Raw genomic sequence first — 144,179 nt, 5'->3', positions numbered from 1 at the left:
CAACTTGTAGGTTTTCTGGTTGCTACTGGAAATACAGAGAGCATCAACAAATGTTTTAAGAACCCTCTGTTTCTCTAGGAACACTGTATTTCTCTATCTCCTGACCTCTCTCATTATACTATAATTAAAGGTATGGATTAATTGCTCAGCATCTGTGAGAATGAAATTGAATAACCCGAAATTTGCTTGAGACAGCTCCTCCTGTGAACTGCAGAGTTCTGTTTCTTCTCCTATTTTGTCTTAGGAATTGAAATTTAGACATATTTCACTGCAATTTCACTGATTTTGAGAATCACATATCATAAAAATGATAACCGGCAGAACTTTGATTACTTTGATCATGGATTGATATACAGGACACCAGGCATACTGGCAACAGGTGGGGAAAACCTAACCAAAAGGGGAAGAAGAATTCTGGGACAGGAGTTAGCAGGGCTCATTGAAAGGGCTTTAAACTAGGTTTGAAGGGGGATGGGGATGTAACCAGAGTGACTAAAGTGGTGCCTGGGAGCAGCATGCCAGTGCTGGTGGGTAAAAGCGCTATCAAGGTCTTGCAGCCTGTTGTTGCAGTGGAGGTGGGAGATGATGACCCATGTGCTAGCAAAGACATGAGGAGTAGTGATGGGTTGGCAACTGCAGAAATGTCTGAGCACGGACAGGTGGGAATAAGGGCTTGTCCCCCCAATAAAGTGGCAAGGCAATTGGCCCAGCTGAAGTGCATTTACACGAATGCACACAGCATGGGCAACAATCAGGAAGACCTGGAGGCCATTGTACAGCAGGGAAACTATGATATAGTTGCCATCACAGAAACGTGGTGGGAAGACATGCACAACTGGGGTGTGGTGATTGATGGCTACCAACTCTTCAGAAGGGATAGGCAAGGAAGGAGAGGTGGTGGGGTGGCCCTCTATGTCAGGGGCAGTCTTGAATGCCAAGAACTTAACAATGTGCATGACGATATTGTTGAGTGTTTATGGATAAGAATCAAGGGGAAGGCCAATAAGCCGGACATCGTGATGGGAGTTTGTTATAGACCCCCCAACCAGGATGTAGAGGCCGATGAAATATTCTATAAGCAGCTGACAGAGGTCTCGCGATCACTTACCCTTGTTCTTGTGGGAGACTTCAACTTCCCAGATGTCTGCTGGAAATATAACACAGCAGAGAGGGAACAGTCCCGGAGGTTCCTGGAGCGTGTGGAAGACAACTTCCTACCACAGCTGGTGAGGGAGACAACTAGGGAAAGTGCCCTACTGGACCTGCTGCTTGTTAACAGAGAAGGTCTTGTAGGGGATGTAAAGATTGGAGGTCGTCTTAGGCAGGGTGACCATGAAATGATATAATTTTTGATTCTTGGTGAAGCAAGGCAGGGAGCCAGCAGAACTGCCACCTTAGATTTCCGAAGGGCAAACTTTGGCCTGCTTAGGAGCATGGTTGAGAGTGTCCCTTGGGGGACAGTCCTGAGGGGCAAAGGTGCCCAGGAAGGCTGGTCTTACTTCAAGGAGGAACTCTTAAAAGCTCAGGAGAAGGCCATCCCCAAGTCCCAAAAAACGAGCACACAGGGAAGAAGACCAGCCTGGCTAAATAGAGAGCTTTGGCTGGACCTCAGGAAAAAGAAGAAAGTTTATGAACTTTGGAAAAGGGGGTTGGCTACTTATGAAAAATACCAAGATGTAGTGAAGCTATGCAGGGCGAAAATTAGAAGGGCCAAAGCTCAAGCAGAACTCATCTTGGCCACCACAGTTAAAGATAACAACAAGAGGTTCTTTCAGTATATCAACAGAAAAAGGAAGACTAGGGAAAATGTAGGCCCACTAATGAATGAGATGGGCGCCCTAGTAGTGGAAGACACAGAGAAGCCGGAGTGAATGCCTTCTTTGCTTCAGTCTTCACTGTTAAAGCTGTCCCTCATGAATACGAGGCCCTGGAGGCAAGGGGGAAGGTCTGGAGAGAGGAAGAGTTTTCCCCAGTAGAGGAAGATCAGTTTAGAGACCACTTGGCCAATCTGGACATTCATAAGTCCCTGGGCCCTGACGAGATGCACCCACGAGTGCTGAGAGAGCTGGCAGATGTTATTGCTTGGCCACTCTCCATCATCTTTGAAAGGTCATAGAGGACAGGAGAGGTGCCCGAGGACTGGAGGAAGGCCAATATCACTCCAGTCTTCAAAGCAGGAGGCAGGAAGGGCAGGAAGGAGGACTCAGGGAACTACAGACCGGTTAGTTTCACCTCTGTCCCTGGGAAGGTAATGGAGCGACTCGTTCTAGATGTCATATCCAAGCACGTTCAAGAGCAGGAAGTTATTGGAAGTGGTCAACGTGGATTTACCAAGGGTAAATCACGCTTGACCAATCTCATAGCCTTCTATGATGTTATAACTGGTTGGCTAGGTGAGGGCAGAGCAGCGGATGTCATCCACCTTGACTTCAGCAAGGCTTTTGACACTGTCTCTCATAACATCCTCCTTAGGAAACTGAGGAAGTGTGGACTAGATGAGGGGACAGTGAGGTGGACTGAGAGCTGGCTGTGTGACAGGACTCAGAGGGTTGTGATTAATGGAACAGGGTCAAGTTGGAGGCCTGTAACCAGTGGTGTCCCCCAGGGGTCAATACTTGGACCAGTATTGTTTAACGTATTCATCAACGACCTGGACGAGGGGACAGAGTGTATCCTCAGCAAGTTCGCTGTGATACCAAACTGGGTGGGGTGGCTGACACCCCAGAGGGCCGTACTGCCATTCAGCGTGACCCAGACAGGCTGGAGAGCTGGGCAGAGAAGAACCTAATGAGGTTCAACAAGGACAAGTGTAGGGTCCTGCACCTGGGGAGGAAGACTGTCAGGCACCAGTGTAGGTTAGGGGTGGACCTGCTGGAAAGCAGCTCTGAAGAAGAGGATCTGGGGGTCTTGGCAGACAGTAAATTATCCATGAGCAAGCAATGTGCCCTTGTCGCCAAGAAGGGCAATGGAATTCTGGGCTGCATAGGGAAGAGTGTGGCCAGCAGGCCAAGGGAGGCCATTCTCCCCCTGTACTCGGCACCAGTGAGACCACAACTGGAATATTGTGTCCAGTTCTGGGCTTCCTGGTTCAAGAGAGACAGGGAACTACTGGAGAGAGTCCAGCGTAGGGCAACAAGGATGACTGAGGGATTGGAGCATCTCCCATATGGGGAAAGGCTGAGAGAGCTGGGACTCTCTAGCCTGGAGAAGAGAGGGCTGAGGGGGGACCTTATTAATGTTTACAAGTGTCTAAAAGGTGGGTTTAAGGAGGATGGAGCCAGACTCTTTTCAGTGGTTCCCAGTAACAGGACGAGGGGTAACGGGCACAAGCTGGAACATAGGAAGTTCCGAACAAATATGAGGAAAATCTTCATTACAGTGAGGGTGACAGAGCACCAGAACAGGCTGCCCAGGGAGGTTGTGGAGTCCCCTTCTCTGGAGACTTTCAGCACCCACCTGGATGCAGTCCTGAGTAATGTGCTCTAGGCAATCCTGCTTTGGCAGGGGAGTTGGACTAAATGATCTCTAGAGGTCCCTTCCAACTCTGAAAAATTCCGTGATTCCGTGAACTGTGTGGAAATTTCAGCTGCCTTTTGGGATTACAGGCATCTTACATATATCATGCATGCCATGATAATACCACAGTTTTAAGTTTCAGAGGCCAGCGTGTCACTTTGCCTCCATGTCCTGTTTGTACTCTTTGAAAAATTGCTGCTTTTTTGCACTTCTGGATGCTTGAATGCTTCCCTCCCTTGCAAAGCGCCAAGCTGGGACACCTCATTCTCCAAATATTGGTATTAAATTCAAAAAGTGCTAATGGCTAAATAAAGTAAAACTTAATATTACTAAATGAATGAGAATTTATCCTGCACCTCTTGCAATACAGGAACCTGCTACAGTGCTGGCTACAAAGATTTCAAAATAAAAGAAACTCAAAAAAACTGAGAACCGTACTGGTACATAACTAAACATAATCCTCCTTATCCACAACAAAACAAAGTAGCTTTTTGATGTCTTATTTTAAAGAAATGGTAAAGAGAACCACAAAGACCCCCTTCCCCAGCACACACACAATAATATTATGGTTTACCCTTTCTGAAGGCTTTGCAAAAAAACAGGGAATGATTCAGTATTACCTGCCATACCCGCAATGTATATATTGCTATTGAAATGGCAGCTTACAGAGCAGATATTCAGACACGCAATAGCGCTGAGGAGTTACTCATATGCTAAGTGTGTTTTTCACTTCACATTATCCTGTATGCCACTGTCTAGCACTTAAATTATACTTCATCATTTTGCTCTGTTCAAGTCTGACCCCAGTTTTTAAATGGAAAAATATATTAAGAGAGTCCTAATCATAAAGCTCCCTCTGGTTCCATTAGCTTTGGAAGAACTGCATTTCATACATTATATGTGACCAAATTAAAAGGCCCAAGTTTTTTCTGTGGTTCCTGGCTTGCAGAGGCTGGGTATAATTATTTCTTCTAGAGTATTGCATTATGCTATAATTTGCACAATGGTCCAAAAACCTTCCAATGTGCCAGCAGAATCAAAAACTCCACCACTTTACAGTCAAGTGCCGTGCTGCTGCTCTGCTTGTTTCAGTGTGGGTAGACAATTAGGTAATTAGGGTGGAATTAATCCCCACATCCCCAAATTAGGGGTTATATTAATATATAAAAAGAAACACTGAGATTGGAACATAAACATATTGATCTCATTTCATCAAAAGTCACGAACATAATATTGTTGCATATGAAGTAATTATTTTTAAGTGTGCAACTTGAAGTGTTGAAGAGGTTCTACATAAGACCTTCATACTGAGATTCATCAAACTGTTTCCTCTGCAACCTTTGGATGCAGAAGCCTGTACATGTAAAATTAGGTACCATTGAGTCACAGCCATCTCCATGGACAGAAACAATTTTTATTGTAACAGAAAGTACCTTCATATGAAGCATGTTAGTAATGTCACCATTTTAGCTGTCATTCAGCTTGACATTTATAAGATGATTTCAGTGACATTTCTGTAAATTGACTAACTAATGAACCTGAATAATCAACCGATAGCTGAGATCAAACCCAAACATCTGAAGCACGTCTTCAACTTACATTTATTTTGCAAATTGCTATGAAATTTTGAAGATTCTAAATAATTTTGTGGTCTGTTTAAATCTTGACTGGATAATTGATATTGCAAAAGCAAAAATTATAAAGGAAAATTCATATAAAATCATCATAGAATTTGTGCACTTGGGCTCATCATTCACTTCTTACAGAATGGGGGTATCTTGTTCTTCACATCATGAGCGTTTTTTAATAGCTTATAATAAAGCTGAATGATTTCTCCGCTCCCAGATTAAATTGTGCTTTCTTGAGATTGGATGAATTCAGTGAATTGCCATTTTCAAGAAATTGGTTGAAATGGAAAAGATAACTATTATGAAATAGTACCAAAGAAAAATACCAAAAAAGAAACTCTAACTTATTTCTTTGAGTTGTCAAACCAATTACTTAAGTTCTCATTTCAGGAACTTTTGATGCAATTTCAGAATTTCCCATTATATTCAGAAAATGATGCCAATTATTCTGCATTGTTACCTTTTGCTGGATATAGAAAATAAATGCTCAGGGAAGCATTTCATATTTCATATGCTGAAATATGTAATTTCAATTATATTTTATATTAATGTTATGAGTTCATATATTACTTACTCTGCAAGTATCATTTTAAGGATGTCCTGATCTGCAAAATTAAAACACATCACTTCAATGATTTGCTGTCATTCATTCTTGCTCTTGTTATAGCATGGATAACATCAGCATTACAAGTCATTACATCTATGGTCTTGAATATGTTTATTCAGATATACCTATTTTCTTTTTTCTTTTGGAAGTGTTGGAAGGTAAATATATCACTATTATAATCTTTTAAAGAAATGCAGTCGCTTTTAATAATTTAAAGAAACTTGATATCTCTTCAGCACTTGCCTCAAGCTCTATTTCTTCCTTCCTTCCTTCATCTTTCTTTCCTTTCTTTCTTTCTTTCTTTCTTTCTTTCTTTCTTTCTTTCTTTCTTTCTTTTTTGATTTGGGAGATTGTAATTCTGTAAAAACTTCACTTTGGTGCTTAGAAGAACATTGTTTCTAAAATCTGTAGAACAGCAAAGAACAGGGATATTTTAATATCAGAAGAGGTTTTTTCCAACTCAGAAGAGTTGTCTTCTTCATCTGAACTAGTCATCTGAACTCCTTTCTAACTACTGAAGATCCAGTCATCACATCCTAGAGCAGGACAGGCGGACCATGCCCTGAAAGTGCCTGTTTCCTCTCAACTGAATATAAAAAGAGGTTAGGATGACTTGGTCTCACAGAGACCTCTTGCTGTTGCCATCCAAAGTTAGGGGAGATGAAGCCCTCCCAAAGCCCCTATCCCCACAGAAGCGATAACAGAGCCACTGGAAACTGTAAGCTTGGGCTGTGAAGAAAGAACAGCCTGCTTAAAAAAACACATGGAGAAAGATTTGTTTCTGATGAGGCAACCTAGAAACAGTAACACTATCAGGTATCTGGCATTTGGTTCCTATTACAGGGAACAGTAAGGACAGGTCAATGCTACGACCAAGAGAAATTAATTTCCTTATAGGAAGTGTACTGGCTGTCTTTTTAATTACTTCTGTTTCAAATGCTTTACATTTTATGACTTTGAAAATATGCACTTCATTTTTATACTTCAGTGGGTGATCACTTGCCAGTAGTGACTGGCAACTAGAGAGTTACCTAGAGCATCTTTTTCAAGGGGGAAACCCCCCCTCCCCCGAACCTCACAGTATTTTGGTAAGCTTAAAGTTCAGTTGGTTTTTTGGTTCATAGTGTCATTCTATAGAATAATCTATATCAGGAGAGAATTTTTAGGGGATCCCCCCCAAACCAATTTGCATGATCACACTGGAATGCAGCTGCTTTTATGTAATCACCGTCATTCTTCTTGCACCTAAGTTTGTCCCAAAGGTGCAGTAGCTGCCTCAACATACCAGATATACCCAGAGAGAAAGAAGTCCTTGAGTAAAGAGAAGAGGCTTAGAAGTCCTCGTGACTTGGTATGTTATTTATAGGGGTGAGCGAGATTTTCTGAATATACTGAGAAAACTTTTTTGCGGGAATACCTGTACCACTTTGGACAAGAATGAAATGTCTGATCAAAACCACCTGGCCTTCTCCCAAGAAGCCAAAAGTCACAGCTCTCTGGTGTGAAGTAGGAAACTAAAGTCCAAACTTGCACTCTGGTGCATCTGGTCTAATGGCTATTGAGGAAATGATCTCTCGTTCTCTCCTGTTGTAGTCATTCAATGTTATTAAAATAGTTAATTAGCCATTGAAATAGAGACTTGAGCCTTGACTGCCATATCTCAGGTGAACACCGTAGCACTCGGGGTACAGAGCCAGTCTCTGACCCCATGAATATTTCACTTATTCAAGATGGAACTGCTCCAACAGAAGAAGAGGAGAACAAAAGAACAAGAAAGAGACTGAAAGGCTGCTCATTACTTTAACACTATCCATCCTGGGGCCAGAAAAATAAAGTCTTTTAATGAAAAATATAATATGTAATAATGAAATTAAATACTGACCACAAGGTATATATACAGAGGAGGAAGAGGGCAGGGTAGATTCAGTTTAATCCTCGCTTTGAAAGATTGGCAATGCAAATTACAGAGAATTTCTACTGTAAATTTTTAATGACACGTTTAGATAAGTGTCCTGAAAAGACAGAAAACTCACCAGTTTCTTACTGAAACGCACAACAGACCAGTTGAGGGTGATTAAATTTAGATCTACCCGAAAGACACCTGCAATTTAAGTTAGTGGAGTAATTTGCAGCCATAAATTGTTTGTCTCTGCATGGACTGACATCAGAGTGGAATAGGATGGGACACACACCCCTTTTTATGGGTGTTGTTGATTTTTGTTGGCAGTGACAAAAGAAGACTTACAAATCTTATATTCTTTTCCAGTCTCTGAAAAGGAAGTGTCTTTTAATTGGAACGGCTTCTTCTTCCTATTGCTCCAGGGCCTGAACTCTTTTCTGCTCTCCCTTCAGTCTGTTCTCTTCCAGTCCTGTTCACTTCTCATTCTTCATTACCATCTCATACTCCTCTAAAAGTCTCTCCAGGCTTCTGAGACTCTTACCCCAGTAAATCCCCATGTCATTGGTTTAGACTGCCAGTTTCCCATTTGCCTGGTTTTTGCGTTTTTTTAGTCCATGCTTTCCTATTTCACTGTGCTTTTCTGGCTCATTATCTTTGTCCACTGATGGGATAGATGCCTGGGAAACCATATAAGCAGAGGGCAAGCTTGCAGTCAACCTGCAAGTTTCCCAGTAAAGTACTCTCAGCTCTCAGTACTACTCGGCCTAGAATTCCATGTGTCTTGTTATTTATTGGGTATCAACAGATTTCACATAGGACAGGATCAGCTTGAAGCTCAGCCTCAACTCTTCCAAAGTGTAGATAATCATAAAGAAAGTTCAGCGTTGTCCCTGTGTTCTCAGGTTGAAAAGAAGATGCTCACTTATTTTGTGGAGGTAGCTCTTGTGAAGTCTTGGCAATCCTGGGAGCTGTCAGACACTTGAGCACACTAGGGAAAGTAGAATCTTCACATTTTTTAGTTTCAAAATGCAGATTTCTCTACTAAGCATGAGCAATCTGTAATTTTATAAGAATTTGCAAGTCTTACAAGAAGGAAAAATTGACTCACTGAATCCTTTTTTCCATGCAAGATGGACAGTTTCAGACCAAATTGCTGGAGACGTGCAAAGCTACAGTAACTGGGGAAAAAGGTCTTTAATGGAAAGTATCAGCATGCCCTGTTAACTGTGCTGCTCTCTGCCCTGCCTCACAATCTCCTGACCCATAGGGCACAACACTTGTAGCACAATGAATTAAATATCTCTATGTTCTCATCAAACTAGATATTTGAAATGTTGTATCCGTTTGCTATAGACAAAACCAACATTGTACCACCATACTAGGAATGCAGATTACTCTACTTCCTTGACACTTGGATGTGTTGGATGCACGCAACAGCTTGACTTTCTCCTGCCACCCCCTGTGATCTCTCTTCTTTCTGCTCCTGTCGCTCAAAGCTCAGGAATGATGCAAGTCCCTTTCACGGGGGACTTAAGGCTCTTGCACCAAGCTCCATCCTTCAGCTTGTAATGTAGGAGACACACTTCAGTCTTAGATCTGGTCATAGCAGTTTTGCATCCTGGCCACTTCAGTTGATGTTTCATGGATGGGAGGCTACACCTAACTCTGTGTTCCTACAAAACATCTGCTGAGACTGGGGCTAATACAGAATCAGTGTTGAAACCAAGGAGCTTCAACAGATCAGCAACCCTCACCGTTGTTACCGGACTCTGCAGGAGACGCTTCAGGTACTGACAATCTAGATCATTAGGGCCTTCTAGACCATTTATGAGAAATACAGGGTATGCTGGTGTTTATGCTGATGTCGTGAAGGAGCATAATATATTAGTCCTGAAAAAAATGTCACAGCTAGTAACAGATACATTTTCTGGGGGGAAATTTTTTTCAATAATGGTTTTCATCACAAATTTTGCAACTCTGTTCTCCCAGCTTTCTGAATAATTTTTTCTAACATGTTCTCATCCCTCACATCCCTGCAATAGCTCAATTGATCTTTTTGTAAAGCCTTATAATTTCAAGCAAAGTCTGTTTCCACAAGTATACCCCCTATTACTGTTTATTACAACCTGCATATCAAACCCATGCAGCTAACAGAATACTGTACTTGCTTTAGCCCCCCTCCCATACATGCAATTGCATGTGGAGAAGCAGCAATTTAAGGATACAATGGATTTTTGTCTACTTCTACAGAAGCCCGTACAGCTAGCTACCAAACTGAAAGCTTTAAACTATGTATGACTTCTATAAATTAATCACTCTAGCAGTCTTTAGGATGTATGTTTCTTACAATGGAAAATCAAAATATATTAGATTACTACCAGTATGAAACACTGTTTGCAGTCCACAGTCTGATAATATTTTATTTGGTTTAAAAAAATAAATAAAACCACAGCAAAACCCAAGCCAAATTCACCCAATAGCTCAGTGGATCTCAACTACAGACTTAACAAATCAGTGGTGTTCTACCAAGGGAGAACATGGCCCACACCTTTAATTTTGTTTGATATTAGCAGTTAGCTAATATAATATTCCATATGAAAGGATATTGCTTACATTAACAGAAACATGTTGGGTAAAAAGAAAGAAAAACGGTTAGCAGAAGTTAGGAAAAATATGAAGCAGAACATTTGTTCTTCAGATTTGGACAGTGATGGCTTATCATAATTATGAATAATTCCTTACAGTTTTTTATCACTTTCTGCCCCAGAAGCTAAATTAGTTTTACAACTATTAATTGAATTGTCTAACTTCACTACACACTGGGAGATAGAAAGGATTATTAACTCCACTTTACAGATAAGGAAACTGAGACAGGGAGAGGAAACGATTAGCTGGAGGTCACATGGGGAATCAGAGGCAGATAAATCCCAGATCTCTCCATCCAATGCATTAAGCGCTGAACATTGTTCCCTCTCCACACAAACAGCCATCAGGATGAGACACATTTCAAAGAGAAACAATTAAAGCAACATTTCATCAAACATAAAAGCTTCTGAAATTCATCCTATGCTGGTGATCCCAAACGTTGTTCTCTTTTGTCTCTGTCACATTGTTTTAAGTGCAGATTATCCCTCCTTCCTTGCTTCCCGCACCATTAGGCCAGCATGCGCAGCACATGCACTCACATCACTGCTGTAGCCCTCCTACAAATATCTGCCCTACCTACGTACTGTACGCTGCTTTGTATGCACGTAATCACCATTTCCATTGTAATAAGTACAAAAGCTGATCGTTCCTTAGCACTCAGGGTAAGTGAAGTATATGTCTGCTTCTCCAATGAGACCAGTCTTTACATCATACAGATATAGGATGTTTTTTCTTTTAAGAAGTTAATGGGCAAGTTCATAAATAAATTTTGCAAGGTTTAACTCTCTGAGAGGATTGGGCGCAGGTTAACAATAAAGCAAATACCTCATATTTCTGACATTTGTTTGGCCTGACCTCACTCACAGGCTGGGTGTCTAGGAAAGATCTAGCCCACTCACCTTGCACAGCACATTTGCAATTTCAGCTATCACCACTCTGAATAAGGTATTTGATTAAACTAATTAAAGTGGTGTTTATTAGCTGACAGCCATTAATAAGTGAGCTGGTTAAACACTTGCCACAGTGTATCAATCAACAGATTAGAATTTTCTTTATTATACTTTAAGCCTACATGTCTTTTTTATAATTACCTTAGTACTTAGACCTAATCCTGAATTTCTGTAAATCAACAGACATGTTGCCATTAATTTACACAGGAAAAACATTAGGATCTTTGTGAAAAACATTTTATAAAGCACTGTATGTGAGTGAATCAGGTCTCTAGAAGAGAATGGTTTTGAAGCAACTTTAGTTTCTGGCTTTAGCATTTCTCTGCATACTTTTGTCTCCACTTAATACTTGTACAGAAATTATTTGCTCCATTTCTAACAGAGTGAATGCAGTCTCATGGTTTTAGTTTACCAGTGCAGATCCATACTACTAAAGAAGGAAACAGAATTATTATATAGCAAACATTAGGGCAGAAGTGCCCAGATTCACATAAAACAAAAGAGAATGCTTTAAGAGGTAGCATTAACTATTCAAAAAACCTTGTTTGAGCTACAACATTTTCATTGGTAAAAACCTTTCTTAAGTTCTGTTGTGCAAGTTCATAAAATAAAGGGTTTCTAAATAGCAGCATGGATCAAAAAATCAATGTATTTTTAAAATAATTCTTAATGACTGCTAATTCAGTATGGGATTAGCCTTCAGAATTTTTCAAAGTTAAATAAACAATATATTTGAAGCTAGAATTCAAGAAAATGCCATTAGATAAAAGTAAAAAGACTTAATAATGATTACTGACACTACAACAGTTGTCTCTGCCCATTACTTTCTGTAATTATCCATAGTTTTCTACTGGGTAGTCCTGATGTCTCTTACAAGGCCTAGAACATGAATGCATTCCAATTTACCTATGGCATTCCATAGCTAAAAGGTAGAATGTTAAATTTTAATATTTGATCTTATATTTTGTTGGAACAAACCACAATGTGTAAAGAATGATAGCTGAGTATTTGAAAAATAGACAAAGTGAGTTTAGTTTATAGTAAGACTTTTTAAGGGTATCTAAGAAATAGAATTTATAATGGAAGTCTCTTGTCTTCTCAGTGACAACTATAATAGCCTTTTTTAAACACAAACCCACATGTTTAGACTACAGCTGTAGGTCATTAAACACCTGTGACCTTCTCCCATGAGCTGCTGAAGATCTTTGAAAATAACTTTTTACCAAATGACAACTGTGTAGTCAAAAGAACAAAACAAAACAAAACAAAAGCCAACAAAACTAACCAACCAACCGAATAAACAAACAAAAAACCCCACCCCAAACCAATCCCAAAACTCTGGAATGAAGCACTGCCCCCCTTCCAAGGTGCACTGCCTTGATCTTCCAGGCTGGAAGAGCAAACACTGGTTTAGGAGCCCAGGTAAGTTCCTCCACCAGCGGTGTTCTACAGGCAGCAAATTTGCTTGGTGTACAATCTCATTAAATGCCAGGGGCTGTGTAAGGGTACTGGATTGTCACGTCTGCACACAGACTAATTTTCAAACCCATCTGCAGAAATTCTTATAATTCTCATCTTCGCCTCCCAAGTCCCATGGCAGAGGCTTGGTCTGCTTCGCCTCCATTTTACATGCCAAGAACTGAACGTTCTGCCACAAAATCAAGGCTACAACTGCATCTATATTAATGCTGTGTTTTGAGGCAATGCAAATCCCGACAGTCCTCATTTACTGCACACTGGTGCAGACTGCAGAATAGTGTTTATACTAACTGGGTTTCCTTTCAGAGAAATCTAACCTGGTGGCTGTGCTCCATATGGCCACCAATTGCACTTCATTCCCTGGTGGGGACACACGAGGCTGGAACAGTGCTTGCTGCTTCAGGGTATGTCTACATGACTGCTAGTCAGCTCAGATCACAAATGTGCGTTTGAAGCAGATCTCCTGGCTGCCCCACTCACTCTTTGATTCACACTGCAGAGGGGTCTCAGAAAGCCTAAACTGGATTCCTTGTAGCTGAAACTAAACTGGAAAATGTACTCCAAGAGTTTCTCCTAATGCGCCGCAGCTACATCCAGTACATAAGACATTCAGTACATAAGACTAGATGAGATCTGATTCCAAGGAAACCCTCTGAAACACATATAAGGTGGTCCTCAGCACCAGCTACTCCACTCTGCAGGCCTGCTTTTCTCGCAGCACACTGCTTGCTAACTTAAACATCCTCAGATAGCCCCAGACCACAAGTGTGATGATGATGGTTGTGGTCATTCAGGGGACCAAACTGAAACTTCTCCAAAGTAAAACCCCTGAGCTGTACATAATGTAGATGTACAGGCCTCAGTACTGGTTACTTCATTAACTGTTCCTTTTATTGCACCAAATTACTTGCTAATGTGGACATAGCAGAGTGCTCTTTGCCATTAGACAGTGGCCTCTGATGCTCAGTCATGCTAACCAGAGGACAGATATTTTAGCCCTTTTAAAAATATATGCAGTTTTATCACATTTTTTACACCTGAACACTTATGTTCATCTCTCTGTTGCTTTAACTCTCTGGCATTACTGATGGTGAGGCTGCAAGTAGGGAGAGGTGGGTGATGTGCCATCACGGAGACCCTGAAATGGGCTGAAAAGGGCTGTTGGTTTTCATAGCTCTGCTCGGTTAAGACTTAAATTCCATCATACGGCTTTTACTGATGGTTTATTTAAATCCTACAAATGCAGTTTTATTTTATTAATGTGCTCTATATCCGATTAAATTTTGTGTATTTTTTTATCTCTGTATATCACCTAGCATTAAAAGTAGAGTTACCGGAATATAAATAAATACATAAGTGAACTCAAATCCACCATAATTCTGCTATTCTGATTCTGATTTCATGCTAACATTAATCAGAACTAAAACAACTGAAAAAAATCAAATATGCTTCCAGAGTTTGTACTAGTGCACCTGATAGACAGTATCACAAGGTCGTCCTCTAACAGCATAGCAACTTCTGCTGTTGCAGATTGAAAATACTAAAGTAAAGAGGAAATCACGATAGAGCCTAAAATTAATCTGATGCAAAGCCCAAGACATATCCTCCATGGTCCTTGTCAAAAAGGAACATGAAAGATTTGACCAAGTGTTATTGGTCAGAATTTAAAAAGTGGAAATGAAGGTTTCCACATATCTCTGACTTCTGTCTTGTGATTTCAGTCTGCAATAGAATTAACCTACAAAAGAAAATAAATTGTGGCAGGACTACAGACACAGATCAAGGCTGCTTTAGATTAAGTTCTCTGTATAAATTGTGGGTCTGTACCATCTGTTTTGTATTGAAAAAGAATAATATTTTAAGGCACATTTATTACAATATATTAAGAATCTTAAGAGCTCACATACTCCTTTAAAGTATATATTTAAACTAAAGATAAAGTCCTACAGTGGAAACTGAGGGTTCTCAGCATCTCTCAAGAGACATTCTACAATTTCATGATAGCACTGTAAGTGAAAAACAAGCCTAATATACATGATTCTTGCCTGCATCCTGTAAAAATAATCATCGTTACCTATACTGTGCTATCCACATATTTTACACATATATCCTGTAAGTTACAAAAAATAAATAATTCGTAATATTCACTGATAAATGTCTGTTATACAACTATATGGAGAACTTTATAAAAACAAAGTATTGATTTATTTCCAGTCATGGGTGGACTGAATTTTCATATACTAGACTTCAGATAAACTAGATTTGAAATACATACAGCTTTTTATTCATGCACTGTATATGAAATCCATGCACTTTTTTTTCGTTGGGGTTGTATAACTTTTCTCTTATTCAGATTTCACAATGCCCTTGCACTGTATGCCTCAGTGAATTAATTATTTTTGGGTTTTGTTAGCAAAAAAAATAATTGAAGAACAACCACATGTTATCTTTGATCACTGCAGTTACACTTTCCTTTATACAATTTAAGCTACTCAGCCATGATAGGAGAACTCTCAGTTGCCTGTTTAAATGAGTTATCTAAGATCATGATAGATATAAAAGGGCCCTAATGGGATCTGGGATTTTTTAATGGTTCTTAGAAACCTGACTTACAAAGACCACTTCTCTGCGGATTCCCTGTTCTCCGGCTCTGACTACCAGTGCAGCATCAATGCTAATGCCTTACCAGGCTGCATTAGCTGCAGCATAGCCGGCTGGCTGACAGAAGTGAGCGGTCACCTCTATTTGACACTCATGTCCAGTTTTGGCAACCCCAGTACAAGAAAGGCACAGGCGTACTGGACCAAGTCCTGCAGACAGTCACCAGGATGTTTAAGGGACCAGAAACAACATACAAGGAGAAGTTGAGGTATCTAGTTTTGTTCAGCCTGGAGAAGAGATGGCTAAGTGGGAATCCAGTTGCTGCTTTGAACTGCCTAACTGGGCTTACAGAAAGGATGAAGCCAGGCTCCCCTCAGAGCTGCACAGGGAAAGGACAAGAGGCAACAGTCAGGTTGCAACAAAGGAGATTCTGAGTGGACACAGAAAAAAAATTCCTCTGTGAGGGTACCTAAGGACAGGAACAGGTTGCTCAGAAAGGGCAGGAATCCATCCTTGAAGATACTCAGAATTCAGCTGGACTGCCCACTGCAACCTGAAAGTTGGTCCTGCTTTGAGCAAGGGACTGGATTTGATGACCTCCAGAAGTACTTTCCAACTAAATTCTAAGCCTACGTGCATGGGTTGCTACTCCTACCACTGTAATACTTCTCATATCTAGTTTTTCTGCATCTATACACTAAATCTGTCATCTAGATCCTCATAATCTTGCATCCTGATTAATTCAAAACTGCTGTTTTCAGGCCATCTGTTATACATATCCCTCCCCCCCACCCCCCTGAGTATATACAAAATACAGTGGCTATGATATTCCCTGACCACAATTCTGACGTTACTGCCTTTTTGTGTCTCATCACAGCATTGCTTATCTCCCCCCACAGCCCAGCGGATTTGCTCGCCCATTTGTCAGATTCTGCCACCGGGATCTGCCTGCGCTGGCAGATCTGCATGGCAAATCATACACTGTGACGAGTCCTTCTGAACTGGTGCATAAACACCTTTCAGCCTCCCACATTCTCCCACACAGAGTTCAATTACTGTGGGTTTTTTGAAGAAGCTGCCAGATGATGCATAACTGGAAGGGTCATGATGTTTGTTGGTCTCTTTCTTTAAAATGATTATATATTCCACATAATCCCAAATGCTCTAATCTGGCATGTTTTAAATTTCTGAGCAGGGCTCAGAAATGACTTACCTTCAATTAAACAATTACAGCAGGTTTTCAAAGTACATGGGTTCCCATAGATTCTACAGAACACGCTCTTTTCTAAATGCCTAAAAAGGGTAAATGTCTCATCTCCAGAAATACCAGTGAGAGTTAGGTGTGCCTTCTTGCAGCATATTTATCCTGCCTGAGTGTTTTTCAAAGTCCCATCAGGCAGAAATCTACACATATAGCTAAGCAAGTCTTGAAAATTTGGTTGTTAACATGACATGAAAACAATAGCAACAATAAAAATACTGCCAAGGATCATAATTAACCTTTAAGTTGTTTCCAGTCCAGTATTCTTTAGGGGGTTTGCTGATTGTGTTTTTGGAGAGGACTGTAGGATGTTGTGCTCTGTGTAGATACATAAATCTGCAAACTAAAGTCCATCACAAAGGTCTGATTTACGTACTTTTACATAGGCACTTGGTAATGCCATCTGAGACGTCCCAGCTTCCTGCATACCCCCCATGGTCTCTAGCTGGGCACTATAAAAAGAGAACTAGTCATACCCTGCATTTGGCATCTACCTGAGGATGTCTCAGATCTCCTAGGATGTCTCAGTTCTCCTAGGATGTCTGAAAATATACGGAGTACCTTTATGTGCAGGCAACTAAATTGGAGCCCCTAGTCCCTGGTTTGTACATAACTTGTAAAATAATAAAATAACAAAGGAGCCAATCCTACAAAATGCACTGAAACGATTAAAAGAAAATGGTAAGAGATCCAGAGGAACACAAAAGGAAAAAAAAATCATCATCAGGTATTCAGTTTCAAATGTTAGGTGAATCAGTCCTTGGCACACTGGAGTGGAAAGGGCTTCCAGCATTAGTGAGTACAGTCCTTGCCATCATTGGCACGACAACCTATCATCCTCTCCAAAAACACAAGTTTTGTCCTTGAGCACATATCACCTACAGCTCTTCCAACTAGCAGCCAAACGTGTTAATCAGTTGTAACCCTTAATCAGTTATAACCCACAGATAGATGTGATAGACATATGGGGTATATTTCACTAGAAATATCTAAATTTTTATTGTTTCCCATGCTCTTTCCATTCTTTTGGAGCATGTTTAGATCATGATTTTAAAGAATTATATCAATCAAGCTGGATATCAGGCTGCAAGTTGTGGGATGCTTGTCTTCAACTATCTGTCTACAACTTTGTGAGATAAAGCAGAAGTACTCACCGGACAACAACTCTGTATTTTTCATGTCTTCAGAATAAAAACTACAAGTAATGACATTGCCATTTTCACTGCCTCTGTCCATTTTGGACTGACAATCAGCTGTCTAAAACCTGACATTTTGTTTATCTTATCCCAAATAAAAAGAGAAGAAATAAATTCAGGACTGAGACATCAACACAGAAAAAAAAATCCTCATTTTCAAAGTGGTCTGACAAACAATAGCTCCAATAAGGGAAGTTTATAAATGTAATTAATAAATTAGCTTCGTACTGGACTCTCTGCATAATGGGAAGTTAGAAACATTTGTGGCTGGACCTTAAACTACACAGTCAGAACTCAAATCCACTGACTGGAAGTAAGATGTGGATTTGATTCTTATCACTTCAAAGGAAGTGAGCACTAGTCACTTCCTATATCTTTGGTCATTTTTTGCTTGAAACTCTGTATTAGAAAGTTCAAAATAAGGTAGAGGAGGAGGAATATGAATACAAACTTGGTGTTTGGGAAAAATTAATGTAGTTTTCATCAAAATTATAGAAAGCCTTGCCCACCAGATGACTATGAGGTGCTAGACTATAAATTACTGCATAACTCTGTGTAAATATAACCACTGGGAAAATCTTAAATAATACTGTCTGTATCGGTCAAAACATTTGCATACAGAACTCATCAGAATACCCCCAAATGCATCCACATAATCATTATTCAGCACAATATATTAATTACATATTGAATTTCACAGCTATGACCAGCTTCATGAAAACACTCTGACATAAAGTTTAACCCATGATTGTACTTATAGTAACGGATTCTTTTCTGGGTTTAGATCACTTGTTACAACAGTCTCTATCTTTTTTTGAATTTTATTACTATATTCTCTCCTTCCTAAGTAGAGAATTTGAAAATATCCAATGGTGTTCAACTTGTTTTCTTTCTGTATGCTGCTTCTGGCTTAGTGAGCACAAAGTGGTTATAGCCTTCTATTTTTTTCATCAGAAAGATGTGAGTACAAGATGCTAGTCTGTGGCAATGACATCCACTGCGACAGTGAATTTAGACTTCAGACCTGCCAAGTATTCCCCACTGTTTGCAGCGTTCACGCAGTTGCCTCCTGCCTGGCATTCTCTTGCAGCTGGGGATCCAACACACACATTTATTCAGCATTTACACAGATCCTTTGATTTGGTGCATGAGATCATGGAGCAGGAATGAAGCTGTCGCAAGTCCACACCATCACAATGGAGCCTCCTGCTCACAGAGGTCCTGCTAGGGGATACACTCTCTGGATGCAGCCCAGTTCCCCAGCTCCATGTTAGCCCATCACTCAGTGCTCTCTCTGTCCCCTGGCCTAGCACAGCATTCTCACAGGTACTGAAATAAATGGGACCCGAAAGCACTGATACCTGATACCACACAATGGACAGAACTTGCAGTTTATTATAAAGCAGACGGTGCAATAAATCCCTGTGTATTATATTTAGTAATGGTATCATTTGTGTCATTCAGGAAAGTGATCTTGATAGTTTTGTAAAACCCCACGGCTTTGAATAAATCACTTCCATAGTGAGGTATTTGACTGATGAGACACTAACTGTCCTACAGCGAGAAAATTATTCAGGCTGGGAAGATGACAGGTTCAGAGCACGAAAAACAATAAGCCATAGAGAAGCTGGAAAGAACAACATGTACAAAAGACCAAAGGGCAATTGTCACTATCCCTGAGTAATGACCATAACAACAGGTGCTAAAACATACAATACAACTATATAGTACTAGCCAATTTCTAAACTGGCAGAAAGCTCAATAGCCAAGTGAAACCCTTTATAAGCAAGAGAGTCTCATTAGCACAATGAAAGGGACAAATAAAAATGGCTAGATTTTGTTTGCAATACCCATTATAGTCGCCTGCAATGCGAAAGACCTCCTGTTTTTTATTTCCATTTGATCTCCCTACGCTATAGATAATATAAGTTGCCAAGTGGAAAAATAAGTGGAATTTGAAGTTAAAATTGTCTATGGCCTTGAAATTGTTATAATTTCTTTCCTCGTCTTTCTTTCCAACAAGATCCCTGTCTTACCAAGTAAAATATATAATTATTCCAATTTTTCCTCATGAAGATATTTACTCTTTCTTATCTAGCATGCCTGTCATATCTTGTTATAATTTACAGAAATCTGAAATACACTGTTCTGATAAACCTGTCAGAATAATAACAGAAATACATACAGTTAATCAGTGTGATAGGGTTTCCATATTATTCTGAGAAAGTTAGAACTGAATATTATGAATAACACTCTAAATGTAATTTATATGAATATATAAATCCTTACCAGTGGTTTCCATTTTCTAATAATCTTGAATTCTTATCAGATACTAATTGCTAATAAGCATGATTCATTATGACTTACTGTGCACGGATTTACTGTTCGTGACAGTGAAATAAGCAAACTGACATCAGTATGAAGTATTCCTGAAAATGAAAAAAAAAAAGTTTTAGTTATCTATAGGCCTGACAAATAGGAAATAATACTTGTTCTAAAAAATGTCAGTATGTCTGTGTTGGTCTTCAGTATACCTACATTACTCTGAGCCTTTTTTTCAGTATATATTTACCAACACTTTACAGAAGAAAATTGAGGAACACTATGCAGTGGAGTGGAGCTAGCTAGAGATAAGAAAGTAGTATCAAGCTATCATTTAGGGAAAATGTTGCATCCAGATTCTTTAGTCCAGTCAGAGAGACTGAAGGGAGATTTATCTTCTCCCATATAATTGCTAATGACTTCAATGTTGAATTCAAGAGTTCTGAGAACAGAAAACATAAACCCCAGAGAATGATTTTTTGTTTGAAAGGCACATTAGCTTTAACCCTAAGCATATGTTCCTGCCTCCTGCATGAACATAGGAAAATCCAACAGAATAAGCAATACCGTCCTTTGATTTATTTCTCTGACTGCTCATGTTTCAGCTTTGTCATTGAGCGATCCATTTCAGCCTCCTCTGCACACCTCACATCTCTTTTCTTTTTGCTGTGTCTCATTGCAGCTCTTCTTGCTACTACGGCCTCCCGAGTCACACGCAAAGAGATTTCGGCATGAACATCTAGTGGCAAAGGCCTTTGAAAATTATAGAACTAAATTTTTTTAATTGTTTTTGTCTAGTTGATAGCTTGCAGCACCAAACCAAACAGAATCATTAAATGGTTCAGTGGACTAAGATCAAAGACAGACACCTGTGAGCAAAATCCTCTATTATCCTTTCACTGTCAAAAGTAATTGTTGCTAATTGAACAAGTTTGTTTAATTCTAATATAGCTCAAGAGACCATATCCTGAGCTGCTGGAAATAGATCTGGTTCTGCTGAAGTCAGCTCTGCTAATCTATAGCAACTGAGGAACTGTCACAAGCAGAGAACAGTTAACCCATTGCTTAACTGCGTGGGCTGCGTGACCAGCTATTGCAACTGAAATAAATGTCTCAAAACTTGGGCTGATCAAGAAAAAGAAAGACCACAGTCCTCTTTGCCTAATTTTACATAAGAAGCTATTAAATATACATTTTGTATATTTAATCACTAATCACTACTTTGATATCAGTAGACTAGAAGACGTCCAATAGAATTTGATGAAGGTAAAAGTTAAAATACGCTGGAAGATCTGCAAGCAGACACCAGCCATCATTTTCTAAATGCTTTTAAAATCTGATTTCCCTTTGCAAGAAAGAAAGCTTCTCTCCTCCCTACTCAGGTTTAACACACAACCACAATCAACCAGCAAGCAACAAAAAGCAGTGCTAGTGTGTGGATTTAAATGTTTAGAAAGTAAACAATCACAAATCCAGCACATCTTCAAACCTGGCATCTTTATAAAAAGAGCTCAGAATAAAGCGTGGGTCTATCTGCCACATCTTAATTCCTGGCACAGTGAATGGAAAAAAACGCAAACCCAAGCAATCACCAAAATGACTTCCTGTAAGGGCAAATTAGATAGAGCTGCAAGATATAGGTCTGTTACACACATCACACCAGCCTGATTATCAGCAGTAAAATTATACACAAGCAATGCTTTCTGAGGTAGCAGTGCACATTAAAAATGAAATTATGTAATTTAGGGAGGGATTAAAAATAATTGCAATCATAAATACAAATATTATTTATTTCAGAATCAGTGCTGGCTCCTTCACTCAGTTAAGTTTGAGACCATACAAATAAATCCTGCAAGACCCCAACTTATCCTGTTTGTCTGTCTGGTGCCTCATGCGTTTCTGTTTTCCTAGGGCTTGCAGCAGTTCACAGCTACAACAGGATGCCAGTGCAACACTGGAGTGCCGTGCAGATTGCCAGGTAAATCCCAGCATTTGCAAGACTCCATATTATCAAGGCTGATGCAGATACAATCTGTAGAGAGACAGACTGGTGCAACTACACAGATGTACCATGAACAGAACAGCACGCTGTATCATAGGTGCTAAGGATGGCCAAATTCCATTTAGTCCCCTCACTAACTCCAATGCTATTTACTTGCAATGCTTATTTTACTATCATCATTGTTGTTGCTTATCACTTATTTTCTGTCCTTTTGCTTGACTATTCTGTCGCCAACCATTACCTTTAGCTCTTATTATCTTGCAGTTACATTGTTAAAAAAAATAAATCTATAAACCACTGAAGAAGCCGACACATTATAAAGAGAGCTTGTTAAAACTCACTCACGCAAGTGCATGAGCATGACAGATGCCATACATTCAGCACACAGGTAAGAAGTCACCAAGTCCCTTTTTTTTGGAGCAAGAGACTTTCCAAAACCAAGAAACATTAAGAGACAGTGCCCAAAATACAGGGCACATCCTACCAATGACTGAGCGACGCACATACCAGATGCTGGGACCTAGATAGAGGTGCCAATACTAGGGATTATTGAATGGAGAAGTGGATTGAGGATCCAAAGCAGGTACAAAAAGTAGCAGATAAACCATGTATCAAGCAGTTATGTAGACCCAGCATGAACAGTTTTTGGGAGAGGGCTGTCTGGAGGGAGGCTTGGCACTACAAGCAAAGAAACTTCTGCTGTTGTGGAAAGAGGAACTGTCTTGAAACACACAAGATTTTACAAGCGTGTATCTATTTTGATTCCAGCATACAGAACCTGAATATTAACCAATTGCACATGTCACGGGGAAGACAGTTTAGAAAATATACAAACAACATACAAACCAGCAGAATTTAAACATTGGCTACTAATTCTGTGTCTGTGATGGCATCTCTTACTTCAGGGTAACAACAGTGGAAAAAAGAAACAAGACCACTTGGCCTAAAAATAGCTTTTTGGTACAGAATTGTTCATTTGGTGGCTTCCTGGATTGGTTAGTGAAGACATGAGGTGCATGCTATGGAAATATATACAATTGCTGCATTTATCTTTTTAGTTCATCTCAGACGATTTGCAAAACTTTACAGGGTGAGATGCAACGCCGTGATACTGTGTCGCGTGCCACAACACATTTTCTGCAAAAGTTTATCTATTAAGCATACATGTCATGTAAAGAAATGATTTTAAATGATCAGCAAAACACAGAGACATGCAGTTGTTAAGTAGCTTTTCAGATCCTGATCTATATTACAGTAAGAAAATGCTGCACAACAGCAGGCTCCCAAGAACAAAAGTCCTGGAAATCGGTACAGGACCCAAACCTCATTAGCTCAAACCAGAGGCCCAGGGGTGCTTCTGAGCTCCCTGGTTTGAGTGTGCTCAGCTGCATGTGTCCCGTGCCAGGGACTAAAACCCATGAACTCTCCAGCTTGCATCCTTCCCCTTCTCACCCCCTGCTTTGTTTTCTGCAAGACAGTCCCTGAATCCAAATGGTGAAAAGAACAAGATCCCAAGGTACCACAAAGACAGCCCTCATTCCATCTAGGTAGTCCTTTGTGTGTCTACCTAATTATAAGGAAGGTAACCAAAACACAATTATATGCTCTAAAAACCTTTTTCAATACCATTACCCTCTGCATTGGCAACCACACCCTCAGGTCACGGACTTTCCAAACTCTTTGGAAAGTTTTATCTGTGTTCATATTATCTATCAATGAACCATGTAAGGCAACTGAACTCGAATTATTGCTGCTCTGGACAACGGTGATTTTGCAAAACCACACGGCATTTAGTCCTATTCTAATTTAAGCATAGCAGAAGGTGCATTACTATGTATCTTCTCGGAAATCAGGACTGGGCAAGTACAAAAAGTATACTTCTTCTGGAGTCAAAGGGAGTGCAGGATCCAACAACCCCTAACTGAACACAGGAAAAGCAGAAGACAAAGGAGGGCTGTGTTGCAGATCATGTTAGTTAGCATATTATTCAGCATCCTAAACTAAACACAGCTCTGAAACACTTCTGTGCAGATGCCCTACCAAATGCTCCTGAATGCCGTCTGCCAAACACCTAAAATGACTGGGCTGATGACCGGTTTCTTAGTATCCAAAAATAGGTAACATTTTGGTAGGCTGACAATATGCCAAGGTAATTTTCAACACAAATAATGCCAAAACAAGAATTGGATAGTAATCAAGCTAGGAAACATGTGTGAAATTCAAAATAATTTCAAGTTAAAACAAGAGCCTCATGCATTGCCGCGCAGTTTCAAGGTCACTGACTTAAAGCACAGCTTGTCTTGCTTTCTGTGCTCCTCTTCCACTTTGTCTAGCTCTTATAGGAGCAAAAATATAAGAAGAGCTTGGCTGATAGATCTAGATCTATATTGAGATCTAATTCAAGCTGTGAATTACGCTATTCTAACAATAAGGCCTGGCACCGCAAACAGGCTTCGGAGACAGCAGTGCTGGCATCTTTCAAGTTACCCATGGGCTCATTAAGCAGTTGGCCAGCAAGATGCTGGATTCTCTTATCTGATCTGAGTCTGGCAAAAGCACTCCAAAACAAGTGTTTCCTGAAAAATTAGTAGGGTGTGGGAACAAACTGATGCTCTGATTTTTACAAAAATTCCCCTGACTATGAGGGGGAAAGAGAGGAAAACAGTTGGAAGACACCTACGTATCCCTAGATACATGACTGACTTAAAAATACTTCAGAAATAACAGGATATTTACATATTCTCACAACTTAACATCAGAAAACACAATGGAGAGCGGTATCCCAGCAAAGATTAAGGAATGTGATAAACAATATTTAAAAGCAATAGATTGATAGTTTAAGTAACTTTTAAATACAAATTCTCATCTCTGAACCCATTTCTAGACGTAAAGGGCATTTTCAGTTCAAAAAACATCACAGCAATAAATCAACTTTCATCCAAACTAGTATCTTTTTCAGAAAAAATTATTTGTATGACTTGCATGCATAACTTCAAACTTTAAAATATTTGTTTCTTTTCTGATCTCCAAACTAAAAAAAAGTAAACTAAACCCCACATAGAGGATTTCTCCTGTCTCTCTCAGATGCAGACTTACTTGGCCTCAAGTTTTTAAAAGTTACAGAGTAAGCAAAAAGAAATCGAAACTGTAATTCTGTACTCTGTACTGTTTTCTGAGTTATGTAAATTACAGAGTAGATTAATGAAGAGGAACTGAAGAAAAGTAAAAAAATTGCTCAATTTCCCCTCCGAACCAGAAAGAAACATAGGGAGGAAAAGAAAGGGACTGAAACTTCAAATTCTGAGAATTCTAAATCTATAATCAAAAGAGCAAAGACTTTCACCAAGAAAAATTTCCGTTTTGAATGCTACAGTATTGAAACAACTTAAAAATATTCATTAAACTATCTTGTATATTTTGTGACTCTAGCCTTAAAATCCAAGATAAGAACAGAGTTGTCATTCCTTGTTGAAACACAGCCTTTGGCAAGGCTTTAGAGGATCGGTTCTGTTTTAGGAATGGAAACAATACAGCATAATTTGTCCTGAAGACACTACAGAATGTTTCATCTTTGAAGACTGAAGTTGTAAACTGAAATCTGGGCAAGAAAAATCTCGGGTTTTTTAAACACAATCTGTGCATTCCTTCATCAGCACAAGAGATTATGGCCTCTGAGAACACCCGATATCAAACTTGGCATGTCCAGGATGACATTTAATAGTATCTCAGACAATTGACAGGTCCCAGAGGATCTATGTCTTGGGAAAGCAAGTGATGTTTTAAAATATACTTGCTAAGAGACTGTGAAAATATTTAGGCAAAATTATCTGATCTGTGTCAGATGTAAGGTCAAAAAAGGTGATTTCTTCAGTCATTCCTTACAGTCTTCCCTTAACATCTCTGATAACATCTACAGTTTTCAAATACCACTTTAGATAAAAACCACAGTTGTATGTTCATTTGTTAGCTGACTGAGGTCACTCCTAACCTACTGGTTTTTAGGAAAAAAATATGTGATAGTCATGGTGACTTAAAACACAAGCTTATTTTCTTAGGATACATACACCCTAAGAAACAAGTGTGCCACCTATTGATTTACCAGATACCACTGAAGCATACCCTTCCCAATTTTGTAATGCTTATACACTCCAGAAACAATATTTGAGGACTTCAATGAACTTCAACTTAAAAGACATAAAACAGAAGCATCTGGTTTCATGGGCGGCAATTCAAGTATAGAAATACTAAGGTATTTAGTCATTCCAGTTAAACAACAAAATTTGTTTCATTTTATGCATATTATTCAGGATTATAGAGGAAGTCTATAGTCTCAACTCCTGGCTTAAAACTTTCACTGGTGAACTACCTCTCCTGAGTATCTCTGAAGATGTTAAGTAGATACGCACACATGCACTGATGTTATACACCACTACCAGCAGTCAGAGATCTAGGCTGTAGATCTAGGTACAGGCTGTGGCTGCAAGTCGTCAGTTTTTAAATGATAGCGCTATTCAGTTTGCCGTTTACAAACTATTTTTACTACACTCACTAAAAATAATCATCCATTAATTTAGTTTTAATGTCGTATAGAAGAAAAACCGACTAGAGAATACATCTACACTGGGACGGCATTTTTCAATAGTCCCACACCATACACTTGGTGAAGGCAAGGTGCCTCCGAAAAATGAAGACTTACAAATCTCACTGGCAAGGTAAAAGAATGAAAGGCTTGTTCTTTGTTTTGATTTCCAATGGTTTTTTCCTAGAGAAAGAGGTCCATTTACATTGATATGGAGTATTTTAATGTGTGAAGTAATACAGCAAACCGAAATGCCAAGATGGTATGTTATAAATTCATCACTCCCTAAGCCAGCTGCTTCTTGTCAGAAAAGGAAAGTTCCTTTTAAGTGTCTTTTGAGACTGATATAAAACAAGTTATATGACAAGACTGTTTGTACTGTATGTCATCAAGTATTTCTTAAAGCATAAATTATGACTGATTTTTTTTTAAATGGAAAAAAGAATTATTTCAGACAAGCAATCCAGCAAATAGTAATTCCACTTCTGATGTTTCAGGAAATGAGAAATGACTCCCCCAGTGGTACTGAAGTAACACTGGAAAGATAATTTCAAACACCTCAACATGCAAATTTTCAATACTGAAATTCAACAAATACTTTGACTTAGCAGTATCTTATGCATTTAAATCCCTTTTGAAATTAAATATTTAAAATGTTGCTCCACAATATCCTTTCAAATATGTTTTTAATCCATACTTGATTTATTTTTGTGGAAGCCAATCAAATTGATAGGATATTTGGCCCGGTTCCTTCACAGGAAAGCACACAAATTCTACAGTGGCTTTATCAAAAGCCAAGTCATGAAATTTCATTAAAATGTGTAGTTAATAAAGTCCTTTTTCACTTTATTAGGTAATTAGTCTCTAGAAAGCTCTTTAATTTCATAATCTCCTATCTTTAATGCAATTTGTATTATGCTGGTTTGTGTATTTTTTAGTGTTAGAATAAATTATATTTCAATAAGATATTTGTCATTTGTGACTATTTGTCAGACTTGTGAATTTTGTAACTGTTCTCCTCATTAGTCCTCTTCCTTTGCTTCCTTACTAGTATGTTGTTACTTAATGATGCCCTCAGAATATTTTCACAAAATTAAATTAATAAATATTTTTCTTGATATATTTGCATGATTGTGCCAAAACATAATAAATATACTGCAATTATATGGCATGGCAAACACACGTAAAAATAAAGACAGAAGGGATAATCTCTGCAGAATTAATTCCCATGGTATGATACCGCATTTATTTAGTCTATAGAGTAGGTAGGTGCCCACAATGTGCTCATGGTCCTTAACTCCCAGGTACGCAACTGAATAGAAAATAACACTGGACTAAGGAACACAGAAGGGATGTGCTCAAATCTCACCTGTTGTGGAGTCAAAATGCCAAAAAAGCACATGTAGGTGTTTCTGGGTCCTGAAGGCTAGACACGTGAACATGGCATGAATAACGGAGCTGGGGAGGGAGGAGCATGCTTGTCTTTCTCCTGATCATCTGCTGTTGCCCTTACTTTCTGTCTGTCTGTCTGCTTCACAATACACGTGCATACTCTCCACAAAATTTGTGAGAAGGTGCTGGTTATGAGTTTGAGACTACCCACTCATTTCCTATTTGCATGAGACACTTTGCCTTCAAGGATAACCGAGCAGATTGTTCCAGGGGTGTATTGAAACGCATGGTGACCATGCATCTAATTTCCACGTCCCTCTTCTTTCCCATGGGTTCTGCATTGTCAGATGTCTTTTATGTGACCATTTGTCATAGTTTCAGCTGGGATGAAGTTGACTTTCTTACTAGCAGTTGGTATAGTGCTGTGTTTTGGATTTGCAATAGGAAATAGTGTTGATAACGCACTAATGTTTTTGATTGTTGCTAAGCACTCAAGGCCTTTTCTGCTTCTTGCATCGCCCTGCCAGCAAGTGGGCTGGGAGTGCACAGAAAACCTGCACAGAAAACCTGCACAGAAAACCCCAACTGACCAAAAGGATATCCCATGCCATACCGTGTCATGCTCAGCATATAAAGCTGGGGGAATAAGAAGGAAGAGGGGGATGTTCGGAGTAATGGCATTTGTCTTCCCAAGTAACCGTTACATGTGATGGGGCCCTGCTTTCCTAGAGATGGCTGAACACCTGCCTGCCGCTGGGAAGCAGTGAATTAATTCCTTGTTTTGCTTTGCTTGCCTTCACGGCTTTTGCTTTACTTATTAAACTATCTTTATCTCAATCCACGAGTTTCTTTCAATTTTACTCTTCTGATTCTCTCCCCGATCCCAGCTGGAGGAGTGAGTGAGCAGCTGTGTGGTCCTAGTAGCCGGCTGGGGTTAAACCTCAACACCATTCGTACGAAATGAAGCAAAGACATAACCAGCTAAAGTTTGGCCAGAATTATGTTTGAAATAGCCATAAGAACTACCATAATTTAAGATAAGAAAAAAAAAAGCTGCCCCAGTCATGGAAATCATGGGGTTCGTGGTAAGCAGATCCCAATCAGCAACTAAGCACCCACCAGCTGCTTGCTCACTACACCCCACAGCCACTGCAGGATGGGGGAAAAGAATTAGAAAAGCAAAAGTGAGAAAAAACTAGTGGGTCAAGATAAAGTGTGCTTAATAAATGAAGGAAGAAAAACTTTAAAAAACCCAAGTGATGTGGAGGCAACCACTCATCACCTCCCACAAGCAGACCAATGCCTATCCAGTCCCCAAGCAACAGCTACCTTGGAAAGACCAGCCCCCAGCTATGTTACTGAGCCTGATGCTATATGGCATAAAATAACCCTTTGGTCAGTTGGGGTCAGCTCTCCCAGCTGTGTCCCCTCCCAGCCTCTTGCCCACCCCCAGACTACTTGCTGGCAGGGCAGCGTGGGAAACAGAAGGCCTTGACATTCTGCGAGCACCGCTTAGCAATAGCTAAAACATTGCTGTGTTATCAGCGCTGTTTTGGTCACAGATCTACAACACAGCAACATACAAGCTGTCACGAAGAAAACTAACTCCATCCCAGCCAGACACAGCACAGAGTTAAAAGCAAGTCTTTACCTTCCCTGTTTACATTCATCTCTTGTTACAATTCTGTCACCTGCCTGCTACTGCAGTGCCCACGTCTGTTTAGAGAAAGAAAAACCCACAAAGTTTGCGAAGCAGATGACTTGCCTCTACCAAGCTACTGCAAATTTTTTCCGTTTCTTCCCTGCCAGTGAGAGCCTCTACTAACTGTTGTAAAAGCATGAGAGATCAGCCAGACTTCATGGAGTATCTGTCAGTCAGAAACTGGCCTTAGAAGTCCGGTGTGATTTCTCCTGTCTGCTGAGATACAGGCCAGTATAAATGGCTCTTGACTTGTCATTGCAGTTGCTTTCCAGTGAAGGGGATTATAAATCTCCATAAATTTTCTGTGTGATGTTAAAAGTGGAATTGAGACACCTTCACACATGCGGCTTGCTCACACTTAAAAATGACCCACCAACTCTTCTGTTACGACGGTGCACATTTATCATAATGTAGGGCCAGGACCTGTTTGTGCTGTGATCTCAACAGACTGATATGGCTTGTAAACGTAGAACTAAATTTATACTTGCAATACAACGTTATAAGGTATCTGGGGAGAAAACAATGAGATTTGTGATAAAAAGGACTCACAGGAGAGAGCTGATAGCAGCTGTAATTTCTTTACCTATTATTACCCGACTTTGAGGCCCAAAAATGATTATTCTTGCCCGTTTCCTGTTACTTCTGCAGTTACTGATAGCAATTAAGCTGCATTTCAAGCTAGAAAATGTTATTTGATTTCAGAATTCTGCTTAGTATTCCTTCCAAAATTGACCTGGCTGGCAAAAGAGAATACTACAATGAATTATTAGTCTGAGAATAGCACAATTAGCTGTAGAGCATGGCTTTCTCCATCATCAACCCAGAGCTGATAACAGAGAGGAGGCGGCTCGTTCGTCCCTATGACAAAACTCTGGTGATGTCTCACCAGCGGGGCCACAACTGGTGGTGCTCCAGCAGAGGTTTGCCTGCGCCTTCCTGAGAGCTGCCTAACTGTTTTATCTCTTCTCTCCCAAGAATAGACGGCTTTTTCAGCTTTTTCTTTTTTTTTTTTCCCATGAATGCACTGAAAAGAGATAGTGAACCATCTCTTTATCTTCAGCCAGAGCAACAGACGTCATCTACCTGAACTTGTGCAAAGCATTTGACACTGTCCCACATGACATCCTTGCCTCCAAATTGGAGAAACGTGGATTTGATGGATGGACCACTCAATGGATAAGAAACTGTCTGGCTGGCCGCACTCAAAGACTTGCGGTCAACGTCTCGATGTCCAAGTGGTGAGTAGTGATGAGTGGTGTTCCTCATGATTCGGTACTGGGACTGGTACTATTTAGCAACTTTGTTGGCTACATGGATGTTGGGATTGAGTGCACCCTCAGCAAGTTTACTGACAAGGACACGCTGTGTGGTGTGGTTGACATGCCGGAGGGAAGGGATCTTGACAGGCTTGAGAGGTGGATCTGTGTGAACCTCATGAAGTTCAACAAGGCCAAGTGAAAGGTCCTGCACATGGATCACGGCAATCCCAAGCACAAATACAGGCTGGGTGGAGAATTGGTTGAGAGCAGCCCTGAGGAGAACGTACGTAGGGGTATTGGTGAATGAGAAGCTCCAACTGAGGTGGCAATGTGTGCTCACAGCCCAAAAAGCCAACCGCATCCTGGGCTGCATCAAAAAAGCGTAGCCAGCAGGTTGAGGGAGGTGATTCTGCCCCTCTACTTTGCTCTGGTGATACCCCACCTGGAGTACTGCGTCCAGCTCTGGAGCCCCCAACATAAGAAGGACATGGACCTGTTGGAGAGGGTCCAGAGGAGGGCCACGAAGATGATCCGAGGGCTGGAGCACCTCTCCTGTGAAGACAGGCTGAGAGAGTTGGGGTTGTTCAGCCTGGAGAAGAGAAGGCTCTGGGAAGACCCTATTAACTGCCTTCGAGTACTTCAAGGGGACGAACAAGAAAGCTGGATAGGGACATTTTATAAGGGCATGTAGTGATAGGACAAGGGGTAACGATTTTAAACTGAAAGAGGGTAGATTTAGATTAGATATCAGGAAGAAATTTTTCACTCTGAGGGTGGTGAGGCACTGGAACAGGTTGCCCAGGGAAGCTGTGGATGCCCCATCCCTGGAAGTGTTCAAGGCCAGGCTGGATGGGGCTTTGAGCAGCCTGGTCTAGTGGGAGGTGTCCCTGCCCATGACAGGGGGGTGGAACTAGATGATCTTTAAGGTCCCTTCCAACCCAAACCATTCTATGGTTCTATGATGAAACAGGAACAAGAGAAAATAACAAAACCAAGGCATGAGCACGGCAACTTTTAAGACAGACTGCGCATGTCCGTTAATTTTCAGAAATACTGTGTTCTTTGGGCGAGAAGGTAGTCTTTTCCTTTAGTTTTGAGAAATAACTGATTAATTTTTTTCATCACTACCCCAGCCCATCAGTATCAATACTTTCCTCAAACACGCGTTACCAGCACTTTGGAATTGGGATAAACTGCAGAGAAATGGATTAATGGATTAACGCACGTGTCACGGTGAAACCACTCTCCAGGGGCTCTGGAAATTCAAATTAAAGGAACACACTTGAACGTGCTACCCAGGGACGGCGGGGGAAGGCCCGGGGAGGGAAGGCGCGGCGCCGGCGTGCCCGGCTCCTCCAGCCTCCCCTCAGAGCCCCCACAGCCCGCCCCACCTTCCCGCCCGCTGCCCCGCGCGGCGGCCGGCGCATGCGCCGCGGGCGTCTCCTGGCAACCGGTGCAACACCAGCGCGGGCCGCCGCTGCCTGCTCGCCCCCGGGCGGCGCGGCCCGGCCGCGGCCGGTGAGTGAGGGAGGGCGGCGGCAGGCCCGCAGCGGGAGAGGGGGTCCGTGGCGGAGGGAGGGCGGGCGGGCGGGCGAAGGGGGCGGGTACCGCCAGGGCTGAGGTGCCGTCGGCTCCGAGTCAGCGGAAATACCGCGTTTTGTGACGCTGGCGAGTGAGCGGCCGCGGTGGCGATAGGAGGGTGGCGGTGAGCCGTCAGAGCCCGCTTGCCGCCCTGCCAGCGGGCCCCAGTCTGTGCCTCACCTCCCGGGGGGTTCGGTTCCACCTGTGAAGTGAGGGCCACGCGTCTGGGGACTTCACGAAGCCACGAGTCGAAGTTATAAAAGAATAACGATTCTTTTTAATATTTTTTTTTAAAGGCATATGTTGAAGTTTCCTCCAACCACAACCTAAAAAAACCCTAAAAACTTGCTGACCACTTGATAACAGCATCTGCAGAAAAGCAGTGACAATTGCAAGATTTATAATAAAATTGTATGATGTGATAACAGGTGAAGTATATCAGATAACATAAATAACATTTAAAACCAGGCAGGGCAAATCCTGCTCTTAGGGGGCTCCTGATGCTATTTCCAGAGGAAACTGGGAGCTTAGGAATTGGTGTCAGCAAAGGTGGGGAGACACAGGTGGGCTAGTTCAGCAGAGGGCAACTGAGACCAGCACTGTTAGGTGTGAATCAAAAAACTGCAGTGGACGTGTCCTAAGGAAACTTACACGGTAGAGGAAAAGAATTCTATTTAAAAGTTGGGATAGGTAATATGAACAAAGAAAGAACAGTCCACTACAGATAAGATGCGTAGAATTTATGTGTGACAGTAACATGAAAGGTGTGAGACCTTGTATGGATAATAGATGAGAAGGGAAAAAAAAAATACAGAAGTTTTATCCTAAAGAGCACTAACAGGTGATTAGGGTATTAGGGAGAAAATCTTACCTAATTTATTGATGTTTCAAAGGTTTTGGGGTGCCTGCAGGCAGGAATTTCAAAACAAAGTATGGATTTGCTGTCAGAGAAGCATCATCTGTAGAACAGAACTCTTCTTTTATAATTTTGTTGCTACTCTGAAATTATTATCTATATAAGGTAGTCTGATACTGTATTATCTTAACCTATGCAAGACAAGCATCCGCTTTCTGTTGTTCAGTGACTGAGCAAACTCACTTTCTTACCTTTGTTGATGGAAGCAAGATTTCTTTTTTTTTATTTTATTTCATTTTTGTGATTTTCATCATGCAGCCATTTTCTGATTATCTAATGTTCTGCTAATGTGATGAATGCCAAGATGGGCTTGTATGTCCTATAGTTCCTGCTTTTGTTTGCAAACCTGATATTTGTATTTTTGTCCTAAACTGTAACATTTTTTTAAATTATTTTTTTTAACCATTAACATATTGAAACCTGGTAAATGATCAGTTAAAATTAAATGATAGGGCACTACTCTTGCAGTCTGACATAACCATAAAAGTCATGAATGTGATAGTAACACAGCTGAGGTATTTCTAGTGTTGACGAAGAAATATGAGTACAATTTTGTACAAAACAGGAGAAGCTTCATCTGGGATGCTGTGTTCAGCTGTGGTCATCCATGTTTTCAAGGGGTTGACTTAAAAAAGGCTTGTGAGGGTGATATGGGGAATGAAGAATCATTTTTTTCAGGAAATTAGAAGAGTTTTTTAACCTAACAAAATTAAAACTGAGTGGGGATGTGTTTGTTAGCTTCAAATATATTCTGACTCTCTATATGTAAATATGTATAGCATATATATAATATACTATATAATATGTATAGAATATAGTAAATATATATTTTATAGTATAAATATTTCGAATAAATAATATATTTTGATACATGCCAGCAAAGAGAGTAATTGACAAAGTTTCAAACATGACACAAATACAGTAGACTGGTCATGAATAAATGTGGACTAAAAAATTACAAAAGGTCCCTAGCTGTCTGAGCAATCAGCTTGTGGAACAGCTTTTTAAGGAGAGGAGTGGGAACAAAATACTTACCCATCATGCTGTATCTCAAAAACTGTTATCTGGTGGGATTAACGTAATGCAGTGGCTGTGACGGGGGAGGGGAATGAATCTGATCATTCAGAATGTCCCTTTCAGCCCGATGTCGCAGTGAAACTGCCAGGAGGAGGCATTCGTTTTAAGACGTGGATTGGCACAGCTGGCTAAAAACTTCGGAGTGTCTTTAATTTTTTGCTAGTCTTTAAAATGTCTTTCTTCCTCAGGCAGACCATCTTTGACATCTGTATGAAAAGTGCCCTGCTACTGTTGCTCAGGCAGTGGTTGGGTAACTACTCATTTGTTTTAGATTAAGTCAATTTTTCTTTAGTCTCTTTCTCATGGGATGAGGGATTTCACTATACATCTCAGCAAAACATTGAAAATCACACACATAATTCCTAAAAATCTCCTTCATTCAGGTTGTCACAGCTTAGATTCTCCAAGGATAGACCCTAGGTCTGAAGTTATTTAATATGTTCATTGTAATTTGGAAATGAGCAATAACATAGAGAAATCAAAATTTTCTGGTAAGATAAAATAATTTATGTTAAGACTAAAGAAGACTGATAGAAACTTCTGAGAGCTCTTCTGCAGTTAGGTGAACTGGTAACACCGTGACATAAAATTCGTTGTTGATGAAACCAATGTAATTTACACTGCCAGGAATATTTGGCACAATTTCAGTAGTGAACCTAAATTAATTGTGATCAATTGGCAAAATAACCTGTTTACCATATGTGAATATCTTAGTGAAAATCCTCACTGAGGAAATTTGGTAAAAAAATTAGTACCCAAAAAGTTATAATGTCACTGGAATAAATCTGTAGTGTACTAGAATTGATTATGGTATTTCAGGTTAGGTTCATCATATCTGAGAAAGATTTAACAGTCACAGAGGGACTCTGAGACAAGAAACATATATGTCTAGAAAAGCTAGATGGAAAAAATAATTAAGGCAGCTTAGAAAGGTGATAAATCAGAATGTACAGGGAGTTATAAAAGAAATTAGAAAAGACCAAGTCAGGACATCTTTTAACTAAAGTTGTAATACAAGAACAAGGGGATGTTGTGTTGAATTGAATAACACATTTAAACTGTTTACATTTTTTTAAAATCTAAGGAGTAGTTTCTTATACAGTACACTAGACAGTTGGACCTGTGCCGTAGCATGTCAGACTAAGAATTAGGAGTAAAAGGATTAAGCATTTATGTGGACAGTAAAAATAGCTACTATTGTTAGGAAGAACATAAAAACTTCAGGAGATCTAAACCTTTGTACTTAAGGGAGATAAAAAAATCTGTAACAGATGGAGGAAATTTGACTTTTGGGATTGGTTTCATGCATTTATCGGAAGCATTTGGCTCCTACCAGTATTGAGGCAGGATACTGATCTGCCATGGAAGACTGTTTTATTCATTGAAGAAGGGGTTTTGTGCTGAAGCCTCTTAGTTATTCTGTGATTTGGAAAGAATACTATCATGTTCTTCAGTTCCCATTACTTCTTTTCATTAACATTTGTACACATTCTTTTACACTGTACACATTGGAAAATACATTCTACCTCTACAGCTTAGGATCTTAACATGACTGAAACACTCCTGATTTAGTACACCTCTTCCTACATGTACCAAGCTGTTCAGCTTCAGAAAACAGCGAAGCATGGTCCTTGGCAGTGTGAAAAAAGGTTCTGCTATCAATCAGAGTCTGTACATGAGTCAAAATTTTATTGCAAATTTTGTATATTTTCACAGCATGAGGTTGCAGAATCAAATACCTAAAAATCTTGGCTTTTATTACAAATCTAAGCATCTACCCTTGAGCTTCTGAAAGTAACACTCAGCTGAAAGTTAATGTGATATCAGAATGCAAATAAAAAGTATCGATGTATCTTAAAAGTTCTGAGATCTTAAATAAATAATTGTATTATTTTTTAGCTCGCCTACAATTCTCACCTTTTCTCTCTCATAGCTATTTCCTTAACCTGGCATCTAACTACAGACTCATTTTGGTTTTAAGGGTTTGTCTGCAGAGTACTTCACTTTGCATCTCTTAGTTTGTTTTTCTTCATGATTCTTTTGTTTTAGGTGTGTAATTTATAAATGCATGGGTCATTTGAAAAAAAATTTAATCTTTACATGGACTCTCAGAATGATCAGAGTATATTTAGTCTTGGGTTTTTTTCTGCAGTGGGATGAAATTTGAATCAAAATAGAAAATATTGTCTTGTGTCTAGGAACAGATTCTAGTTAAGTTTGGTTAGTTAACATCTGTTGCACGGTAGCTAGTTCTTGACTTAATCCTGATAATTTTTTTGCCTAACATACACATGAGCTCAGATAAAACAAGAGGCAAATTCAAAGGTCTTGTCTTAATTGGTCTCTCATATAATGTATATTTTCATAGAGCATGTATCTTCAGGAGCTGAATATTGAATTGGACCTAGTATCTCTTTTTAATGCTCTTCTTCTGTGAAGCTAAGTTTTTATAGTGTATTAATGCTTGCACTGGCATTACAACACTGGGCAAAGGGAGTCTGTTGATCCATATTTAAGGAGTATGATGGAAGAAAGCTGGAAGAAGAATTTGGGAGAAAGAAAGAAGGGACTTTCAAGTTTATTCCACGTTGTTCTCCCAATTATGACAAAGCTACCTGAAAATTATGTTGAGGATATTTAAACTGGCATACAAAGGACATAATAATTTATGGACCTAAAAAACAAATGAGATTGTCTGGTAATGCTATGATTGTAATTTTAGTATGTTGCTTTTGATTGCATTGGAAGGCAGCAGAACTAGAGTGTCCATACAGAAATCAATTGAAATAGTCAATTTCAATGACCAATTGATCGGAAGATGACCAATTTATAGGCAGTTTTCACTGTTACCACAGAAAAAAGATTTTAATTTCTGTGAGACAAGAAGAAACAGCAAGAATTCATTTAAACTAGCTAGACTAAATTGAGGTTACGTAATTATCACTTGGAAAGCAAAAAGAATCTCCCTTGTGCATCATTTTTGGGAAGAACCTGAAAATCATGGCCAGGTTGTAGTAACACAGCTTCAGACTGTCTTAAAGCATGGGACAGTTAATTCGCAAAGTGGATCATGTAATAGATAACTGGTTAGAAGCTGTTCTTAAATCCTTCTCTCTGCACTGCTTTTCCATAGGAGTAATTGCTTTCAGAAGAGACCTTTGATTCCTTGACTAAGAGGTAAGTTCCACTGTGCCTTTGACTTATTCCTGTCCTTTGTCTCATGTCTCACTAACATTCAGTATGTGCAGGGTGTTAGGTTGTTGTGTCAGTTATTTAAGGTTTTAGTAAACAGAAGATGCAAATGGAACAGGTATTGTTTTCTAAATCCAATGTCTGACTTAAACCAATGAAATATTATGGTCTTTAAGCGTATGGAACAGGATTCTGATATTATAGGTATACACACCATACTGTAATGGAAGTGTTTAAGATTTCAGTATTTTGAACAGAAAAACCACCTTTCCTCATATTTCAAAGTATGATTTATAGACTCTTTTTTTTTGTTACAGTTCTCTTACTATCCATCATCTTGTATTTAAAAAAAAAAAAAAAAGAAAAAGTGTAGTGACTAGAAATAAGTGGATATCTCAGATTTGCAATCTAAGAAACTATTCACACTGAGCAGAGAGGTTCCTAGAGCAAGACAATAAAATGAAGTAAGTACAGGGATCATGGCCATCATTATCTTATGATCTAGTACTTGGAATCTGCTCCTCTGGACTTAGCATCTGCAACAAATCTTTCAAAAGCTAAATAAATTTTCCTTGTTTTATTTGACATATTAGCGATGCCAGTTCATGATATAATAGCCAAGAGGTTAGAGGGTTCCACTTTTGAACTAAAACATCTACATTTGTGACCTTCCTCGTGATCATTTTCCACTTATGGGCAAGATGTTCTGGTCACAGAGATTTTACTGGAGATGGGCCTATTCCTTCAGCCACTTTTAACAAGACAAGGTGGCTGTGTTTTGTCATATGCCTACTTCTGGTAATTAATGTTTAGTCTACTGTGATAACATCTGCCAGATCTAGCATGGCATGTGGATTCATGTGGAGAAACAGGGTAATAAGTTTATCTCACTAACTTTAGATGTCACTGTAAATGTCAGTACATGAGGTAGCAACTCTAAACTGGTTTTGGTAGTTATTTTAAGGTGCAGTTCAGTTTTGGATACCAACTTTGGGATGAATCTGCCTTAAGAGCTATTGAGTATGTTGGCTAGATCTCCATCGATTATCAAGGAGAGTGACTAACTTAAATACTGATGCCTAATTTAGTTTAGTGGACGCTACTCATAGTTTCTGGATACTAGTTCAGCTTAAAATACTCACACTGAGGTAGTTCTGGTCCTATGGGAAAATTGGAGGCCCTAATGAAGTTAAGAGCGAAACAGGGAAGTGCCCGCTGAGCTTAGGCACCTAGCCAGAGCTGAGGGAGGGTGTTGGGGATTGTAGTTTTGAATGAGGATTTAGTTAGATGTAATTACTGTCCTGCTGGCTGAGAGACAACACCTGGTTAGACCGTTGCACTGAAACTGGGTAGGAGCAATGTAAAGCAGGCTAATTTGTCTACCACTGAAGGCAGTAAATTCCAGGTGAAGGACAGGAAGTAGCATAGAATGATAACTTCATAGATTGCTTGACTCTGCATTGGCTAGATCTGCTATGTTAAAGTCCTTTATTACTTCTAGCTCTACATGATTTAAAACAATCAAACCTTTAATCTCAAAAACATGTGGAAAAAGTATGCTCCCATGATTTTAGAAACCTGCAAACATGAAGTAAAGAATATTACTCAAATGAGAATATTCTTTATTTTGTCTTTAAGATTTAGAATCATAGAATTGCTTAGGTCGGAAAGACCTTTAAGATCATCAAGTCCAACCATTAACCTAACATTGCCAAGTCCACCACTAAACCATGTTCCTCAGCACCACATCTACACATCCTTTAAATACCTCCAGGGGTGGTGAATGAACCACTTCCCTGGGCAGCCTGTTCCAGTGCTTGACAACCTTTTCTGTGAAGAAATTGTTTCTAATATCCAGTCTAAACCTCCCCTGGCACAACTTGAGGCCATTTCCTCTTGTCCTATCCCTTGTTACTTGGGAGAAGAGACTGATGCCCACCTCACTACACCGTCCTTTCAGGTAGTTGTAGAGAGCCATAAGGTCTCCCCTCAGCCTCCTTTTCTCCAGGCTAAACAATCCCGGCTCGCTCAGCCGCTCCTCATGAGACTTGTGCTCTAGACCCTTCAGCAGCTTTGTTGCTCTTCTTTGGACCCGCTCCAGCACCTCGATGTCTTTTTTTGTAGTGAGGGGCCCAAAACTGAACACAGTATTTGAGATGTGGCCTGACCAGTGCTGAGTACAGGGTGAAGATCACTTCCCTAGTGCTGCTGGCCACACTATTTCTGATACAAGCCAGGATGCTGTTGGCCTTCTTGGCCATGTGGGCACACTGCTGGCTCATATTCAGCCAGCTGTTGACCAACACTCCCAGGTCCTTTTCCTCCAGGCAGCTCTCCAGCCGCTCTACCCCAAGCCTGTAGCGCTGCCTAGGGTGGTTGTGACCCAAGTGCAGGACCTGGCACTTGCCTTGTTGAACCTCATACCACTGGCCTCGGCCTATCAATCCAGCCTGTCTGGGTCTCTCTGTAGAGCCTTCCTGTGCTCAAGCAGATCAACCTTCCCGCACAACTTGGTGTCATCTGCAAATTTACTGAGGGTGCTCTTGATCCCCTTGTCCAGGTCATTGATAAAGATATTAAACAGAACTGGCCCTAATACCAAGCCCTGGGGAACACCAGTTGTGACCAGCCACTAACTGGATTTAACTCCATTCGCCAGCACTCTTTGGGCCTAGCCAGACAGCCAGTTTTTCTCCCAGCAAAGAATACATCTGTCCAAGCCATGAGCAGACAATTTCTCCAGGAATTAATTAATTTAATTAATTACACTTAATCAGTAGTGCATAGAGCCTTAGTTTTTAGAAGTTTTTTGGGTAGCAGACCCAGCATTTAATGACATTTAAAAATCTAATCCTGCTACAATTTTTTTCTGAATTCTAAATATTTAGAATGGTAAACTGAGAATCAAAGATATGCGTAATGTAAACCCACTGAGAAAGACAACGTGCAGTTATCATGGGGAGGAAGGGATTTGAATAAGAAGTTCTTTTATGGGTCAGTAGGCTTTCAATACCTGTACACATTGATTGTCTGCGATAATTACAATTCAATGCAGAAGACACATTTTTAATTATCAGTAAGCCAAAGAATTCTACGTGCATCATTGCCTCAAGTCAGAGAATGATCGCTGAATACAGAGAGCTTTATGGGAACAAAGCTAACACCAACATTTGATGTCAGAATGCATTGAAATCTAGAATAGAAACTGCAGCAGAGGGACACAATCCACAATAAGGTAATTGTTCTGTTCTCTGTGCTTGTTGCTAAAGATTATACTGCTTTTTTAATATTACCAAGGAACCAAATATTTCTGGACGTGTAGAAATGTGTAAGTTTCTTCAAAATATTCTTAGAAGTTGGATGTATTTATACAGCATGAAGTAATATTTACAATTAAGGCTTTAGTTATTCAGAGTCTTGGAATATGTATAATTATTTGAATCTGTGAACATTAATTGTACAACATTTTAAGCACTTTTACATGAATTAACTTTTAAAATTGTTTGGTTTAAACCTAATTAAACTTATTCAGAATTAAAATTGCTTTTTATGACTTTAGCTTAATTTATATCTGAAATGAATTGAGCTGAACTGAATAATTCTAAGGAAGTATCCATGTCTCTATACCAGGATTTAACACAATTTAAATAACTCAGATTTCCTGAATGTTCTTGTAAATCTGATTCTTGTATGTGTGCATGATGCTTACTTTCTATAGTGACTGCATAAATCAGAAGGTAGTATGTTCGTCATTTTTGTTGAATATACTGTCAGTAATTTGTCCTTATACTTTCTCATATATAAGTTAATTTATAATAAGTAGTATTTATAATTTATAATAATAAGTCCCTAGCCAAAGGTGCACTTTCTGGAACACTGAATTCTAGTGTGTGTGTATGTGTTCATATTTACATGTGTTCATATGTGTATGTATTCGTATGTATATATGCACACGGGTAAAGCAGATTGGAGCTGAAGAATCTTTGATTGTATGGGTCTTCCTCTCAAAACTATAATTAGTGACCTGCCTATGAAGTTTTAAATTTCAGGTCTATTTTTAGGATGTGCTTATCAACTGGTTTACTACTGCTGTGTTACAATTTGAGAGGCCAGTAGGGGAACAATACCCCCAAAAATTCAGAGTGTTCAAGAAGAGCTCCAGATGCTTGTTGAGCACAGCAATAGCCCTGACTTTTTGTAACCAGCCAGGCTACAGCTCATATTGCACTAGAAAATAATCTCTTGTACCACAGGGAGGCTGTCAGGACAGTCCTGGCTGAGGGTGAATGTGTGGTTTCCCTTTGAGAACTAACCCAGGAGTTACTAAGGGGTACTAACAGTGCACATTTCACTTTTACGCAGTGTTAAAACAAACCTAAGTTTGGCATAACTCTGGTTATGTTCTATGTGTAGCTAGTGCTAGTGGGTCATGTTGCTCTTTACTTTGGCCTGTAATTTAATTGGCCTGCAGAAGTTTTGCAAGCCACATGAAATTAGGTCCACATGAGGTATTACATCCATATGCTTCAGAAGCTACTATTAGATGCAGCTGAGAAGGTCTTCCTGGTTCACATGGACATGTGCTAATACAAAAAAACCAGAAGCTGGACTTGGTGTAAATAGATGTAACTTTTTTAAATCAGTGAAATTTGTACTGTGCGGAACTGTTTCTTAATACCTGCAGACCTGATTTTTGTCTTCTGTGAAATATGAACAGAGAATACAAATTGAATTTGAACCACATTTTCAAGGTAGAACTTAATTGTACATTCTGCAATTGTACAGAATGTTTGCCAAAATAGAATATATAGACAAATATGGGGAAATACCCTAATAGGACCTTCAAGTTCATATATGATTTATGGATTGTGGTGGGTTGACCTCAACTGGACACCAGGTGCCCACCAAGCCGTTCTATCACTTCTCTCCTCAGTGGACAGGGAGGGAGAAAAACAGATGGAAAAAAACTTTATGGGTCAAAATAAAGGCAGTTTAATAAAGCAAAAGCTATACACAGAACCAAAGGAAAACAAAAGATTTATTCTCTACTTCCCATCAGCAGGCGATATCCAGCCACTTCCCGGGAAGCAGAGCTTCAGTAAGCAAAGCGGTTGCTCCACTAGGCAAACATCGTAAATAACAAATGCTCCCCATTCCTCCTGCATTCTCTTAGCTCTTATTGCTGAGCAGACGTCATATGGTATGGAATATCCCTTTGGTCAGTTGGGGTTAGCTGTCCTGGCTGTGTCCCCTCCCAAGATCTTGCCCACCCTCAGCCTACTGGTGAGGGGTGGAGTGTTGGACAGACAGCCTTGGTGCTGTGTGAGTGCTGCTCAGCAGTAACCCAAGCACCTGTGTGTTATCAACACCTTTCTAGCTACCAACACAAAGCACAGCACTATGAGGGCTGCTACAAGGAGAATTAACCCCACCTCAGGCAGACCCAATACACAGATGCAGATAAAACTAACGTGCAGAAAAGCATGTCCTACGCATTTGTACCACATTACAGCTTGAGCCCGTGATGTCTCACATCTTTCATTTTAGTTGTGTATTTTGTTGATAGATGTATTTTACCAAATGTGTTGAAATGTTAGAAAGTTTGTTTTGTTTATAAGGGACAACTTTCTGCATAGAAATTACAATGTCGAAGAAATCTTCAAACTGATTAGGTGGGTCAGATGAATGAGAAAGAGTGTCTTACAAGCTTTTATGAATCACTAGTAAATTGATTCCTAAAACACAGACGGGAGTTTGTTTGTCTGCTTTTATTTTTTTTGTTTTTGTTTTTAGAATGGGTAAAAAAGTAAAGAAGGAAGTAGAGCCTCCACCCAAGGATGTGGTAAGTTTATAAACTGCTATGTGCTATAATATAAACATTACACAATTATAGGCCCAGCTCTACCATCCTTACATAGTTCCTTGCTCTCCTAGGTTACTCACATTATTCTAAAAATGTCTTTTAAAGATGATTATGTTTCTGCTTTTCTTGGACAGCATACAGACCAGCGTGACTGGGCATGTGTAGTTCTTTGTGGAGATTGTTGTCTTTGGCAGGCTTTGCAAATAATAGTGTATGAAACAATCCAGGCTTCTTTTTATTTGAAGAGCAATATTAGCTTTCCATTTGTAAAAATCAAAGGAGAAAGGAGAAGAGTGACCTGAAGTCTGCCTGTCCTTTCAACTTTGGAGACATTCCCTTTCTTTAAGGATGAAAGAGTTAAGAGCCTAGATGGATCTACAGAGTTTTTTACTGAATACAGAATTTTACAGACATTTGGAATGAGAGTACTATGTATTCTGGATCTTTTGCAAAGATATACAGCCTTTAGCAGCCGTTCAGGTTTTTCTTGTATCATTGGAAGTTCACAGTGAGAAGTACAAGAGCTGAAGCCAAATATGGAATAATGGTGGTAATGTGACTTTTTTCAACAGGTGGAGATTAAGGGCCTGACACTAGCACACTTTTCAAGAGTGTCTATAAATTCACAAGGTACAAAGAGATCCCCAAAAAGACAGGTTCAAAATATAGGTATTTTTAAAGTTTAATTGGTTTACTCGCAAAGAAGTAGAGGAAATAAGGCAGAGATATTGAAAAGAGTATAATATAAATTCTATGCCAGATAATAACTAAGTTAATGAAAATCAGGACCTCAGCGAGTCCCACAGAGGAGCATGAAACTAAACGCAAAGTTCAGTACGCTGTTTTAAAAAACAATGGGTTTGGCTGTAAAGAGTGATGGGACTGCAAGAGCTTTTTCAAAGGTCACAGAAAAGTTGATCAGCAAGAACTACGTAATAATTTCAATATTAAATAACCATAAATTATTTTGACTAAGACAGTAATATCCAATCGCCATGACGTCACTGAGGCACAGCAATTGATATCAGGTTTTGCCCAACTGTTCTGTGGAAAGATGAATATTACAAACGTAATTCATAAGCTCCAATCAATAATAAATCCTTGTGAAAGGACACTTGACATAAAACTTCAACAAGAGAGGATAAATCGATCTAAAGCTATTTCTGTATGGAATAACCTAGAAAACCAGGAGGAGACACAAAGAAGGTGTATGTGGATAGGACTAATTAAAACAAGCCTGAAGAAAGAAAACTTAGTATCTTTGCAGTCTAAGAAAAAAAATTGAAAGGCGTGAAAGTAGATTTAAGGCATACAGATGAGCTAAGCCCCTCCAAAGTAATAAAAATTGACTTTTTCAGTAGATATTTAAAAGTCAGTAGAGACAGCACCACAACTCCTAGATCCAAAAGACACTGTTAGAGTTTCGAGAAAAAATTATGGTAGAGCCTATGAACTACTACAATATGCTGTGAATAATGTTAGAAAAGATATTCAACAACTGAAAAAAAATAAAATTACAGAAAGGATGAATAAAACTGTTAAAAAGGAAATAATTGGAAAGAGCGAAGTCCAGATGGCATCTGTAGTTTTTGGCTTAGTTTTTACCCTTATCATACTTTAGGCTAGCATACCTCTTCTAGTAGTCCTATAAGGAGAAAAAAACCTGAATGTTGCAAAGCAAAACAGTATTAAACATGAAAATAGATTATGGATTAGTTGTAACTATCAACTAAGAAAATCATCTAGCTATGAGAATATTGTTAATAGTGATCATGTGAAATTAAATCTCTAAATTTCACCTGGATATTTCAAATGGCAGGAAATGAGATGCAGACAAAATAAAAGATGTATTTGCTATTATCTTCTGATTGATAATCTGCTTATGAAAATGTCAAGTCCAAGAAAAGAAGCCTTGAGATAATGTGGACAGGCTGATCAAAGAGGGCCTTTGTGCATGTGAAATGCTCTGAGAATGTACGTACTGCAGGTGACCACTAATTTTTATAGTTTTCTAGGAACAGGTGGGAAATGCATCTCAGACTCGACACTGCTTATGTGTTTCAGGAAGTATTCCGAGGACTTCGTTTTCCCTGCCTTTCATAATTTGTCTTTTATCCATTCTGATAATTGGGCTTCTCCAGCAAAAATATTGCTTTAAGCCTCTGTCTCTATATGGATGACCTTAGACAGTAATTCAGGCAGATAAAATATGCTAGCTTTGACATAGATCGATAGGAACTTTTCATATGATATCTTCATTAAGTTTGGTCTAGACAATATTACTATTTGATCATCAGCTAGGGCATAGGCATTAAAAGGGAAGCCTAAGATTACGACTAGAGAAAATACTGAGGCGTTATCACTGAAAGCAAGCTGAGTATTTTTGAAAATGGCTTACTTCACAACACTGATGTTAAAAAGGTGGAATATATGAAGTGGCACTGTCATCTCCTGAAATTGAGTCTCCACAGTAACGCCTTCTTTTGAGTAATTAATGCCTAAATATTAATTTGACTTGACTTTAGTAAGGCTTTCAACACTGTCTGTCATAGCATCCTCATAGACAAATTGATGAAGTACAGACAAGATAAATGGACGGTGTATAAAACTAGCTGAACTGCCAGACTGAAAGGGTTGTGATCAGGAGCATGAAATGCAGCTGAAGGTCAGGCACCAGTGTTGTGCCCCAGCGGTTGATCCCAGGAGCAGTACTCTTCAACCTCTTCATTAGTGACCTGACTGACCGGACAGAGTGCACCCTCTTCAGCAAGTTTGCAGAAGATACGAAATAGAGAGGAATGTTTAATGGACCAGGTGGTTGTGCAGCCTCAACAAACTAGAGAAATGGGAAAATGGGAATTTCATTAACTTCAACAAAGGGAAATTCCAAGTCCTGCACCTGGGGGAGGAATAACCAGTACAGACTGGCTGATAACCAGTACAGACTGGGTGATCACCAGCTGGAACGCAGCTTTACAGGAAAGGACCTGTTGATTCTAGTGGATGTGCACCAGCAATGTGCACTTGGGGCAAAGAAAGCTAAAAAAATCCTGGGGTGCATTAGACAGAGTGTTGCCAGCAACTTGAGAGAGAGGACTATTGTCTTCCACTCAATGTTGGTGAGTGTGACCGCACCTGGAGTGACCACTGTGACCACACCAGTGCTGAGTACAGGGTGAAGATCACTTTCCTAGTCCTGCTGGCCACACTATTTCTGATACAAGCCAGGATGCTGTTGGCCTTCTTGGCCATGTGGGCACACTGATGGCTCATGTTCAGCCAGCTGTTGACCAACACTCCCAGGTCTTTTCCTCCAGGCAGTTTTCCAGACACTCTGCCCAAGCCTGTAGCGCTGCCTGGGGTGGTTGTGACCCAAGTGCAGGACCCAGCATTTGGTCTTGTTAGACCTCATACCATTGGCCTCAGCCCATCAATCCAGCCTGTCTGGGTCTCTCTGTAGAGCCTTCCTACCCTCAAGCAGATCAACGTTTCCACCCAACTAGGTGTCATCTGCAAACTGATTGAGGGGGCACCTGATCCAGATCCGCCTAACCAATCATAACCAAAGATACCGTAAGAGTGATGAAACATGGCACAGGTCATGCAGAGAGGTTATGGAGTCTCCATCCTTGGAGACAGTCAAAATCAGACTGTGCACCAGCCTTGAGCTCTAGCTGACCCTGCTCTGAACAGGGCAGTTGGACCAGATCATCTACAGAGGTGCCTTCTAACATCAACTGTTTGTGATTCAGTGGAATATCTTGGTTTTATATTGCTAGTATAGGAGATCAGACAATGACGGAACTGAAACAATTAGCATGACTAGGTATATAGTAACTCTGTTTTTCTAAGTAAAGGAAAAGAGGTTAAGAATACCAAAGATATAAGTAATGCTTCTAAAGAATCTATGAGAAGTGCAACGATAAAGGAGACCTGTAGTCAGTTAATTCAAATTTAAAGGATTTTTTTTTTAAATGACAGCATTATTAAACAATAGAATAATAACAGATAAATACATCCTTCAAAAGGGGGGATTTGCATATAAATGGGGAAACAAAAAAAACCCTTGCCCTCACAAGTGAGAAGTAAAAGCGCAGTGTCACAATGCACCAAAATATTTTGTGAGAGAACTAGCAAAGAAACATCTAGCAAAGATACAACTAGCAATAAAGCTTTTCTAAATTGACTAGAAGCAAGAAGCTTCTGAGAGGGATACTATTAGGTGATTAAGGTCATAAAAGAAAAGCTAAATGAGTTATTTTTTTGTCAAAAGACAAAGCTGTGTAGCAAATCACTAAAACAAATGTGAAGAAATTGCCAAAATATGAATAAATAGTATTTGCACAGGTCTTGTTCTAACTGAAAAATAACTAAAATCTGAAACTCTGGTACTGTTACTTATGCTATTAATGTGTACTTTTTGTACCAGAGGAATGGAGGGTAGAAAATTTCATTTTCAAAAAGAAATATATCAAAAATTACAGAAAGTTTGTCTTTCACATGGTGTTAACTGGTAGAAATAGTTACACACACAAAAAAAAGATACATGGATAAATATGTTAGTAATGAGGGTGAATCAATACTACTTTTGTAGCGGAAAATTTGATCTCTGAAATCTATTTGAACTCTTTAGAGGAGTCAGTGAGAAAGTGGATAATGGTGATCTTGTTGATAGAGTTATTGAGCTTTTTCAAAAGTTTTTAGACCAAGCTCTTCACTCACATAATCGCTAACAGGTAAAAAGAAATTCTTCTGGCTATAAAATAGAAAGCAAAAGTGAGAAAACAAATTACTGTTCAAGTTTCATAATGGAGAGAGGTTGCCAGTGGGAGGTCATGGGGTTTTATTCTGCATCATGTGTCGTCCAGTCTATCAGATACATGCATGTGTTAAATGCCATTTAGAGTTCTGGTGTTTCCATCTCAAAAAAGGTACAGTTGAACTATAGAAAAGCGCTAAGAAAGACAAGAATAGAGAGAGTGGCTTCTGTATGAGGAAAGATCAAAGAGAGTAGGTTTCTTCATCCCCAAAAGGAAGTTACTGTGAAGAGGAATATCATAGAAACTTACAAAATGAATATACAGAGAAGGCAAATGGGTGTCATTTATTTTGCTATTTCTTACGGTGAATGAACTGTGGCGGACAAATAAAATGATCAGGTGGTAGTGTTGAAACAAAGAAAAGGCACAACTATTTATATGACTGTTAAACTGTGATACTTCTGTCTCAAAATGCAGATGGCTTCAAAAATTATTTACCAAATTAACTGGTGGAAAATTTTTCTTGGACTTTTTGAACACAGAGAGAAAATCGGTAGCTCAACGGTTCTCTAGGTTGCAGAGTGCTGGAGTCTGAGAGGGAATATAGGTAAATTTAACAGTCTGCTTGCCCACACCTGTTACTGGTCGTTGTTGGAGACAGGATGCTGGGCTAGATGGGTCTTTGGTCTGACTGGAAACATATTTTGTATTACCTTCAATTTCAACTAAGTTAAGTTGATAGAACCCAAAAAATGGCTTTGAAGTCAAATGTACACAAAAATGATGATCAAAGACATATAGGAGTTTTTGAATTATAGCTTTCTTTTTCATTTAACTTGCCTTTTTCTTAATGCAAACTGAATGTTGAAAATGTTGCTTATAAACCAGTCAAATTTCTGTGTTTAATTCAAGGTTGTTTGTAACTTCAGGCATATTATTCTGACAGGTAATGTCCTGTATGTGCCATTAAGGGAAGAGTCTAATGATGTATGAAGATTTAGGAGCAAGCCTTGATTTTAAAAATAATAAAGTGGGAAAAAAAAGGAGGGGGGAACTCTAGCTATGCTGGCATTCTGATAAGCAAAAGCCCTGTCCAGTTCTGTGATAGTTTTGAGGGACGGTGTTATTTCCCAGCAAATCACTGACCTGCTCAGGGCTCTGACTTCTTAAACATACATTGATTTCAGTGACTCTTCTTACTGTGTTTTCAGCACAAAACTGCTTCTGATAGGAAAGTAAGTGCCTATTGAATATTTCTGACAGTAGTAGTGAATCTAATGTCTATACAAACGGGTAGAGATTAGACCAATTTCACTCTGCTCATGTGCCAACCAGTCATTAAAGCCTAGGAATTATTGTTGAATTTTAGTTCATTTGATTACTTGTGAACACGAGAGACAACAAAAATGGAGAAATATAATAGCGTCTTTGGTATTAGATCAATGTAAATAAATAACTGAGATTTAAAACTCTTATTTCATATTTCATTTCTTATTAAACGTCATCTGAGATCAGTCTTTGTGTTTATTTTTCTCTGGAGGACTAAAAGGCTTTTCTAAAAATTACAGTTTATCCCATCACCAAGTATTTGGCCAGACTCAGGAGACATGTCTGTGCTTAAATCATAGCACATGGAGGATCATGTCCTCGCGAGGACACAAATGGGCAGAAGTAGACAAGTATGAAGGTGGATAAAGGGGCTTTCCATCATCTCTTAATTCTCCTATGTGCCTCTCATATGGGTAGAATGAATGAATGTTGCTGTGATAAGCCGAATTTTTTACCTGCCTACAATCCAAAAAGAAAATTCCCATAAAGAATTCCAATATTTGAGGCCCATTATTAAGATGTAACTTGGACCAATCTGCCACTGTTTGGTTTAATTCTTGTTGCTGAGTCATTATTAAGCAAAATAACTTACGGTACAGTAAGCTGATTATATTTTCTTTGAAAAGGAGCTTTGTTCCATGACTTGTCCCATGCCTCCAGCTTGTCACAGCAAGCATGACGTTGGACAGTGTCTTCAGGTTTTCAGGCTCTGCGCACAGGTGCTCAAAAGAAACCTCAGAATCCAGCAGTTCTGAAGCCACAGGATGCTCTTACATGTGTGACAGAATTACATAGTTTGTTTCCTTCAAGACTTCCCAGATGTACAGGGAAGTGTCAAGGTTTTCCCAAAATCTTCATACAGGATGAAATCATGATTATATTTGGAAGTCAGTTATTCTTTCTTATTTTTCAACAATGTCTCAAATTGTTATTAAAAAATCGCATTTCTCCAAGTAAATAACAACTCATGTTAATATTTCTAACTCAGTGTGGATCTCAAACTATATTTTTTTTAATGAAATGTGGGGAAGGCTCAGTATAAATCAAACTGTTCTTTCCTTTTATTTTTTTGTTTGTAGTTTGATCCTTTATTGGTTGAAAGCAAAACAGCAGCAACAGTTGTGCTAATGCTTAGTTCTCCTGAAGAGGAAGTTTTGGCCAAAGCATGTGATGCTCTGTATAAATTTGCATCAAAAGGTTAGTCTTTTTGCAGTATTGTGTTGCTTAGATTTTGATAGTAGTTCACAATTCATCTCAAAGTTTTCTGTCAAGGTTTTGAGGGTTTTCTGAAATATCTATCAAACCTGTATTTGCACTTATAAAGAAGTGCTGTGGTTTGCATGAAAGAAATTTTTATCATTTTGTTGTAGAATTTTATATTCTCTGTTTATAGAGCTTGATTTAAATATAACCTAGATCTCTTTTGTTATTAGCAACAGACTTGCATCTGGGAAAGAATTCTCTTTTTTATGTTACAGTTTGAAACTTCTGTACCAGTGTAGTTACTTCAAGGTTCAGTTTTCAATGAAAATTACTTTTTAGCCTGTTTCTGTTATTTTGGCATATAGCTCTTGTGTCAGTACTTCTGTGACAGATGATTCATTAGACTGCTCAGCCTCCTTTATCGAGCTTATTTCGGTATTTGTTGGGAATCTAACAAGTCTCCCAAGATTCCAGATTTTCAAAGGTCCCTCTATTATCTATAGCTAAGTGTCAAGTTCCGGGTACCCAGAAGACAACTGTGTAACAAAGGCTCAAAATTATGTAGCACATAATGTCCTAAGTTGTCTCCTACTCATTCTGTGCCAGACACTCTAATTGGTGTACACTGGTAGCATTCTTGGTTTTCTTAAAAAATTATGGGTTTATATGCTGATTGTTGTACTGATGGCAATTATGAACACTGCTGAAGTTGTGAGAGAAGAGCTGAAGGCTTTGCAGTTGGCTAGGGATGGTTGGGTTCTGAAAGATATTTAGGTTCAGCTTAATATGGCAAGCTCAGCTGAGGACATGCAACCAAATTTTGGATATGGGAAGAGAGAATTTGGACTGTTGGGGACAGCTATGAACCGCACACCATAAACGTTGGGCTCATTCCCTGCTGTCCACACTAAAATATGGCACACTGCAAGAAGACAACTATTCATTTTTTCTGTTTCTACTAAATGAATAATCCTTTAAATTGTTAATATTATCATCAATAAATCATTGATATTCCTGCAGTCTTCCAGTAGACTTTGCAGTGTGTCACAAGAGAAGGAGTTGTTTTCACTTTGCAGTTAATTTATTTCATAAAATCATAGAATGGTTAGAGTTGGAAGGGACCTTAAAGATCATCTAGTTCCAAACCCCCTGCCACGGGCAGGGACACCTCCCACTAGACCAGGCTGCTCAAAGCCCCATCCAGCCTGGCCTTGAACACTTCCAGGGCTGGGGCATCCACAACTTCTCTGGGCAACCTGTTCCAGTGCCTCACCACCCTCACAGTAAAGAATTTCATCCTTATTCTAATCTAATCTAATCTAAATCTACCCAATTTAAAACCATTACCCCTCGTCCTATCACTACACTCCCTGATGAAACAACAAGAAGTAAAATTACAACCTTGGATTTCAGGAGGGCTAACTTTGACCTCTTCAAGAAACTGCTTGGAGAGATCCTGTGGGCTAGGGCTCTGGAAGGCAAAGGGGCTCAAGAGAGCTGGTTGGTATTCAAAGACCACTTCCTCTAAGCTCAGGATCAGTGCATCCCTAAGAGCAAGAAATCGGCCAAGGGATGCAGAAGACCTGCATGGTTGAGCAGGGAGCTTCTGATAAAGCTCAAGTGGAAGAAGGAAGTTTACAGTAAGTGGAAGAATGGACTGACCCCTTGGGAGGATTACAAGAATGCCGCCAGAGCGTGCAGGGATGAAACAAGGAAAGCCAAGGCCACCTTGGAATTAAACCTGGCCAGGGATGTCCAGCTCAGCAGGAAGGGCTTCTACAAGTATGTTGGAGGCAAAAGGAAGACCAGAGAAGTTGTGGGCCCACTGTTGAATGAAACAGGAGCCATGGTGACGGAGGATGCAGAGAAGGCGGAGTTACTGAATGCCTTCTTTGCTTCGGTCTTTACGGCTCGGCCCAGCCCTCAGGAGTCCCAGGCTTTGGGGAAAGTAATGGGGAAAGAAGACGACTTCCCCTGGGTTGAGGAGGATCGAGTGAGGGATCAGTTAGATCAATTAGATATTCACAAGTCCATGGGCCCCGATGGGATGCACCCGAGAGTGCTGAGGGAGCTGGTGGAAGTCATTGCTGGGCAGCTCTCCATCATCTTTGAAAGGTCCTGGAGAACAGGCGAGGTGCCTGAGGACTGGAGGAAAGCCAACGTGACTCCAGTCTTCAAAAAAGGCAAGAAGGAGAACCCAGGGAACTACAGGCTGGTCAGCCTCACCTCCATCCCTGGAAAGATGATGGAACAGCTCGTGCTGGGCGTCATCTCAAGGCATGTGGAGGAAAAGAAAGCTATCAGAAGTATTCAACATGGATTCACCAAGGGGAAATCATGTCTGACTAATCTGATACCCTTCTATGATGGCATGACTGGATGGATAGATGAGGGGAGGGCGGTAGATGTGGTCTACCTTGACTTAAGCAAGGCGTTCAACACGGTCTCCCACAGCATCCTCATAGGGAAGCTTAGGAAGAGTGGGTTAGATGGATGGACAGTAAGGTGGGTAGATAACTGGTTGAAAGACAGAGCTCAGAGGGTTGTGATGAGGGGGACAGAGTCTAGTTGGACGTCAGTGACGAGTGGTGCTCCCCAGGGGTCAGTACTGGGTCCAGTCCTCCTCAATATATTCATCAATGACCTGGATGAGGGGATAGAGTGCACCCTCAGCAAGTTTGCCGGTGACACAAAGCTGGGTGGGGTGGCTGACACACTGGAAGGCTGTGCCGCCATACAGAGAGACCTGGACAGGTTGGAGAGTTGGGCAGAGAGGAACCTTATGAATTCAACAAGGGCAAGTGTAGGGTGCTGCACCTGGGGAGGAACAACCCCATGCACCAGTACAGGTTGGGTGCTGACCTGCTGGAGAGCAACTCGGTGCAAAGAGACCTGGGAGTCCTGGTGGACAACAGGATGACCATGAGTCAGCAATGTGCCCTTGTGGCCAAGAAGGCCAATGGTATCCTGGGGTGCATCAAGAAGAGTGTGGCTAGCAGGTCGAGGGAGGTCATCCTCCCCCTCTACTCTTGCCCTGGCAAGAAAAGAGGAAAATAAAATGAGGTTTTTGATGGTATCATTTACCTGTACTTCGCTAAATTGAAAGCTGTCCTTTGTACTACCACTGCAGTCTCCAACAAATGAGTTGGGTGTCCAATAGACAGAAGCATCCTTTGCTTTACAAATGCAAATTAGTCCTAGGTACTATTAATCCTTGATGCTATTTGACACATGTTTATTTGGGGTATAGATTAGATGATCTCCCAAGGTCCTGTCCAGGCCTTTGTTCTTTGATTCTACAGTCCAATAAAAGATTGAGAGCTGTTTTACTTTGTTGCATTAGAACTGTGAGCTTGTTGCATTCTTACAGAACTTTTAACCTAATTACTTTCAGGTGATGAAAACAAAGTGACACTTCTTGGTCTTGGAGCAGTGGAACATCTGTATAAACTCATCTCACATGAAGATCCAATTGTACGCAGAAATGCCATCATGGTACTTGGCATCATGGCTTCTAATCGTAAGAGTCTCCATTTTGAAATATTTTTCAATGTGTATGAGTGTGGTCATCAAAGCAATAGGTGGCCCATGTGAAAAAATCCTTTATTAACGGCCCAGAGTAAAGGAACAAATTCAGCTAGAATGAATGAACTCCACTGATTTTGAAAAAAAGTTACAAGAGAAGTTAATTTTCCTCCAACCCTTATTTTTGTTTTGACAGGACCAAACTGAAACAGTTTAATACTGGAATTATGTCTAGAAGGGAAAGCCTGACTACATAAGATGCCCGCCAATGCAGACATGATACACTCTTCTCTTTTACAAAAGTTGGAAGAGAAGTATAAAGTAGCATTTATCATCCTCAGAAAACGCTATGGTTAAATATCAGTTGTTCCTTGAGGCATTAGTGTAACCACAGTGATAAGGGAGAAAATGTGTTAAATTTAGAGTAGCTAACTCAAGTATTGATGGCAAAAAAAAAAAGCCATGAAGTATCAAGCATTGGCATGCATATTTACCCAGCTTCTTTGGCAGGTCAGTGCTGATATAAATGTTTTGTTATCTATATCCGAGCTAGTGAAATTCAAGTAGTCTTGAATATCTCTCAGAGACATTGCATTCACAGCAAGGTAGTGTATCTACTGTAGCCATACCATTATTAAATGATTTAACCACAGTATATGCAGATATTCTTGTACCTTTTAATAGGATGAGAACGGCTGTGTTACATCCATGCTGGGTGGCTGAGTGCCAAATAATCAAGCTGCAGTGAGTGGTAGGTTCACATACCTGAAGATGAAAGAATAAGTGACATGAGGTTGAGTTTCAGTGGCTGTTATTTTTACATTGCTTTGTAAACCTACATCTAATTACTATAATTAATCAGGCCTTATTTTGGTAGATGTTTTATCTATCTACATATCACCACCATGGTGGTGTCCTAACCACCACTTAAGTCTTTTCATCAACTGCTGTGCTGGACCTTATGCTCTTTACCTTACTTGCAACTCAGCACTGGCGTATAGGTACTCCCTTCAGACCTTGGCTTCCAACGCTGATGCATAAACGTGGATTTGAATGACTGGTGATCTTCCATTGATATTCAGATCTTCATTGTGTTTTTTTCTTTAAAAGTAAATTGAACTCATACCTTTTCTCTTACATTTCAACGCTGTAATGTGTTGACAGTAACAACACAGCCCGGTAAGATCACCTGAAGCCTGTCCCAAAGAGTGTTTTTCAGTTATTCTACCCAGTGATTGTGGTTTTGCTAGTTTGCCATTGATAACAGCAAAAATGCATTCTGAAAGTCTTTAATGTGATTTTAATAAGACCTATATAATTCATGTTTTCAATTTGAGTGTGGGCTGTGTTAGCATAAAATGAGGAAGTGATAGCTTGAAAATGAAATAATGGAAGGATTGCTTCCATTTGATAATTTTAACCACAAATAATTTTAACAATTGGGTTATGATTTCTTTGACAACTAAAGCTGTGCAATACTTAATCAGAACCTGCTAGATGCAAGTATTTTGAATAAAGTTTCAATGAAGTATTGAGGAACTTCCTGTATATCAAATGTCAAAGAATGTCGTCTGGTACTAGAAAAATCTCTATGTTTTCTGGGCTCATTATGATCTTTGTATAGCTTCAGTTGTGTGTCATTCCTAGTCAGATCTTTTTGTCACTCAGGGAGTAACCATAAGTGCATTTCCCTTGGAGTGGAATCTGTTTCTTTACTTAGCCAAGAATGCCAAACGAAAGACTTCATATTTGTATTTATTTCATTGTAGATGATGTCAAGAAGTTACTGAGGGAACTGGATGTCACAAATTCACTTATATCACAGCTGGCGCCAGAAGGTAGCTTGCAGTATTCATTCCTTGTGCAAAAATACACTCAGAAATAATTTACGGCTGCCATTTGATTGGACAATTTAATAAAATCTTCCTTGTAACTTATGATTTGTCATACCACATGTTAAATAGGTAATTACTTTTATAGGATTGGCTCTGTTACTCACTGAGTAGTGTTTTATGTTGCACAGATGGAGAAAGATGTTTATGGAGATGTCAGGTATGATTAATAGCTATTGTTTATTGTCTTCAAATAATATTTTAAACCACTGGATTAGTAAACAAACACTGTGCCGAATAAAGCTTGATCAAAATATTTCTTTTTTTTTTCCCCACAGAAGATGTAGTTATCCATGAATTTGCTACTCTCTGCCTAGCACATATGGCTGTTGAATATACTACTAAAATACAAATATTTGAGCAAAGCGGATTAGAACCACTTATCAGACTGCTAGGTAGCCCTGATCCTGATGTTAAGAAGAATTCACTTGAATGTATCTACCTCCTGGTGCAGGTAAAGTTTGTTGTTGTTCTAAATTACAGAGGCAGAAGAGCACCGACCGCTGCCATCCTCTGTGGGGTTAATAATTTTAAAATATTTGGTTCCTTTACTCCCCAGTGTTCGTCATTGTATTTGAAAACATTACACCCAAGTCCTTGATTGTTGCATTAGTTATGAATATAGCTGATTTGACTCAAATTCTGTTGAACTTAATACAGTTATCCATGCTGTACAGCAATGTAAGTGAGATCAGATTCAGATTTTTTTAATTAAAGATCAGTTTGTTTTCGTAGTTGGAAAATGTTAATCTCGGTAATGAGAGTTATAACCTGTCTATCCAAAAGGTTGGAATAATCTTGTAAATTAAAGAACTTGCAATTGCATTGTGCCTTGTTTTGGCCAGCAAGTCCAGAGTCACAATTTTGAACATCTTTTTAGTGATAGGTGAATGCTCTCAACAGCTACTTTCCATACTGGGAGGAATAGATTTGTTATTGGCTACTTTCACACTCAGCACTAATGTCATCCATATGCTGCTTAGCAAAAGAATGGTGCATTTGTATGGCAGTTCTCTCCGTGGCTTAAGCGAATCAATTCAATAATGAATTCAGTTTATAACTCTATCTCTTTTGGGGCATCAGAGCATGTCTATTCAGAATCACATTTTACTCTTTCTCCCTTTTTACTATCTCGCTGTCTTTGTTGCAGGGTATATCTGGATAACTGCACCTGGTGCTTGCTTATATTGATAAGGATAATTGCATGCTGCACATGTGCAATAAGCTATTTAAAAGCAAATTGTAATTTATTTATTTATTTTCTATTTTAATATCATCTACTAATGTCTTTTTATTAAGCTGCATATATACTGTTCAAAGTTGAAATTTTAAATTGTCATTTTATAATTACTAAAACAAAAGAAGATATAACCAGGCAACCACAATAGAGTGTGAAAACTATTTTCCCCTCACTGAGGTAAATAAAAATAATGAAAATAAATTTTAAAAAGTTCCTCAAAGAAACATGCACGTTGAGACAGCCATGGGAAAAACAAGAGTAAATAGGCTTCCTCAGACAGGACTAGATTCTGTAGTGTGTACTTCGGTCATGCAAAAAATGGAATTTAAGGTTGGTAGGGCTTGATTATATTCAGTTGGATTCTTAGCTGAAAAGAAAGAAATCTTCAGAACTGGAAGTTCTGGAATATTAACTCATTTTTGTATGTTTGAAATCAGGTTTTTGGTGTTCTTTCTGTAAAGTCGGGAACTGATGTACTGTTATATTCTCTATCACTAACAGTCTTTGTTGAATATTTTACTGCAGGATTTTCAAAGCCATGCTGCAGTTCGTGAACTGAATGTAATTCCACCCTTGCTGGAGCTACTGAAATCTGAATACCCAGTTATTCAGTTGTTAGCCCTTAAAACCTTAGAAGAAATTAGCAAAGACGGAGAAACCAGGATAATACTGGGAGAAAATAAAGGATTAGATTGTCTGCTGCAGATACTGGAAACCAATGTACAGTTTACTTGCCTTAAAAGTTTTTTGTTCTTGCTGCTAATGTTTGTATGACTAATGCGAAATGTTATTCGTGTTATGAAAGAGTGATAAAAGAAGAAATAGTTCCTTAGTTGGAGCTAACTACATAAAAATAGGATAAGGTAGGATACCTAGCTTACTAAGAAAGGGACCAAAGGGGTTCATCAAAATGTTAGTATTTGTTTTCTTACTTTATTGCTATTAGTAATACTGTTTTGCATTTACTGTCCATTTCTCAAACTGTTGTAAATATGAGAAAAATTCAACATATAGCTTTTTATACTATGTTTTCTCAAAATTTTTTATTATATGCTGAACTCTGGTGCTGGTCCCTAGTTTGAACACTGATCTTTTTTTCTGAATTTACTTTGATATCAATGGCCTTAAATATAATTTCCTACCTTGGAAATTGCGTTGTTTATGTTATTATAAGACTCTTGTTCTTAGTTCAGATGTCACTATGGGAAATATAATGCATAGAGAATCTGTGAAGTTTTTAAGATTTTAAGATGATAGGTCCTTTCTGAATACTTGCCTAACCCACTTTGATGTAAATGAGAAACTTGCAAGGTTTTTACTGTTGTTGACGAATTGTGTTGCATCCTAAGGCACATCAATGAAATTATATAAAAAATATGAGTATGAAAAGATGTACTTTACAGTATGAATAAACTGTCCCAAAGAAAGTTATGACAATTATCCTACGAAGTTAAAAGCAAAAGGTATTTAAATCCTGATTTGAAGGATATTTGTTGGGTTTTTTTCCTTTTTAGGAATTCAGCGACCTACATGTGGAAGCTCTTGCAGTTTTGGGAAATTGTCTGGAAGATGCCCATACTCTGCAACTGATTCAGCAGACAGGAGGCCTTAAAAAGCTACTTTCATTTGTAGGAGACTCTACTGTTCCAGATATTCAGAAGAATGCAGCAAAGGCAATTACCAGAGCAGCTTATGACTGTATGTGACTTTTTAAAAATTCATGGACATGAATTTGTTTATGAAGTAAATTTTCATCCAGAATGAGGCCATCTTATCTGGTTGAGGATAGTTCTTGTACTGAGGAAGACACTGGCAAGAATGAATTACAGTGATGAATCTTGCCACTCAGAGCAGCAATTGGATGCTAGGCTATATATAGATGAATAGGCATATATATATATATATGAAAATGTTAAGATTTTGCCTCAATGTATTTTTAAATGTAATATATTCTTGCAAAATGCTGTCCTCAAAAAGGAAAACTGAGCTCTGAAAATATGATATTTATCTTTCTTTTAGTGAGGCCATCTGAAGACACTGTTGCTGGCACTATTTCTCATTGCTATCAGTTAAGACTTAATCATAGAATCATAGAATCATAGGGTTGGAAGGGACCTCTGGAGATCATCTAGTCCAACCCCCCTGCCAGAGCAGGGTCACCTAGAGCAGGTTACACAGGAACACGTCCAGGTGGGTTTTGAATGTCTCCAGAGTTGGAGACTCCACCACCTCTCTGGGCAGCCTGTTCCAGTGCTCTGCCACCCTCAGGGTAAAGAAGTTCCTCCTCATGTTTATGTGGAACTTCCTATGTTCAAGTTTGTGCCCATTGCCTCTTGTCCTGTCCCCGGGCACCACTGAAAAGAGCCTGGCCCCATCCTCCTGACACCCACCCTTTAAGTATTTATAAGTGTTGATAAGGTCACCCCTCAGACGTCTTTTTTCCAGACTGAAGAGACCCAAATCCCTCAGCCTTTCCTCATAAGAGAGGTGTTCCAGTCCCCTAATCATCTTTGTAGCCCTTTGCTGCACCCTCTCCAGCAGTTCCCTGTCCTTCTTGAACCAGGGAGCCCAGAACTGGACACAGTACTCCAGGTGTGGCCTCACCAAGGCAGAGTAGAGGGGGAGGATGACCTCCCTTGACCTGCTGGCCACACTCTTCTTGATGCACCCCAGGATGCCATTGGCCTTCTTGGCCACAAGGGCACATTGCTGGCTCATGGTCATCCTGTTGTCCACCAGGACTCCCAGGTCTCTTTCCACAGAGCTGCTCTCCAGCAGGTCAGCCCCCAACCTGTACTGGTGCATGGGGTTGTTCCTCCCCAGGTGCAGCACCCTACACTTGCCCTTGTTGAACTTCATAAGGTTCCTCTCTGCCCAGATCTCTAACCTGTCCAGGTCTCTCTGTATGGTGGCACAGCCTTCCAGTGTGTCAGCCACCCCACCCAGCTTGGTGTCATCAGCAAACTTGCTGAGGGTGCACTCTATCCCCTCATCCAGGTCATTGATGAATATATTGAACAGGACTGGACCCAGTACTGACCCCTGGGGAACACCACTCGTCACTGGTCTCCAACTAGACTCTGTGCCCCTAATCACAACCCTCTGAGCTCTATCTTTCAACCAGTTATCTACCCACCTTACTGTCCATTCATCTAACCCACTCTTCCTAAGCTTCCCTATGAGGATGCTGTGAAAGACCGTGTCAAACGCCTTGCTTAAGTCAAGGTAGACCACATCTACCGCCCTCCCCTCATCTATCCATCTAGTCATGCCATCATAGAAGGCTATCAGATTAGTCAGACATGATTTCCCCTTGGTGAATCCATGCTGAGTACTTCTGATAGCTTTCCTTTCCTCCACATGCCTTGAGATGACACCCAGAACGAGCTGTTCCATCATCTTTCCAGGGATGGAGGTGAGGCTGACCGGCCTGTAGTTCCCCGGCTCTTCCTTTTTGCCTTTCTTGAAGACTGGAGTGACATTGGCTTTCCTCCAGTCCCCAGGCACCTCGCCTGTTCTCCAGGACTTTTCAAAGATGATGGAGAGCGGCCCAGCAATGACTTCCACCAGCTCCCTCAGCACTCTCGGGTGCATCCCATCAGGGCCCATGGACTTGTGAATATCTAGATGATCTAATTGGTCCCTCACTCGCTCCTCCTCAACCCAAGGGAAGTCTTCTTCTTTCCCTGTTACTTTATTCAATGCCTGGGACTCCTGAGGGCTGGGCTGAGCAGAGAAGACCGAAGCAAAGAAGGCATTCAGTAACTCTGCCTTCTCCACATCCTCCGTCACCATGACTCCTGCCTCATTCAGCAGTGGGCCTACAACTTCTCTGGTCTTCCTTTTGCTTCCAATATACTTGTAGAAGCTCTTTTTGTTGTGCTTGATGTCCCTAGCCAGGTCTAATTCCAAGGCGGCCTTGGCTTTCCTTGTTTCATCCCTGCACGCTCTGGTGCTTACTTGCTTTTGCGTACAACTGCTCATCTAAATGTCAGGCAATCTCAAATACAAATTCCTTTAACAGCGACATGAAAAAAAAGCCTTTCAAATGGCTTTTAGATTAATATTCCCAGTAGAGTTAAATAGTTTCATTGAGAGCAGCCATGAGGAGAAGGACTTGGGGGTGTTGGTGGATGCGAAGCTCAGCTTGAGCTGCCAATGTGCGCTTGCAGCCCAGAAAGCCAACCGCATCCTGGGCTGCATTAGAAGAAGCGTGGCCAGCAGGTCGAGGGAGATGATTCTGCCCCTCTGCTCCACTTTTGTGAAACCCCACCTGGAGTACTGTGTCCAGCTCTGGGGTCCCCAACATAAGAAGGACGTGAACCTGTTGGAGAGGGTCCAGAGGAAGGACACAAAGACTATCAGAGGGCTGGAGCACCTCTCCTATGAAGACAGGCTGAGAGAGTTGGGGTTGTTCAGCCTGGAGAAGAGAAGGCTCCGGGGAGACCTTATAGTGGCCTTCCAGTATCTGACGGGGGCCTACAGGAAAGATGGGGAGGAACACGTAGTGATAGGATGAGGGGTAATGGCTTCAAACCAGAAGAGAGTAGATTTAGATTAGATATTAGGAAGAAATTCTTTACTGTGAGGGTGGTGAGGCACTGGAACAGGTTGCCCAGGAAGCTGTGGATGCCCCATCCCTGGAAGTGTTCAAGGCCAGGCTGGATGGGACTTTGAGCAGCCTGGTCTAGTGGGAGGTGTCCCTGCCCATGACAGGGGGGTGGAACTAGATGATCTTTAAGGTCCCTTCCAACACTAACCCTTCCATGATTCTATAATTATTCATCCTATAGGGTTTTTTTATACAGTTTTCTTTAATTGACCAAGGAATTCTGAATTAGGTGGAACATGTTCATCATTTTGCCCACAAGGATTCTCTTTAAATAAATTACATTTGGATTTCCTTCTATACTTTGGCTTCTGAGTTGCAACATATGCCTAGTAATGCTATGTAACAATACGCAATGTAAGAAATAACATACTCTGTCTACAGAAGATTTTAATTCTGTCAAGGGATTTTGATGACACTAACTATGACAATCGAGCTTAAATATTTCATTCATATTTCTATCATCTCGTGGTTGAATCATGGCTTTATTTTATGTGTATTTTACAAATATGTTATTTAATACATGGCGAAGATAATCTCTCCTTTTTACAGGATTTCAGACCTCCTTTCTTCTCTCCCCATCCTATCTTACCAATTCTTTTCTTACCTTCCTTAGTTTGATGTCCTGAATATATGTAATTATTTGGATTGCAAATGATACATAAAAAGAGTGAAAACTATCTTTCCTAGTATTCTGTGGGTTTCTGTATGCTTTTATCATTATCTAGTGGAAGCTTTGCAAGTCACTGAAAATTATATTCATTAATGTTTAGGTATAAAAGATAGGAAGGGACCTTCTTATGCCAGTATTTCCTATGTGTATTTTCGTGTATTGTTATTTTATTATGCTACTTAGGACTGTCAGTATCATTTTGACAGTCCTGGGACAGGCTTGTAAGTAGCATGCTAAGCAGATTTATATTTGCTCCTACTACTTTCTACTGCATCTTACTCCTTTTTCATATTTATTTTCAAATAAGCATAGCCTTCTTTTCCTGTTTCACACCTTTTTCGCTTTTTGTGGCCTAATATTTTAGCAGCTGTAGTAGAAGTGTGTCTGAACACAACATTTTTAAAGCACAGTGGCAAGAACTACACATAATATATTACAGTACTGCCTATGATCTTATATCATGGGATGTTACCGTCGGAGAAGATGCATCTTCTTGTCATACTTCTTTACAAATGGAGTCAATGTGGTTTCATTATAAAGGTTTGCTCTCTTCTTCAGCCTATGACAGTCGGTATGGTTGCAGCAAGCTGGGAAAATAGATCAAAAGAAGATTTAAAATATTTGCTTCCAAGCTGTAGAATGAGACAAAGGGCAACATGTACTAGTGCAGTGGAAAACACAGTCTAGTAAAATTGCTGCTCAACCTGGCCCCCAGAAGTATTGAATTTGTTTCAGGTGCAGAGAGCTACTGGTCTAAAGTCAGCCTTCCAGTGGAAAGAAAAGTGACATTGGGGCCATTATAAGAAATAGTCCAGGTAGAAAAAGAAATCAGAAATATTTGCAGTTCTTTGTTTGGATTCTGGTTGTAAATATACTAAACAGCCTGTCCAAGCTGCAACACTAATGTATACTATACTAAATACTTGCCTTGATGTAAGTCCAATATAATAGAACACAGCTCTAAGTTCTTTTATGACTTTTTCATTAAATTTGCAGTAGCCGTACAGTAGTCCACATTCTTCAGATTTGATAATCGTGGTTGCAATTTACCAACATTTCCTGTGTACTTGAGAAAAAAAAATACTGCTTTTCACTGAGATGAAAAACTTACTTCTGCTATGATAGAACATGTATCTATCTGTTTTTATAATCCTGGCAGCTGAATATACAGCGGTGTCTGGTTTTGAAATTATTATTGGTGACAGATGGAATTTAGCTTTGTTTTTTTCCTGATAGGTGTGATCATAGCAAACAATTTTGTTTTATGTCCCTTTCAGACCTTTGGAAAGGGACTCCTGTAAGTTTTTGTTGTTGTTGTTATAAGGCAGATATATCCCTTAAGAGCTATTCTCAATATCAGAATAAATTACATGGCACAAACACTGTATGCAATTTTAAATAGCAGCTTTAGGATGATGCTCTATTTAAGTAATTAAAATTGATCATATTTCTATACATAATCATTAGCCCTTTGCCCCTGAAAATTTGTTTTGTTCTGTAGCATAATTTTGAATTTAATATATTAATTTGATGATGGTTTTATTTTGTATGCTCAGAATTACAGTGGTGAATTTTCCTGTGATTCCCCCCTTGCCCAGCAAATAATGCAGTCATTTCAGAATGCAAAATATAATTTAATGCTATAAAATATTTAATGTCTGTGAGTGTATTGTTAATTAAGGAGGGCCTGACAATGACAGACACACCAGAAAGTAGTGATCTTGCTCACTGGAGTTTGGCCTCATGCGGCCAAACTTCTGGTTTGAAGCTCTCCCCGTTCTTTACATGTATCCAAAATGCAAATCCTTTCAAAAAGGAGCATACTAAACATGTTCTGTAGCCTAATTAACATCTGCTTTTTCATAACACAGGTTTTTATTTATCTGGGTTATCTCAACTCAAGATCAGTGAGAGGTCATGACACTGTTTAACTTTTTTTCATTTGAAATTGGTATAAATAATTCCATAAGGTGATGTCAGTGAGCCAAAAGGTAATCAGTAGAACTCTGATCATGATCTTGGGGTAAGCAGGGAAAATAGAAAAATATATTGAAAAACAAAGGTTGGCTCATGACGGGTTCGTTGTGTGAAAAACTGCACAGAAGTGTTAGTACTCCAGACTCTCTTAATGGGTGTGCCTGAGTATTTTACTCCATGTTAAATCAATGTATTCGAATTACTTAGGGGTCAAGAAATTCATCACTCTCTTGGCACTGACAGGAGAAGTGCCAAGTGCTTGTACATTCTTTCTTTTGTCTAGTAAAGGAAACAACTCATACAAACAGAGAAAGGAAAATATTCACCCCTTAAATAGAACTGGCACCTGGATCTTAAAGTATTAATAATTTTCATCTGTATGTCTACCTAGCTAAATATAGGTGCATACTCGTTACTGTAAATTCAAATCCATGATCTGTTTTTCCACATTATTGAAAAATTCTTTATTCTGTTTAAAATATTTTAAATCACTATTTTCACTCATTCAAATAAATTATTCATTTTATTTTATTACTATTATTTCATATAAGCATAAATTATCTTTAAAATGAAATGCTTACCCATCATCATAACTGCCTTGAAAATCAAGAATAATTTTTAGAAAATCTGTATATTAATAAGTAAGTTGCTGTACAAGAAGCAAATTACTGAGGCACGAAGAACCTCTAGAGATCATTATTAGGGATTATGGACTACTTTGGCAAGCAACAGGCCAGCGGCATACTTGATAACTTGTCAAAACGGTCTGTAATCCTAATTAAGGCCTTCTCTTGAGAGCTGGCTGATACGCATCAAGGTTGTGGCCAAGGTTCTGCTAGCACTTAAAATCCTCTCTGTTTTATTGCATCTTTTGCTTTGTGATTTCAGTTGCGTATCTCTGATGACTCTAAAAATATTTAAAATTGAGCTAGAGAGAAGAAAACGGCTAGCTGCCTCACGTGTGTTCATTGAGTCATTTCTGCTGTAACTAGATTTTTAATCAAACTTTCATTTCATTGACCTTGTGGACCTCTATTTGTTTACTTTTATTCACTATAGATTCAGTTTTATTTAAAAGACTACTTATGTTATTTTTCTGTCCTTTTTAAATTTTTTATTCATAAGACAGTGGTCCAAATAAGCGAATGATCCTTCAAAGCATTGGTAAGCACTGGTAAAACTTCCAAATGTGTTGAAGCCCTGCCGACTTCTCAGTTCCTAAATTTCTTTGATACATTAAAAAATTTTACCATGTAGATATAACTCCAAACATGTGACTAATCTGCTCTAAATTATGCATATAGTTAAATGTTTATTGACCCTTGTAACTGTAGATCTTCCATGGTGTCCAGTGCCTTTCTGGCTGAGAAGGTTTCACTCAAGACTCTTTCTAACAAACACCTGCACTTCTGATCTCATCCATTTTGGGATGAGTGATTGGGATGAGTGTCAGATGTCTGTAGATACTTTGTAGACACTCTCTGCTGTTACTTGCGTAGAGGAAGGGAACACCTATGTCCTTCCTTAGCTGCGGCCGATCATTGCAGTGTAGGTCAGCAGTGAACCCTGTGTCACCAGGCTAAAATACAAAATCTAAATTCTCTGCACAGTGTGCAGTAATGAAGAACTGCAAGCAGTGCAGAATTTAAAATTCAATTTTTAACACCTCTTGCCTTTTTTTGGCTATTGTAGTATGTGAACTGGTACTCCACCAACTTCAATTCTACGTTTACCGGTATGTTCTTCAGTTTTATGCATTTGGACTTTGTTAGCATAAACCAAAGTTAAGCATGATCCTGAATAAGTACGATCTGTTGAATTGGAAAAGCTGTTTTCATCAAGCCTGTATGCATTCTGCGGTTTTGAGTCTTATAAAGAACAAACTATGCATTCTGTTGGGGTATGTATGTTTAAAGCTGTATTTAATAGTCATCTTTTGGGCTTGATTCAGAGTTCACTGAAGTTTAATGGGTTTTGGATCAGGTCCTTTGTGCACATTTCTTAATTGCTGGTGCCTCTGTTACCAAAATATTTCCATTACCATGGTATCAAAAGCAAGTGTTATGTTGGAAACAACTATATGAAATCAAATTCATGTCCTTACACTGATTTGGAAAATGAATGCAGATTAATGCTATTACTCTTTTTTGTTTAAAGCGGAAAACAGAAAAATCTTAAAGGAGGAAGAGGTTGAGAAGTGTCTCATAAACCTTCTGGAAATTAATAATGATGGAGTGAAAGTTGCTGCTTCCGAAGCAATTTCTGCCATGTGTGAGAATTCAGCTAGCAAACGTGCACTGGGACTCCAGGGTAAGGAAGGTGGGAAGGGATGAGCTGAGAATCTGCACTTTTCCTTTTATAAGGAGCATATTATAATTTTGCAGACTGCCAGGGTTTATTTGAAGGTTCATGTATACAATTATTTCTTTCAAAGGGATTCCCCAGCTAGTGCAGTTGCTAAGCAGTGACAACGAAGAGGTAAAAGAAGCTGCAGTGACAGCATTAGCTAATTTGACAGCAGCCAGTCCTAGTAACGCCAGGTGAGTCTGCAATAATTAAATTATTAGTTAAAACACTAATCTGAGCAGAAGTGGTAATATTTTGATTTTTAAAGAATGCCTCATCTTGTCCTTATCCTACAAGGCGGGTCTGTTTGAATTTGACTGTAAGGCACTTTTTGGTGCTTATGAGTCATCTGGAAGAGGTTGGTTCTCATCAGTGTTACAAGAGTTACGCTATCTCTACTAACATTTGCTTTATCAAGGGAAGGTATGAAGCAGATGTAATGAAAGCAGAGATATAAATCATGTTTTGAAGAGAACATATGAAGAAAATATGCCTCGTAATCTAAGACATTTGATGTGAGATATTTTTTGAAAATCCAAAATCAGTAAGGCATCCTTTCAAATTTGATGGTCCGTGCAACTTTTTTGACTGATCTAAACCCAGTCTTTGAGGGTAGCTAGCACTCAGATATTCTGAATATTGGCATTGTCTTTCCTTTTTTATTGTTTCCCAGGTAATAGAGAATGCTCACAGTGCATTCTCTAAAAGAAGTGTAACTTCAGTACCTAAAATAACTAACTAAGGACCGTTAGCTGACTATAAGTTCCAAAATAATTGTATCAACTAAATTCTACTGTCAGTTGCAGAGTTCTGTTATCCCAACTCTATTAAAAGTTCTGTTCAGGGAAAAGAAACAGAGCAGCCTGACGTATATGAGCAATCACATGTAACTAACAAACCATAAAATAAAATTCCTTAAAAGTTTCCTGGAATATACTTAAGGAAGTTGTAATCTAGTCACAGGCATTCTTTGAAGTGAAAACGTAAAATAACTCACCAAATAAATTATTTGTTTCAATTTATTGATTCAGCTCTAATAGTCACCAGTATTCGCTTAATGTTACCAGATGGAGATATACTTTGACACAAGAGAATAATACTCTGTTCTCAGATTCACATAGTAGATTTTTTTGTCTGATTTTCTGCTCTCCTCATGTGGACGACTCTTCAGTTGGTGTCAGTGGGAGTCATGCACACATAAAAAGAGCACAGTGCTGGAGTCTAGGGGTCAAACTTTCAGCTCCGCTACAGCTGTTTTTCGTAGCACAGCCCTTTGAGGTTTCACATTGTGAAAAGGGAATCTCTGGAGAGTTTTGAGTTGGTATAGCAGCTTATGCCAACTCATTCAGTTTCTTTTGCCAAGGAGATAGTCAGGACATTGTTTAGCTCAACTGCTAGAACAATTCGCTGAGACCTCAGGCAGGGAAATAGCTGTCTCTGTTCCTCTGCATTATAATGGACTCCGTATTTGTTTCTTGCTGGGCAGAGTCAGGAAATTGTAAAGGTGGCTTACACATACTTCTCTCTCTTCGCAATCCAGCTCCAAGTACAATATGGAAGCACCAGATAATCTAATCACAGGTCTTCTGTGAAAATCAGGAAGCAATAATTTACATTAAATATGTATATTGGATGAATGCCATCTGACTATATAATTACTTCAAAGCTTCATTTCTAAATCAAAACCATTAATAAGTCATAGAAGGGTCCAAGTGTGACTAGGATCTATAAATGAATATATAGAGTTGAACCCTCAGCTGATACAAATTGGTATAGTTCCAGCTCACTGACTGAGTATCTGGCCCATATTTATTTTACATTCACATAATAGGAAAAAAAATTGTTTGGAGAAAATGCATTCCAGATTGAGTTACCATAATCATATTTCATTCCGGAATATTTTGTGTGTGTGTGTCTTGTAAACCACTGAAAAGAAGTGTGTATGTATAATGAAGATGCTGATATACTTTTATAACGATGTGACTTAGCTGTGTAATTATGTTGATAATTTTCTGGTCCCAAATGAGACTAATGAGACTAGTGCCCTTTTATGGGTTATATATTAGATTCTTGTTATAAACCCTCCAAGAATATTAAATCATAAAGCTAGTAGTAGCAGGTAGACCTTATGTGGCCAGAACAAAATGGCTACAGTAAAGGGGAAGACTTATTTACTATAAATGTTTTCACTTTTTAGTGGCCAGCCAAAAATTCAATCTTGTTGAACTCATATACACACGTTCTGCTGTATTTCATTTCATGAGCATTTTTCCATGTATTATATTGATTGAAGGATATGTATCTTGTCTTTCCATTGTGTACAGTATATATTACAGCATGTAAATAGAATACAAGACACTGCCATTTTTGCTGGGGATCTGTTGTTTTTGTTAGGAATATTTGGTCGTGTTGTCTGCTTTTCATATTGTGTGGAAAAAAGTACAAGTTAAAACAAATTGTGCAATTAAGGCTCCCACAATAGCTAGCTCATAAGGATAAAGTCTTCCATTGATTAATAACACAAGAACAGCATAGGCAATGGGCAATACTACCCCCCGCTAATGTATATTAACCTTGACCTTTAGGTGCTTCCCCACAGCAATGAAAGGCTCGTTCTATACCCTGACCCAATCAATCCTTTGTTTCTCGACTGAGACAGCTAATAAAGGTGTCAAATATGGTGGAGGTTTTGTAATTAGAACACCTGTTCACGATGAACGGGACAGAGACCAGCTTGTCATTTCACACAAGTCCCCAAACAACCACAATTTGGCAAAAATAAATAAATCAAGGAATGACTCTGGCCCCTGTACTATTTTAACCAAAGATCTAGATCAGAAGAGAACATGAGTCCCATACAAACGGTTTGAGTTTTCAGGTTTCCTGGAAAACCTGGATTTTCAATATGATCTCTACCAGAACACAAAAATTACTATAAATAATGTCTAGAATATTTCAGCATTTAAGAAGTTTTTGCTGCAGAGCTGATGTTGTGTCATGCATCAGTAGCACATATAAAAAAGTACGGCGGTCAAATGCCTCATTAGTTTACAGATTGACACCCCCAGATGATGCTTTTATCAGAATTTTATCATAAAGTAATGACAGAATTTTAATGCTGCTGTATATTGATGGTAAATGCTTTGTAAACTTGTTAATAATTTGACTAAATAACAGTAAAATTGCAAAGTATACTGCAGTTTAAAATCACATGTACTTATTCTAACATATGATAAAGAAATTATTTTGTTATGTTACTCTGGGTAACATTACATACTCCAAGGCCATCCTTGAGATATGTGTCAGAATTTGTTTCTATGATCTGCTTCTGGGAAGAAGAAAATTATGTTCAGCTGGGTATTTGCATCCACTTCACATTTTTTAATCCAGAATACTAACTTGCTTTATTGAAAACTGTATACAGTTATTTGGACAGCAGAATGCCATTTTAAGGGCTCTCTGAAATCTGTCTATTTTTGATGTGTCCAAGCATCGGGAAATGTAGGCACAGTCACTTCAATAATGTACATTATGCACAAATTGAAAAATTACACACAAACAAAGAAACAGCAGTGCCATCTATTGGACAGAAAAATAAATTATTCTGTGCTATACAACTAGCTACAGAACAAACATTTTACTTCAGCCTCTGCCTATTTTTTTCCCATTTAAAGTATCAATTTAAAGTAATCAATCATTTTTGCTTTTAGCGTATTTAGGATAAGGTAATTGTGTTCAGTATAAATAGTTAGAAGTAACACATAGAAATGAGATCTCAGGTGTACCCGTTAGTCAGACATTAATTTGACCAGCTCTTTTCTTCAGTATTGTCGTAGCACAAATGCCATTTCTAATAGCTGTCTTCATAAATCTGGCAATGTCTGAATTCTGGGCACCTAATGGAGTTACAGCTAAAGAAAAACATATGCTCTGAAATTTAGAGCTTTGTACTGGACATGAAAACTAATTAACAGCCTCAATGATATTTGTCTTAAATTGTTTATTTTAAGTGCAAAATTTATTGCATTCAGTTAGAATTTGGTCTGGGGGAAGAAGGAAAGGGATGGTTTTTGTTCAGCTGTACTAAGGGCCGCAGGAAATTATGGTACATGGCAGACTTATGATCTGGCAGAATATTTCTCCTGGGGTGTATAATTAGTGTCATGTTACATATTTCTAAGTATTATATCTGGATTCAAAATAGTAAAGTGTCATCCCAAAATTTGCAAAGTCAGCAAGCTTGATGTTATTTAATTTTCTAATTCTTTAATTCTTCAGGGGAGTCAGTGGACCTATTTACATTAGCAAAATTATGTCCATATCAGCAGTTATAGGCGTTATGATGGCACCTGAATGTGTGCTTTCTCAAATGCATCAAGATTTCCAAGATTTGGGAGTAGGTTGGGGATAGGGAGATAGCTGGGGCCCATTGGCTGTGGGCAGTGCCCAGTGAGGAGAAAGTGAGTTGTTCCCTTGACTTCAGGGGTGCTGCATCTATTCCAAACCGAAATTCATATACTTGATCTAGTGACCCAAAATACATCCTCAGTCTATTCCATGTGGATAATGCTCACCTGTAGTGCGAGTCTCTCGCCTTCTTAAATGAGGATTTTCAGTATCCACAACAGATTTTTATGGTTTTTAAGATGGGTATGGCTGTCAAATTTAAAGAATTTCCAGTTTTCTTACATTTCAAATTCTGTGATTATCATTAAGAAGCAATGATTATTACTGTTAAATAGTAATATCACTAGGTAGTAATCTTCCCTATTAGAATACGGGAAACTTAATAATAGCTTTTCTCATTCAAGACTGTAGATGGAACCTAATTCATATAAGTGCATCAATATTGACACGTTGGTATTACGTAAGATAATACATTTGCATGAATATATGTTTTAATTTATGAGAACAGGAACAAAAATTTCTAGTACGTGAGAGCTACATTTAAGAACAAAATTAGATAGTAATCCATTGTATATGTCTTATGTTTTTTATGGTTTAATAGTTCTTCTTCGTAGCATAAGTTTGTGTTTCTGAAGGAGGGAATCAACAATAGAATGCCACTAGCTGTATTGTGTAAAGGTAATATGTTTTAATACTGACCCCTAGTGACTGAATTATATTTTTGAGCTACTGTTCTGCAAGGTAAAGGGATTTTGTTGGGTTTTGTGGTTTGTGTTGTTATTTTTTACATTAGCAGCCATTCTACTGAGCCCTATGCAAATGCAGTTAACTCATGCCATGAACAGATTCCTGTTTTGACTTTCCCTCACTATGTATCCATAGCATGATGGGTGTTTTCTAAAGAAAAAAGACGACACGGTCATTACCCAAGGGCTGACAAGCTTTTCCTTGCAAGTTACGTATTGACTTCCATTGAAAACTGCAGAACGTTTTATGGTAAATTTCTCCCTCGGCAGAAAAGCTGAATCAAGGCCTAATGCTGGGATGTCATTCAGAAATGGGTTCCCCTTATGACTTTAACATCACATGAGACGACTGAGAGACAACCCACAGAACCATAGAATCATAGAATGGTTTGGGTTGGAAGGGACCTTAAAGCTCATCTAGTTCCAACCCCCCTGCCATGGGCAGGGACACCTCCCACTAGACCAGGCTGCTCAAAGACCCATCCAGCCTGGCCTTGAACACTTCCAGGGATGGGGCATCCACAACTTCCCTGGACAACCTGTTCCGGTGCCTCACCACCCTCACAGTACCCTAAATCATGCCCTGCTGGCAGGTGCAAAATGTTTCACTCAGCCAGCTGTTGGTTTTCTCTCTTAGATTTGTGAAGGTGTGGCTATATGGAAAAGTCCCTCTATAGACTCAGACACCGGAACTGCATTTTGTTCCCAGTACAGCTCTTCTTTCACAAAAAAAAATATTGCTATTCATTTTCCTTTTACGCGTTTTGGACTTGGTGATCTTAAAGGTCTTTTCCAATCATAACGATTCCATGATTCTGTGTGTTTGTTTGTTTGTTTTTTAATTCTGTTGCCTATCAGGTAACTATATTGAAGACAGAAACCAATATAGAGCATTCATCTCTAACACAAATCCCATGTCACAGCATCCTCCAGTGCATGAGAACCTAAGTATATCCAAAATAGTTTCAGATAGAAAAGAGAACACTTATAAATTGGGATAATGGCAACTATATAGAAGTTCTACCCCTTATAGATAGAGCAAAATCATTTGGCCTGTTTGTACTCTCCTAGCTTCAAAGCCTTGCAGGATGATCAGTATTTACCTCAGCTCTGGAAGGCTGGAATTTCACTCAGAGCCTGTGTGTTGTCACCTGTAATTTCCCATGGTAGATTTCTGTGGGATCAGGTGAAACTTTTTTCTTCCTGGATGGAGACTCTTAAGCCTGGGAGAGAAAACTGTGGGTTTTGGAGTGGCACAAGTACAATGATTTCTCTTGAGTGTGTATCCCTACGATGACATCCAGGGATGCGCACTGAGATGAATTATACTTTTTATGAATTAAAAGTTGCAAGGGTTATTTTACATATGAGTAAACCTCAGACAAATGTACTCATGCTTTTACATGCACAATTTCTGTGTAGCGTATTTCTAAATTAAATTCAAGTTATTTAAGTGTATGTTTTAACTTTAGTATAGTGTGAAGTTATTTATTTTAAATGTATATGAGGGAATTGCAGGTTTATGGCTGATCATCCAAACTTAATAACCTGTGCACCGACTGTGGCATGTTGTCCAGTTGGACTGTCATACACACAAGGGGGTAAAAATAAGCTTTCACAAATAACTTCAAACCTCTTGACTTGCAACTTCAGTAATTTTATCTTAATGTACTAGTATATGAGATTTAATTTTAAGAGAGAAAACTAAAATCATATGTTTCTCCACACTGAGTCATCATAAGAGCTTGAGCCTTTAGCAAGGCAAAACAGATTGCTGCCGTTTGAGGTAAGTTCACAGTGGTCCAGAAAAGACTTACCCAGAAGTGAAAGATGGGGTCAAGCTTCATGTTACAAGTACTATGTGTAGAGAGAGAGACTCGGCACCGCTTCGTTGTCCTTTCTCAGCTGGTGCTTCCAAAGATGAAGAAGAGCCACTGTGTCCTCAGTGCCCGTGTTCAGGCGAGTTGTTGTGAGGACCCAGCTCTGTCTTCTTTCCTTCCCTCACACCTCCATGAAGGCCACTCTGGCAGCTCCTGAATGTTCCCTGTTGGTTTGCTTTTGTAACAATGTGGATTCCAGACTCTCAGCATTTGTGCTGAGTTATTGATTTTTGCATGCACTACTTCTTGGATCAGGAAAAAGAGAGAGGGGGGTAGGTAGGGTCTTTTTCATGAGCTTGTCCTGGCTGAAGCTATGTGGGATCTCTAAGACGCAAAATGGGTTTCTGTTGCTGAATTTCAAGCCTTTCTCGGAATAGTGGAAGTGTCAGAAATTCTTAATAAAAGTTGCAAGTACTATTATAATTGAAAGGCTCAGATATCATGCATTGATAGCTCATTATCAGTGCCCCTGTAATATTTTAAATTAACTATACTACAGCTTTAGAACTGAGATTTTTGTAACTTCGTCAGATGAGTTCAGTGACTGACATTAGAAGATCTCTGTGTATCGCTAAATGAGAGTCAGGTATTACAGTCTCTGCTACACCAGACAGTTTAACGTTTTATTGCTTCCAGACCGTGAGGTTTATTGAATTTTGGGTTGGTTGATGTTTTAACAAGATACTTGCCATTAAAAAACAGGAACAGAGGGTTCAGTTCCTGAAATGAAAAATGAATATGGTTTGTTGATTTCATCAATATTTTTATTGTAGCACAAAGGGGCCCCAAATTGTAGATCAGCGCCTCTTGTGCTAGATTCTAACTCGGAATAAACATACTGACATTAATTTCCCTTGTATAGTGAAGAAAATTGAAGTAATATTAATCTTTAAATAAAATACGAGTGGCTATATACAACAGTCAATTGCTTTGGAAAATAATTAAATCGCAAAGTGGGATTTTTGGTAAATGTAGAAGACATTTATTGGATGTGATTATTCTGATGACATAACAAGGCAAATGAAGAATACTAATACATTTAAGGGATAAAAAGGAAGATATTTCTGGAGCTTTTTCAAACTTCTGGTTATGATATACTTTCTCAGTCAGAAATTACGTAGTAGAGCTGGATCAAAAACGCCTTGGGTGAAAAAGAAGTCATGCGATTTAACACAGATAGAGTTGATTTTAAAAAATGTGTGTGTAATTAGATGCATAATTCTTATGCATAATTTACATGCAATTATGTATGAAAATGAGATATGCACAGGCATAAATGGCTAGCTAAGCACCTCACACACAATCACAGTAATTTTGCACAGAAATTAAACATGCAGTTGCAAATACATTTGGAAAATGAAGTCCATAAAGAGTCCAACGGCCTTTGTGAGGAGGAGAAATTTGATTTTTTTCTGAGCAGAAATTGTGTTAAATCCTCAGTCAGAAGGGGGGAAGTAAACAGCATAGAAGTGAACAAAAATATAATTTAATATAAACCAGTTTGTGTTCAGTTGTGGTAAAAGAAGCAAAACCAAACATACTTTACCATTTTTATGAAGTGGATAGCAGCATAAGGTCTAAGGTGTTTAGTGTAAATTAAGCACAATCCAGACTAGAGAGGGGTGTCATCTCCCCTTGATCTCCCCTCCACGGGTTATGGGTTTGGGAGGCGGCCTCGGCCGTTTCTGTCAGCTCTTTGAACACTGATAGTTGCTTTCTGTGTTAGGCTGGACCTTCTCTTCAGGAGGAAAAGCTAGCTGGACCATTCCCTATGTGCTAAGTAAATAATCCGTTATCTTCCTTGCCATGGCCAGGAGGCTTGGTCAGGGACCAGAGCTATTGTGCTTAATGTGATGCCAACAAAGAGGTGGTTCTTGCCCCAGAGAGCTTGCAGTCCTAAAAAAATAAAATAATAATAAAAAAACCCCCACAGAGTTTTCATCCAGTTTTTACTGATGATTGTTTTCACCACACTCTACCAGTGTCTGAGCTTTCCTCTTGCACCCCAGACAACTAAAGCAACAAAACATTCAGTTCAGTGAAATTCACATGCGTCTCCAAAGTAACCGTTTAAAAAAAGTTCGCATTGTGAAACTTTTGGTAATGATGCAGTAAAAACAGTAAAGAAAACATTTGTTTTTCTCAAACTCTCAGCATTTATTCTTTGAGTCTTGAGCGATCTTTTACAGAATTTTCAAGAAAATCTCTTAGTAACTTATAGTGTATATTTAAAATTAATGTTTTAGATTAAATATTTATTATCCGACCTTTTAATGTTTGCCTTTCCACTGACACTTGAGAAAAATATTTTAGCTATTCTTGAATACAGTATTTTGACTTCAATTGTAATCAGAATTTTACTGTTTCACTCCAGGGCGTGGTTAAGGTTATTAGGGTACCTGAACCGTGTATATCCTGATTAAGATAAATGCCTAACCCTGTTAGGTTAGGCACTCTAATGATCGTAACCATGTGCTTATAAATCATAACATTTAAATTATTTTAACTTTAATCCAAGCTCTGCAATTTCTACACCTATCTTGTCTGTTTTTTCTTTTTTGTATGTTTGTAATTCAAATAGTCAGCTTCCACTTTTCAAAAAAACATGGTGATATTGCAAATGCAACATCCTCCCCCCCGGCCGCCCCTTCTCATTGTCTTTTTTCCTTTTCCCTGATCTTTCTTCTCCATGATTAGGGAAGTTGATGTATTCTGAATCTTTACACAACACGCAGGGAAAAAGCTGTGCATTTATGTAATTTACTCCTTTTCCGCATCAAAAAGTCTATGCTTTTTTTCAGCTAAACCAAGGCTCCCCTCTTCCTTGAGGATGTAGTCCTGTAGTGGGAGCACTGATGACGTGCACCACCTCAAGCAGGACGTGTCCGAAGCAGAGTGTGTTCTGGAGGCGGGGAGAGAGGATGATGCTGATCTGCATTAGGCAAAGGCAGTGCTGGTAAAAGCTTCTTCCTCTGACTTTTGTTTCCTTGTCATGAAAAAATGACAGAGTGAATATTTCTGCCGAAGATGGAAGGGAATGAGGATCTCCAGCCTTCAATCTTAATGTTGTAGTATTTCAGCACCTTAAAAACTTAAGCATATTTGTTCTTTCAGCTCCTCTCTGAGGTCAGGCTATGCTGTCTCTTCAGCAGCTGGGGGTCCCTGGCCCAGGGTGACAGCCCTGTTTCTGTGTTCTCCAGAGGGCTACAGAGTAGGAGTGAGTTGAGCCATGGGTTCCCCATTCCTCCTTCATCCCTCATAACCTCTTCTGTACGCATCTCTGTTACCAGGGCACAGCGTTGCCCTCAGGTGTTCGCGCCCTCTTAAAATCTCTCAAAGGTATTGGTTGCCTTCAACTCTCATTACCTGCTGTTGTCACTTCTCACATGAATTCTTTTTGCCTTGTGATTCATTGTGCTACTTGATTAAACTGTACTCATGAAACTGTGATTCGAAATGAATCTTCACAGAAGTAGAACGCAGGATTGAAATAAATATGTATGATTGTCTAAATCAGTGGTTCTCGACCTTTTTAAAGTTGAGTGGCACTTGAGAAAATTGGCTGTGCTCTGTACCTCGCTGAGGTCAGCTCTGAACACACGAGGAGCTGTCACCTTGCTCTTTTGTTAAGTACTTGTGTACTTGCTGGCTTTATGGAAATTATAGTAAATCTGCTTATAATGTGATTGGGCTACGTCATTCAATTCCGTGTATCGTCCTGGGATCAGTCTGTTAAGGACTATATGTTTATTAGGATTTCCTATGGGAGAATACATGTGTTATTTGGGGTAGTATAGGAATAGTACGTCCTATACTTACTGCAGAAGTACTGGATATACTGCACCAGAGAGATGCAGTGATGCATTTCATGAGTACTGGATCTGACCCATAAATCCTGGAATTTCTGCATGTACATTGTACAGGAAAACCTGTTTGATTTTGTTTGGTTGGGGTTTTTTTCTGGATAAGCTGTGTGTGTATATACTGTATATAATGCTGTAAATCTGATAGCTTATGGACATGCCTTGCTGCCATGGTGAGTCTCTCCCACACTTTGCCAGCAGGTACGTTATGTCATTGTTACACGTGCTATGAATGGGATGTTTTCCGGTAAACCTGTGATACATGTGTATAGCTGATCCTTACATGTGCAATCAACATGTCATATACAGCAGCCTGGATAGAGCTGCAGCACTCCTGAAGCTGGAAATCTCGATAAAATTTTCATGGGGAAGAGAAGACAATATTAACCGGAGAGCCTAGAAATACAGTGGCGGGTAAAAACCCAACCAACCAACCAACCAACCAAGACCGAAACAAAGACAAAACAACAAAAAAGCCCAACAAAAAATAAAACCCAAACAAAACATTTTCATCTCTTCTTTATCTGGTCAAGGAGGGAAGGGGAGGGAGGACACCCAGATAAGGGGAAATCCAGCAAATTGAAGACAGTCCGAGGAGTGCAGTGCAGGACATCCGAAAACATTGGATTTGCTACTGAACGGAGACTCAAGTGCTTGCGATAAAGTTACTCCAGGAGGATTAATTAGCCAACACCAAACCGGCCCTATGCCTTTATGCTGCACCCAAGCTAATAACCCTACAAACTTTCAGTCCCGGGATTGCTGCCTTTTCCCTGGTTTTCCAAACCCGCCTGCCTGCCAGCCTTCCTTACCCCCGTGCTCCTGCACTACCCATCAGCTGCCATCACCTTGTCACTGAGGCAGAGATCAGGGTGGCAAACCCTGTGAGCCTCTGCTGATCCATTCCAGGAATGCTCAGGAGGATCTGCATCCCCCTCTCTGAAAATCTGGTTTGGGAGATACTTGCACTGAGTCCACAGTATCAACATCACATTGCCCTTATAATGGGATTTTTTGGCACAGGTTGGCACGTATTCTGCTTTCTGTCCTGGTTGCATAAGAGCACAGAATCAGCATTCCTGAGTTGTTTTTTTTTATCAATGCCTTGACAGTCTTTGACAGCATAACTCTTTCTTGTATCTGTAATGCTTCTAAGCTTGCATTTATTTTGTAACTGTGAAAGTTACCAAAAGGTTAGTTGGATTTTGATAAGACACTGTTACAGTAAAAATAAGATTTTCGCATCCAGATTTCTCTTATTAATGCGTTGACAGAAATTTAGCAAAACTTAGAAAAAATGTGCACTCTTCTGTTGTTGAAGTGCTCAGATATGCTTGTATAGAGGTGGGAGAGTTTGTTGTGTTTTTGATATAGACAAAATGTACTAAAAGGGGGTATAAAAAGCAGTTGCAAGGAAAATTCAAATTGCCATCTGCGCATTTCCATTGCTAACAATATTGCCAACTTTTGTTTAACAAACATGAGCCCAATGTAAATTTACTAAGAGCAGATAGTAAATTGGACATATGCCTCAAATCATTTTATCAAATGTTATATACAAACTCAGAAGGAAGACAATTCAATTTTTATAGTGTGCTGGTTTATAATGACATTGGAAAAAATACCACTGAAACGAATGAAAGATGATACGAAGAAATAAGTTCCTGTTGTTTAGTAGAAAGCAAAGTTTTGGCAAGACGGTCAACAAAAATCTTAAGTTATGGAATATCTTATGGCATCTGAAGAATGTAAACTACGTTTGTATAAGCAGTCTTTTTTGCCTATGGCAAAGAAACCAAAGAATACATAATGCAGTGGTAACCCAGAAACATTTTCAGATTTGTTAGAGAACGGTAGTTTCCCCTCAGCCAGGCCAGGTTCTCTCTTCATCTGAGGGTTTGTGTCAGTAGCGGTCAAGAGTTTACTACCATTATAAACCATGTCGCCAGCTGCTTTCAAATATATTCTTTACCCCAGGTATTAAATATGAAGTTGACTTTTTTTTCTTTTAAAAGGCGCTATCCCAGTGAGTGTTGGAAGCAGAATGGCAGTGCTGAGATGAAGTGTTCATAGGCCAGTTCCTTCTGCTGTGACCGAGATGTAGGCCCACGTGACTGTTGCTTTTGCAGCACATAAAATTTAAGTCCTTTGCGAATGTGTCCTCTAATGGTGCAGCTGCCTGCCCCTTCTGCTGTCTTCTGCCTGAAGTTGCTATGTCCTTACTAGTGCTTCTTCAACTGCTTTTTTTTTCTTGGCTGTTCTCTAACCTAAATCTATGAAATGGTCCTTAACAAAATCCCAACAATCCTCCTCAATTTTATTTGCCAACAGGTTGTTTTGCACATCTAGCTTAGAATGTGGCCGCACCAGCATTTGCCCCAGCGCTGCTGGGGGGCAGCACCCTTCAGCCACGGCTGCAGTATCACCCGGGAGCAGAGGGGATATTTAAACTGGATCTCAGAGACTACTTGGTGTGGAACCGTGGCCATAGTCAGCCCTGAGCTCTGTGCCGATGTGTCTGTTGTACTCCCGCTGTCTAAATCAGCTTGTATAAAGCCAGCTCAGTAATTTCCACATTGCTCTGAACTGCGCCATGAACACCTACTGGTGTACGATGTTTCTGCCACCTAGGTATCTCATCACAGAAATTTAGGGAGACAGCACAAAGAACAACAACATGATATTCCATGCACTATAATCCTTATTAGGAGTAGTGCTAGAATGATTATGGGGAGAGATGATAAGGGTCTGCAGAAGCATTTGCCTGGACAGAAATTCTGCATCTTTGAAAAGATGCAAGATTTAATTCACTTGTTCAAAACCTCAGAAAGAATCCATGTCCTAATAAGTTAAAGAATCCAGAAGTTTGTGACTTGGCCTGTCTGTGTAGGTTGTGCCTCTTGAACTTGACACTGTGAGTCATGTATAAATGACATATGTGTGTATATATATATATATAAAATCTTGATATGTAATACTAATTTAGTTGGTAAATACAGCACACTAAGAAGAAAAAATGGTCCTAAAATAACCAAGATTATTTTTTTTTCTCCTTCATTTTGCTAGGGCTGCTGCTGAGGCTGAAGTAATCGAGCCACTAGTAAATACCTTGAACGCTCAGAGGGATGGAGCCGTTGCTAATGCTGCTGCAGCGCTGACAAACCTGGCCACGCAGGAGCCATTCCGCGTAAATATCCAGAGCCGTGGTATTATGCGTGCGCTTGCAGGACCGCTGCGCTCGACCAACAGCCAAGTGCAAAGCAAAGCGGCGTTCGCTGTGGCTGCGTTTGGTTGTGACGCTGATGCAAGAACGGAGGTAAAACTGCTCTTCGACGTTGTGGTTATTTGTATTTCTCGATCCTGAGGTTGGTGTTATACTTAACCTAGAATCTTTGTGTTTCGTGTCTGTCCTAAAAGTCCCAAGCTTTGTAGATAGTAACTAGTTTTTCGCTTTCATCATCGGCTTGTTCAGCTCCATTTAGCTCAGTTTGTCATGAGAACTTGGAAAGAGTTTTCTTTCATTTGTATTTATACTGCTGTATTTGCTCGCACCAAATTAATTTTTTACAGCTTTCCAGCGGCTTCAGTGAGCTTTAACCAGGGCTATATCTTAATCCCCACGTTTATGAGCATTAAACATTAAGATTTCGCTCAGCTGCAACTGTCAGCTGAACTTTGAAGATAAGTTCTGTCCTCTTTACTCTCCCTCAGTGTCGTTCTGTTGCCCACTTTCAAGGCCTGTACAGCAATGTCTGACCTTGATTAATAAGATACTGGATGTGCATGGCGTAAATGTAATTCAGACAAAACTCAAAATATAATTAATGCCTTGATCAGTGGCATCCAGCAAGTAGAACTTTTTGCTGTTTATCAATGGTCATGCTATTTTCCTTTCATAAATGAGGATGATGCTATGTGCATTCATGGATCATAAGCTGAGGTTTTCTCATGGGTCAAGGCTGTTAATTAGGACATGAATAAGGGGCATAGATAATTAATCTACCTCCTCCGATGTCCTTAAAATGTCTTTCTCTTCAAAAATCCAAATGAGCAATATTTCCTCCAGTGTGTATAGGAAAGAGACCATAGCACACAAGAGAATAGGATGTTAATAAGATTGTCATACATACAATACAATACAAATTCAAATACATTGTGATGCAAATTAGTTGCTAGGAGGCAACAGAATACAGAAAAAGCTGTGTCACTCTCCGTGGCAGTCTTGGGTTGCACAGTCTCTTCAGTTTCCACACCACGATCTAGTAACTGAAAAGCACGGCGGAGCCAGGAGGGATGTGTGCCTTGAACCGCTCTGAAGCTCGCTTCAGCTCCAGCCCATGCAGAGTCCACAGAAGCACAGAATCCCCATAAATGGCCTTTCTGCCAGCCCGGCACAGCTTGTCTACGACGCTTGAGTGTTTTGGACAGTGAACTTCACAGGCTGGGATAGGTGAAATACCTAAGTGGCAATGTCTTCATTTTTTTATAGTTAAGAAATGCAGGTGGACTGGGACCCCTCGTTGAATTGCTGCATTCTACGAATAAAGAAGTCAGAAGAAATGCCTGTTTGGCTGTTATGGTCTGTGCAAGTGATGAACTAACTGCTGTGGAACTGTGCAGGCTAGGGTGAGTAGAAGTAGCATCAAGGGCCAGAGGGAAGATTTTGAAGTGAGACCTCCATTCAGGCAATCTTTACATATTTGTAGCAGAATAACAAAGTTAAGCTATACTTTTTGGTAAGCAGAAACTACTTTTGCACCACAGATGTTACAGGTGAAAGGGTATTGATTTTAAGTCACAGAAGCCTTAAGAAAAAAACGTAAGACTGAAGAGAGAACTGTCTGGAATTATGAAAACATTTATTGTTTCTGTGACTGAATTAGGCTTTATATTGAAGGTGTACTTATTTCAGTCAAAATTACACGCCACAGTGCCCCATACATATGAAATTGAAATTAAGGTTGTAGACTAGGTTCAATATACAGTAAATTGTACTTCTTACACACAGGCTAAATTTTATTTACAAGCTCTGGTTAATTGCAGGTGTGCTGAACTGTCACGTAAAAGAGACTCTATTTTATTCCTTCTTAGAAGCTCCAAGTTCTATATATTAATATCTGAACTACAAAAGGTTATAAGAATTATGACACAGGGCTCCTTATACAGGGTGACTTTTTTAGTTATTGCTAAATTAAAATATATGTAATTGCTCTGCTCCCTCTGCTGGACACTTCTCTGCTTACTGCACAGATAGTTACAATCCATCTATGAGGGGATTCTGCAGAGTGAGAATCTCAGAAATTTAGGTCAGGAGAGGACCTCAAAGGTGATGTTATCCATCTGCCCACTGTAAGACTGAATCAGGTTCACTGACATATTTTTGCTTGTTCAGTGTAAATACCAATTCTGAGGGGTTTTCACAGCTTTCCGAGGTAACCTGTTCCAGTGCTGGAGTATCCTTACAATTAGAAGAGTTTTCTGAGTTCTAAATATCCCTTAGAGCAAATCAGTCCAACTACACGTTGTCCTACATTCAGTGGGATTGAATAACTACCTTTTTTACAGCAACTTGAGTTTAACTTATTGAATTTTCTCATGTTCCATGTCCCTCCCTCATCTTCGTTTCATGACAAAGTAAAAATGTTAAATTTCTTTTCTTTTTTGAAATCTTGTGTCATTTTGTCACACATCTCTGAATTTCTCTCACTTATTTATGCCATTTTGAAGTGACACCTCCCAGCCTGGATGAGGTACTTCAACTGAGGTCAGACCACCATCAAATAAAGCTCAGTAATTATTTTCTATATCTTGCATATAGCACTGTTCTTATTTAATCCCTTCTTTGTGACAGTATCAGAGTAGGATTATAATTTATCTGTCCTTCCAGTTTGACAGCATATTATTGATAACAATACATTAAGCATAGTTTTTCAACCAGTCAGGCACTGCTTCGTGTTATTTTCCTGTAGATCATATTTCCCTGACTTGCTCATGAGTATTGAAGTAGGAGTATGTGAAAAGACTTATTAAAGTCAAAACATATCTCAAAGTCAACTCATATCTCACATCTACTTCTTCTGCCTATACATTAAGTCATTTACCCTATCACGGAAAGGATTAGATTGGCTTTACATGATTTATTCTTGACAAATACATAATGGCTATTTCTTATCTCTCGTTGCTTGCAAACTGATTGTTTAATAATTTGATATGGTGTTCTTTGGACACTGAAATTTGGCCTTGTTCTTTGTTTTTCAAATCTAGATGCTATCTTTGCCCTTCCCCACTCTCCTGGCACCTAGCCTGTCCTCCCTGAATTTTCAAATACAATTATAAATAGTTCAGAGGTTGCTTTTACCAATTCATAGAGTAGTATGAGATAAGTGTCCCCAGGGGCTGCTAACTTTGTCCCCTCAAACTTATTGAAGACACATTAAACCTACTATTTCTACCTCCTTGTTAGTATTACTGCCAGGCATCTGCTTGCAACCCTTTTATGAAAACTGAAGCAAAAAAGGCATCAGACACTTCAGTCTTTTCTGTGCCATCTGTTATGAGTTTTCTTCCCACATTGAGTAATAGGCCTACATTTGCCTCTCTGACTTGCAGCATATGAAACATTTATTTTGGTTTCGGTCCCTGAACAGTTGTGTCTCACTTTGCCTGTGGGTCTTTTGGGTTTGTCCCTTACTTTTTCTTTTCTGCTGGAAATGTCAGTGTTTCCATTTCTGTATGAGTCCTTTTTTCGGTTTTTGGGTCTTCACTGAATTTTTGGTGCAGCCGTATTTGTCCCTTTTTGACTCGTCTTTCCTCCATGTGAGGGTAATGTGCCATTGTGCCTGTAATGTCATCTGTTTTAGACACTGCTGTACATATTAGCCTTTCCTTATTCATTTTCCCCTTTAAAATTCTTCCCTGCATTACTTGCTGGTTACCTGACTTTGTTGCAGTATGCTGCATGACAAAGAGCCTGTACTGCTCTTCCAATATTTTCTCCCATTGTTCTGATCTCGTTGAAGATGTCCCTGCTTACTGCAGGGGGGTTGGACTAGATGACATTTAAAGGTCCCTTCCAACCCAACACATTCTATGATTCTATGATTCTATGATTCTTCTAAAAGAGAAGGTTGCCATTTGCCTTGCCTGAAAAACTTTTTCTCTGGAATTCATCTGACGTACCTTCAGAAGTCTACCTTGTAAATGTCCACAGCTGAGGCTCCCTGTGTAGTTCACAGAGAGAAATGGGCAGTCTAAATGTGGAGTTCATTTATATGTATGTGTGTATATATATATATGTAAAATATTGATTCCTTAGCACGTGAAGAATGTCTGCCTGTGTGTATAGGCACACACAGATATAAATTCGAATATGTACACACACACACACAAGAGTATATTGCCTTTTTTTCTTTTTTTTTCTCATTCCTAAAAAATTACAAAACTGCAGTATGCCATGTTCTCCTGATTCAGCTTCCTTTATCCTCTTAGTTTATCTTCTTAGTGAGTTTTTCCTAAGATTTTCAAGTCAGAATTTATCAGTACGTGGGTTTCAGCACCAGAAACAGCTTAAGAAATGAATTCCTGTCCTCCCGTGTCCCCACACAACTATTTGTTTCTACCTCCCTGCTGCAAAAATCCTGCAATGCGGGTGTCGCTGACACAACCGCTTGTGTTTCCGTGCTCATCTGTGTTTAGCAAATCTCTGCCAGCCGCGCGGACACAGCAACAGTCCTAAACCAGAAGGATTCACACATGGCGGGATGCACAACTGGAATCTGCAAATTGCATTGCAAGTTGGACAGAGAGCGAGCGAGAGAGAGGGCTTCCCTGACCTGTATCACGTGGTCGGCTCTGAACATTATTCCTTTTACTCGATTTTTACATCCTTCTTTTTCTGAACTTCTCTGTGGTCCTAACATCCTTCTGATAAAATGCCGTGGCATCCTGTCTGCATTTCTTTATGTAACAGTTTAACTGCCTAAAGGAATCCCTTTTGCTTTTGAGCACTGCGAGGCGTTTTCCTCCTCTAGAGAAAGAATTCTGTGCAGCACTTGGAAATGAATCTCTCTTGGCCTTGGTAATGCTGAAAACTAACTCTGAACTCTATAGTAACAATTAATTAGTATTTAATGATGAATTAGCCTTTGTATTTTGTTTAACAGTGCTCTAGACATCCTAGAAGAAATTAATCTATCAATAGTGCGCAAAAATAACTATAGTGAAGCTGCTCTGGAAAAGTTACTTGATAACAATCTCTCCCAAAAGTACAGCCGGATGGGATATTTATCATCAAGTAATATCATTACTGATGGATTCTACGATTGTGGTCAGGTAAACTACTTTAAATAAATTCCTCTACTTAGAAAGATTTAAATTTTCATCTTGATTTAGAAAAAGTAAGAGCACTATAGCAAAAGCCAGAGTCTGGCGATGTAAAATACTTTGTTCTCTTGTCCTGAAGTTTCCCAACTTTTATACTGATTTCTCTTGATTATCTTTCTCCATGGATGAAATCTCATCATCTTCACACTATCCCCCAGCTGCAGTCTGCTTCCCAATCCTATGTAAGCTCTGCAGACTTAGTTCCTTTCCAGATCCTTTCTCAGACCTTGGTTCCTCTGGTCTCTTTCCCTGCAGTATACTTAACACTAACCTGACACTGAATGACCTACGGACTTTTTGCTTGTTTATTTTTACATAAAGAAGTAAAGAGTTCATATTTTCGCCTTGGTCATGACCCTTTCTCTCACAAAGCGGTGTTTATATATAAAAACTGACTCCAGTATCACTTGTTAGGGCTGTGTTCGATATAAATCTGAGAAGGACTTTTCAAAATGCCTAAGTGAATTAGAAATACCAGTCTTACTGAAAATCAGTGAAATACCTGGTCCTAAAGCACTTGGTTGCTTTTGAAAATTCCATCCTATATTGTAAAGGCTTCAGAGACAGGAACATTTCCTTATTCAGGAACTGTTTGGAATGACATAGTTAACAATAACTACAAGTTAAATCATTTATAAACAATCTTCTCTGAGAAAATTGATGAAGCAAATGCAAAAGAAGAAGAAAACAATTTCATGTATTTTGAATGGCCTTATAAGTTCTTATGTAAGTCTTCTGTTAAAGATCAGGAATTTTAAATTACTCTTTAGATACCTTTTAAATATATTTTTTCTCTTCATCTTTAACTGAACAGAACACCTTATCTTTTATGCTAATTTTCTTGTAGATAAAACCTGGAGTGAAATTTTTATCTTTGGAGGAACTGAGCATGCGAGAGCTTACTGACCAGCGGGCCATAATCTTCATTAATGCTAAACCAAAAGAAGAGTGAGTGACATTTGATCTACTAGCATTTATTGCAATAGCTCATCTTTTCTATCGTTTCCACTGTTTCCAGTACAAACTACGTAGTATAGATATATATACACACACATATATAAAATAGAGAGATCTGTTGTAATCCCAGCGAAGGGCATCATGTTCTAGAAGGCAAGAGATTTGTATTTTATAAGAATTTGGAAAATAACCTTTTTTCCCTCTAGACAGAAAAGATTTATTCAGTTGCGTTGTTTTTTTTAACTCAGCCACTAAAACTCATTCATTTAACACCCTCTGATTCCTGATGGTGGGACACCCCGTGTTTTATTAGTTGTAACAAAGCTTGTCACCTGCCATAATAATTATGTCACCTAAGCTGAATGTCAACATGCGACAATGAAACCTATGACTTGATGATCTTCTTGTACAGACAAATGCATGGAGTTTTAAGCACAGCATCCCAAGAGGCAGGACAAAGCCAAGCACCGAGCTTTCGGGCTTGATAAAGAACCTGTGTCCATTTCTTCTCTGTTTAAGTTGAAGCCAGCCTAACAAATCTTCTTAGATTTGAATGCAGGAAGTTGGTATTGGGCTTGTTTAACTGGGAGTCATTTCCTGTAAACAGTCTCACAGATCAAAGAATGCTCTACCAATATTTTGCAAGTCCAAAACCGTCTTCTCTGTCAACACATCACATATTTGGTTTACAGTATCATTAGCTTCCCTTTTAAGCTTGTATATGACACCGTAAAGATGTCTGAGAATATCTTTGACAAATGAAATTTCCATGCTTTGTGTTGATCCCTAGTGTTATCTTTAACTATCAGGTTTTCTTTCTTTGACTTTGTTACAGCTTCTTGCCTTTGCACCTTGGCAACAGTCTTACTCCCCAGTTACTTTTGTGTTCATCATTTGGTATTCCATACTTCATTTTTGATCCCCGAATCAATATCCAGTTTATCAGTGGTTATGGTATTTCTTCCACTTATATACTTCCTATGAATATATTTACGGCCCTTTAAAATCAGAACTCTGTTTTCATGGTTTAACATGCAAATACTCGCTCTGCAAATAACATGCAAAAATATCTTGTTCCGTTTCAGTCTTGCAGTAGAGGAGAAGGCACAGGATTCCTTTTTTGAACAGACTATCTTGTCACCTTCTATTTCAAGAAAAAGCAGTAGAGACAGAGCAAGGTATTGTTTTAAGATTTGCTAGTTGTCAATGCTCTAACATTAGAAATAGAATTCTGAGTGAAAAATGGTGATAGACAGTTTCCTAACAGAGTACAAATGCTCAAATGCAATGTTAAATATGTTTTCAGAGTCTTTCTTTCACCTCCTAATTGCAGTAATCTTCCTTTGTCTACCTTAGTAATTATTCCTCTCCCTCCCCGTGCTGTATTTGGACATATCCCATTTATTTGGCTGTTTTTCCTTTCAATATCCCTTGAAGGCAGTGAAATGCTGTTATTTTACAGCTTGACACCAAGACCCACGGAAATTGGGGTAGAAGTTCTTTCTCAGTTTAGAACCCAGTCCCACGAAAAGTTCCTACACTGCCTACATGCATCCTTATTTCTAGATTAAATTTCTTCCAGTGAAATTCCATAGATGACTTAGAGGTGAGAAAGGTGTGCTCAGAACTGTGCCAGTTTTGACAGCAACAAGCCTAAAAAAGCCTCGCTCTTGCAGGGCTCCCTCTGACCCATACAATACACCAGGTACAGTCCTGCCGTCCTTGCTGTGGAACTGACCTGGTGGGCACGTCCGCTCACACCAAACAGGTCAGAATCTCTAACCTTGTTGCGGGAAATTAATTTACTTCTATTACAGACAGAGGATCTGAGCCTGCCCCTCCCACCTGCAGAGAGCCGATCACAAGATATTTGGGGTTTAGCAGTCTCATTCTGGTTCGTTGTAGGTGTTCACTAACGAAGGGGCATAATGAACAGAGCTTTCTACTTCAGCTGTTAGGGCACTGACCTGAGAGGGCCGAGACCAAAGTTCTAGTTCTTTGTCTTGGTGACTTTTAATATAAAATGCTTAGTTTGTTCCTGTGGAAGAAAACTGAACCATGGTCTCCCAACTGAACCGGTAACTCTTTATGTAGAACAGCAGCACAATCACAACCACGACAGCGCCTGTCAGAGAAGGCTCTGCCTAATTCCAGAGGAATGTTCAGGATTCCAAATCCAGTCCAAATAGGGCCTCTTTGCTATCAGTGGGATGGTGTCTAGTCCATGGTAGGACTGTGACGTAACCTACAGTTCTTCTCATTTTTTCTGTTAGCTAACTTAGTTTGCTGACCATTTATCATGCTGGTTTCTGTGGGTCCCAGTCCTGACTTCCTGGTTTTCCCTATTTTATGGTACAGGGGGCCTTAGCCATGCCTCAGGGCTTTTGATTCTAGTTGTTGGTGGGCATTACAAAATGCTAAGCGCTGCAGGGTTGGGAAAAAAGGTAGAGACGGAGTGTCTGTTGTAGGAACTGAGGTGCTGTGCTTGCAGTTTGTAGCTTGGAGCTCATCCATGAACTATGGCATCCTACTGTCTGTACAGGCATTTTATTGATAGAGATAATGGTTGATTTCTTAGATTGCTTATATATTTCTGTGTATGTATGTATCTGTGTGTGCTTGAGAGATGAAATCAAGAGCAAATTGGAACCTGCTTTGTAATCTCAGGAGCTCAATGGTATCTCCAGTGGAGGAAAAGCAGGAGTTATCTGGACAACGGTCTTCACTGAGCAAAAGCAGCACTGGAGAAAAAGGCTTAAGGTATTACACGTTGAATTATATGTGTATCAGTTGGTTTAGAACTGACATGCAAATTGTTGACAGATAATAGCTACTGACTGTGAAGGGTTGAGGTTCTGACTTAAATCAGGACCCTCTTTGTGAGATAAGTCTATACAGAATTTATTCACTTCCAAGGCAGACATTTACATTTGACTAGTTATTTGGACTGCAAGCACTTCTGCAATTCAGTTTAAATCATTTTGTAGTAGATACCTGAAATGGATCATATGGATGGCATTGTGGAAGGTTCCTGTTGCAAACACTTCCTGATGCAGAAGAGTAGATACTGCATCTTGAGTGTCTTACCAGGCCTATTCTAGCTTCTGCTCGTTTACCAGGTCCTCCTGATGCCCAGCATGCTCTGGTCATCACCCAGCACACATATGCCAGTTTATTCAAAGGGAGCAGGAGGCAAGGGGAGATAGTGACCCCCGGTTAAGTTTGTTCTGCACCAGTGGGGGATTCCTTCATCTCAGGAGATGCTCTGGAATCATAGACCATGTTGCATAGTCTCAAGCAGCTGCGCAGAGCTGGGAGACCTGTTCTGACGAGATAATACACTTGTTTATTGCAGTGTGAGATGAGGATGGATGGTTGCTTGTAATTTATGTCAGTTACACAGTAAATGACTGCTCTGTTAGCAACCATAACACTTTTGGAAAGCAAAAAATTTTCTTCAGGAAAAAACAAATACGTGGTTCCATTTCACATAGCAAACTTGCAGAGATACAAAGACTTCTTTCTTCAAGTATGAAATAATTGCTTTTGAATGTCATGATCAAGTTGTATGATTTATAACCCCATTGTCATTCATTCTGAATCCATAATTCATACATCATTATTATTATTAATTTGTGAGATATATGGGAGTTACTTGAAGGTCAGTATCTGACTCCAAGTCTCAAACATGCTTAGACTTTCTTCCTACATATTTTTCCTTTGATCATATGCTTCTGTTCATCATTATTTTGGAAAGTACTACTGAACACAGTTTAAAGCCATTGTTTTGAAAATGTGATACTACTTTATATAAACCATAGTTGAAAGCGAAGAGAAAGGGCAGTTGGAATTGTCTGCTGGAAGTGTTTGAATTAGATGTAAAGGAAGTGCCTCGCTGATAGTTTGACATACATTTGCATAGACGGATAGAGACATTTTTGATCAAACAGTTGTGTATCTGATGTACACATTGGCTGGGCTAAAAGATAATATTTAATGTAGACTGATAAATGTGCGTTTATTCCATGCTATGTTGCAGTATAGCATTTAAGGAAGTATTTTCCAATGCTCATTTAGTCCTTTTCTAAAAACAGCCAAGGCATTAAGCTATGCAAAAAAGGAAAGAAAATAGGTGTCGTGGCTGTCTTTTGGTGGTAGGGTATTGTATTGGCTGCTTTCTTCCTCACTGTTATGGTTTAAGAAAACCCATAACAATTTATTGTCGTTTAGACAATTATTCTATCACCTGATGACCCTTCCCCAGCTGGAAAGGGGAATCGGGAAAAGCAAGGAAACACAAGGGTTGAAATACAAATAGGTTTAATACGATAAGTCTAAATCATTAACAATAACACTAAAGAACCAGTATTGATCCTGATACCAATGTAAAACATACAAGGATTATACTCAGCCAATTCTATCAGCAGGAAGCTGTGCACTCCCAGCAGTGGACAGCAAATGTCAGACACTGCGAGCGCTGAGGCTTCGGGAGGAAGGGAAGGGCTCAGGGGTCCGGCACCGGGGCAAGGAGTTCTCTGGACCGCCACCATCAAGGGACAGAGAGAACTACGCAGCAAACACTCTAATTTATACTGTATGTGATGTTCACCGTATAAAATAATCCTGTTGGCCAGGCCGGGCCTCGCTCCTCCTCATCCATGCACCTGGCAAGGCTCAAAAACACCGAGACCTTGAATCCCACATAGCCTGGCTGGCTAGAAAGTAAATATTTTTACAAATTCAGACACTAGAGTCTTCTAAAAGTTCTTCCTGAAAACTGGAAAGAAGGAGAATAAGAGTGATTCAAGAGTCATTTGAGTAGATAGGAAAAGGGAACAAATGTTCCTGCTATAGCGCTGTAATTTAGCAGTGCACTTTTCATAGAGAAAAGAAAGGACTGGGAGAAGAGAAGGGAAGAGCAGGGGACACAGAGAGAGAATGGCCAAGGAACAAGGATTATACCATTTGTAGAAATTGTTGTTTTGAAAACCTGCTAAGTCAGACACCAGAGAGGTGGGAATAATTCAGGGTGGTTTTTTTTAAACAGGATATACTTAACCATAATCATAAGTGTATAAATGGAGAAGTAGGTAGCTGTTTAATCCACCATTGTAAAGTCCCCTGGCTATAGTTAAATAGAGTCGCATTAGATAAAGAAAACTGTTTGTCTGCTTTTTTCAAATATAAGTGTAATTAATAACCAGAACAGTTTATTTAAGAGGGTGGTGGATTTTCTATAATTTGGAGATTAAATCTTAATTGGTTATCCTTCTAAAAAAATGCGCTTTATGAAATCTATGAAAAGGGCTTTTTGTGAATATGATAAATTTCAATAGGTAAAAGAAAAGTTTGCAAAGTATTCTGAAGACAGATTGCTTGAATTAGACTACCGATAATGGTATATGCCCTTCTGCTTTATCCAGTGCCTTCCGTCTTAAGAGTGCTGTTCATTGTAAAAATTTTAAGAATAACTTGAAAATCTTACAATAATGATAGTGTGCCCTGGAGCCGTGTACTCCAGTCGTCCTTTATTTCTTTTTCTTCCTTCCAAGAATGCCAGAAGTATTATGGATTTTAAAAAATAAGCCAGAACTTTTAAACTAAGGAAAGAAATTTTGTCATATTTCACATTGGAATTATTTGGGACCTATGCTGAAAAAAGACGTAATGTTTACAAAAACGCGAGTTGCCTGTGTTCGCACCAAGGAAGAATCCTGAAGCGTCTGATTGTATAGATCTTAATGATACCTCTGATAAGATAGTGATTTTGTGGTTGCTGCGTAAGTTGTGAAACGCACCAGCTAAGCTGAACGAGCATTTCATTTGTACCTCTGCTGGGTGCTTATGGTGCCTCTTCAGGATCACAGTCATTTTTCAGATTCTGAACATTAGTGAAAAAGGCAGCGTGTACAATGAAAAAAGTCAGCAAAAACAGATCCCTCGTAAAATCTCCGTCTGCAAACCCTGTTGTAGTTTGTATAATGCTTGAAGCACGTGGATTTGCAACTGCAGAGACCACCGCTTGGCATGTCCTGCCAAGGTTTCAGGCGGGCTCGTGAGACTGTTTGTTCCTTTATTTGAAGTCCAAATCTCTATCGAGTAAAAACTCAGGGGAGTTCATGATTTTTAATTCATGACCGTATGCAACCGAGCTGTAACTGTCTAAAAATGTTTCCTATGTACTCTCTAAAAACTTGGTATTGTTGTTATGTAGCTGTATGTAGGTAAGTGTCTTCTCCCCTAGATAATCCATGTATGGGAAAAGCATATCAGAGCCACAGACAAACATAAACTGAGAATTTACAGGAATATTAATATGGAATTAGTGTCACTCTCCTGAGGGCATGTTCCACAAATATTCTCTACAGCTTTGTAGATTTTGGACTATTCATTATCAAGAGAAAAGATTTCCCCTACCTTTCCCCCAAAATCAGCTTGTCTAAAAATGTCCTGTTGGAGAACTACTGTATTAGAATTTGAACTTTAGAGATTACAGTATTCTAAATATGTGTATGGTTTTTTTCTGTGTAAGAAAAGGGAAGGGGAAAAAAGAAGATGAAAAAATGAAAGAAGTTGCTCAGATTATATCTAAAGTCCAGGATGAAATAAATCTAGAAAATTCACACTGGCTACCACCACCTGACTTCATTTTATTGGATTACATTAATGATGCTTCCAGAACAATTCTACCACTAACTACTACCCGGGGACAGGTTGTGGCTCTTGCGCAGTGAGTACCGAATTGTGTTTCCGTACATAATGCAAATAAGTTGAATTGGTAAAATAACAGTTTTCTCATCCAAGGACAACTTTTCCAAATTTTTTATTTTTCCCATCCTTAATTGGAATCCAAATGAGCTTTGATCCAGAATTTTGACATAATTTTAGATTTTAAGCTTCTTGTTTCTAAATTTGTTGTATTTAGTTTAATTTTTCTAAAATAAAATACCACTTGCAACAAAAGGGTACAAACTTCTCATTCTGAAAATATTCATATGGACAATTTCTTTTTTTTTTTTTTCACATTTACATACGTGTATTGATCCTTTCCAAGGAGCACATCAGCTGCACATAGCATCTATATCATCAAAGAACTGGAGGCACCCTCGCCTAACACTGAGACTGTTGCAACTTAGTGTAGGATGTCTGTTGTTTCTCTTACAGCCTCTCTTGCCTAGTTGGTTTGGAAACCCCTCGGGACAGAAACTCTCTTGTATTTTGTTTTCCTATGGAGCCAAAAGCACGAGACATTTTTCTAGTGTAGGTTTTAGGTGCTCCTGTAATTAACATCCTGATGATTTAATAGTGCCAGAATATCGCAATGGTGCGTGTACAGACTGTTGTTATCAATGTGTGATTCATTAGTTACACTGACTTCTCAGCCTTGGGCACCAATCACTGTCATCTCCAAGCAGCGTGCTGCTTTCATCTTCTCCTTGGTTTAACCTTTACTATCTTAGCAGTTTCCTGGCTGCCTCCTGAATCCGGGGAGTTCGGCGTCAGATCCCGCTGAGTCTCACAAAATTTGTTTCTTCTACTAACTCTCATTTTTAATGAAGTGCTCTAATGTGATATGAGGAATGACTTTTCTGTTGATTGCAAAATTTGGCAGGACAGATATTCATCCTTAACTATCCAGCTGTGTATAAATCACGCTGCCTTCCTCAAGGTGGAATCCATAAAACGCTCTTTCAAATCCCCTCTTCAAACACACCAACGAAAATACTTGCAGGCGCATAACCCAGAGAAACAATCACGGGAAATTTAAGTAGAATGTTTTCTGCAGGGATTTTTATGTGTATGTTCCATTTTAAAGGGCTGCCTGGACAGCGTGTGTGGAGTCGGAAGGCAAGGAGGAGGAGGAGGAGGAGAAGGCAGCTGTAGAGCCCTGGGCAGCCCGAGCAGAGCTCCTGCTGTGCTCACAGGGGAGGGAGCTGGGGCAGAGGGGGGGACACGCGATAGTGCTGGCTCTCTGCTTTTAAACAACGGCAGCACACCTCTGTACTGTGCTTGTAGGCTTGGGAAGCTTTGCTCTCCTTACTGGGGGCTGGCTGCAGGCACAAGCGGCACAAGTGACTGCGTGGAGCCCCCCCGCTTCTTCAGGCTCATCCAGTAGTTCCCCACTTCAAGCCACCATGCCTAGCCTGCTCAGCGGTAGCTCCCTGTACCCGTGCTGTCACAACCAGCACCTCCTCAGGCACTAGGGTTTGAGAAATGCGGCCTTTGAGGTTGCCTTGCACGTACGGTGAGGACAGAACCCGTTCACAGTTACCGCAGAGGAGGTCACGCAGATTTTAGCTCCCTGCCCAAAGCAGTGGCTTGTGATTCCCACGTCAGCTCTGCAACACTTTGTTCAGAGTGAGAACCCTCAATAACACTGGTGCCTGTGGCTGAGGACATGTTGAGGAACAAAGGTCTTCGCATACAGGGCCATGCACAGGGGAGGTGAAGGTGTCTATGAGGAGGTAGGGGCTTGATCCTGTAGATACACAATCACCCAAAAGACATGCTTTTGGCAATGCTTGCACAGATTGTGATTTCTGATCTTCTGTTTCTTTGACTGAGACATCCTTTTTAATGGATAAATACATGTCCCTCACCGCCCAAATATTGGCTTCGATATAACCAATCGTAGAATCATTTAGGTTGGAAAAGACCTTTAAGATCATCAAGTCCAACCATAAACCTAACACTGAATAAGAAAGCATATGTAGAAGTTGAAGTACCCTTCCTGGATATAGTTGCTTTCCTATATTGGGATCATTACCGATGGCTTTATTTTTGTCACATAGAATCACAGAATCACAGAATGGGAGGGGCTGGAAGGGACCTCTGGAGATCATCTAGTCCAACCCCCCTGCCAGAGCAGGGTCACCTAGAGCAGGTTGCACAGGAACGTGTCCAGGCGGGTTTTGAATGTCTCCAGAGTTGGAGACTCCACCACCTCTCTGGGCAGCCTGTTCCAGTGCTCTGCCACCCTCAAAGTAAAGAAGTTCCTCCTCATGTTTATGTGGAACTTCCCATGTTCAAGTTTGTGCCCATTACCTCTTGTCCTGTCCCCGGGCACCACTGAAAAGAGCCTGGCCCCATCCTCCTGACACCCACCCTTTAAGTATTTATAAGCGTTGATAAGGTCCCCCCTCAGTCTTCTTTTTTCCAGACTGAAGAGACCCAAATCCCTCAGCCTCTCCTCATAAGAGAGGTGTTCCAGTCCCCTAATCATCTTTGTAGCCCTTTGCTGCACCCTCTCCAGCAGTTCCCTGTCCTTCTTGAACCGGGGAGCCCAGAACTGGACACAGTACTCCAGGTGTGGCCTCACCAAGGCAGAGTAGAGGGGGAGGATGACCTCCCTCGACCTGCTGGCCACAGTCTTCTTGATGCAGCCCAGGATGCCATTGGTCTTGTTGGCCACAAGGGCACATTGCTGGCTCATGGTCATCCTGTTGTCCACCAGGACTCCCAGGTCTCTTTCCACAGAGTTGCTCTCCAGCAGGTCAGCCCCCAACCTGTACTGGTGCATGGGGTTATTCCTCCCCAGGTGCAGCACCCTACACTTGCCCTTGTTGAATTCATAAGGTTCTTCTCTGCCCGAATCTCCAACCTGTCCAGGTCTCTCAATATGGCTGCCGCCTCCTCCTCCTCCTCCCCTTCTGACTCAACACATTTTTATTACTATTTGAAACAAACGGAAGGGCTAGAGATTGTAATACATAGCTCACATAATCTGTTAGCTGTAAAGATGATGTAAAGATGTAAAGAAGATGTTAGCTTCAGAGCAAGTTCCTCAGTAATTACACTGATATTGGTGATTTTCTCTGAGGACTTTGTGCCTATACTAGGCCTCTCCAGAATCTCTGTCTGTGACAAATGTGAATGACCTGAGTTACGGTTACCTGTATTTAACAGTGAGCATATTTAAAATATGAGTTAATAAAATAACTAAAGCAAAATAGCAGGAGTATTAAAGCCTTATATATCATTCACATATTGCTTGTATACATTTCATTTTGCTATACTTTTGTGATAAATAGAAGAGGAATTATAGATGTAATTGATAATACATTGGAACAGGTTTGTTGCAGACAAGATGGGTGGCCCGATTGAAAGAGACAAACTACATGACTTCAGCTGGGAACTTCACGTAAGTGAAGTAGAATTTGAACTGAAAAGCAACGTCGTGCCTATCGGGAAAGTCAAAAAAGGGACGTTCTACCACAGGGCTTTACTTTTCAAGGTACATTAACATTTATTTTACAACACAACATATTGATATGAAAGGGGTATTATAAACTAAAGTATACTTGCAGCAGTATAATATAATATTTATATTCATGCAAAATCTTTTGTATACACTGAAGTAATTTTTCACTGGCAAAGTTGATTTCCCAGTGAATGAAAGCCAGCATCGCTTCTTTCTGTAAACATTCTTGTTGTCATTAAATTGTCTTAAGTGATATCAGCAGAATACTTGATAAATGGCAAAAAGCCAAAATATTTGATTGGGAGTCAAAACATTTTACATTTTCTGTAAACTGTAAAATATTGAATTATGCAGCTTCCTTTTTTTTCTGTGCTGCAAATGTACACTTGTTGGGACAATTTTTATTTGGTATCTATCCAATATTCTATGATAGTGTAGAACAGCTTTTAGGTTCTAGTTTCTTAGTCTGGGAAGATTCATTTCTTCTGTCCTCATGTGAAGCTGTACTGGTACAGCTTATCTGTCCCATCCTTTTTCCTTGGCTGTTGGGTGGCTGGACTTTTCTCCTTCTTGGATGGAAAGGAAAAGAAAAGCAAAGGCATAGCACATTTAGTGGGAAGGACCTAGGAAACAGTACACAGGAGAAAGAGCACAATCCTAAATTTACAGTATCCATGGGGAGAGAAAGTTCCCGACATATTTTATGAGGTCTGTGGGCATGAATTAATTCTACTGGAGCAGCACTGATGCTTGCGTATCCTCCACTGTCCTAAGAAGCCTTTCAGAGAATCGTAGAATCATAGAATTCCCTAGGTTGGAAGGGATCTTTCAGGTCATCTAGTCCAACCATCAACCTAACTCTGACAAAAACCGTCACTGAACCATATCTCTAAGCACTACGTCTACACATCTTTTAAATACCTCCAGGGATGGTGCCTCAACCACTTCCCTGGGCAGCCTGTTCCAATGCTTAATAACCCTTTCAGTGGAAAAATTTATCCTAATATCCGTCCTAAACCTCCCCTGGCGCAACTTGAGGCCATTTCCTCTTGTCCTATTGCCTGTTACCTGGGAGAAGAGACCAGGACCAGCCCCCCCTTCTCTACAGCCTCCTTTCAGGCAGTTGTAGAGAGCAATAAGGTCTCCCCTCAGCCTTCTTTCTCCAGACTAAATGACCCCAGTTCCCTCTGCTGCTCCTCGTAAGACTTATTCTCCAGACCCCTCACCAGTTTCATTGCCCTCCTTCAGCCTCTCCTCATATGACTTGGTCTCCAGACCCCTCACCAGCTTGGTAGCTCTCCTCTGGACCCGCTCCAGCACCTCAATGTCTTTTTTGTGGTAAGGGGCCCAAAACTGGACACAGCACTTAAGGTGGGGCTTCAGCGGTGCCGAGTACAGGGGGACAATCACTTCCCTACTCCTGCTGGCCACGCTATTTTTGATACAAGACAGAATGCTGTTGGCCTTCTTGGCCACCTGGGCACACTGCTGGCTCATGTTAACCTGGCAGTCGACCAACACCGCCAGGTCCTTTTCCACCAGACAGCTCTCCAGCCACTCTTCCCCAAGCCTGTAGCGTTGCCTGGGGTTGCTGTGACCCAAGTGCAGGACCCATCACTTGGCCTTGTTGAACCTCATACCATTGGCCTCAGCCCATTGATCCAGCCTGTCCAGGTCCCCCTGCAAAGCCTTTTTAACGTTCAAGCAGGTCAACTCTCCCACCGAACTTGGTGTCATCTGCAACTTTTCTGAGGGTGCACTTGATCCCCTCGTTCGATCATTGATAAACATATTAAACAGAACTGGCCCCAATACCGAGCCAGTAGGGACGGATCACCTCTCTTAAAGCCATGGCAGTCTAAGCAACGGATATCCCTGTAACAAGTTAAAAATCTTTCAGGATTTCATTCCTTCCCGGCAGATGCATTCTGAGGGAGCCGGTTTGTAGCTGGAAACCATTACGCGTCTGTCAGTGAGAGCGCAGCACAGAGGAAAGGCAGGTGTTTCATCTCACAGGCGCTGGCCTCGCATTTCATTGCTTCCCACATTCCCGGGCCTGAAAAGCAAGGAGTGTGCTTCGGAGCGAAGCAGTGGTCCTGAACTTACACAGATAAAAGTGTTGCATTTTTGCACTTAATATTTCATACTAGCTGTGTGTGTGCAAGGTACCTGCACCTCATTGCTTGAATAGACGGTTCTTCAAAATGTTATTCAGAAATAAGTCTTCCAACTGGAAAAAAAACAGTGCTGGGTACTGTGGGTGTTGCACTTCATTTGAGATCTGAAGGACTGGCTGATAAACAAATGTATCCGTGTCTGAAAAGAGTTAAAATGAATATTTTTCGTGTTGTGCATAGAATATGGTAGAAATAACATTTAAAAGCCTGCACTTTCTAAGCGGAACCAAAAATAAACATTTGCAGTTTGGAACACTTTAGAGATTTACAAAGTCTGTTTCAAGAAAGCTCTTGGCCTTTCGGGTACTTGTTTTCTTTTTAAGCATCTCTTGGCCTTGCTGTACATCACAGAAGCCACGTGTAGTAACTGCGATTAACTCCTCTTTCTTTCCTTTTTTAGGTGATAGCAGACAGAATTGGCATTCGCTGTAGTTTAGTTCGTGGCGAGTATAACAGAGCGTGGAATGAAGTTGAATTGGTTGAAGACTCTCCTCAAGGAATAGCTGGGCTTCTGCTTCCTCCAAAAAAGTATATGGTAGATCTAATGTTTGAGCCAGGCTTCTTGATAAAACAAGGAAGTGCAGAGGCAGATCAATACAAACATATTTAATCATCTTGACAAATTTTGCCAAAATGACTATGTTAAAGATGTTTGCAGTGCTAATATTTATGAAACATAAGGGGTTTCAGGTCCAGCTATCAAGAAGAAGCATAGCTGGTATGTTGTCCTAAATGTTTGATTAAACACATTTTAGATATCCAACTTCAAGGCTTAGAAATTTTGTTTATTTTTTGGTACTGTTTTAAGACTAAGCTGTAAAACTACAGATTAAAATTTGTGAGATCAAGAATATTTGGTATGTGTTAACATTATAATGCTTATTAAATAGGTTTAAATTATTTCCCAAATACACTACATCCTTTTTTTTTTTTTACACTCCTTCAATTCCCATGCACATTTGTAGGAATTATATATCCATGAAGCAAGGAAGCGTGACATCTGGTGAAATAACAAGTCACCTAAAAACAACCGGACAATTTTTTTGTGCGAAATAACCCAAGAACCATAAAAAAATGCAGTGTCTGTGTTCTTGTAGTTTTTTAATGTTTGTATACGCACAGTCACTTTGCTTTGCTTTGCAGAGGTTTGTATCCGTTGAATTCATTAGTGCTTACGAGCGTGATCCCACCACTCCCCCTCCCTCCTCCTCTGACAGGCAGCATGATTTTCCGGTAGCCCTTTGGGGGACATTTTATCTTTCTGTTGTAAATTCACTCATATGGCCTCATGTTTGTTTTTTTTTACCTTATGTTCAGTAGTACTCTAGACATCAGAACGAAAAAGAACTCTGGAAACAAAATAGATGATACGCGAGCAGGACCGAGTGGAAGGTGAGGATGTGTTTCTTATCATTGCTACGTAGCAGGTAGGGGGCTGCTGAATAGCGATATGCTCTCGCTGACAGCCACGATCGGGTGTAGAAACCTGCAACTTTGAAAGTGCAGGAAATGGAAGTAAAATAAGAATTAATTTCCTACTAGCTATCATTTCGTATGGTTTTCCTACGCTGGAATTTCATTATTTTGTATTGGAACCATAATGTCAAAGTGTGACTTGTTCTGTTTGAGGTCTTGAAAAATCAAAGCAATTTCTGTTGTTTCTAATGAAAGTCAATAAATAAAAAAAGACAAAATGTAACTTTTTCAAAATTAAAAATGGGAAACTTCTATTTTAGACATATAAACTTGCTTTACATAAAATTATTAGCTAAACAAATAAAAAAAATACTACACAACCTTGTATAATGTGGAATTTGATGATCCAAAAATGTTGGATGAGGGTTGGTTTATGTCTTTCACAATTTTTAGCTTTGTGTTAGCTGAGTTCTGTCACTTCAAAATTGTAATGCATTTGGGTTTCAGAAATAAGATCTAGGTAGCATATAAACACTTAAATCCCATATTGTTGCTTTGAAAACTGCAGTTTAGTTGTCAAGTGAGTCAAGAGGTGCCACACTTTTTTATTTGATGATTCCTGGGGACCTGTAGCTGTGCCTATGCCCTGGTGAAGAATTCCCCCAGCCTTGACACGAGCTGCCCAGCTCACACTCATTCCAGGTCTGGATCCGAAAACAAAATGTTCAGAAGTTTCTGCAGGGCTCAGCTGGGGGAATATTCCCAGGACATGCCCAGCATACACCGTTCGGCTTGGGCCAAGCCTGAGTGAAGGGATCACCTACCTTCTTTTCAGGACCAGACCAGGAAGGGCCTCAAATTTTCCTTTTACGTAATGGTTTGGTTGGCAGATCGGTCACTCAGGACATGGAAGGGGTCCGGCTTGATGCCGTCCTCATCATGAACAAAACAGTCTGCAGCTACCTACTTGCCAGGGTATATTCTAGTCACTAAGCACTCTTCATCCCCCTTTTTGAAGCTCTGCTGTCATGTAGAAAAGAATGCAGGATTTATAGACTATAGAAACAGAAAAGTTGGACAACCTCTTCAGTCTAATATTAGGTTAGGTTTTTTGCTTTGGGAAAAGAGAGTCTGGGTCTCCAGTGCCCACTGCTGGAAATGTTCTTACAGCTTACTGCGTGTCTATTGTAAAATGTAGGAACTGTACCCTACCTAGAACAACACGCTCCTGGGCAGGAGCAATCCTGCACGGTGAAAAGCTCTCTTAACCAAAGTCAGGAACTGAAAGGAGGTTCATTCCTCCACAGCTGTAACCATTGGACAATTACACAAAAGTAGGCCTCATAGCCAGCAGCTGTGCAGAATGAAAACCAAATGAGACATGCTCAGCTTCTTGACAGAGAGGGCATGTAGATGATTATCCCAGGGCAGTGATGCGGACTGTAGACCCTGATTTGAAAGAGGCACCTCTAAGTCATCCTTACTGTGATGTCTGTGCTTCTCAGAGAAGATAGCATGAGGACACCATAGTCTTGGTTCCCCTAGTTCACTGGAACCACTTAACTTCAATACTGGCTGTGCTGAACTTCAGTGCCCTGCTCAGCCTGCTGCTTATTGCGCGGTCTGTTCCAAGGCACCTGGAACTGACACACCACAAATGAACACACGCTCACCCCTGCCATACGTTTTCATGAAAAAGAATTTTGATTTTGATTTGTCACTGAAAAACACAACGTTTAATATATAGCACATCTGCATATCAAGAAATACAAAACCGGATTGTGTTGATGAAAGGTCAGTCGTGATTTCGAACTTTCTAATGAACACGAAGCAGCAAAGCAGCAGACCGAAACTGGTGGCGCTGCCAATGTGATTTCAAGTTGCAATACAGCTTTTGGTGTGAGGGAGTCTAATGCTTCGACCCTGCACACTTCTCTGCCGTTGCTTGTTCGGTGTGTGCCGGAACCATCGTGGCTAAGGGGATTTTAAGTGGATAATTCCGGGCTCTTCAGTTTTTGGCCGAGGCCTGTTTCTGAGGGGTGCTTCTGGTGAACACCTCGCTGCAGAAGTGGATTCCTCTGATTTCCCCAAGCAGATGCCGAGGCAGTACAGGTTGCTGGCAGCAGCAGTACCAGCACTTCTGTGCTTCCCTTCTGTCGCCCTTGATCCCTGAGCAGTAGGAGCACTGAGGTTAACTTACACTTGTTTTATCTCTATGCTAGCAGGGAACAACTGTGTAATTTATAGAAATAACCCATTTCAAATAGTTTCCAATTGCCCATTGCTAAGCTACAGCAGTGGCAGAACGTCACTCCCTCAAACTGTACTCCCTTGCACGGTAGAAATTGAAACGAACTCTTCCTCCAGTAAATCTCTGCCACTGAGCCCGAGAAGAATCCAAGGCTCTTAGAGCAAAACATGTGTTTCTTTTCTGATCCAAGAGGAACTTTTTTTTCTGTTATTTTTGACATCAAACTTGACTTCAGGGAAAAACAAGTCTTTACTAGTAAATATGGGGTTTGAATGATGACATATTATTTCATTCATAGCTCCTGTGTATGAATCTGCACCTCTTCTACTACATGATTCATTTCTCCATAAATCCAGCTCATTATCAACGCAAAGTGTCAAAATGGAGACTGCGCAGAGGCAGTAGACGTTTACTGGCTGGCGTGTCAACTTAATTAAGATAGAAATGTGCACTAATACATTTATTATATTCATAGCTCTCTTGCTCGTTTATACAAGAGTCTTCTCCCCCAAACACATTGGCAGTACCTATTTTCCTTCAGAAGACTGAAAATAAGCAAAAATAAGCCCCCTGTAATTTAAAGCCTGAAGACAGCTTATGCCATCGCAGCAAAGTAAAAGACTGGCCATACAGGCTCAAGCCAGGAGCCTAGCCAACCACGTGTCCCATCGCCAGCAATGGCCAATATAGAAAAGGTTAAGAACATGGCACAAATACATTTACACATTTCCAGAGTGCTCTGGCAGTGTTCAGCGTTTGCAGTTCAAGGACTTCCTATGTGTCGATGTATTTAATATCCCTTAAAGTTTTCTGTCTTCACTATGCAAAGAAGCATCTCCTTTGTTGTCTCTGGAAATTACATGCTCAACACGGCATTGCGGTTCGTCCCCCAGGCCTTCAAAATACACAATTTCCGTATGCAATAAAGGATTTGGCCATTATGCCTTTGTGACATCCTGAGCTGCTAAACGCAACAGTAAAATGGCAGCTCTTATGCTCCACTAGGTAGAAGGTCCAAAGTTCCAGGAGATGCTTTTTTAACTTCATGGACTTAGCCCATTTCATGTATACACTCTGTTGCCTCTGATCTTAGAGGATGGTGAGACACACCGGAGAAAGAGTCTGAAGACCAGGATGTACCCAATAAAGACAAGCCCAAAGTTCAAGACTTAGGAAAGAATTAAATACACAACTCCTGTGCCTCTTGTATCTTCCTTGATTAACTAGAAGAATACATCTGCCAAGCTTCATTCCTTCATTCCCATGGCTTCACTCCCACAGTGTAAGGACCAGCTAGCCAGCCAAAATGAGAAAAATGAGTCTTTCACAGTTCTCTTGAATATTTTGGTTTGTAGAGTCCCACAAGCTCCCGAAGGTGTTCTCCAGTTACTGTTCCTGCTCTGCCTTCAGAGACTGGTTGTGAAAATGGGGTCTCTAATCCTGTGCCAGAGTTCTTAGTGCTACAGAGCTTGGAGGGCCAGGAAGGAGGTTCAGTGGCAGCTCCGTTTAAAAACCTCAAGGATTTCACTGGTGTATGAAAATGAGCAGTCAGCAGAGTCACATTTATTGATTTAGTCACTCAGATCTATTTATTTTATACTACAAAGGTTTTCATTCTTCATAAGCCTTTTTTTTTTCCATAACAAGGTACCACCATGCGACAGCTGCTGCCGCCGGGGAGGTGACAGTTCAGGCAGCAATAGCAGGTTTGGGCCACTGGGATATTTGGTACTGTAGTGCGAGATGTTGGCTAAAAATTCCTGCTATAATGATCAATTGTCAGGGTCCTCAGTGAGGCAACAGGCCTTAACAGCCCTGACCCGCCATCCCCAGCCCTGCCCGCAGCCCAGCACCCCATTTCAGCCCAGCCCCGGTGCCACCATCCCCTGCCCCCGTGATGGGAGTTACGAACAAGTAACCAGCGTGGCCTGTTGGGTGACAGCTGGCACAGAGGAACACGGCACAAACCAAAGTGACAGCTTCTGTGGATGGTGAAACGTCATTTGCGTCAAGCCACAGGTAACGGGAAGAAGCATTCTCGCATCCAGTCTGTGCGCCTGTTAGTATTTATCCTCATCATCTTAACAATGACCCCTTGTCTCAGGGGATGTTTTTTTCACAAATGAGTTGAACTAATAAAAAGATTTGGTATCCTTCTCTATCCTTAAAAAAAAACCAAATGCAAAGCATTGCTCTGTGGTAGGAGCTGGGGTGTCCCGTCCTGAAACACTGGGGCAGGGCAGTCCCCCCAGGCACGGTGCCCATGCAGCGTGGTCCAGCCACACCAACCAGGCCAGCAGGGAACCAGGAAGGCATGACACTTGCTGGAAACCATAGCTCTGAGACAATCAAGATGCGTTCAGAAAGTTATTATTTATACAATAAAAGCATCATCGAAGATGACCAGTACGTTATTCATGATACTGGCCTGTGTAACAGATCATCTGTTAACCTGCTCTCTCCTTTCTTTCCTTCACCTTCCCTCCTTTTTGTTTTTGCTCTCTTTTTGCATCTTCTCTCAAGGACTTTTCCACACGCAGAAGCACAAGTACAGTAGCACACATCAACGCACGTGAGCTGGAAGACCTGTGTTGGCCGCCCGCGTGTGTGTTCAGCCCATGTTCCTGCAGGTTTGTAGCCTACGTGTTAAGGCATGTCTGTCCAACAAGACATACTGGGGGGTGGTGTCTGGGGATGCTGGGAGCCACTTGGGGTCATAACACGGAGCAAAGTATCCACAGCTGGTGGTGGGACAAAGGACCTTGACAAAAGACCTCTTTTTCACCTGTGTGAACTATTTCCCTGAACTACAGAAGCTAAAAAAGAGCTCTTTCAATGCTGTACATTGGACCTATGTGAGGCACTGGACATTTCAGAGGGATCCCACCCAGACGCTGAGAAGTGGGGCTGGCCATGCCGTGAGCTCCGGGAGGCAGGACTGTGCCTGCGGAGGGCAGGGGTGGGAATCAGCGGGCAGCCAAAATATGTTAACTGCTGAGCGCTGACCCGCACATCCAAAACACCACGACGCGCTACACAGAGGGGAAAACACAGAAGACAGCGCAGATACCCACGTACAACCACCTACTGGCACATCCAGACTGCAGACCTTCTACCACTACCTGTGCCGAGGTGTCTCCTCCCCTCCCCGGCAGCTGCACCTCTCCCCAAACCGCATGAGGGAAACCGCCAAGGGACTCTGCTCCAGCATTTTGCCATGGGCTTTGCGTTACAGCTATGTGGACTTGGGGCATGATTTTTTCACATTGCTTACCAGTACGGCTCTTACAGCAGAACTTCACCCTCTTAATCAGCCAATTATTCTTTCTGTTACACAAACACTGGCTTTGACACCGAAAGATATCAGAAACATTGGAATAACTTTATCTGGCCTTCCTTGTCCACTATGGCCCAGGCAGAACTTACAGTTCAGGTACAGGTAGCGCATGAGCAGAAATGACAGAAACACAGAGGGAGAGACATGCACACACGCACGTCTTTGACCTATAAAAATGTTATTTGTAGGACATGGACGAAATTAGTGTATCAGAGACACAATGAGCTAGTAAAAGCTTTTCTTTCATTAAGCAGTGAGCTTATTTGCATGCTAATGAACCAGCTAGTTCTTCCAGCTCGTTGATGTTTCACTGACATGCTGAGATGCCATCTATGGAAACCATGTGCAAAGCATAATTGAAGTCAGTTCTTGCTTGAAGTTGGATAAACGTTGGGGGAAATATAGCAAGATGAGAAAAGCAATCACATCAAAGTAGGCAGCAGGTCCTGTCGCCCATGAGGTCCTCTGCCCAGGCTATACCCACCTACACAAGCGCTGCTTACAACCAGCTCTCCTCGTCCTAGTCCTACCTTGCAAGTGAGCACAGCAGAGGGTTTCTTTGGCCCTGTCTTCCAGCAGTCCTAATGCTTTATCAATGCAAGATCTCCTTGCTTATTTTAGAATAAGAGACAAAACAGGCTTTTCAGCAAAAGACTGTTCTAGAAAGTGCAGTGCCATTAGGTTTTGCATGGAGGCCCATCTGTGAGCAAACCTTTTCCAGTCTACATAAAGCTTTAGAGATGTCCACTGCGGTTGCTCCCTCCCTCATCCATACTGCATAAAACTGCCAAAAGTAACAAACTCCTCCATGGACTCCATAGTGTGTAACATCTTTCCCTTTTGTGGGGCCAGTGACGTGCAAGTTTGCTTTAAAACATGGTGATTAAGTTCTTGTGGAACAGGAACTGCTCCAAAACCAGTCCATTCTTCTGTTGCAAGAAGACCCAACCAGACACCTCAGTGCATGCTGGTCCCACGTCTAAATTACAGCTCATAGACTCAGTGTTCCCCATTTCTTCGTTATTGCTCTCTCTTGCTGTTTCCAGGAGATGTCCCTGGATTATTTTACTGTTCCTGATACTCATCTCTTGTGTTTTCTAACTACATCCTTCTACAGATCAGCAGTGCTTCCTAGTTATAAGAAGGATTTGAAAAAAAACACACCATAGCATGTTTTTAATTCCTTTTTAATATGAACTTCTCCAAACAAGATGCTTTTAGTGACAGAGTTCGAAAGGAGATTCCTTAAAGGCCAAGCGTCAAAAGGATATTAAAGAGTCAAAAAGCTTTTCAACATGTCATGTCATTAGTTTTAATTGGCATTAGGGAACAACTTATGAAAGGGTGGAGGTTCTGCTTAGTGTCTCAGGATGTAAGAGATTTTGGTACTGATATCTAATTTCCAAAGTTGGAAAATCAGAGCATTCTGCGACAAATGGGGATCTTAAGGCACAGTTTATCTATGGCAGGTCATACAGAAGAATCACATGCTGTGAGTGCCCATTCCTTTTCGTGACACAATTTTTGCTGTCGACTTGTAAGTGAGTTTAATCCTAGATCCACCTGCTATTAACAGGAGCTGCAGTACCAAAAAGAGAGCTAGATGACAAAAGGCTGGCACTTAAGTATAAATATATGAAAAAAAAGTCAGAGGTCGTAAGACCAAACATTGGATGAGTTTAGAGCTATTCAGGTATTAAACTCCTTCAGGAATTCCCAATGACGAGACAGCTAAGTACCAGGAATTGACAGGGACTGGGGCTTTGCAGCACTGGGCCAAATTTTATGTTGGGTGTAAGTATCTCATGGCAGTTTCTGCAAGCCAAGCGCCGTGTAGCAGGTGGCATGTTTCTAAAATACAAATAAGAGGAAGTGCAGGGTGAGTGCAGGATGCAGTGCTACACGCACCAAGGAGCACGCTGCTCCGTTGGCCAGGGCGCCTTCTTCAGAGCGAAACCTCGTGCCAGAAATCTGTGGTTATTTACACAGGGACTGGTCTGAAGCATTTGTTACCGTGGGATAGAGGAGGGATAAGAAAGGGGCCATCGCCAATTTAGAGTGGTGTTGTCAATTGCCGTGTGTTTGCTGACCACAGAAATACAGTAGTAAACAAAAGCACAGATTTCAGTCAGGTCTGTGCTCAGTTTTGGTGCTGAAAGCCACTGGACATTAGGTATGCTAGGAAGGTGTCTTTGCTCGCCACTCAAAAATGAAAGCAATGCGTGCTAACGAACACGCTAGCAATACCTGACCTACCAGTATTTTCCCCTGCTAGGTGAATGGCAGTCCCGTGTGGAAACAAGAGGTCTGTGTAAAACCTAGAGCCTGCTCTGATCCTTTCTACCCTCTTCCTACATAGCAAATATGGACTAAAACATCTACAGCAGCAGCATTTACTCAGTACAGTGTTTTAAAAGGCTCCTAACCTACAGTTCCCATAGAGGTAGATGTCCCTGCAGATCTGGCCAGTGTTTATATCACATGAAGCTGGAGCAGAAGTTTTTGCTCAGCCCAGAGCTGCTCAGATAGACTCTGGAAAGGCAACCCCGTTCCTGTGGGAGCTGGGCCAGACTGCCCATTTCATGAAATGGAAAACCAGCTCATGCCTTGAGAATGCTGGTTTTTCCAACTAGTTTACCCAGCAGAAAACTGGTGAGCATGCTGGAGACCAAGTATTATAACCAAATCCTGAAGTACTGCTGGAAGAATGAGTTTACGGCAGGCAAGTCACACCAGGCAAACAGAACCACACACTGTACACCTGCAAATCCCTCAGGCAATTTTTCGAACTAGATAGATAACTGGGGGGAAAAAAAACAACTAAGAAGCCTCCAAAACCCCAGATGCCTAATTGATTTTGATATTTCCCCCCTTCCACTGTTCATCTACTTTACCAACAGCCCTGTTCACTACTTCGTAATTCTTACCTGAGTGAAATCAAGAGGCGAGTCCAGCCTCCCTGTGTTGCCCCGAGGCAGGTATCTCTTGCAGGGAGCCAGCAGCGTGTTCGAGTGCCCCACCAAACTTCTCCACAAGCCAGGGCACGGCCTTTGGGGCTGCTGAAAGCTCTGCCAAAACTGCTGCAGACCCAGGGCGTGTCGCTTCATACTGGGAAGAGGTGCTGGTGGCAGGAGGATTTACCCCGTAAAAAATACAGAGGACCAAGATATTTCTTCTTGGCCCCATAACTTGTTCAATTGCATCCATTTTTAAGTATAGGATTTCCAGAGGACAGATGCTGCTCGGAGTCCTTACCCACACCACACAAGCGAAGCAGAACTTGAACTCCCAGCTAAACCGTTACCACTGCTGGCAGCTCGGGCAGTGGCTGTACAAAAGAATTTAAGGTCATTCATAAGCAGCTGGGCATGCACACTCAGCCCCCTGCTTTCCGCCTATCTTCTAAGCCAAGAGCATTGCAGTGAAGATGAGTTACCAGCACAAAACCAGTGGGCAACTCTACCAGACATGCCTGCATCACAGCAAACGTGAGGTGGAGGAAAGGCAGAGTTTGGGGGGGGGGGGATTTTTAAGGAGGATGATTTTGTGCTTTCCCTGATTAGAAAAGGCATTAAAAATAAATCTTTTGGGGCTCACCTAAGAAAGAAGGAAAGAAGGTTCATAACCGCGCTTATGTGAATCCCCAATTTCAAAATACATTTAAGATGAATAAGCGTGAATAAGATGTGTTATGGTGAGCCCTGCTCTTCAGGAATTCCTGTTTGCTGGGAAAGAGACAAACTGCTACCAGGTAAGTCAGTCCATTGAAGGGAGAGCAGTTTCCCCCAATCGGAGTGTGAAGCATGACATACTCTACTCTTAAATCATTTATATTTTACTTTTTTATGATGCAATCATGCATTAGCTTTTTCTGCATTTGTAATTAGAGGATAGAACAGATGGTCAGAGCTTAGTTCAGGGTGATAAATCCATTAAGATAACCTACAGAAAGCTGCTGCTGCGGCGGTTGCTGCCAAATAACCGTTCATTCAATGCTTTGTTGAGGCTTTGGGTACTGACTAGAAGAAGAACCATCCCAGTTCTTCACTGCCTTGAAGTACAAGGGATAAGAAATCACACACGAGTTTGGGGAATGTATTATTACTGTCTATGCGGCTCAAGGAACTTGGATGGTATGATATAGGGGGATGCATGGGGCAATCCAGGGAAATAGCCCGGAGTTGTTGCTTCCCAATAGCTGGCTGTCCCTGCAGATACATTCACCCCATCCCAGAGTGAATGTCTACTTTTCAAAGTGGACGAGATGTAGCTGAGCAAGTGGCCCGATTGCAGAGTGGAGTTTTCTATCAAAGAGTGATTGCAAAATACCCATTTCACTCTGAATTCATGTCTTCACTCATTTTGCAAGAAATTTCTCAAAGCACTTAGAATCCCAGAATAATTTATGCTGGACAGGACCTAAAGAAGGCATTTGGTCTAATCCAACTCAAAGCATTTGTCACAGCAGACCAAACCTGTAGGTCTCTTCCATCTGGAACTATTCTATGCTATGCTATGCCGTGCTGTTCTAAATTCCATTCTCAGACTCCAGTAGAAGGCTCCTGCTTAAGCTCGTCCATAAATATGACCTTTTTTTTTCTAAAAACAGAGGTCAGAATAATTAGGTATCCTATAGCTTATGATTAGCAGAAAGAGATATTAAACCGTAAAGGAAACACGGCAAGAAATTGTGTGTTTGTTATTTCTGATGACCTCTTTGACCTGAATCACATCACGCTACTCCACAAATGAATCTCAGCAGAATCCATGGCTCAGCTTCAGGGAGGTTCAGATCTGCGTTCAGTCTCTCCGTGCCTCTGGAAACCAGCAACACCCTTTTCCAAGGTGCTTTTGCACTTCTCCTACTAATATTTTTTGCTGAAATCCCTTTCCATTGGAATTCAGCACCGGAGCATTACCACGTATCTTTGGATAACGTTTCCATGCAGAAAAAGTATGTCCGTATACAAGGAGCTTAGAGTTTCATCACATCTGAGTGTCTAGAAAGTAGTTGTGGGGTTGTATCAAGTCTATCAGAGGAGAGGGAAGACTCTGCTGAGGAAGGATGTGGAGTTCCTGCGATCACCTCCTACAAAAGCTGTGAGGATTTCTGTGGGGAACATGGAGCCCACCACAGATATAACCTACCTACCGAAGTGCTCATGCTGGTCCCCTTTTCTTCATTCTCCGGGGAGCTGGGCACACAGGACCACCACATACGACAGGTCCAAGCCAAATTCTTGTATGATGAGCTCCCATGTGTTTCAACAGGAACATCCCATAGGAGGGGACATACATTAGGTGTGACAAAATCAGCAGAGGAAAACTGCATGCAAATGCATATAAAATAAAAATACCACTGTTTCGGTGTTTTCTTCCACACATAGTAATGTCGAGGGGCTTTATTAGCAAAAGCTGCTTAAGCGGAGGTCTGAATTTGCACAGGGTTCATTTGATTTCTGCACCTCGCCGCTTCCTGGCTGACTGCTCAGTATCTGCCAGCGTAGGCATTATGTGATGCTCTGCTTGTCCCCAAAGCTGTCAGTCAAGACAGAGCCTGGGCTGGGAAATGGTTAGAGCCGAATAAATATTAGCAGGATAGCCTGGACCGTGACCGCTTCCCTCCTACTCTCACCTTCACCTGCCTACACACATGCTGCTGCTGCTGCTGCTGCCGCCTCGGCGCAAAGGAACGCTGCAGGAGGAGCCGAGGAGCTTCTCCCCCATCTCCACACATCTAATAAGACATTGTGCTTCTGATGAGTGACCCTTCCCTGGATGCGGCTTCTGTATGTGCTGGAGTCAGGTGACATTTTTAACAATAAACCCGCTGAATTACAATTCAGGGAGAATTTACTTGAGAATTTACATAATGTAGCTAAGGGAGACTTTTAACTGCTTCCCCTTGTGCATAAGGGAGAAAAAAAAGGAGGAAAATTAAGTAACAGCCTAATTGGCTTTTATAACAGTCTATGGGGAGAAATGCAGGCCGGTTCTCTGCCTAGCTACGAAGCTTGGTATGTGCTGTAACCATGGGAGGCAATATTACAGGCATGACAGGACAATGATTTGGTTTTTCAGCGCTGAAGATCTGAAAAATGAGATCCCTCCAGCCGGGGGGGTTGTTTTCCGCTTGAGGAAGACCTGTCATGCCGGTTTGGAGGATTGCAGGTCAGGCTTCTGTTGGAGGAAAAAATGGAGGATGCGATCTGCCAATGCAACACCTCCCATGTGGGTCACAGCCACTGGGATGAACAGGAACTGCCTCTTCCACCACCGCGCTCATTTTCATCAGGGGGTGGCTTGCGATAGACTGGATAACAGGGAGGATGACGAGGCTAGGGCTGACGAGCTTAATGCTTCCTGCTCCCGCTGCTCCCCAGGGCGCGTGGCCCAGGCGCCCGCTCCTCTCCTCCAGAGCATGAGGAACACGGCACCACAACGCACCTGTGTTGGTTCAGTTCCCACTGCCTCGAAATTGCCGCATTTTGGGGTAGTAACACTAGCAGAGACCTGCAAGGAAGATATTGACGGTTCATTTTTTATTGAATTTTGTCTTTTAGAAAAGCAGCAGTTAAATCAATGTCAATTGCACTAAAACATGCAAGTTTCAGGACTAATCACTTTCTCTCACCCTCCCTCACTTCCCAGATACAGTTCTTCAGGGAGAACTCCATTGATTGCCTGTCCTCAGCAGCAAACACTGCCTGACACCAAGGCCAGGAATGGGAGGGAAATGTGTGCCTTCCACGAAGAGAGCAGCAGCGAGCCCTGGGAGCAACACCATCACCTGCCACCACGTTCCAGACCTAAGCCATTTGCCAGAACTTGGGGAGTGTCAAATTGGGTCTCTCCAAAAGTTCCCTAACACGCTCCAATTCCCTCCTAAACCATGGCTAAATGACTGATATAAGATGCCATAGGGGTAAGCTAGAAGGGGTTTGGAAAAATCTTTCTCTGGTCTTCACTTCCCCAAATGGCTGAACATGGGAAAATGTCGTCCTTCTGCTTACAGCATAGACGCTGCCCTCCACCAGCACTGAGAGCCCTGGCGAAGCCCTCTCCTTTGTGTCCAGCAGCCCCGCTGCCCTTCCATCCCGAATCATGGTCCTGAGGACTCACAGGCATCACATGTCCAAGATTTTTACGGAGGTATCCTGACTCCACTCCACTGTGTCTCATTGTATAGGACAAAGCCATTAACCAACTGTGTGTCCCCCTCTCCCCGGCCGCTGCAGACAGCGAATGCGATGATCTACAAGCCCTGCTGCTATCCCTCTTTCCATGCACAGCTTAGTGCATCCCAGCAGAGCATTTGATTACGGCCGTGGTATGGATCATACGCTGTGCTGGATATCCTTGGCTGCCATCGAACTCACCGTCTTAGACATGAGGTTGGCTCAATAAGAAGGGTATGTATATACAAGACTGATCACACAACACTTCTTTTTTAGCTTTGACTTTAAAATTATGCTAGAAGAATTAGACTAAAAATAAAGTTATTTTGCATTAAACACCATTATTAGCTTTGTTATCTGATGCAATCACAACAGTTCCTTCCACATCATTCAGTAATGATGAACTAATTCCAAATTAGAAAGGGAGCTACTGGAAAAAAAAGCAGAGAACAGCATTAAGGCTTACCCTGGCAAACTGACTTGTGCTTAGGTTCACCTTCTAAGCACAGGGGGCCAAACTAAAATACGTGTCCTATTACAGGTATATTTATAGGCCAAGTCAAAGCAGCTGTGACTGCAAATCACGCTGCATAAACAAGTAGCCACTTAAATAGCACCTCGCCTTTGCGATTACTTGATCAATATAACTAAGTGCAATGCCTATAACATGCATTTAAGAGAGCAAGAGCACTTTTGCATGCAAATACCGCACTTGTTCTCCTTAAAAACAACCTATAACAAATGCAAACAAATGCCTCGACAGGATTTTGTTGTATCTATGGCATATTTATGTCTGCAGCGATCGTTCCATTTTTAAGCTGATCTCTTTGCCTCTCAGTCAGAAGTGATTGAAACCTTTACCTACAAAGGCTGCATCGGTATTTAAGCGGGTGCTTTACTCATTGCTTTTGTAAGGTGCAATTATTTAGGTTGAACGCAGGGATTAGACGTCTCCCCCGGTCCCGCCCCGCCGATATGGCGGCTCGTCTGCTCGGGAGGATGCTCGGGAGCCGCCGCCTCCTCCTCCTCCTCCTCCTCCGCTCCCCGGCGCGGGGCTCCGGCGGCGGCTGCGCCCGCCGTGGCACAGGTACATGGGGAGGGCGGGGGGGAAAGGGCAGGAGCAGCCCTGCAAGGGGCGGGCATCCTCGTCCCCGGTGTCCTCTAGCCCGCCGGAAAGGGCTAAGGCAGCCTGCTGTGGGTATTTCTCTTGAACTGGCAGGCTACACTACAGTTTTTATAGTTACACTGTAATTTGCAAATTCCCTTTTTTTTTTTCCCCCTGCAATATCACCTCTGCCTTGCAAGAGATGAATCCAGGGAAGTGTTTATCACTCAGGAACTGATTTTTTTTTTTCAAGGATCCTTGATGGGATCTTCCAGGATGCTGATGGGAGATAAGCGTGGAGGTTGTTCCCCACCTTAGACTTTTTGATTAGGAGGGAATTAAGCTATTTTACTCATTGTTTTTCTTTATTAGTTCTTCATTAATTCTTTGCCAATCCCATACCACCATAAATGTTCTGCATGCTGAGTACAGATTCATAGGAGGCATTGCTGGAGGTTTGCACCATGATGGGTGACTTCTGCTCTCCTGTTCAGTGTCCCTCACATAACTATGGCCCCATTTCTTTTGGGCTATAGGTGTTGCTTTCTTCCAGTTCTCCCTCTCAGCACCACTTTTCACTGAGGCTTGCGGAAGTTGCTAGTCTTTAATGGCCCATAAATGTGCATTAGTTCTGATTTCCAAGGGTTTCCACGAGGCAAACTGCCAAAGCTTTCAGTGATACCTGGGGATGAAGAAGGAGCACCATCAGACCAGCAGCTATCCCAAGCCAGGACAGAGAGCTGCGCCGGGAAAGTGGATGGTACCTTGGGTCGTAGGTGTCCCTTTCCATTCAGTGGCGCGCTGGAGCTGCTCTCCATACACAGCACACAGAATGGAAAGCAGATGCAAAGTCCTGCACTCGCCCATGCTCTTGTGTCCCTGAGCTGCCCTCCTGTGCCCTGTCTGTACCCACAGAAACTTGGGGAGAATTGAGGTGATGGCAGAAAACATCAACAGTGTCTAAGTTAAAATGGTGTTAAAAATCATACAAATTAACTTTCTGTATCTAATTGAAGACACAGGCTCTCTGACTAAACAAGCTGAAGCAACTGTTGCTACGGACTGGAAAAAAAAATTGACTCCAGAGCAATTCTATGTTACAAGAGAAAAAGGAACCGAACCGGTGAGCAAAAGCACGGATGTTATCCAAGGTTAAGCCACCTCCTCTGCCTGTTGGGCAGAGAAAAACCTGCTGTGGGGAGCTGCCACCACTCAGTTTCTTCAGAGGTTTTCCCCTGCCTTTCTGTAGATGAAGGTTAGACTCAACACACTGAACTGTGTGTGTTTTGTTCTGACCCAGACTGGTTTGCAGATGAAAAAACATTCTGCATTCTTTTCATATTTTGTTTTTGCTGGTTTTTTTTCTGGGATACTTTAATGCCAGCTCAGCCGTCTGTGTGGCAGTAGTGGAGGCCTCTCCTGAGGGGAGGGAGAAGATCATATTTTTGTCCTATAGTCTCCTTTTTTTGACCATATGTAGATTAGCCATGGAAATATTATACATAGCACTGCATTCAGGAGCCAGGTTATCCCTCGTGTGCCAGATCACCCACCCACCTGTCCCTGCACTTTACTCCCTTCTGTGATGGAGGCCACAGTGTTGTGGGTGGAGAGCCGGTGTCCCTAGCCCAGAGCCAGGGATTCTGCGCGTGTGGAGCATGTACCATGGGATTAAATCATGTGAACCATGCCCAAATCCTTCTCTGCAAAATAAAGATCCCAATTCCAGAGCATGCACGGAGGAGGAGAGTCCCTTTGTAGAGACACTTTAAAGCCGTGTCACTCCACAGCAGAGACCTGGTCTTTGGGGTCCTGCACATTTCACAAGTTCCTCGGAGGTCACGACTCCGGCCCTGGTACCTGGATGATTTATGCATCTGACTGGTCTCAAAGTTTCTTGGGGCAGGGGCTAGTCTTCACTATTAATCCAAAGGCATCCTCCCCTTCATTTCTTTAGGCTGCTAATGTTTGTTCTTCAAAGCCCCCCTGTGAAGCCTTCTTTTTATGGTTTTTCTCCTGTTTGAATCTGATTCCTACATGCTTGTTCCAGATGGTGAGCTTTTAAAGACCTGCATTATTAACTTCTCTTTTTTTTTTTCTTCCTTTTTAAAAAGCCATTTAGTGGGATCTATCTGAATAACACAGAATCTGGAATATACTACTGCGTGTGCTGCAACGCCCCACTGTTCAGGTAACATCCTTCAGATTTCACAGCGTCCTTAAAATTCTGTATCTGTGGCAGGAGGGGCAGTGTGTTTCCATGAGAGGAACGGAAAGCGTAGGTCAGGAGAGCCATCCTTTGGTGCCAGAGTGGTATGTATAAGATCTCCAGCATACCTCTGGTGATACGGGTACATGGTATGCCCTTTTCTTGAGCATACGAGGGTCTCCAGTGGCCAGCAGACAGCAGCTGCTACATGAGGGTCTGCCTTTTTCTCCTGCCATACACACTGTCCTTTTTGCTTGATAATAACTCACTGCTAAGAGGTCCCTAAGCCACAAGTTTCCTCAAATGAGTATCGCTGTATGTTTGCTCTTCCACAGTCATCTTCTGCCCCTCATGCTACTGGGCTGGAGAGACCTTTGGTCTGCCTTAGTCTGGCTGGGTTTACTGCTGTGTCCCTCGTACTGGAGCTGAGACTTTCTCTTCACCCCCACCCCCTTCTTGTTCCCTAAATTAAATTCCACTATTTTTGCCTTTTTGGTTACGTCTACTTTTTAAAACCTGACCGCGAACGACTGCGCTATTAACCTCTGTGCTCTTTACAATACTATATATTTTGCAACTTCATTAAAGTCTAAGTAAAAGGAAATAGAGTGCCTCGAAGTAGGATGTGCAGAGGGTGTTCTGTTCTCTGTAACTGAACCAGAAAAGACAGTTCCTCATAGTTTTGATCTAGAAAATAGCCTTTATTTATTCCCAACTGAGAGTTCAATGGAATATGGCCGATATGCCCATTTTTATGAAGACTTTAAAGGCTGCATCACAAATGGGAAGCTGAGGAACAGGAGATCTGGGTAGTAAGAAAACAGGAAAAATGTAACGGCCGTATTAAAAATAAACCTAAACTAAGCAATTAAATGGTAAAATCAGAGGCTGATAATTGTGAACAGTTAGTTTTCCTTTGACCAAGTACAGAAAACTATTGTTATGCAACTGAACATTTGCTTAAATGTATCTTTTTCTGTAGAGGTTTGCTAATAAACATTCTTAAATAAATTTATTTCAGAAGCTAATGCAGCATTGCAGAATATTCTGAAGACAAATACAAAACCTAAAAATATCTCTGGAAAATTCAAATAAATTAGAGAAATTTTAAATTACTAAAGCTGTGGATGAGTTCCTTCCATTCCTTCAAATGTTCCTTCAATTTAGCCATCCTTTATATTAGAAAATAGATATTGACAGGCCAACATGAAGAGAGATGAACACTGGAGGGAATTGCTTCTGCTGCTAAACTAATAACAAAACAAAAATATAACCAAACAATCATGCTGCTTTTTGCAGTATCCAGCTCTCAGAGAATATAAGTAAGTACCTTTGATTAAAGCATAAAATAATGCTGAGCCTTACAGACTGATACAGGGAGATGAAAAAAAAAAACTTAACAGAAAAAACCTTTTAAGAAAATTATTAAATGTGCAAAATAGTCTGAAAATCTATTTTCCATGAATGCTTTATGTTGTGGAGGACACTAAGAATGAGGGATAAAATGGTATTTGATAAGAGATTCATTCATCAGGTTTATTTCCTAGTGCATTAAAAATGTCCTTATTTTTTCCAATGCATTAGATCATTAGCTACAGGTAAACACAAAGCATTTCCTCCTTTCTTTCAAAGTACACGTGTGTGCATATATTTATACCAGAATTTATTAACTTCTGCTATGAAATATTCATTTGAAAGAGTTGGAAATACATGGAACAACCCCCTAACCTTTATAGATAGCAAATTGTTGTGCTTTAATGAAATCTCAAACCTTCACCGAACCATAAACCTACAGCTGAGATTCATACAACAAAAAGCACTTTTTAGAATTATCTGGATTCCATCCAGGACAACTGAAACAGGGATCAAAGTAAATGACATGTGCTGGAGGAATGGTGTGTCGAAGGCTAATCTAATGCATATGTTTAGGGAAAGTCCATTTATCCATAAATTAAGTGGTGAAATACTTCAAAGGACAAATATGATCCTGAACAGCAATATTTTGGGGTACTAAAATGTTTCTATTAGGGAATCTAAGTGATATTACTGTTAGTAAAACCACACAGAAACCATTTCTGTTGAGACCTAGTTTAACAGCTCAAAAGATTGATCCTTTAGCAGTGGAAAACATCTACAATAAACTTAAGCGTTGTGAGCGGCATGTAAGGAATCGAGTCAGTCAGGGTCAGACGCGAAGCCCACAAAGCATTAAAGACCTTCCTTGACTCTACAGGGTTGCAGAGAGAATCCTCATATCTATGTATGAATACGCAGAAAGATCCCTGTGTCAAAAAAAAATGAAGGGTTCTGATTGAAATCTTTTGAAAATAAAAAAGAAACAGCACAGGTATATGTCAGGGAAACTTGGAGGGCATGTACGGACATTTATGTTCCCCCAGGTGATTCTTTGGGATCCTGGGGCTGGCAGGTACAGTGCTCGTGAGGTTTGCCCTCTTTGGCTGGAATGAAATAGGCCTGGAGCCCTACATCTGCAAACTGCATTTGCTTTGGTGCAGCCTGCTTCTCTGCTGTGTCCTTATTTCTCCCCATTTTTATGGAGGGGTGGAGGTAGGAGAGCATTTCTCATGGATCTTTGTGGATTGATGCAAAGGACTGAGCAGCAGTCCCCACAAAAACTAACCTTTGGTCATTCTGTGTTTGAAAATCCTCTTTTATTTCCACATTTGTATTCTTTAAAGACAGCTCTGTACAGTTAATTATAAAATGCATGCTGAAGCATGCACTGTTCTTTGGGTTGGATTTTTTTAAGCTTTCTGCCCAGCTTGCTTGTCTTGTCTTTCTAAAAGGCACTGCAAGTAGGATATGCAGGTTTTTCTTCACTGTATTAATATCCTACCAAAATATATGTGATATATACTAGATATCTTGTTTAAATTCTGCATTGACTGATGGACTAATCCCCTGGATTACAGAAAACTGCTGCTGGTGTTGGTGTCTCCATCTACCACTAGATGCCAGTAAGAGCATTGGGATTGTGAAACTGGGATAAAACAAGGGAAACCGGGAGGAAAACGGTTGTGGTGGGTCTCCAGACCACTTATCCTAGTAGTATGTGAGTCTGTCTTCATTTCTCGCTTTAACTCACACTAGGTCACTCTTCGCTAGGAGAAAGTACTTATTGCTATCAAAGCTCGCACGACTTTAAAAAGGAGGTATTATCTCATTTCTGTATGCTAAATCCCAAAAATATTTTCCAATATGATCTAGGTTTTCATACGCAACTAAACGGGCTTGATAATCCTGGATGTTAACAGGAGGCACCCACAAGTTGAGAGCCTGTATTACTGTTTCTGATGGCTGTGATTATCTCTTGGGAAAAGTAGATCTTTGTGCTGTAAGGCCTCGTCATTGGTTGATTGAAGGTTTGAGCAAGGCTCTATTTGATTTTCCAAAGCAGTTTGATGGCTGACTGCAGGCCGAAGATATCATTGGACATGAGCCTGGTCCGGTGGCCCAACCCAGCCATTTTCCATACTTTGTTTCGTCTTGTAAACTCTCTTCTCTGAGGTTGTAGTGTATTGGGCCACACTTCAAACAGCAACTTTGCAGGTGTAATTCAGCTAAACAATGTGCTCAGTTGTTGGAAAAACCTTTTTTCAAGCTTTATAAAATGCCAACCTGTCAGTGAAATAGAAACAGTGAGGCAAAAGCTCCTGCCGTGGGCTGATGGAGAATTCCCTTTGGAAAAGTGCTTCCAGCACAGTTTGATGCCAGTGAGAAAACTTCTACTGTGCCAAATATTATTAATAGTAGTACAAGACAGAGATGAGGAAAAAAGCCAATGTCCTTATTAAAACCAGACTTTTTTATAACATCTCTGTTATTAATTAACAAGAAGATCCGGTTTCCACTACAGCTCAGAGAAGAAGTACAATTCTGGGACTGGATGGCCGTCATTTTCTGAGGCTTATGGTACTTGTGGCAGAGATGAAAGTAATACCAATATCACAAGACGACCAGATAACTCGTTGGGATCAACTAGAACCGAAGTCGTCTGCAAACAGGTATGTTTATTTTAGAGGTGATACCCAAAGACCCAAATCTTAACAAGTAAGTTTTCTTTGTGCCCGTGAATGAATCTACCTAAATACAGCAGTGAGAATTACGGTATCACTAGAACCACTAGAACCATTCTGTCTCACTTCTTGGTACAAAACACAAGTAGAGTTCAAAGTATCAAATATAGATAGTCAGTTTGGTGTGAAGAAAATGATGTCACTGGGGAGAGCAGTTGTGTAAGTATAGCCAAGAGCTGGAGTTTAGGCAGAATGTTTATTCAGAGGACCTTGGGTGAACTGCAGGATGTCACAACAGACAGTAGAAAGGACTCTGAGATTTAATCCACACATTTTCCCATCACAGAGGCGGTTCTTCCTAATTCAGTCCCGCTAAATGTTTGCTGAAGCTCTTCTTAAATTATGCAGTGATGGACATTCCACATCCTTACTAGGTAATGAGTTGTAGCCTTCATGTCTCCTACTGTTGGTTAGACACTGGAGAAAACACTGAATTTGCTTTGCAGCAGTTGAAACTTATTACTGTTTGCCCTGCACAGTGATGGTGGTGCCCTGCATCTTCACAACTATCTTCTATGGGTTCTCTTATTGCACAGAAGCCACCCTTCTATTTTGTGTGGCTATTTTGACTCCCTCCATCATCTCTCTTCTGATCATCCTGTTGCTCTATTTTGCACTCCTTCCAGTTGATCCTTTTGCTTCTTGAAGGCCAGTGCAAAGCTGGACATAGCACTGTAGCTGGGCCTAGTCTGCATCAGAGATTCAAGGCTGTTTAGGTGCATTATAGATAGTGCTCCTGTCCTTACACCTTTACCTTGACTCATGGGAACACAACCCATACTTGTTTTGGGACCTGCTGTAATACCCAGGTCCTTTTTTCAAGAACTGCCACCCCTAATCATTTCTTCACAACCTTAAATCTGCACTGTTTATTACTTTTGTTAAGGTATAAAAATATGCAACTGAGTTTAATGAATTGCTTCTTGGGCTGGGGTTTTGGGGTTTTTTTGTGTTGGGGGTGTGCGCGTCTGTCTGTTTTTCCAAGCTGTTAAGATTACTAGTACTGTCCTCCGGCGTGCTTGCAGCCATTTCTAGCAGGATTAGGTATTATCTGCAAATGTAACAAGCACCCGCTGCAGTCCATTATCATGGTAGAGTTCATGTTTGCAGTAATGTCCAGCAATCGCCTTTCAAGAACCCCAGCTGAAGACAACCATCTAATTTTATAATGAGCCACTGATAGCTATTCTAATTTTTTTCCTATCAGTAATCTGGGGGGGGGAATCCTCAGCTAACCTGTGAGAAGGACCTATAGTGACTGTCTCAATTAACTTGACATTTTCATTATATATTGGGATGTCTAGATTCTCCCATTTACTTCCCATACTTTCTGGCATTAGTACCTTTTGACTTCCTCTTCTGGGATCTGCTTGTCTGAGGGCAGATATTCTCCCACTGGCCAGAGGTGATTACTCCAGGATGTATTTCTAGTCACTCCCCAAGACTCCCCCACCTACTCAACTCAACAGTGAATTAATTATACAAGTTTCTTAATCCAGGATAGCACAGTAGGTACCAGCACAATATTGGTCCATAATTGCAATGGTAATAAGGGTACATCATTTCTGTTGCAGTGTGATGCCCATCTAGGCCATGTGTTTGATGATGGTCCCACACCTTCTGGGCAGAGGTTCTGTATCAACAGTGTTTCATTAAACTTCAAACCAGGCTCTGGTTAGTGAGAAGTGGATCTCTGTGGCTTACAGAACATCCTTTCACTGCACGTACAACAGGCTTGTGAAAAACTCTCACGCTTTTAATATAGAACTCAAATTTTAGTACTTATGCCATTGCAGCTTTGCTTTCCAGCTGTTATCAGTGTTGATAAAATACATATTTTTATGGTAACTCTTTAGCAGTTTGCCTTTTCATGGTTAGTGTGATGTAAGCATTGATCTGTTTATTGTATATTTTTAATTTAAAAAAAAAATCTATGCAATAGTTCCCATTCATAACTATCATCATTAACTGTATTGAGAATGCTGAAATTAAGTGCTCTCCTGACCTGACTTTGCCTATGCCGAACAATAGTTGTGGCACCTAGGAATACAGATGCACATGGCTGATCATGCCAGACCTTTTACTTCTGTAAAATCATCATATCATTCTAAAGGGAATAAAAAAAAAATGTGAATTTCCAAATTAGGGTTGGAGGGGGGTCTCCTGATGTGAGAGACCTTTAGCCAAGCCAAGTGACTTTTCCGTGAACCCATAAAAGCAAAGTCCTGATGGAGGGCCTAATTAAAACTATTCCAGGCAACAGAACCAGTGGAAGCATGGAGTCTTTCTTCTTTTAAATCAATTACTTTGATTCTGTGTCCAATAGCAAGGCTGAAGTAGGGTTTGCTCCAGAAACTTCCTCATACATAAATGATAATAATGTAACGATTTGTGTAATATCTCCAGACTTCTGTTATCACTTGTGTATTTCAGAATCCAAAACCAAAAATCAATGTGAAATTTACTGTATATGAAGGGAAAAAATCAGCATCAAAACACATGTTCAGTAAAGTGATGCTTTTGTTGAAAATACGCCTTGTCTGTTCTTCCTTGTACAAGTTTGTAAATACTTCTGTATTCTCCCAAGCATTGTCACCATGGTTTGCTGTAACAGCAAAATAAATCATATGTTTGTTAAATTGAGCTTTCCTGCTTTCAGATTTTTTTCCAGAGAAAATAATCTCTGAGTCAGAACATCAGCTTCGCTAAACTGGCTGGGTTTAAATGCTTCCCTGCTGAGAGTTACTAGGCAACATCTCATTTGGCTTTACCTATAACAGGCTGTTTCCATTCTCCCCACTTTGGTTGCCTCAGTAATAAAAAGGGTGTGTTCATTTACTGGTGTAGTCTTAAAACTGTTTAATATCTTCAGAAAATGGACCTCTATTGCACTGAATTTACTTTTGCTCACTCTTTCTTGGAGCTCTGCAGTTTTTCATTCTCCTGTACTTTCTACAGGAGAACTCTACAGTTTCTTAACTTTTAAAAACATCATACGAAGAGAGTGATCACTACAGCCAACCTAAACCAGAATGGCACAAAGGCCACCAGAGGTGTGAAGCAGCATAGATGAAGCAGACGCTTGCTGCTACTGGTTTTATATAGTGTATTGGTGGTGACAGCCACATTGTCATCAGAGGAATCTGTTAATGGCAACAGCATGCTGCTTTCTGTGTCTGTGCTGCATTACGCTCTGCCTTGCAGAGATCATAGAATCTTCAAGGTTGGAAAGGACCTTTAAGATCGAGTCCAACCATACACATGCAAAAAAAAACCCCTACAATATCTGCCACTAGAGCATGCCCTGAAGTGCCAAATATACTTGTTTCTTAAATACCTCTAGGGATGGTGACTCAACCACCTCCCTGGGCAGGCTGTTCCAGTGCCTGACCACTCTTTCAGTAAAGTCATTCTTCCTAATATCTAATCTAAACCTCCCCTGCCGCAACTTCAGACCATTTCCTCTGGTCCTGTCATTATTTACTTGGGAGAAGAGGCCAACACCCACCTCTCTCCAACCTCCTTTCAGGTAGCTGTAGAGGGCAATGAGGTCTCCCCTCAGCCTCCTCTTCTCCCAACTAAACATGCCCAGCTCCCTTGGCATCTCCTCATATGACTTGGTCTCCAGACCCCTCACCAGCTTGGTAGCTCTCCTCTGGACACGCTCCAGCACTTCAATGTCCCTCTTGTACAGAGGGGCCCAGAACTGAACACAGCACTCGAGGTGAGGCCTCACCAGTGCCGAGTACAGGGGGATGATCGCTTCCCTACTCCTGCTGGCCACGCTCTTCCTGATACAAGCCAGAATGCTGTTGGCCTTCTTGGCCACCTGGGCACACTGCTCGTTCATGTTAAGCTGGCCGTCCACCAGCACCCCCAGGTCCTTTTCTGCTGGGCAGCTTTCCAGCCACTCTTCCCCAAGCCTGTAGCATTGCTGTATCACCTATTGCTCTGACCAGCACGTACGTTCCCAGCCTGCTCAGGTCTCTGCTCTCAAGCGTCTCCACAGGTTGTAAAGAAATCACTGTCCTCATACGCTCTGAATTCATGTACTCCCCTATCCTGATATACTTTCATTCACTGGTTTGTTTGTTTTTTTCTTAAAATCTACTGCACAGCTACTGGAAAGTGGGTTTGGCCCTTACAGGCATTCTTTAGTCAGGCAGCCCTCTCCCCGCTCCTCACCTTTCCCATCAGGAGAGGGTTGTCTCAGAAAGGAGCGTGACTAGAAGGTGTCCCCAGCTGGACTCCTGTGTTCAGACTTTTGGCTGGCATACCAAGCTGAAATGGTCCTCATTTCTACAAATGGCAGAAAGTAGGAAGAGAACTGGCAAAATAACTGTTTCTTGCCTGTCCCCACAAATACCAGGTCTCACTGACACCTTCTACACATGAGACCGAATGCCATACAAACAAATACACCACGGAGCTGACAAAACAAATATTCACACATAGACTTGTATGCAAACCACACTCCGTTTAGTACCTTGGACGTACACGGTTGGTGGAGACAGAGGAAGACAGAGGAAGCTTGCCTGAGCAGAAAGAGCATTTATTTCACACCTATAAACATCATTCTATGCAACTGGATGTTTGGGCTAAGCAGCAGCTGGTGCCTCCTCATTCATACAGCAGGATGACCTGAGGAAAGAGTCCTGTAAGGCTCCAGTTTAGGTTCTGCAGTGTTTATTACAGATACATAACCATATGAACAAATCTGTATCTCCAAGGAGAGCGCCTGACCTGCATTACACTGATATGTTACCAAGCAAAAAACATGAAGCACAACTCTACTGCCCCAGAAACCAGACACTGAGCTAAGCAATATTGTTCTGCTTATTCAAATGAAAATGGGGAGAAGAGGAAGGTTTGGCTTTCACCACATGTAAAATCAGAGTAATGGCACATCACCTTTCAGTGTGGCTGGGTACCCCGCAGTTGGGAGTAGCTATACTGAGAGGTGTTTGAATATCCTGCCCCTTACACCTCACTGTAAATCTAAAAGTGTTTAGATGTTTGTTTGTATGTATCCAGGTGTATATATCGGTAGGGAAACAGGGGAAATAATGTTGCTTTGCAAGCGTGGTCAATAATCAATTTGGAATAAAACCCAAAATCACCAGAAGCCCTCTTATCACTCCCAGCCCTCCCCACTGCGAGTAGTTTGCACCTCTTCTATTAAAACACAGCCATACGAACGAATGATGCAGGACTGAGCAGAGGAAAAGGGAGGGGGGAAGGTAAGGGAGGAACGAGTGGAGGAAATAGGTATGAACTTCTTGAATTAGCTCTTCTGATGCTTTTTTTTGGCAATGTCTGACTCCTCTTACATTCCCTGCTGTATCAGACAGCGGCTGGAACTGGTTGCACAGCAATCTCGAGTAGCGTGGTAGGGATAAGGCAGGGGTCTTTCTATTACATTATCACTTGTGAAAAAATGATATGGATCAAATGGGTTACTCCTCAGTAGTCCTTTATAGAATGGCAAATTTGATAGCCTTGTTTTCTATTGTTTGTCTTACAGTACAAGATGGGGGGGAAGGACCATGTTCATTTGGGTACGAGATAATTATGTCTTGAGCAGGGCATTATTATTACTAGGTTAAAAATTGATTTTGAGGATATGCCAAGATCTGCATGTATGATTAGACTGCAAGCTTTCTGCCTCTCTGGTTTTACCATTCCCTCTGCTGGCTTTTCATTCTCTATATATCAGCTCAAATTTCTACTTTTCACTTTTAAGATCTATCACAGCATGGTCCCACCTTGTGTTTTGTCTCAGGCATGCTGATGGTACCAGCCTGTGCTCTGCCAGTAATGTCTGCCTTTGTAAATTTAAGGTCAAGTTTTCTTCAAATATGTTTGTGCTTTATCTTGGGCTGCCAAAACCAAAGAGAAGATCTATTGAAGACTCTGCAAGACCACTTAGTTACCCTGCCTCTTCCTGGCCTCCTCCCTGAAATTCCCATCTCTCAGTACTCACACAGAGCACATCTAAGCAACTGGGTACTCTGACAGTTACACCAGCCATAATGATGCCACCGCTACCTTGTGCTTCATGCATCTGCCAGGGGAATCCATGTGACCTTTCTCATCATGTATTTGAGATTATGTCCCATGATGATGCATTTACACAAACTAATTTTATGTCTATAAACCTAAAATTTGTCAGCTGTTCATATTTATGGTCTCATCCTCGTGTGATGTAAACTGCTGGACGTTCAGGACCTCTGACCATAAGCTCTTTGGGGCAGGGAACTTCATCTTCTGTGTCTGTAGTACTAACCACACCAGGACAAATCCCAGCTAAAGGCCCAAAGCATTCTAAGATCTTGAATAATAAAGACTGATAATAATGGAAGATGCGTATCATAGGCTACAAGAATTTCCTCGTGTATCTGCACTGACTTTGTTCCACCACAGCGAATAAAGAGCTGAATATACTCTGCCAGGCAACTGCAGATTTATGCTCCGTCCTTCACAACTGAGAAGTTTTTCAACATTGTTATTTCATTAATTAATTTCAATGATGATACTTTTTATTCCATTGTGTTTTTAAATAACCTTTTTATAAATTCTAATTGGGGTTTCCACATAATTCTTAAAAGATTTTAACATCCTAAATATAACTATTTAAAGACTTCCTTAGTCTTTGCAGCATCTCTACAAGGTAAGTAATTACTCTCAGTTTTACTGAGGGAAGACTTGATGGGAAGAGTTTAATTGACTTGCTCAAGACTACAAATTAAATTTGCAGCCAAGCCAGAATTAGACTCTGCATGGCTCCTAACTGCTTCCAGATCTTCAGACGCTACTTTTTCTAAAACTTGTTTCGGTAATTGATTGTTTAGCGGGGTGAATTATCGAAAAAGAGGAGGTAAAATTAGCGTATGTTTTTCCAGCTGTGGTATTAAAACCAAAGCTAAGTCAACTAGGGCAACTTTGGCACATAAAGAGCAATACTTGACCTCTTTCTTACAGCAAAGGTGGCACGGGCTTGGTTAAGAATTACGCCACTGCATTCTTTGGCTGTGACATGTATTGTTTAAAATGAATCAATGTTCTTCATGTTCCAAGACATCTTTAGGTAGAAATGACGCAAGGCAGCTTGCGAAAAGCAGCTTCTTTGCTTTGGAGGTAGCGTGGCTATTTTGTGAGCACAGAGAGAAGATAGGAAAGACGGAGCACGTTACTCTCATACTACTAGCAGCTTCATGCTCCTTTCTCCAGAAATCATAATGCCCATTATTTTAGCCATGTGTCCACAGAACTGTAGGGATGCTCTTTTCTGCTACACCACATTGCAAATCATTTGGATTCTCTTTTAAGCTTGTTGAGAACTTAGTCTGATTCTGGTCAGATCAAGAGAAGAGACTTTTCTCAGAGGAAAAACAGGATTTTGCCACGCCAGAACATCTCCAGTATAAGGTGGCTCAGGATGCAGCCTGCATGAGAAGGAACTGAAAAATTCTCGGTTTGGGTTTTGCTTTTTTTTCTGGTTTTGAACAAGACAGTGAGGACTTAGCTAGTACTCCTAAGCACATTTGCAATTTCTGGTCTTCAACCTTGGCCCTACTGTGTAGAAGAAATGAGTTCTGTTACCACACAACTGAACTGCCTTGAACTTGATGACTTCTCATACTGGGAGCCAAGTGTTTTAAAGCATATTCCCGTGCCTGTCCCACCTCCTGCTATACCCAAGTGATGAGCTGCGGTAACACTACCCTCACAGCATACCGTGTAACGCTCAGCACCCCACCAACCTCATGGATTTCACAGCTCTCTACACGCAAATGATGCCCAGCCCCAGGCCTTTGAGGTAGTGGTGAGCCACATGTCACAGAATAGGAAGCTGAGGGACAGCTGTGGGAAGTGACTCGCCCACAGTCCCCTGGGGCAGGGCAGGGAAATCTGATTACAGAAAAGGTTCTCAAAAGCTCTCCAAGTGTGAGCTGCTGCCAAAATTCACAAAGGCAAAGTAGTTTAAAAGCAAAGCTCTTTATTGAAGAAGTGCCCAGATTTTTTCAAGACTAAAAGAATTTGTCTCAAGGCAGGTGTGTCCATGGGGACTGGTTTTAGTAGCGCTGAGGAATGTGCGTAGAAAGGACTGGCAGCTTGCCATGGGTCAGAAGAAAGAGAAATTCATGCCCATTATTGCATTTCTTTTTACTGTCTTCTCTTTTGTTGGTTTTTTTTTTTTTCCTTTGCTCTGTGGTATCCTTCCTCTCTCCTCCTCAGAAATCCCTTTCTTGACCGCACTCACCCTCACCTTGTGCTTGAACCCTCCTAGTTCCATACACTCAGTCCGCTTCCCTCGGTGCCAGAGAGATGCTCAGACACGCAGTCCTGCGCCCATATCTGACTCAGCAGCTACCTGCACAGGCTGGACGTGACTGTGGGGATCTGGCCTGCAGGCTCTGGGGAGGTTGTCAGAGCAGGCATCAGCTATGCTCATCCTGCTCGCCTCCTTTGTGCACACAGTTTGACAGCATTTACAAAGTGACTTCCAGAAAAAACTTGTCAGGGACAGAGGAGCTGCCACAAAATCCAGAAAAAGAAAATAAAAAGTCATCAGAGATGTTCAGGTAGCCTACTTAGTTCTGGAAACAAAGACCGTGCTGCCCTGCCACTTTACTGATGTATGAGATGTAGAAATGTGGACCACAGCCAGGTCATCTTTGTCATTTTTGGAAGATCAGAAGATGGACCCAGGCATTTTATGATAGGAACAGGAAAGGATACCAAAGTATTTTGCACAACTGTTAGGAAAGAGGCAAAGGCAACACAGAGGAAGGTGCTGGAGTCAAAGAGAGACAATGAGAATTCCTGTTTTCTTTTCCAGAAGGAGTCCGCACTGAAGTTTAAGGACACAGCTGATGGACGGAAATCATGTAGAGGATGGCACCTAAAGAACTGACCGTGAGATCTCAAGAATGGGGGAACTGAGATCAATCCTCCCTGTTGTGACAGTCTCTTGGGGATAGTTCTGACAGAGCCATGGGATGCCTATGCATGTCCTTGGATTACTGAAGGAGAAAGCCTTGTGAAGGGCTAGGATCTGAGCAAAGCTAGAAGCAGGTGTTCATGCTTGGGAAGTTCAGGAGATTGACCCCACTGTTAATCAGAGTACCAGGTGCAAAATGAACCCTCACACATTCACTGCCCCAGAAATGACCCTATTCCCAATCCAGAAAATGTTCCCTCCCCATTTCAGGCTTTACATTACCTCTTAGTCCTGGGCCTCTCCTGAATGCACTTGGGTATTCATGCTCGGGTCCATTATGAACAAAGGTCATTAAACCTTCTCATGTACAATATGTCTAGCTGGAGTTTCCTTAGGCCCCCAGAGAAGGAAAAAAAGGGCCTCCATGACACTTCTCCTTGGCAATAGCCCAAATAGCCTCTGCCTCCAGGCTTGGTCTGTAAGAAGGGCATTTTCCAAAACCGGATCACATGTAACTTTCTATGACCTTGTAGCCTTCGCTTTACTTTTATGAATGAATCTCTATTAAAAGCAGGGGGTAAATGTTTTTCCTTTGTCCCTCTTTCAGTTTACAAATTTGTCTTCTCCTATAGCCAGCTGTTAAAAGATTGGTTCTGCCCCTGCTTTCACCTTTCCTGTTTTATCAGCTGAGACGTCAAACTGAGGGCCTGACCACTTGGTGTTAAAGATCCATGGCTCTTTTTGTAAGGCAGTGGCCTGGCCAACTCTAGACTCTAAATGCCGCCTTGTCTTACAGTTTGAGTTAGCCCCTCACACCCTAAATTGCAAGGCGTTGTTGCCTTGAGCAATGAACAGCTTCTCTGTCCTAATTCAGGAGTGACAGCAGTTAAGCAATAGGTGAAAGAAACTGCATATTTCTGACGTATGAGCACCGCTGAGAGGCTTAATTTTTTTTTAGCTCTTGCAAATTGCTTGACATCCACAGATGAAAAGGGCTGTAGAAATGCTTATGATGGCTTATTATTTTGGTCCTGTTGCTATTCTTATTTCTATCACCCCTGTGCCAATTTATCTTCTATTCTGCAAGTTTCACCTTCTTGCTCTACACCTGCCTCAAGAATAGGCAGAAATTGCCAATAAAAAACATTGCCTGAAACAGAGATGGCAGATGAACTGCTTCAAAAAGACACAGTAAAACTCCTCCACTCCGCCCAGGCCATGGTATTTAACTAAGCCCATTAAGCACCTCTGCACAGATAACTACAGCAGACCAAAGGTGTCCAGCTGTGCTTGTGATGACTTTCCTGCCTGCAGCAACCACAACAACGTCTTCAGGGACCTATCTGCTATCAGAACCATTCTCCTGGCTGGAGAAGGACAAAGGAGACTATTTGTGGGGACCATGGCAGGGGGAGGCAGCTTGTGGGTGCTGGGGAGATGTGACCACACACAGGATGATGAGGTTGGGCTACTCTGCAGCAGGAAGACTTCACAGGGTGAGGTATGGTATAGGGAGTAGGTGGTGTCCACCTGAAAAAGATAAAGGGGTACAGTTTGGGGATCTTGCTCTGTGAAGGTATGGCATATGGCTGGGTGGTTTTGGAGAGGGGTGGACAGTGACTACTCAGAGTCACCTCAAAATACATTTAGGAAAAAAATCTACTTCAATATTCCAGAATATTTTGACAATTTTCCCTCAGAACACAGAGCGGCTCAAATAGATGCTCTGCAGCGACCTCTTGGGTACATTTGCTTTCAAACCTGATGCAACCCTAGATCACTTAGAAAAAAACAGCTTCTCCCAAATAGATTATACAGACCTACTTTCTCTTCGAAGACTGGCTTGTGCCATTGCCAGTCTCAAAGTCTTTCTCCACATAATGCCTTAGGTAGAGCATGTTCGGAGAAGAAAGGCTTGTTATCTCCAGTTTGCTAGTGCATCAAAGGAAGTTGCAGATGCTCTGCATGGATCTGATCCAATACTCTTTGAAGTCAATGAAAACCCTTCCCTCGACCTCTTAAGTTCCTCTCTCTCAGTAGCTCCTTATGCAAATCATAGTCTATTTTGTGTGTCTCTCCAACAAAATCAACATTTCTCCCAAGCATTTTCCTTTGTGGAACCTGATAGCAAACCTTTCAAAATTCTCGGCGTTCTCTTTTTCTGATGAAGCGTGACTCGAAAGCAGATTAGCACTATCCAAAGGGGAGGAAGAAGCAAGCCCTGACCCTACAAACCTGTGGAAGTACCAATTACTGACAGCTATTATCACTCTGATGGCAGTAGGACTGCTCACCTGGGTAACAGCCAGAAGGAATAGACCTCAGATAGGGACCTGCTGAAAATCAGACACAATGCAAACGAAATGCAGGCCACTTGACAGCAGAAGGTTGTCAGGAAGCCAAACTGGAAAGAGCTGGCCAAGACTAAAATTAAACTGTCCGCATTTGCTAAAGTAAATAAATAAACAAAATCATGGATGGAAGTGTAGAGCACAGAAGTCCTAGAAAGCTCAGGACAAAACTGTTCAAAAATGAGACCAAATTTCACAGTAGAGGCTAAAACTAAAAAATGGGCAGCCCCACTTGTGATGACTGGGATGCAATCCTAACACTTTGTGCCTTTTAAGATAGTCCTTCTGTATTCATGTGCCAACAGCCCCCACCCCCCTCCCTTAACAATTAAAAATCCGGGATACGGATTAAAGCGATAGCAGGTGGCAATCTAATTGCTATCAATCTTGCATCTGAACCTCTCATTTGTCATATAAACTCAACAACAACAGCTGGCTCTCAACCCTGGTTTATCCTCGCAGCTATTACAACAGGTTCAAAGAAGGTATGGACGTGGGGTTCTCATCACGGAGCGAGGGAAGGAGAAGGCTGCGGGGGTGCTGCGCTCTGCAGGGACGAGGAGGTGAAGGGGGCACCATCTAAGCCCCCTTTTCCTTCTCTTCACAAAAGTCGTTCATGGTGGGACTCGTTCATTACCTGGTACCGGCTTCAGTCTTTATGGTGGGTCAGTGCAGGCTGAAGAACACGCACCGGCCTGGTCCGCTGCCACAAGCCGCTGAGGCGAAGGGGAAGTGCCATTATTCACCAAGAAAACTAATTTCAACCAGTTTTCAGGGGTGTTTTAGTCGATATCGCAATGTTGCGGGCATTGGTGTGCTTTGGTGAGGCTGTGGGGTTTTTTTGCGGGGAGGGGGGGGTAACCTGTTTTGGGGAGCCCTGCTGTGGAAAGGCGAGGGGTGGCCATGACAGGTGGGGACTCACCGAGAGGCCCGGCTGCTGCCCACCCAGGCCCGGGGGGGGGCTTGGCGGCGTGGCGGACACGAAGGTCCCGAGCCCCTGAATGGGGGCTCGGGACCTTCGTGTCCGCCACGCCGCCAAGCCCCCCCCCGGGCCTGTGCGAACGACGGGAGCGCCATCACAGGGCCGTTCCCTGTCAGCGCCCGTTCCGCGAGGCGTCACAAGATGGCGGCAGAGCCCCGAGGCCGGGCCCTCACAGGTCCCGCCGCCGGGTCGGCCGGCTTCATCCTTCCGCGAGGAATCGCCAAAACTGGCAGGAGCTGGACAGGAAAAAAGGGGGGACGAAACTGCTGTGTTGTGAGTTTTGCCGGGGAGGGGGGGGATGTCTGTAAACAGAAGCTTGGTCGATTTTGGCAGCCAAGTACGCCGTAGTTTGCTGCTGAGCAGGTCACGCTTCGTCCCAGCAGTGCGAAGGTGTAGGCACAAATTTAGTTGAAGTCTTGAGAGGTTTCTGTGGCATTGACCTCTGGAGTGAAATGGTGGAGGCCAGACATGCTATCTGTGTCTTCTCTGGTGGCATTTTGGTGGTAGACAGTGACATTTGGCTTGAAATGCAGAGGGGCAAAGCTTGGGTAGGGAGGGAGATGAGGGAGCAAAAGGAGATGGCAGCTCCGGGTACCGGGAGATGAGGTGTAAAGGGCAGAGGTGGGGTGTAGGGCAGGGGATTGAGGGAGTGAGACACGCACTGAAGTGAAGCGGCATGGAATAGGGGCTTCCGTCAGTAACTGGGATTAGTGGGGGAAGAGATTGGGGTCACATCATCCCTGGGGATTCAGTAGAGTGTATAGCCTGGGTGTCTTTGTGGCTGAAGCTATCGTTACCAACATGACACTTCAAAGCAATGGGGATATGATCACCAATAAACTCAATTTTCATTTGATAACGGGAAAGAACTGGTGATGCTATAGCCAAAAGTACACCTTAAAATGTATTATTGTCCCTCAACTGCTATTCCAAAAGATTTGCAGAGGCCAAGATTCTAAAATATAGGGAGGCAGCATCTCTGCCTTCTAAAGCAAGGACAATCCGGTGTGTGAAATACCAGACAGAAGCCCTGTGAATGCAGGAGCTGAGCCGTGAAGACCTGTGGAGGATTTGCAATGAATGCTGGCATGGCATAAAGAGGGCACTGAATTCACACGCATTCCCCTAAGCCTTTGTGTGCCAGCGCGCAGGGCCAGCTCTCACTGCCCAGCCCCACAGCCGTAATTAAGGGATTCCCACTCCCCACGAACAGGTGCAGCCCCACCCAAACAACAAGGCTGCAGACAAAAGATTACAAATAAGGGCTAAATCCCTCTACTGTACATTGCAGTGGTGAGCGGGGACAGGTGGCCTAGGGTAATTCCAGTTTAGTCCTCATGCTGGGGTGGGAAACTGTAGCAGCTCATTTGGATCTGAACTATTATATGATAACTCCTCACGGGCACTGTTGATGGGGAAGCTGATGGAGGCATGGATTAAATAAAACAGCCTGAATGCTAGTGGCCGTGGAATTATTCCTGCAAATTTCTGACGGCTTGCAAATAAAGGCACAGATGAGGGAAATGCTGCTTTCTCCAGCTACCCCTTCCTCACCAGTACTGTATGCCATTCATTCATTCAGCTATAATTCATCGTAAAGGTCTCTTACATCACAAAAGCAGGAGTGTATGCATGCAGCTCAACCTTTAGATTCGCAATGCTTGTGTACCTTTGGGACTCACTACGTACAGAAGAGGTCTTGAGCCTTTTGGTAACAAAATAGAAGCAATTGTCATCTGATGCAATCTTTGACGTTTTCCTCATTTACTGCATTTGTAGTTGTGTTAGACGTGTCTTGCCATCAGTGTCCTGTCTGTAGATCTGGAGGAATGTCTTAACGCAGCTCAGGGCTCTGAGCAGCTCGGGTGAGCTTCCAGTATTGCAATCTGTATTGTGCATCAAACCCTTCTGCCTTGGGTGCATGTGGCTTTGATGAGAGTGCCCCACAAGCTTTCATGTGGTTATCCTCACAACACCCTGAGAGTGAGTGAAAGGCTGTTTTCTGCACTTAATAGATAGGGCTGAGTTATAAAACCCTGGGTTCCTCTCAACCAACAAAACCACCCAAGCTAAGGTTTAATCAGTGCAGGTTCTCTTGGTAATTGTTAGAGAGCTATGAGCATGTAAAGAGGGCACTCCAGATTTTGGGAGGCTTTGGAGTAATTAGTTTCCTACATTGGGTATCTTTGGTAATACTGCAAATCAGCCAGAATAAGCATGGGCCAGTCTGGGAGTGAGACACTTAGATACTTCAAAACGCTTGCTAGTCATTTGGACCATTTAAATGTCAGAATGCCTTGAAAAGTGTGTAGTGCTGTACCTTGAAGCTAAAATTTTTTGGTTGCTTCTATTGCCAGTGAAATGGGAATGGCATCTCCAAAGGCCAGCAGACTCCATCTTAAGAAAGTTACCACTTGAGGGTCGTTTGTTACACCCATCTTTTCTCTTTAAATATTAATGAACATCTTATACTTAGGGGTGCAGTTACTTTAACATAGATATAGATGCCCTATCTCATTCTAGATGGTATCAGGCATCCTGCATGGATAGCGTGCATGGACACTCCCGCCGAGCTTCCAGAAGGGTGAAGGTCTCCTCTGGGTCCTGTGTCTTATCTACAAGCCCCAAGAAATGCCTTGAATACTATGTATTGCATAAGTACTATATATAAGTACTGTATGTAATTACTTATACTATGTATATTATATATACTTATGTATTATTAAGCATTATATATTGATAAGTACTATATATATGATATAGTTAACATGATACTAGACTATGTGTGTCATATTCCTGTGTGTAAGGAACTGAATCCCTCTCCTAATTAGTGTCCAGTTTTTGACTAGCTAAAGTTAGAGGCAATGATGACCCACACCCTAAGTGACTTGCTTGAGGACATTGATGGCCAGAGGCATGTGTTTACAAGCCCAAATAAGGAGCAAAGAAGAGGATCCTGGGAAGTATTAATCCATCAGCGTAACCATGATAATGAGAGTCAATTATTAATCAATTTGTAAGCACAGAAGTGATAAGAAGGCAGTAGAACATATCAACATGGATTAATCAAGAACATATCACTTCAAATTAATTCAGTGTCCTTATTTGAAGGACTAACTAACCAAGTGTATAAAGGGATAGATGTGATATATGTCGACTTTGACTTCGTTAATGTCAAAAGCCTTACTGTTCTTATAAACAAAACCGTGTAATGAGATCTAAATGAAACCCAGATTAGAACGAGCACATAACGTTTGATTCACACCAGCGCACTCCTCCTCAATTCACTGTCAAAGCTGGACATGCCAAGTGGTGTCCTGCAGGTGTCTGTTGTGGCACCAATATTTTCAACAATAAGTTGGCTACTGGAGAAGAGTGTGTTTGATTCAACTCCTGAGAGCACTGGCTGGGAGAGGCTGGGAGAGGTTGATTTGAAGAACAGGATCAGGACTCACATTGATCTTCACAGATTGGAAAGCTTGCCTGAAATCAGTAAGCTGCACTGTAATAAAGACAAGTACAAAACGCAGCCTTGGGACAAAAGACAGATCAAATGCGTGATTTGTGAACTGAGGAATAACTGATAAGGCAGCAATAGTGCAGGAATGGATCCACCGGTTGTTGTGAACCATGCACTACATGAAGTGGGATAAAACCTATGCAGGAAAACAAATGGCATTTGGGGATATATTAGCAGCAGTGTTTTAGGTAAAACACTGAGGTAATTATTCTGCTCTACTTGGCACTGGTGAGGCTTAGCTTGACTATAGTGTCCAGTTTGGGGCACTATACTTGAAGAAAAGCTACAGGGAGATTAGCAGAGAACAGCAAAAAATGTTAGGGTGTTTAAAAAGCACCCACTGAGGGGAAATGGACTTGTTTAGTATCAGGAAGAGATCATTGAGAGGAGACATAAAACCAATCCATATTATGAGAACGGTTCTCATAGACTGGAGTGAACAAGTTCTCCTGTGCCTACTGGAAGGTGAGGGTAGGAGAAGGGGTACCAGAAGAGGCAGAACAGTACTATTCATGTGTGGACAACTTCCAAAGAAAATGCAGCATCTCCTTGTGTAGATGTTTTTCATGTCCCTGACTTGGTTAATAATTCGCCACAAAGATAAAAGCCTCAGGGCTAAATGGATGCAGAGATGTGGTTTTGCAATGCCTAAATTGTAGGTGCTGGGCACCCAGCCCCAAGGCTCCTGGTATGATGAGAGGCGGGTGATCAACAAAGAATGCAAGAGTGAGCCAGCGGGCTCAGCAAGGAGCCAACAAATGTAAGATGTCTAACTCTGGGCTGGAGAGAAACATAACTGCACTTAGAGGTGAGGGTTGAGGGATGTCAACCAGGAAATCCTCTCCTGGAACTGAACAACCATGGCAAGTCCGCTCTTCGTAGCTAAAAATCACCAGGATAGTTTTCACATCATCTTACAGCCAAGACTATTAAACAAAACACCAACAAAACACCAACAGTGTCTCCTCAGGAGAGAGTGTTTGACAGTAGCTGAGGAGAGATCCTTGAGGAACATGGACCCCTAAGATGCTTTTAGGCCTCTGGTTTTACCTGCATCTCTAAATCTTGCATCTGTTGCCAAATCAGGAATCATTCATTTAAAACTCAGCTCTACTAAATAGCATCTCATAATTTTAATAAAACGACTTGCTGTTTGAGTTCTAAAAGCCAGAAGAGATAGAGATAAATGTATCAAGAGCTCTTGGAGACACAAAACAAATCCCTGGCAAAAGAAGTCTTTGAGCTCTTGCCACTGTCACGGGCAGGTAAGGGAATTGGATAGACCTATGCCATGGCCCAAGATGGTCATCTCTTTGCTCTTATGGACTCAATGGAAAATTTCCATGGACAGTTTTAGAACAAAAGAAGAACTCTGCTAACAATGTCTAACAAAGGTGCAGAGTAGAGAGGGCATCCCAGCACAGAGGAGGCTTGAAAAGTCATCATGAGGAAACCCAGGACTGTGAGTACCAGAGTGGCAAAGAAGGAATGAAATCCAGTATTAAGAGGACGCCCGTTTGGGACGTACGGTAAGAACATGTGCTATGGCTGTGGTCTTGGTAGTCCTTGCCAGGTAGAGGAGGAAAAAGACCTTGGGGCACTAGTTAATGACAAAGTAGTTATGAGCCGCTGGAGGAACATGGCCATGAAAAGGGTAAATACAAAGTGAGGGGTTTTAGCAGAAAGGCAAATGCTGACGGCATTCTCCAAGGAGCTGTGAGGATCCTGGACGACTGTGTACAGTTGCAGTTCTGGTTGTCCCAGCAGATGAACTTACATGGAGAAAAGGGCAGGGAAAGGTGATTTGGGTGATAAAGAATCAGGGAGTCTAATCCTGACCTAGCTTTGCTTGCCCTGGCAAAATGAGAGGACCGTGGCAGCAGTATATAAACCTGAGGGAAAATCCCGTGGAGATTTGAGATCTTTCATGGGAACCCACATTCACACAAGAGCAAATGGGCAAAAAACAGGGAGGAATGAATCAAGAGAAGAGGTTAGGAAACAGATGGAGACTCTGACCCCACAGAAAGGAGCGATGACTGGAAAAACTTACTTCTATTTAATCTATAGCCAGATATATTTATGAAAGAGAGGTTGTAACACGGCTGTTTACCAGAATGAAAAAGTGCCCTGTTATCCATTGGGACAGGACTCTTAATCATCAGAAGTTATGAGGTATAAAAAAATTGAGACCAAGTCATAGCGCCTCCTGCCAGCTGGTGTTAAGGATCCGTATTACTCTTTTAAAAACGCTACAGAGTGCAAGTAGCGTTTTCATTGGCAGTCACCTGCTTTGCTTTGTTGTCAACCAGCCCTTCTGCAGTTAGGATGGCAGTCTTGTGTAATTTCTCAAATGAGCGATCCTCTGGATCGGAGCAGGGTGCTGTCGGGACCTGGTCTCGGGGAGCATGAGTGGTTTTCTGTGCTGGAAAATAAGGGACTCCTTATCAAAACGTGCTTTTTACATGCTGCTTTCCTCCAGTGGCCTTGCTTACCCCCCGGGGGGAGCGGGGAGGGGACACCCCGCTGCCGGTTCGGGCAGCGCTGGGCAGGGCTCGCCGCGGGATGCCGCCGGGGGCTCCGGGAAGCGCGGGGGAGCCGGTCCCTGCTCCCGGGCTGCCCGCGCTTCCTCCGCGCCATTTCTCCGCGGGGTCCGTTGGGTTTCTTGCCGTTTCCTTCCTCTGCGGTGCCCTGGGGGGAGTCACTGCGTGTGTCCCCCAACCCCGTCCAGCAAAAGCGGCGCCCGCCCGGCGTCCCCCACCCCGCACCGCGTCTGCCTTTTCCTCCGGGCTCCCCTCGCCCCGAGCCTGGCGGGGCAGCCCCGGCTGGCCCCGCAGACAGGGCACGGCCCGCCCCGCTCCCACCTGAACGGCTCCCGCAGGCGCCGCCGGCCCCGCCGCCTCCACAGCCGGCGGAGCCTTGAACTCGGCCATCTCCGTTGATTTAAATGATATTAGCTTTGAGCCCTTCTGTTGTCGGGCCAATTTAGAAGCTGATGAAACAGTAAATTGTTGGTGGAAACGTAGGCAGCTTTGTGCTCTGCCAAGCAGGTGCCTGGCGGTTTTAGTCAAGGATTGGTAAATTTACAAGAGTGCAGTGGCCGTGCCCTCCCCGGGCTATTGTGAAATTCAGGGGCGAACAAAGGAGAACGTGAATATTCACACAGCCGCCTTTCAGCGTGTGGCATTGCTCCGCAATGTTTAAAGCGCTGCGCTTTTTTGTTGTTGTTTAGGAAAAAAAAAAGAAGAAAAAAACCAAAATCAGAAAGTACCTGTTTGCGTTTTAAAGCACATGGAAATCATCCGTGAGCAACCATATAATTTGATTTGCTAAGCAATCTGCGAGGCGATTGCACATCATTTATAATGTTCATTGAGCATTTTGCTTAATTGTGTCTCTTTTTGTAAAGGAAGCACAGCCCCCTCCCGGCTGCGGCCGGCACAAGTGGCCAGATTCCCATGGACCCGCCGACAACCGCCGGCCTTGCGCGGGGTTTTCCCAAGCGGAGCCGCCCCCACACGCCCGTCTCGGGGACGAGGGGAGGGCTCAGGTACGAGCTCGCTGTCTGACCCCCCCTACCCCCGCCCCGACCACAACCCGCCCAGGCCGGCGGCTGCCCGGCTTTCCTCTGGCCGGGGCGGTGCGTCCCCCCCGGCGGCGAACCCCGGGCTCCGCAGGTGCGGGACAGGATGCCGGGGCGGGGCTGCCTCCCTTGCCAGCCCCAGCCCCGGGAGAGGAGCCCCTCCGGGGAGCGGGGAGGCGAAGCCGAGCGTGCCGGGGCTGGGTGGGAGCGGAGCGAGGCGAGAGAGCGCTCCGGCGGCGGGGCGCCAGCAGCTCGCCCGCACCTTGTGCCGGCCGCGGCCGCCCAGCCAGCCGCACCATATAATTTGATTTTCCCCCGTGCCCGCAGATCGATTGCAGCTCATTTGTTACATTCAGAGGCTCCTCGGGGCGGGGGAGCGGGGGAGCGGGGCGGGCCGGGGGAGCCAGCGGCACAAGTGTTGGGATTCCCATGGGCTGTGCCTGCTCTCCAGCTTGCCGCGCTGGCACCCCGGCCCGAGCGGCCGACAGAGGGGGGGTTGTAGACACGGTGACCTCCGCGATCTCGGCTTGAAAGAGCCTGAAAGAGGCTCTTTATGGTGCATTACCAGCCCAGCGCCCAGGTACCAGCTCGGAGGGGAGGGCGCGCAGCCTGGCCGACCCCGGCTGCAGGTGCCTCCTCCTCTGCCGGGCGTGCGAGGGCCCGGGGCCGCCCCGCCGCCTTTGTGGGGCCGCCACCCCGCCGCGCCGCCCTCGCCCCGGTAGCGGCGCCGAGGGGGGAGCGCTGCTCCCCGCCGCATTGATGGGCCTCACGCACGGGTCCCGGGCACCTGCCTTCGGGGGCCGGGGGATGCTGCGGGGCACAGCCTGGAGCCGGTGAGGGCTGGTGGGGCTTTGCTGGCCCGCGGGAAGCAAAAGAGCTCCCGCAGACGTCTCCGCAAAGCGGATTTCGGCCTCCGGTGTCTGGCAGCGCGCAGACCTGCCCGGTGTCAGGGACACCGGTGGGACACCTGACGCCTCCAGCGAGGAGTGCGGGTCTCCTCCCCTCGCCTCCAGAGCAGGAAAGTTGTATAAAAGTTTATTACCAGGAAACACACAATCCCCCAAGATTGCACTGAGCAAACTTATTTTAAATTATGCTTTCACTGATAAAAAGAAACGAGAAGATACTATCTTTTCCAATTAAATAAAGTGCCATTTGAAAGCAGGAATTGCAATAGGGTAGTTTTGGGTTTGTTTTTTGTAGGTTTTTTTTTGGTTGTTTTGGGGTTTTTTTTCAACCCGTTTCTGGTAAAATATTGTTTGCATAGATATTGGGTCAACTCTGGTCCAGTCTTTTAAAAGCCTCCAGCTTCCTTTCTGCATCAAATAATTGGATCTCTGAAAGAGTCCAGCACACCAAAGAACAGCAATAGGAGGTGGTGAATTTTGTAATCTTGAGGAAAATACGGCCATACTCGGTATTTACTCCACTGTGGCTTTATGGACCCAAAACCTCCTGTTTAACCAAACACCGGCAGGGTGGAGGTGAAGGTTTGCAGAAGAATATTAGGTAGTGCCTGCAGCCTGGAAGGGGGAACTCTCCTGCCTCGTCATTTCATGGCATTAGGTCAGCAATAGGAGTTAGGGAAAATGTGCAACTAACGTTAGAGTAAGAGCTGGATTTTAGGCCTGGATGGGAAATCCAGCAGACCTGGGGACCCTAGGTGACCTGGGGTTTTGCCTTAGCTTTATCTAAATTTCGTTGTTCTGGTGTATCACATGAGTTTGGAGCTATTTCTGGACTGAAAGGCAACACATGGGGTGCGGACCTCACCCCTGTCACCTATGGCTCCTCTCTACCTCAGACCTCGCTGCTGCTCCTCGCTGCTGTTCACTTACTTCCACCTTTTGTCTATTTTTCTGTCTCCCAACTCTTCAAGGTAAAAGGTAGCAGAAAGGAGAAGCCGGGGCACGCACGGACGGGGGGCGTTGGAGGCGGCGGCGGGGCTCTGGGCAGCGGGGGGAACCGGCTGCCTCTATCCGCTAAGGGCAGCAGGGCAGCATCCCCGGGTGGCTCCGCGGGCGCGGAGAGGCGACGAGGACAAGCGCTGCTGGGCTCATACGCCGGCGGAGGGGCTGGGGGGCAGCGCCCGGGCCCGTCTTCCTGCGTGGGGGCTCGCAGGGAGCCGCTCCCCCCCTTTCCCCCCCCTCGCTGCTGAGGCAGCCAGGCGCATGGGCGAGCGGATAAAAAAGGTGTTCGAGGTAGTCGGGGCAGACCCTTGGGAGGTGCGGAGCCCACCGGGGCCCGACCCCCCCGGCACGGCCGTGCACAGCGCCGCCGGGACTGGTTTCCTTCCGTGCTCTGTGCAGAGCATCGCCGGGGGTCGTGCGCGCTTTGTGGTCCTGGCGGAGGCGGGGACTGCTCCTGCTGCCCGGTCCCGAGGGACCCCGAGGTGAATCCTGTCAAGGGGAAGGGATGGGCCCTGGAGAAGCAGATCCGCTCGGGATCCAGCTGTGCTGCGAGGCCCCTGGCCCGCGGAGGGGGTCGTTGCCGCCCTCCCGAGCCAGGGACGGGCCCCATCCGTTGCTGAGGGCTCAGTGTCCTCGGGCCGGGGCGTGTACAGCACCGAGCACCCCGGCAGAGGCAGGACCTGAAAGCCCGGGTGCTCCGGGTCCCCTCGGTGCAGGGTGCGCACTCTACCCTTATTCCCTCGTGGGAGGGGGTGGGGGGGCATTGCGTGAGCCCACGGAGGGTCGGGAGCGGGGGAATGTTGGCCAGACGCGGCATACAGCCCTTCCTGTCCCCATCTGCCTCCCCGTCTCTGGACATTTAGCGGCTCCTGGTCCCCGTAAAGGTGGCTGCCAGGTAGATTTGTCGTGTGGCCATTGACTCTGGAGGGAAGGTAGTGCCTCCCCGGGGCCCGTCCTTCCACGCCCCTCCCCCCCCCCCCCGTTCCTACCCTCGGGGAATTGAAATAACGAAGTGTCAGAGAGTGGTGCGGGAGGTGTCGTTCCAAGGGCAAGAGGATGAGACACCCGGGCGGGACAAATATTGAAAGAAGGGCATTTGCGACATAGGCGGTGCTGGCCCAGGTGCGTTGCCGTGGCCAGGGCTGCGCTGGAACCGGCTCCCGGTTTTCGCAAGTTTCCTTTTTGTAACGCCTTAGGAAACCTGAGAGGAGCCTTCCTGCATCTGAAGCGGTTCCTTCGGGGACGGTCTGTGTTAATTTCTCGAAGGCAGATGTACAAAACGGGAATTGTCCGTCTTTGAAGCCATCGTTGCGGTAGGGGCGTGGGCTGAGATTGGCACAGCGAGGGAATCGCTTCTGCCCCGGAGCCGGGCGTCGCAGCGGGCACCGAGCGGCGCGGAGCCGGTGGGAGCGGTGTTCCGCTGCCTTCGCACCCTGGCACACGCGCAGAACCCCGGCCGT

At 41.7% G+C, this 144,179-nt stretch overlaps 2 protein-coding genes across 6 annotated transcripts; both read left to right on the top strand.

Moving 5' to 3' along the window:
- Positions 1-32,469: 32,469 nt before the first annotated feature.
- On the top strand, positions 32,470-100,895 carry ARMC3 (armadillo repeat containing 3). 3 transcript variants are annotated; one of them, XM_074574474.1, is made up of 20 exons: positions 32,470-32,558; positions 37,748-37,791; positions 43,600-43,648; positions 50,838-50,955; positions 54,356-54,481; positions 56,256-56,324; positions 56,657-56,832; positions 58,144-58,338; positions 59,133-59,316; positions 67,035-67,187; positions 67,312-67,417; positions 81,186-81,435; positions 82,609-82,745; positions 86,282-86,450; positions 87,349-87,449; positions 88,544-88,636; positions 90,126-90,218; positions 93,991-94,188; positions 97,530-97,692; positions 100,237-100,895. In XM_074574474.1, the coding sequence occupies exons 3-20, from the start codon at positions 43,601-43,603 to the stop codon at positions 100,444-100,446; spliced, it is 2,589 nt and encodes an 862-aa protein (XP_074430575.1). In that variant the 5' UTR covers positions 32,470-32,558; positions 37,748-37,791; position 43,600; the 3' UTR covers positions 100,447-100,895. The 3 variants fall into 3 exon arrangements, with proteins under 3 accessions (XP_074430575.1, XP_074430576.1, XP_074430577.1); XM_074574475.1 differs by lacking the exons at positions 86,282-86,450; positions 87,349-87,449; positions 88,544-88,636 and having other exon boundaries at positions 100,237-100,676; XM_074574476.1 differs by lacking the exons at positions 56,256-56,324; positions 86,282-86,450; positions 87,349-87,449; positions 88,544-88,636 and having other exon boundaries at positions 32,481-32,558; positions 100,237-100,676.
- Positions 100,896-114,588: 13,693 nt separating this feature from the next.
- MSRB2 (methionine sulfoxide reductase B2) lies at positions 114,589-124,262 on the top strand. 3 transcript variants are annotated; one of them, XM_074573425.1, is made up of 6 exons: positions 114,591-115,105; positions 116,140-116,246; positions 117,238-117,314; positions 120,266-120,310; positions 121,210-121,357; positions 123,004-124,262. In XM_074573425.1, exons 1-6 carry the CDS (start codon positions 114,994-114,996, stop codon positions 123,106-123,108), a joined length of 594 nt encoding a protein of 197 aa, XP_074429526.1. In that variant the 5' UTR covers positions 114,591-114,993; the 3' UTR covers positions 123,109-124,262. The 3 variants fall into 3 exon arrangements, with proteins under 3 accessions (XP_074429528.1, XP_074429526.1, XP_074429527.1); XM_074573427.1 differs by lacking the exon at positions 120,266-120,310 and having other exon boundaries at positions 114,589-115,105; positions 123,004-124,073; XM_074573426.1 differs by lacking the exon at positions 120,266-120,310 and having other exon boundaries at positions 114,875-115,105; positions 121,189-121,357; positions 123,004-124,073.
- Positions 124,263-144,179: the final 19,917 nt, after the last annotated feature.

The sequence above is a fragment of the Larus michahellis genome, chromosome 2 (genome assembly GCF_964199755.1).
Source record: "Larus michahellis chromosome 2, bLarMic1.1, whole genome shotgun sequence".
Classification (NCBI taxonomy): Eukaryota; Metazoa; Chordata; class Aves; order Charadriiformes; family Laridae; genus Larus; species Larus michahellis.
This window is presented reverse-complemented; position numbering and strand designations above follow the sequence as displayed.

Excerpts from the sequence above, each read along its gene's own strand:
- ARMC3 (XM_074574474.1), top strand. The coding sequence starts at position 43,601 with ATGGGTAAAAAAGTAAAGAAGGAAGTAGAGCCTCCACCCAAGGATGTG. Across the intron at positions 86,451-87,348 it reads GATTCTACGATTGTGGTCAG|ATAAAACCTGGAGTGAAATT; the intron begins GTAAACTACTTT and ends ATTTTCTTGTAG. Across the intron at positions 94,189-97,529 it reads CAGGTTGTGGCTCTTGCGCA|GTTTGTTGCAGACAAGATGG; the intron begins GTGAGTACCGAA and ends ACATTGGAACAG.
- MSRB2 (XM_074573425.1), top strand. The coding sequence starts at position 114,994 with ATGGCGGCTCGTCTGCTCGGGAGGATGCTCGGGAGCCGCCGCCTCCTC. Across the intron at positions 116,247-117,237 it reads GAGAAAAAGGAACCGAACCG|CCATTTAGTGGGATCTATCT; the intron begins GTGAGCAAAAGC and ends CTTTTTAAAAAG. Across the intron at positions 121,358-123,003 it reads CCGAAGTCGTCTGCAAACAG|TGTGATGCCCATCTAGGCCA; the intron begins GTATGTTTATTT and ends TTTCTGTTGCAG.